Source organism: Manacus vitellinus, unplaced genomic scaffold (assembly GCF_001715985.3).
Source record: "Manacus vitellinus isolate BGI_N305 unplaced genomic scaffold, ASM171598v3 scaffold_6_pilon, whole genome shotgun sequence".
Taxonomy (NCBI): domain Eukaryota; kingdom Metazoa; phylum Chordata; class Aves; order Passeriformes; family Pipridae; genus Manacus; species Manacus vitellinus.
The window spans coordinates 8,081,418-8,211,645 of record NW_021940750.1 but is presented as its reverse complement, the minus strand read 5'-3'; the positions used below and the strand labels follow the sequence as shown (position 1 = coordinate 8,211,645).

General features: G+C 46.5%; 1 protein-coding gene across 6 annotated transcripts; it reads right to left on the bottom strand.

The window, feature by feature from the left end:
* Positions 1-9,480: 9,480 nt before the first annotated feature.
* SLC8A3 (solute carrier family 8 member A3) lies at positions 9,481-126,077 on the bottom strand. 6 transcript variants are annotated; one of them, XM_018082719.1, is made up of 9 exons: positions 125,991-126,077; positions 125,568-125,816; positions 103,787-105,598; positions 35,065-35,171; positions 24,104-24,121; positions 15,204-15,328; positions 14,566-14,665; positions 12,773-13,048; positions 9,481-12,448 (listed from the first exon to the last, which is right to left on the bottom strand). In XM_018082719.1, exons 3-9 carry the CDS (start codon positions 105,550-105,552, stop codon positions 12,072-12,074), a joined length of 2,769 nt encoding a protein of 922 aa, XP_017938208.1. In that variant the 5' UTR covers positions 105,553-105,598; positions 125,568-125,816; positions 125,991-126,077; the 3' UTR covers positions 9,481-12,071. The 6 variants fall into 6 exon arrangements, with proteins under 6 accessions (XP_017938208.1, XP_008925130.1, XP_008925122.1 ...); XM_008926882.2 differs by lacking the exons at positions 35,065-35,171; positions 125,991-126,077 and adding an exon at positions 33,547-33,650 and having other exon boundaries at positions 125,568-125,956; XM_008926874.2 differs by lacking the exon at positions 125,991-126,077 and having other exon boundaries at positions 125,568-125,955.
* Between the last annotated feature and the right edge of the window lie 4,151 nt (positions 126,078-130,228).

The following is a 130,228-nucleotide window of genomic DNA, read 5'->3' as shown; positions in this document are numbered from 1 at the left end:
ACATAGCTGTCAATGCAGAAAGACACAATCATGCTGCTGGTCCCCAAGTGTCTGCTTTACTTATGTTTCAACACTACAGCTTGGGCTGTGCTCACTGGTCTGTCAGAAATGACTATTTTTGTCCTTGATGATTGTGAATCCAAGCTTCCCTCCTGCACAGTGGTGTGCCTGCCTAGCTTAGAGTATCCACTCTTCCTAATTTGCTGTTACCAGTGTTAGCTGTGTTAGATGACACTGGAGTTTGATGAACAATAACAGTGAAGGCTTGGAGTTGAAGAGTCTGGTGTTCTTGGAGGCCACAGGGGCTTTTTCAACAACGAGAAGTTTTACCAAAGTTGTTTCTTTTGCAGGGGCACCCATATCAGCAGTCCTAGGTTTGGGCAGAATGTGATGGGACAGTGTTTTGCTTTATGTATTTCCAACCACTGGCAGCACTCACCTGTTCTGAGCAGCCTCCCACTTCAGACCTGGTGACCCTTATGCCACTTGTCTCTGTTAGAAGAAACTGTAGTCAGAGGTGATGATATGCCATGCTAATGAGATCACACCAACAATTGCTTGCAACAGCACTGGGTTACTGTAGAGACTGGAGTCATTCTTTGAGTCTATATCCCTGTTGCTTTGGTAAAAGATGTTACAACAAAGCATCTTCACTCTGTGTCATGTCATCATGAGAATATTATTAGATAAATACATTACAAAAAAAAGTGTCCTGATGCAGTAAGTTAGTGATTGTTGGCAAAATGGAAAGTTACAAAAAAAAAAAAAAAAGCCAAAGGCAGTTCTGTAAGTAACTGTTTAAGTGTAGTAATAACTTCTGGGAAGTAGATTGGAGCTAATTAAAACATGTAGCTTGGTTGAAAACACCTCTGGTAATCTCTGAAATATACATCACACCACCATAATATAAAGATGATGTCTCTCTAGCAAGAGCAGATCCTGCTGCTGGATATTCATGGTTTCTCACATACAATGTATGTGCTTTTCTGGTCTGCAAGCTCCCACCTTCTTGATTGCTTCTTCCCTTTTTTTTTTCCTTCCTTTTATTTTTTAAATGCCCAGGGCATATCTTTTGTGTGTTGAAATAATTTGGTTTAGTGTATAGTTAGAAATGTCCTTGTCACACTCACTAATTCTATTGTAGGAGTAAAGAATGAATCCAATGTATAAAAAAACCCTCTCCTTTTAAATATGCTAGTTTTAGGAATTTAAAGATCTGGCTGCTGGGTTGGTTGGTGTTTGGTGGTTTGGGTTTTTGGGGTCTTTTGGAGGCGTGGGGTTTTTTTTTGGTTTGTTTGTGTGTTTGTTTTTTAATGTATAGTTGCATCAGCAGAAGCAACCACTTGGATGCCTATAGGAGTTTTGTCAGCCAGGCACTGGGGCTGGGCAATGCCCCACAGGATTGTGGGGGGACTACAGAGCTGCTAAAACTCACTGCATCTTTTCTTCTGGAAATGTAAATAAATCACCCAACCAAGACTCCTACCTGTCACATAAATTCTTCTGCTGACTTCCTTTTTCTCATCCTTGTGTCCTTCCCCTCCAAGAGGCCTGCATTCACATAAAGTTTGCAATTAAAATTGGGTCAGTTCTTCAAGGAAGCCAGACAAGGGGTGGCTGTTGATTAGCTTTGGCATTAGTGGGTGTTCATGTTGCTATGCTAGAGCTGACTTTATGGATGGATTGGGGACCAAGCATTATATTGGTCCCCTTTTACAAGACAAGTCCAAGTCCCCGCATCCTGATTTGTGTGGATCTCTGAGCAGCTTCTGGTAATACTTGTACACTGCCATGGAAGACCCAAAAAGCATGATTGTGTGATGTCCAAGTAGATGTTAGGTTACTTGTTCTGGTTTTGTGTTGGAGGATCATGCAGACAGTACTGGTCTTGATTAATACAACCCATGCTATAAGCTGTCCAAACACTGTACTCATCAGAAGATCTTCAGCTGCCTGCTTCCCTTGTTGCTTTCATTGCCAAAAAGCTGGCCAGTCCATGTGGCTGCCAGGCCAAATGTGTCCTTATCTGGTGGTGGTAAGCATTCTTCTGCTCTGCCTTGCATCAGTAGCATTTTACTGAAGCTGGGACATGGGGAGTGTCAGTATTGTGTCTGGAAGTAGACACTGTGCATGTGTCTCCTCATCTTTCAAGTCTTCCTGGGCCTCTCCAGCACTACTTTGAATGACAGTTGAAAACAGCAGAGAAGAGAACCAGGACCCCACAGTGCAAGTCATCTGTTCCTCCTGCCAAAAGAAAAAAATCTTTCCTTTTTTGGTGATCCCCCAAGGGCATAGTATGTTGGAGGAAACTGCATTATGGTGGGATTCATATGTGTGAAGGCACTGCTTTCCATGGCTTGAGTTTATATTGAACTTACCCTACCCCAGCACATTTTTGCCTATGGCATCATTTGTTAAACTGAAAGGCATCTGTTTGGTTTTGGTTTTGTAATAAAATAGATAACTTTTGCTCCAGTGTCTTGTGGTGGTTTCTTGTTTAATCTTGATTTCCAGAACTTCTCTCTTCTACATAATATTCTGTTACCCCCGCAGTGCTTAGGAGAGGGAAGGAGACTTTCCTCTTTGCAGAATCAAGTGTCAATCTATGGTTGGGTTCTGCAGTCTGTGATGTTTCTCTCTTGTGTGTAAGCCTTCGGGCTGAATTAAAACATGCTCCAGAGTGAGTCTCTGTGTTTGATGACAGCTGTCTGATCTATGCAGGCTGCTTAGAAAGACTGTGAAGCTTCAGCAGGAGTGTAGAGGTGATTGGAGAAGGTGGAACCCTCAGCCAGGTGGGATCTTTTAGCACCATCTCCCCAAACCCAGTGCAGCTGTCAGGCCCTGCACCTTACATGTCCTTGCACCTCCCTTTCACGAGAGCCTTCATACTTTACTTTTGCAGGTCATCCCTCACTATATGGGAGCCTGAAATAGCTGTTGTCCATAACCTTGTAATCCTCAGAGATGACAAGTAACAAGCCACACTAGAATGCTGTGTTATTATAAAACATACTTTTTCCTAGGCCACAAGGAAGTGGCATTCATCAGAGGCTGCAGCACCCAGCCCATGACAGAGGAGGCCACACACTGTTTGCTTCAAGTGCATTTGACCAGCTTTCTCATCACGTCTCTGTCTTTTCACTTGTTTACATGTAGCTCTCTTGCGATGAATAAGGAGACAACTCATTTATTGCACATCAAAAGGGAGGCAAGTGCAATCCCAAAGAAGGTTTTCTGCTTGTATGGTAGTCAACAGGCTGGATTGTTTGCAGATGGTCAGAGAGAGCCCTGACAAGATTCTTGTCTTTAGATGCAAGTTCAATGATAAAAGAAGAAAATGCAGGGATGAGTGACACCCAGTGTGTATCTGTCAAGAATAAACTGACAAACCAAGCTACTTTCCTTGTATTACCAAGATAGCAAGTTTTTGGGCTAAGGGAAGAGCAGGAGTTGTCATCTCTGGAGTTCTGCAAGACTTAATTAAAAACAGGAAAAGGGTATTTTAAAAAACAAAAGACCAGTTCTTTGGCCATACTTCCTGTTTCTGGGGTCAATATAAGGTAGTCTGAGAGGCCTTCACCCTTCCCTGTCAGTGCAGTCATTCTGTAAGCAAGTCAAAAGGGCTAAAAAGGGCTTGCTTCTGCCTCTGCTTCCAACAGTGATATGGCCAGAAGACTTTTCTTCCTCCTTCCTCTGCCTCCTTTCTCCTTATCTTTGACATAAGTAACAAAATCCACATGCAGAACATCGACCTTCTGACTTTTCAGCAGGCAGCCCTTACAAGCCATTTCAAGCAAAATAACCTGGCAACTGTTCAAAAGCTGTTATTAAATTGGACAACAGGATCTGCAGAAGTGATGCTCCTTAGTTTGGAAAACACCTTGAAAACAAAGTGAGTTAAGAAATGCTACTTCAGGAACTAAGAGTATAACAGCAAGGGTTTTGTATGGAGTGTTTGCCAGAAAACCTGATACTGACTACTTGGGGAAGCAATTATGCTTTCTGTCCTTCTCTATCTGAGAGCCTGCTCACTGATTTTAATGGTGGCTTTTGTTTTTCAAAGGAGCCTTGCCTGCGCACACCAGGAAGTGTCTAGCTTTCATTCAGAAAGCACCACCAGCTCTGTGCTGTGTGTTTTATCACAAACCTATATCCCCATCTCCTGCAAAAGCGTAAATGAACATTTATCCCACATTATGTTTTCTTTCAGCGCATTGGGACTGGACTGAGGGTCTTCTGGCTCTGAGTCAAGGCAGAGGACCTGAGCCCCTGCTGTGTACTTTGCCAGCCTGCACCCCCAGACAAGGCAGTGGTGATGGGTGGCTCTCTGCTCCCTGCCTGGGCTAGACCTGCACTGTGCTGCAGGCAGAGAGGTGCACAGGGCGTACATTGAGTGATGAGGGAGGCAGCAGGTTGTGGCTCCTGGAGACTGAGGTTTCCACACCTTCCCTTGTCTCTGGTGCCAGCAGGAATAGCTCGGGTTTCCTGCATACAACTCACGATTAGGTGGCTCTAGTTTGGAGTTCAGAGTAGCAACATCTGGGAGTCTGAAGTACAGATGAATTCAACTCACCTTACTAAAATAGAGAAATTCAGTCCCAGTACAAGGCAGATCCTTAACTCATTGCTTTTTGGTATGTGAACAAAGGACTCACTTTGGTAAAACACGTTCTTCTGTAGCACTTCAGAGCTGTGCTTCAAGCACTTAAAAACTGCAGAGTTTGAATGTCCAGTATCCCATTACACAGTTCAGCTCTGGCCTTGCACAGCACAAAGTGTCACTGCTATCTCCTTCAGTCATGATTTTGGCAGGGACCATGGAAGTGATCCCTGCTGATTTCACCATGTCAGAAAAGAGTTGACACAGCATTTGGCTGAAGAGGGGAAACTATTTCTGAAGTGACTTGGATGTTCCCACTATGAACTGGCACATTGCGTCAGACAAAGCTGTATGAAGGTGACTGACTGTTCACCTGCAGCCCAACATGAATGTGAATTTTTGCATCCCTTGAGCTGTTACAATTGTTTCAAGTGTTCAAATGCAAGCTTTTTCTCCTCAAAACGTACTTGAATACCAGACCTTTGTAAAATGAGTTAATCTAAAGTATTTAGACTCCAAAAAACCAAGATACCAAATATAAGTGAATTCAGAAAACTGGTGTCCAGGATCTGTGAAGAGATTCCTAAAGTATAAAACAGATCTGGGGACTGACAAAAGAACTGGGGTCAAAGTCCCAGTAAGAAACTATCCTGCTCCAAGGGAAATGAAGGGAGCATAAGTAGAGACAAATAAAGGGGATCAAGAGCTCTTCAACAGTCTGAAGCATGAGAAGGGAAAATATGAAATGTGGGATGAATGTTGGAGCATTTCAGACTTCATGTGAGCTGCCAGGGGATTTAAGGATGGTATGGCAACATCACCTAGCTGAAGAAACACCTAGAGAATTACAGACCTGATATCTGTATGTGAAAACTTAAAAGAGCAAGCTACTGACCAGTTATTCTTCAATACCCTACATATATTTATAAGTTTGTAAATAAATGGCAGGAATGGGCTTGTTGAGGTTTCACTGAGGACAAATAGTTTCAAACTAATTTGATTCCATTCTTTGACAGGATAACTAGCCTCGTGGCTAGGGGGGTCAGCACTAGATGTGATATGTCTTGACTTTGGAAAGGCTTCTGGCACTGTCCCAGAAGACATTCTTGTAAGCAAGCTGAGGAAACGCAACCTCTTTAGATTCACAATACATTGAGTGCAGTGTCAAAGTCAGAGAGCCCTCTGGGGAAATCTTTCCAGTGATTGTCCAGCATCCAACTCTATTTGGTATTTTCAGCAGCAGCTTTTGGAAATTGTTTTGCTAAAAATTTTCCTGGTGATATCTAACTTAGGAGGTGAGGTTTTGGGGGGCTTGGGGAGTGTCTGTCAGCACCTATGGAGGGTAGGACCAGAATGCTTGGTAGGTTGAAGAAATAATCCAAGTCAACTGGATGAGTTTCAGCAGAGGCATGGGGTGATCTGCCATAAGGCAGCTGTCTGAATGCACAAACACAAAGCAAGACCCACCAGGCAGCAATTCCGTAGAAACGACTTCTCAGAAGCTGGAAAAGGAGAAAGTGGAGAACCTTAAGGGCAATGCCACAAATGTACAAAATCTTCTTACCGTAAAGATAGCAATGAGTTGTTTTTATGCCCTAGTCAATAAAACAAGAAAAAAAAATTAAGACTGCTAACCCCCCCACCCCCACACACCACATTTGGGTTTGCTGCTAGTTTCTATGAAGATGCTCCAGAAGAAGAGGAGGTAATCAAATCTCTTTTGGTAGCTTTTATAAGACCTTTTAAGACCTTTTTAAGACCTTTTAAGACTTTTTAAAGTGTTAATAGAGACACTCAGGTGCTCTGTACAATATGCCTTAGTGCCAAGGATTTGCCACAGGAACTTTCTGAGAGCCTCTGAAACTTTTGAGATTTTTTCCCCCCTTCCCCCAGGTTGTACATTTATAACCTCAATCTTACACCCTAAAAAAAAAAATCTTTGAAACAGGTGTGAAATCTAGGTGAATTGAAGAAATAAATCATTCGAACAAATACTTCCTAGGCCTGTGGGGATTTTTATTGCATTCTTGAAACTGGGCCATGCCCAGCAATGAGTAGTAGGTGGGTCATGAGTTTTCCTTTAGGCACAGCTCCCACTCAGCTTGCCATGTAAATGGCAATAGCAATGGTACAGTCTGGAACATGGGTGAATGCTTACATTTAGATGCAGTGGGAACATCTGCTGAGCTCATCCACCTCACATCATGCCTGTAGGCTCCATGTCTAAGCTCAAATTACCACCCCAGGCCACATGCGGGGAAGTGCTGGGTATCCAAATGCAATGTGGGAAAGGGGCCAAGGGTTTCTGCTGCTGGCAGGGATGCCCTGTGGGTCTAGGGGACTGGTCTGCCCTGCCATCCACACGCCTCTGGGCAAAACACAGACCCCCTGGGTGAAGGGAAGGCAGGGAGGAGAGATAAATCTACTCATGCTGGTAATTATCTACATATTTTAAATGACTCATTTAGATACCAGAGGTACTTAATCCCCTCCTGCTATAGAAGCAGGTTGGGAGCGCTGTCTTCTCTGCTGGGCTCTAAGTAGCACTGGCACACATAACTCTGTTATTAGCAAGCTGGCTGCTCCTGGCACATGCACATGGATGACAACGATCATTAAAAACATTTTTTTTCCATGTAATACTACAAAGGTTATTCTTGGTGACAAGTGCTTTCCAGTTTGTGGCCAGGGCTGAGCAACTGCTGTTCCCATTTGTGCAGGCTGGGTCCTACATCAAGGTCAGGTTTGCAACAGCTTCCTGGCAGAATTAATAAAAAAAAAGGTTTTGTCTTTTTTTTTTTTTCCCCCCTCGGGGGAAAAAAAAGCAATTCCAGGTGAATGATACGAGGAATGACCTGCTGCCACTTAATGCCATAATGCCAAATGTGAGTGAGACTGGATTGAAATTTCCTGGCTTTGAATGGTGCCATATTGAAGCATGACAAGATCTCCTTGATGCCTTTCTGTTACCATCTAGATCTGTATCTATGTCCTATTGTGCTATGGAGAGGTAGATGAGGTGAACTGTAGGTGAACAAAACTTTTGTTACCTATAGTTTATCTCAGCAGTGTCCAGTGACAGTACAACAACAGTACTGGGTGTCCTCCAAAATGTTTTTCCAAAGCAAAGAGCTACACTGGTGGAGACATGCAGGTAGGCATCATCCCACCACAGCAGTGGGCCAGGGCAGCTGAAGCCTAAAGTGCCACGTGCAGCTGATGGGGGCTTCTCCTTGCAGATGGTGCTGTGAGGAGACATCGTGTTGCTACTTAGGGATGGAGGGTAGCGGAGAGGTTCTCCTATGCCAGAGGACAAGTGACTTACAAACTAGTCCAGCAGCCCCAGCCATGGATTCAGAAGAAATGTGTATCATAGAATACTTTTGTGTTCTGTCTAAGCTCGTCATGAATAGTCCTGATGACACCAACACCACGGTAATTGCCAGAAAGGTGACAAAGCCCAGTGCAATTGTCCCCTTCCTAGATTAAAACTTTTGCTCAATGTCTCTAACAAACACTTCTGTGTTTCTCACTGTACCTGTACCACAGTTGATTCCTGATGCCTGCACACTCCTCTTACTCAGCCCAGCTTGCTCTGGGATGGCCCCTTTTGGTCCTGGATCTACGCCTCAGAACCTGTGGGGACCAGGATGCTTCTGCACGGCAGTGGCAGCAAGCCAGCCCCAAAGGATCACCATCCCCCATGTGCCCCCCCAGTCCCTTCACTAGAGTCAAAGTCAATGTGCCTTTCCCAGAGCCAGAGCTGGAGCTTGTGTGCTTCCCCCTGCATCAGAAGCAGGTGTGATCACCGTGGGCAGGAGCCAGCCAACAGGGCAAGAGGTGGGAAATGATCCCACAGGCCTGTGGAGGGGGGTGGGAGCATGCAGGACCCAGTAGGGCAGTGGTCTCTTTGTGGCTTTGCCAAGATCTTGCTGCCCCAAGGAAGCAATGTGCAGCACAGCCTTCCCACAGCTGGTCTACTAGGGCAACCCTTCCTACAGCATGGGTGTCCACCCAGGAGTTCTCCCACCCTGGACATTCTGCATTGCACTGTGAGGTGCCCAAAACCCAGTCTCCCCTGGAGCCCCATAAGTGGGCCCCATGCTGGCGGGCAAGATGGGAAACTGGGGTTATGGGCTGCATCAGCTGCCCCTTTGCTGCAGAGGACATGTGGGAACAGTTCTAGCTCAAGGCCCGCTGTGAAGGGCACTTTGGGGGTCAAGCACCCAAATTCAAGTGAAAAAAACAGTCAGATGCTGGGTGAGGAGGCAGCATGGTACTGACCAAAATTGGGATGCAATTCGTGGACAGTTTGAGGGGGACAGGTGAGTGACTCCTCTTTGCAATACTCTTCTTTACCCAAAGGCTGATTTTTGACCGGCACCCATGCAGTGCAGTATCACCTCGATAGCAAAACCTGTGAAATGCTGGAGGTGCCCCCCATGGCAACAGTGGTGGGAAGGCAGCCATTGGTACCACTGGCCCCACACCATGCATGACCCTTACACTATGTCCCCATACAATGTTAAGAGACCGAAAGGTAAGATCTGCAGCCCAAAGCACACAGGCTGCTGGGAGAGGCCAGCAGCTGCTATTGCAGGCTGCCATGGGAAGCTGATGGGAGAAACAAAGGGGAAGGATCAGTGACAACAAAACCAGCAGCAAAACCACCTCTCTGCCAGCAAGCCAGGGGCAAGTGCTGCAGGGTCCTCCCAGCAGTACGGAACTGGAGGGCTGGGAATCGGGGGGCAAACCAGCTAGAGCCATTGCAACCAAGTCCAGGCACCTGCCCCAAGGAAAACAGAAGCAAGCAGATAACTAAACCCAAAACAAAACATAAAAGCTCCAGGAAAAAAAAATCCCCAAAGGCACCAAACCTGTTGGTTTTTTTCAGCTTGCGTATTTTTAATGAAGTAAAAAATAAAAATGAAAGAAAGAAACATGCCACAGAGGTTGTCAGCCTGGTGCAGATCACCCTTGTGCATGGAGGGCATCAGGGTCCCCATGCAGCTGGCCCTCATGGTAGCCAGTCCTACCTCCCACCCCTCCCTGCAGTCAGCTGGAGAAGGAAGTGGATGAAAAACACATGGTGCATACACACAAGCAACAGAAGAACAGCACAACAGCACTCCAGGCCGGGCTTTATCCAGGAATGGGTATGCTGGCATGGGTAAAATAAAAGCTCAACATACTCAACATACTCTATATGTCCAAATTAAAAACAGCAATGGTAACAATCTCCCCTTGAGAGCTGCAATTTAAATCCCCCCCCGAAAGCATTTGGGGGCCTTTGTAATGTTTCTTTCAGTGTCTCATGTGTGAGCTCTGGGGTCCCCATCTGATGGGCAGCATGGCGGTGGCAGCAGCTGCTCCTGTTGGCACTACTGGAGGCCAGAAGAACCAGCAAGCTCAGTGGGAGCCTGGCCTCGGGGTTTCTTGCCCATCTTTTTCAGGCCCTTCACCACAGGTATGGAGAAGGGAGGATAAGGAGGCAGGATGTCAGATGCTTGTTAGCTTCAAACCCAGCGGTTTTCACCCATGGTGGGCTCCCATTGGCAAAGCTCCTGCTGCTCCTCTGAGAAGAAACCCTCTTCTCTGCCTCACATGTATACACATTTAAATAGAGATATGGATATCTGATAAACATTTTGTATGAAAATAAATACTTCATCTGGGTGTTAAGAACCATCGTCACCTCCACCTAGTCACATTCTATGTTACATCTCTTTTTGTCCATGACAACCTTGTTCCCATTGCTTTTTCCCTAACCTATGGACACCTCCTCCCTGCCTCTTGGAGCAGACAAAAACACCTCAGCAGGCAGAGGTGTACTTTTCAGCAGCCTCTCTCTTACTTGTTGCCTCCCAAAGTTTGGCTTATTATTGAGAACTCGATGAAAATGGTTGCCTTTACAGCACCTGTTTCTTGATAGAAGAAATGATCTTTGTCTTGAAAACACTTTACAAAGAGTAGGGTTGTAACATTCTCTTCCAGGGTTCTCAATTAAGAAATATGTTTCTAGATAGCACTGTTTATATAGATATAGGTATAATTTTTATTTATTTTTATTACCAACCCAACATTTCAATTTTCAGCTTTTGATGTAACTCATGACATATTCTCGTGGTGGTGGGTTTTTTTCTTTCTTTTTCCTTAAAAAGAAATGCACTTCAAATGAAAAGGATGCTTTTTTGTCTGTCTGGTGTGCCTAAAAGGTACTTGAGATGACGCAGGAGTCCTGATGTGGATGGCAGTTTTTAAGCCTGTACCTGTCAGTGGCCTGAAGACCACCAGCAAGATACAGGCGTTGTGAAAACTGGGGGAGCAATTGAATAAAAGGGCAGCCATGCCACAGCTCAGGGTGAGATGGCACTGGGAACATATGGGCACACTATCCAGGTTTTCCTGAATTCATTTCCACCTCTGAGCAGGAGAACCACGCAGCAAACCCGCCACCACCACCATCCCAAGGAGCCAGTGCCGCTTTCCCTGGCCCCCTTGCTCCCCCTGCGGCAGGCTCTTTCCTGGGTGGCCATTTATTTCTTTTAACAGTTGTAAATTAACATAATTTTCTCTCCTTGCAGTACCACAAGCTCAAAGTTAATTATACAAAGAGAAATGCCATAGTCAAAATATACATGACACATATTGTATTAGAGGGTTGGGGGTTTTTTCCTTCTTTTTTTCTTAGCCCAGGCAGGTGATTGAGATGCTACATGCTCCAGCCTTTGTCATTAAATGTGTGTGACTGTGTGTCTGTGTTTGTATTAAAAATATATCAGTCTTGTGATGTTCTTAAAAAAGAAAGTAATGGAGGGTGGCGGGGGAGGGAACGGCTAATAGTGAAGAAGTTCTTTGACTGTGTCACAGTCTTTTGTGGCTTCATAAAATACACATGTTCAATTCCAGCACTGATGGCAGCTTGAAGCTTTAGAGTTTAAATTTTTAACATTTTTCTGATTAAGTAGTAAAAAAGAAAAAAAATCAATTAGCGTGCTCCCCCAAAACCAAAAAGCAACAAGCAAACAAAAAAAAAGAAAAATCCCCCCCCCAAATTCCTGAATCAGGCTTCTGCAATTCTCAACTAGTAAAAATAAGGAAACATCTCCTTACAGTGGAGGGGTGCTCGGCAGGAAAGGAGACGAGCCCCTATGGGAGAGGTGGCCTTTGGAGATGGTTGAAACTTCATAATCTCATTGAATAGGGTCAGTGGCTGGATTTATTGTGTTTTATTTCAATACTTGCCATTGTTGCTTTCTTTTATACCATTTTTGGATGGGTTTTGTCTCTTTGTTTTTTTCACTCTGTGATGGTTTTGCCCTTCTTGGCACGCAGCTGTCTGACCGTCTGGGCAGTGGCAGCCCCTGACAGACAGCTGTACCCTCAGGTGAAACTGCACTTCCAGGACCGGTGTCCGGTGAGGTAATGGAGGAGGGGGTCCCTCCTTCCGGCAGCACCATCCCTCCACTGCCTAAAACCCCTTGATGTAGCAATAGGCCTCCAGGGTGGCGAAGAGGATGTAGAGCAGCCAGAGGCTGACGAAGAGCAACGTCGTGGCCAGTTTGCACCCCCGGGGGCCTCCCAGCTCCCCGCCAAGGTGGGGTCGCCGGCGGTAGAGGAGGACACTGATGCAGATGAAGGCGAAGATGGTGAAAAGTGTGACGGAGAATGCCAGGGTGCCTGCTGACACCTGGAACTCCTGCCCCTGTGACGCCCAGTAGATCGCTGCCACTGACCATGCCAGCCCGATGCCCAGGAAGACGTTGACAGCATTGCTGCCGGTGACGTTGGTGATGGAGGCGTCAGCGTACACGTCCTGGACGGCCGCAGCTTTGCTGGCGAATGTGTCTGGGGTTGAGGGAGGAGGGAAGGAGAAATCACTGGGGGCTTCAACAGGAGAAACAGACAACGCTTCATGTCTGGGGGACAACGGAGGCTCAGGTGTGACACTGACCAGGTTAGGACACAGACCTCTCCTGGTGCACAACCCCCTCCCAGGTCCAGAGACTCCATGTTGCCACCAAGCACAATGCAGACCTTGTCTAGGAACAGGGTTTTGTGGATCCCCTTCCCAGCCTGAACCCCATCCCATGACAGAGCTGCTCCCCTGGAAGGAAGAGCATCATCAGAGGAGTTACCTCCCACCCCATCCCTTCCCTGCAGCCGCCTCACCTGGTACAGAAGTGCCGAAGGCGACAAAGACGACAGCGGTCACCGAGTCCTTGAGGCCAATGGTGCAGCCGAAGTGGGAGGCGAGGTCGCCGATGACAGCCGTGAGCATGCCGATGATGAGGATGGAGACAACGAAGCAGGCCCAGCCGTTGCAGTACTCAGTGGGGGGCACACAGGCAAACAGCACCTTCCAGAAGACAGTCAGGAAGTGCATCACGTAGTCAAAGCAGGATGGCAGGCGCTCCTCGCCAGACTCATCTTCGTCCTCATCACCCGCTGCAAACAACATGGAAGGAGAGGTCCAGCCTTCATGTTGGGGCAGGTCAAGTTTACAGGGGTTAGACGTAGCCTCTGCTTGGCCCTTTCACCCCAGGATTCTGCTCTCCTGGGACAAGGCGGGATGGTGCCAGCCATGACACTGGGCTCAGGGCACACCAGGTCCCTCAGTGATAGGTGAGGCTTGGCAACAGGAGTGCCTCTCAGACACCCTAGAGCCCACAGGGATGGGGAGTGGCAGAGTGGGATACTACACCCACAGAGGGGCAGCCCTATCCCCATCCACAGGCAGCCACATAGGGTATAATCAACCTGTGGAGATCACTGTTGAGGGTCACGATGAAGTTACACAGGCAAGTGATGTTCTGGTCCAAAAACTAGCATAAAGTAATAGAATTGGGAAACTGGAGAGACCTCTTGATCCTCCTGCTCCAGAATATGGGCTGGACACCAGCAGCACCCCAGCAAGAAATTTCTCATCTGTGTGAGGGTATCAGCAACGGTGGCGCAGGCCCTTGGAGGAGTCTCCTGCTTAGCCTGGTGGGCCAGGTCAGCCCCAAAACTGGAAGTACTGCTGGTCTTTGTACAGACACAGGACAATGGAAATAAACTGGAGAAAGAGAAAGCAGGTAGGGAGCACAGGGCAGATGTCAAGGGAAGGGGAGAGACATAGGAACAGAAGCAGACCAGGGAAATAACATTGCTCCAAGGATGCTTCCACAGAAGTGGCTTCTCTTAATTGCTAGAAAGAAGAAAACTGAATACCCTGCATCTCTTCTTTCACATCAGAAGAAGCCCTTGTGTCCACTGGCAACAGCTCCCACCCAACTGCCTGCCTGTCCACTGCCTGCTCTACAGCTGGGTGTAAAACATCCCTTTGGGGAAGATGCCAAACCATCAAGGACAGGTTCAGAAAGATGCTCAAATGCCATTAATGGCATAGATATGCCTAAAGAATATGCTCCACAGCTGCCTGGCTCTGAAAGCGGTGAGCTCTCTCACCAGGCAATAGCTGGCAGGTCTCTGGATCGTTCGCTCTACCAGCTGCTGCCTCATGGGGGAACATCTCCTGTCTGCATGTGGTAACCCTCCCTGCTCCTAGAAACTCTACTGGCTGTGGCAGACAGGACATCTTCCAGCAGTAGAAGCTACTTGCACTGGGCACGCCACAAACCAGGACTCCAACCAGAATGGGATCTTGCTGCCTGTACACTACTCATCAGATCACTGAAGCAGCAGGAGCACTGCCAGTTGACATAAAGTTTTTGAAAACTGGCCTCCTGGATAGCTCTGCACCAAAAGATGGATCTCCTGAGCTCCTGGCTAATGTATCTGCAAAAGCCCACTTTATGTGGAGCAGAGGAGTTCTCTGGACTAGCTTTGCTGATGGTCACCACATATGCAACTGATGAGCATCACTGACCAGGGAGATGTGGTGTCCTGAGCCCAGACAGATCTCATTCCAGGCTGCATGAACCCTATGGATGCTGGTATGGGATTTCTGATGTCCCCCTCACCTGCACTGACGGTAATGGCCTCCATGAACTGGTCCCTCCAGGAATGTGTCCCTACAACCAAAGCCAGGTTTGTCTTCTTAATCAGCTTGTCCACGGTGCTCTGTTGTGGGAATAAAGATGCACAGCAGTTAAACTGGCTGTTAGCTGGCAAGCACGATCTCTGAGTGCACTGTGGTCTCACAGACCCTTTCCAAACTGTGGAAGTGCCACAAGCACTCTCCTACCAGCCAGATGAAGTCATGACAGGAGTTAAGCCCACCTTCTCCCTGGACTGGCTGACCTAAACCTCACTAGAGCCAGCTTGTTTCCCACCCTTTAATCCTGATGAGGCTCCTTCCTCCCTCATCCGTGCCTCACCAGAGACAGCTTTGCTACTCCCCATTGGCTGCTTCTGCTTACAGCAGTGCTCCCTTTTCTTTCTCCCTCCACCCTTGCCTACCAGCAGCTGCTACTTCTGACATTTCTTGTAGACTTCATCCACCCTTTACTGCATTACATACTTCTTTCCCTCTTCCAACAGCTCTTTCCCCATGCTGCCCCTCTTTTCCACATGCTGCCTCCTCAGTTCTACTCTCCAAGGCTGCTCTCAGTGCCACATGGCTTCCCCCTCCTGGAAGACCCCTAGGACACCTACTGACCTTGAACTCATAGGACTCCTCAATGATGACTTCTAGTTTGGGATGCTCGCCGAGTATTGGTTTGCCCATCTCTGCAATCCTCTTGGCTTCTTCTTCTTCAACCGTCAGCTTCCTCTCAGCCACCTCTGTGAAAGCAAGGTCAACACTAAGCTGTAGGCAGCAGCCCTGGAGCTCCAGGGCACCATGGGGGCTTGTCTGCAGGGCCCAAGTGGAACATGTTTTCAATTTCTTTAAAAAAATACCCTTGAATCTTTCTTCAATCTGCACTGGTGCTCTTGGCTGACATATACCCTCCCATCACCTCCGCAGTAGCCACATCTTTGGGGAGACTGAGGTACCAATCTGTCCTGACATTAGGCACAAGTGTCCTTTAAGACACCTTTAACACCCTGATGTGTTCCCTGATTTGAATGAACAAGAGACAGGATCTTTTTATTCCCCTCTGAGCAGAAAATCACTGTGCCACTCAGTACTTGATCTAGCACTCAGAGCAACACGTGAACCACACATGAATTGGAAAAATGAACAAGAATAAGTAAGTAATGAAACAAGTACTTTTTTCTTTCATACTGCTGTGAGGATGGTGAAGCACTGGAACAGGTTGTCCAGAGAAGTTATGGATGCCACATCTCTGTAAGTGTTCAAGACCAGATTGGACATGGCTTTCAGCAACCTGGTCTAGGGACCAGCAACCCCATGGCAGGAGGGTTGAAACCAGATGAAAAATTCCTTCCAACATATTCCATTCTCTGATTATATGTTTAGCTTCTGCTGGAGGAAACTAAACCAGGACCTCAGGTCAGCAGCATTCTGAGGTGAGCCTGTGTCAGGCTCATCTTGTGATGTCCCAGCTAACCCAGCAAGATGCCTGGAAAGGGTTATGGTTGCCCAGATGAGAAGGAGCATCCCAACTGCCCAGGCAGCTCCCTAGCCCTGACCCAGGTCTCCTCTTCCACCCACCCACCCAAGTACAGACACATGCTGATGGGGTCTCGGTAAAGCTCTGACATCTCAAGAAAGAAGCTGGGTTTCCCCTGGTTTTCCTGTGTCTGACCAGTCAGGGTGTACGAGCTGCAATACAAGGCTCAGCTGAGCCTGGGAGCAGGAGCTGGGTCTCTGAAGAACCCGGCAGAGCATCTTGTTCTGGCTAACAGGTGTTACCCAAGGTTTCCTGTAGAGGTTACAAATGCCCAGGTAATGCCTCACATGTGATTAATCCCATATGGACTCCAGCAGTCCTCATGCTTCCTACCAAAAATCACACAGACGTTATGAAGTCCCAGTGAAATCTATTTATAAACTCTGACTTCTCTCTTCATCTGCCCAACTAGATTGATTGCAAAGACTGTAAGCCTTGCAAGACCTGCAGAATTTATAAAACATATAATAACTCTTGTGGCAGGTGACATTATTATAACCCATCACAGAAGCAGAAAAGCTGCATCCATCATTTGAAATCAATGACGTACATCCACACCATCATTGCCTAGCTCAAAGACAGAATAGTCTGGATTTAGGAATCACATAAGTTTACAAGAAATGACAAAGATGGGGAGCACAGCACCTGGAGAAGAAGATGGGCAATACAGACTGCTGGGGGATATAGGGGGCACATTTGCAGGCAAAGACCTAGTGAGCACAGAGTGGAGGAGGCAGCTGAGCTGCAGAAGTGCAGAAGAATTTTTTCAGTGAAAGGGTGGATAAGCATTGGAATGGGCTGCCTAGGAAGGTGGTGGAATCACCATCCCTGGAAGACATCAAAAAAAGACTGGATGTGGCACTTAGTGCTCTGGTTTAGTTGGCATGGTGGTGTTCAGTCAAAGGCTGGACTCAAAGATCTTGGAGGTCTTTTCCTTAATGATTCTATGAATCCATGATTTTATGAAAATGTTCTGCCTTATACTACGCTTGTAGGCATGAATTGATGATTATCAAGAACAAGATTCAAGATACTTTTATCCACTGCAACAGGGAGTCAGATGCAATCTACATCTCTTTCTAAGACACAGAACAAGACCAGTCTCTGCCTCTACCTGAAAGTATATGAAGATGACAAGCTGTATCCATTGATGAAAATGCAGGTGCTCATACATCAGCTGCCATAGCACATACATGGCTTTGCTTCTGTCTGAACTCCCCATAACCTGAAGCTCAGGGGCGGAGGCACCCTCAGCTTTGCAAAGCCCAGCTTGGCATGCTGACATGTGCTGACAGTACAAAGCTGAGCAAAAGCACTACGGCCATCCCATCAGGGTTGCAAAGCCCGGACTTTGTGACAGTCTGACTCACTACAACCTTCCCTGGGAAGTAACTGCATCTGAAAAGCTGCGGTCGCAGTCCCTTGGGCTCCCGCCCACTGGCTGCAGTTGCAGAGTGCAGAAAGCAAATGTCTGGAATCGGAGGAGATGCTCTGAAAACAGGGAATATCAGGCCAAATTTCCTCGGCTTCACAACTCCAGGAGAAATAATGCAATGAAACCTCAGTCCCTACTTTAACTGATTTGACAAAAGCCTTTGGCATGGTAAGAGAACACGGAGCCTCATGCAAATGTTATCCCTCTAGGCAAGGCTGAGCTGCCAGCAGGTCTCTAAGCACGTGCAGTGCAGAAAACTTGCTCATCTACATAGGAAGTGCTATCCAACACAGCTTTATCCCGGAACCTGGCGTCTTGCTCAGGCTGGTTAATTTACTTGCACCAGGCAGGACAGTGCAGTATCTGAAGCCCTCCCTAAGGAGGGAGATCTCCTGCATCTCTTCTCAGAGTGTGCCAGGTCCAAGGCTGCTGGGCAGGCTGCATGGGAACCTGTGTGTCCACAGGACCTTGCACCTGCCAGCAGGTGGCTTTATTGTCCCTGCAAGGCACTTGTGGATCACCTACTGATTCGATGAACATGGCAACCACTTGCCAGGCAGCTCTCAGAGTAAGTCAAGTGACACAACCCTGTCCAAGAGTGGACAGATTGCTCTGTCAGCCTAGAGGCTGCATGCTAGCATGAGGGTAACACCAGACACTGCATAAAATAAAGGTGCTGGTGCTTACCACAGCACTGAGGGCAGTGGGTGTCCTGCTATTCGAGGGCACCTTACTAGTGGACTAAGTGCCACCAGAGGCACCTTCAAGCCCTAAGTAGGCCACCTAGAGTGAAGGGACAAGCTGACCAGCAATGGAGACCTTCAGCCTACTGACAGCATGTCTATCGAGACATGAATAATGGAGGCCCTGCTGTCCACACACAAGGCCTCCTTTGTGGTGTATATGGTGAACTGGTGTGGTTTGTACAGTGTGTACATACAAACTGCCCCAGTTTGTGAACTGAGGAGCAGAGAGAAGAAACACAGGTGCCCAAGAAAGCCTGTCAAGGGTGTCCTATGGGAACAGCTGATTGAATATGACTGCCAAGCTAAGTCTTTCAAATGTCAGCTGCAAGCAAACCACAGGAGAACAGGAACAGGCAGCATGTCCAAAGGGTACCTCACAGAAATGTTAATAGAGGAAGCTTTCAGATAAGGACGAAAGGAAGTAATTCCTTCTTATCTCATAAAAATGCAGTCACATTTGTGAACGTGCAACAGGAAAGCAAAGCACAGAAACTTAACAAATTTCAAAGGTGCATCTGAAAACATTTAAGCTGCCATTATATTTTTACTGAATCTCTATCCTAATGTAGAAGACAAACACAGAAGACAAACTCACATGTCAATACTGTGCTGGATCTTGCTCAAGGCACTCATTCAAGTGACCCAGAGGTGCCAAATACCAGGCTGCTGACTGTCCTCTGAAATTAAGGCTGTGCCATTTGTGGCAGGAAGGACAAATTCAGAAGCCCAGCTGACGCATCTCTTGCCCCAGCCTATACCACAATACAGTTAAGGGGAAGAGCTAGGCACCTCCAAAGAGTGATACAAAGCACCTACATGATTCCACTGCTTCTCCCCACCTACCGTTTAGGACACATAGGAGCACCTTTTGATAGGAATCAGTGTCAACCTCTACAAAACACCAGAGCCCAAGATGAACCTGCTCCAGGCTTGTTAGGTCTGCCTGTTCCAATGGGATGCTGAGGGCTGAGTTAGACCCTGTGGGTACTGACCCAACAGCTGAGAAGGAATGAAGTCTTGCAACATCCCAGTGACAGAGCACAATCCCAATGCTCCTGCCTTTTAGGGAAGCCCTTTAGCCAGCAGCAGGGTGCACCAGGATGCCTGTGGAGCTGCAGGAGGCTGCTGTCCCCGCATCAAGCATGGGGGATGCTCCCACATGGTCTGTGGTAGCCACAGGCCCCCACCTCCTGAGGGAGCGGCTGGGGCCTTGGAGGGCTCCTCCAGGAAGCAGAGACAGAGCATCTGTGAGGTGTCACCCTCATGCAGTAGCCTGCAAATAAGACTACTGAGGGCTGTGATAAATAAAACATAAAGAGGGAAGGGTGGGGGGCTGGGTGTTGGGAGACAGATTTTAATTTGTAAGGTCAAGTCTGTCAAGGTGAATGCTGCCAAGCTGCAGCTTAATTATTAACTAGCCTGATTTCTATTTGTATCTGCATCAGTACCTACTTTTCAATGCGAATTGCACCCTGGACTCCTTGGACTCCCTGCTGTCAACCCCAATTAAGCCTGATAAGGTCTGGCTGTGCATAGCAAGAACAGGAGCTTGCCAGGACCTCCTGGGCTGCCTCCACCTCCTCCCTGGGAAGGGGACGGTGGCCAGAGAGGGGTCCCCTAAATCCTGCCTGCCCTGGTACATTGGTGTGTGCTACCATCAAGTGTTAGGAATCTCTCTGGGCTGCAAGAGCACATAGAGGCTGCTGAGGCTAGGCAAGTTGGGGCTGATGTGCCAGCTGCACCAAGATACTCCACTCCGGGTGCCAGGGAGCCCATGGGTTAGAGAGGAGATGCTACAAGCAGGGAAGACAACATGTCTGATAAGATTAAAGGCTGGGTGGGAAGAATGAGGATGAAGTCCACTTTTACTCAGGCTGTAGCAATGGCCACAGCTGACACCCACTACGCACTGGACCCCGCAGAAAGCAAGGAGAGGTTTTTGGTTAAACCATTCCATGCTCTCTCATGTACTCTGCCTTGTTCAGACCCTTAAAGCTATGACAGACAAGGGGGCTTGGCAGCTCCCGGTTATGGTCCTGCCATTGCTGTGCTCTGCAGCCCTGGGCATGTCCCTGCCATGCTCGCTCCTCAGTTCTCATCTTGTGTCTGTCTCTCAGTCTGTCTCTCTCCACTTATGTCTGCAGGGAACTTGAGCTGCAGTGATCTGCAAAGCTCTTTCAGATCTGCACAGGACAGGCAGTCTCTTGGGCTCAAAATATTGTAAGGAGATCCCCTCCTCCTTGTATTTCTTCTGGGGAAAGGGGAGCACTAAGCAGTGTTCCCACATCATGCACTGCTCCTGAAGAATACTACATGGGTGCATGCCCACTCAACCTCCTTCAGATGGGGGGACCAAATGGCAACTGGACATTGCCTGTGGCCTCCTGGACACATCATAAATCCAAGTTAGATAAAGCCAATTTCCATGGAGTAATCTGGCCACCGCATCTTTTGAGCTGAAAAAGGCGATGGGAAGGCCTTGTAACACCATCAGAGAGGTAGACGCTCATCACAGGCAGTGCTGCAAGACTACCAAGCAGCCATAGACCAGTTGGTATTCCCTGTCACTTGCTGAATAAATTGGATTAAAACCAGGAATGTATTCATGAAAGACTGCTATGAAGGCCATTTCACACTCCTTGAGCTATCGTGTCTCCATCCATTTCTGGAGTGGGCATGTATCTGTATGAAGGTCACCCCTTCTAGGGACTATTCTGCTAGGTACAAATCAAAACAACAATTAAAATGGGATTTTATTTTTTTTTGTTGTGGTTTAGTAAAATATAATCCTAGCTAAACAAAGTAAATAGTGAGCATGAATGAGTTCCTATCTCCTGAGCACTGTCAAGCTGTCAGTCACAAGTGGGGAAGACTGCTGGCTAAAAGACACACTGCCTTTGGAGATTAACATATGGACATACCCTTTACTGAAGCACATGCACACACACAAGCAGTGGCAGCCTGGGTTGCTTTCTAAAATGGGAGGAATCCACTTACTTAGCCCTGAAAGCTATTTGTGAGACATGATACATCCTGCATACATGCCCTAGCATTCCTTAATGCTAACTGAGAAGTGCTGCACATTCATGAGAGGAAGGCTAAGGCACAGGGCTGGGAACTGAGCATTATTGCACTCCTGGCTCTGCCTTGAGATTGCTGCTGACACAACTGTCCCTGACAGGCCAGACAACTGGCGTCTCTGTTCCCCAGTCTTTCCCACTGCAAAGTGGACCCAGGAGTTTTAATGCATAAATAAATAGATTTAGAAATACTTTCTTTGATCTGGATGAGTATGTACATATTATGAAATAGACATATCTACTATTTGGGTAATTTCGCATCCCTTTAAGAATCTGAATCACCTGAGCCCAAGAACTTTCAAGTAAAGGTTCTGCACAGGCTTTCAGCGACTTTTGCAAGGATTGGAAAGACCATCAGAGCAGTTCATCCACTGATAGCAAAGGTGGGGACAACTGGAGTACCTGTGCACTTTGATATTGAGTATTCCCCTGTATAAAGAGTATACAGAGAGATCACTGCCAGTGTCAAAACAGAAGGTTACACACCAGAGAAGTTAAAAAAAAACAACCCAAGTTTGACTCTCAAGTCTCTCCACAGCGATCCCATACTACAGTGGTCCTCTGAAGCCTGAACAACTGGCACTGGACAGTTGGACATGGCCAAGCAAGTTGGCATTGGACATGGCCAAGCAAGGCTTTCAGAATCTTTGCACGGTCTTGCAAGTCTGGCTCTGAGAGCCCATTTGGAAGAAACAAATGCTGAGCTGAATCTGTGCCCTTCCCACTTACTTTCCCTGCCAGGGCTCTGCAAGGCCCAGGGGACCAAGGCCGGGATTTCTCATTTCCCCTAGGTATGGGCTCCTGGGACAAGAGAGGCACTGCCACTTGGGCTCATCCACTGGGGCACCCACAGTTTCTACAAAGAAAGGGGGTCACTCCCATGAGTGGGGGCTATGCTGCTTCTGGCACCGTGGGGGCTATCAAAGGGATGCCACTTGAGGGGGAATGCCCCAGGTCTGCAGAGGAGACCCAGGGCACCCAGCAGTCGCAGGGACACAGCTCCAGGAGAGAGGCACTGCCTGGAAAGAGATGTGTGAGCTGCTCCAGGAGGGAGGGGACGAGGAGCGGGACTGACAGATTCCACTGAAACATTCAATAGTGCAGGTTTTTTTACAAAGATTCCTGCATGCCTGTGTAACCTAAATCTAACATGACACGGACTAAATGAGGACGTCACTTCTCTCCCCACTGATTAGCTGTGATTGGTGCTGAGTGACACTCCAGCACGTGCCTGCTCGCTGGCTGGCTGCTGGCTTGAAGCCACATGTGGAGGCTGAGCACCGTGAGCCTGAACCAGGGGCCAAACACACATCACATGCACAGAGGGCACCCTGAGGCAGCCCACCAAGGGGGGCACCCCAGGGACTGCCTCCCATCAGACAGAGGGGAGGCTTTTCCTTATTAACTGAAAAGTAACTTTCCATAGCTGGTGACCAAGTTCTCCAATAACAGCTGCCAAAAGCAATCAGACTGGATCACAACAGAGAGAGGAAAGTTATGTTATTTTAATAGAAATTATTTGGTTCCAGGGGTTCTGATCAAATTAGGCAGCTACTGAATTAAGGTAATGAAATTACTGGGAAGGAGGCTGTGCTCAACTTATTTCCAGTCCTCCCGGACCTGAAGAGGTAACAAAGGAAATCGTCCAAACCATTCTGAGGAGTTTTCCATAAACACCCTAAGCTGATATTTGGGGAACTGGGGATTTCTGCCTGCCACTAGCAATTTTCTAATTAGTCCAATATCCAATGGGCTCTGGACATCCCCTAAGCAGCAGATTTGGCATCCTCTGAAAAGGAGCAGAGACTGAAGCCTGCATAGCAGATGCTGCTCGTTTGATTTGCAGCACAGCTTGGGTGTCATAAATGCTTTGGTTTTCAGCTCTGCTTGCAAACGTGTCAGATTCAAGCCCCTGTCTGCACCCTGCATGCCTGCCCTTGCCTTCTAAAAAATATTTCTTCAGTGCAAATTCAACAGTAATCATATCTGGAATTGAAGGAATAATGAAAATACAGGAGGCGTACATTGCACCACAGTGGGATAAAGAGAGACCAGTGTAATGGGGATTTCAGGCAAGGAAGAGGGCTCAGTATTAATGCATATAAAATCCTGGCACAGGGAAAGGAGATGAAGAGTGCAGAGCCAGAGCTGAGGATGAGTAGGGAAATGGTGCTGGTGCTTATCGTGTCCTGGTAGTGCTCCCCTGGTTCTGGGCACACCCCTGGAACCCCCCAGGATGGGAGGTGGAAAGCACAAGGGTGCTTTGAGGGGTCATGTATGGTCCTCCATGGGAAGGGGACACCTGCATAGCCTTGCACCCTTGCTCACCCCAGACAACAATGTCCTGCACCCCAGGAGTGTCACCCCCAGCAGAAAAGCCCCATGCACCCCAGTGCATCAGCACAACCCAAGCACCAGAGTTGCCCAAAAAGAGGGTCGAGTCACAGCTTTAGACCAGCCAGAGCTGCGTGTTCTGCTTTGTGACTTTGGCTGGGTCATTTCCCCCGGATGCAGGAGAAAATCTGGAATGTGGGAAATGCTCTTAGATGTCAATCAATCACTGTTATTTTCTTAATGCATTGGTCTTAAATAGTTCCTGTTAGACACAAACACTATGAGCTGGGGTTGTCTACAACACAGCGAACAAACATGGCGGGGTCTGACCAAAGGGGATGAAAATAGAGCAAGGGCAGGCACAGAAAAGAAGAAAAAGCACTTACCTTGGGTGAGCAGCAGGGCTGTGGGAGAGAACATGAGAAAGACAGGGAGAGAGAAGAAAAAGAGGGAAAAAGTTAATATTCAAGGGCCAAAGATGTTTTGCAGATGAAAGCTGTCAGAGAGCAATGGACATGGTGCAAGGCAGCGTGCGAGCTCACCAGGGCTGCATGTTGGGCACAGGCTGGGGAGCAGACACCACAGCAGCAAGATGGAGAGGAGGCTGGTGTGCACCAGTGAGCACCAGGGTGCTGGCTCCCCAAAGTCACCCCCTCCCCCCAGGCAAAGGCAGAGGGATGGGATGCAGCTGGGGAGTGGCAAGGAGGGAAAGAGAAAGGGGGAAAGAGGGGCAGTTACACTTGCCATTGGGACCTGACACAACCCAAACTGACTCAAAGGCATGGGAGGTGCCCTCACTTTGGCCAGGTATGTTTGGCTGTGGCGAGACTTGGCACAACTGAGGAAACCCAGAAAACCTGTAGGTTGTTGAGAAGAGAAGGTGGCCAGGAGGTGATGGGCAGACCATTGAGAAGAACATCATCAGAGGAAGGCATTGATAAAATGTATGCTGGTCTCCAGTGTCAAATGGGGCAGGGGGTAACACAGCCATGCATCATCCCCCAGGAGATCCTGGCTCACCTACACCTATCCCGCACCCGACAGGTACCACTCCCTGAGGGTCAGGGTGCTGAGAGGAGCATAGACATACATAAAGCATCACTATTTGAGTCCTCCTGGCTCTCTTTGCTCCAAATTGCTGGCCTGCCAGACAGTGCTGCATGGACACAGGCCATTCAACATCATCACAGCGGGATGCAACTGCCTGCCAGGAAATGTGACTGTGTGGTCCTGTGAGATTTGAAGTGGGATTAAAGGAGAAGAAAGGGGCAAAGGTCCTTGCAAGGGATGACCTTACCCTGACTTTCAATACAGACACAGCCCAAGTCCCTTCCTGCCTTGGGCAGACCCTCCCCTGTCCTGATTTCCCCACACCCCAGACCTGCCACAAAGAAATACTGGCTGAATCTCTCTTAGGTGTTACCCACAGAAAGCCAGAGCTTACATCCAAGTGTCAAACTAGCTACAGGAAAGTCCATATAGCAAAAAGTCCATATAGCAAACCCTCTTTGAGAGAGGCCAAGCACCAACTCTGAACCTTAGCTTTGATTTTACCTGTCCTTCAAACAGCAAACCAGTCCCTGAAGCCTTGGTTGCATGTGATGACAGTATTGTAATTACTAACACTTCTTATCATGCACTTTTAGTCTCAGAAGTTTAAAACTCTGTACAAAGACTGAGTCAGTATTAACAGCCCTATTTGACAGATGGTGAAGCAAGCAAAGAGAAGCTAAAGGGAACATTTTGCAAACTCAGAAGTGGGCCAGAGTCCAGAAGTGCTACTTTTCCCAGACTTGCCAGTTCAGGCCTCTGAAAAGCATGCACTTTTATATAGATGCACCTAATTGTATCTGTGCCATTTGAAAGTGATTTCCTAAGCAATTTATCAAAGGTCCCACTGTGCATCCATGGCAGAGCCAGGGAAACTAATCCTGAGTCCTGACTCCCTGTCACTTCCTTGCTCCATTGAGCAGCATCCACTGGCACAGCTTTCCCAACAGTCTGCAGAAATACATCAACCTAGTCAAGATCTTCATCCATCTATCCATCTCCCCAGCTGGAAATACTGTGGGCACTCTAGGAGGTCTCCCTTGTCCATGCAGGCAGGTAGAGGCACAGTGAAAGGGGAAGGGGCAATGAAGAGGCTCCTTGCTGAGCATCCCTGGTTTTTCAGGGTCAATTCATTTTGAGAGTCAAAACCTGTGAAAATGCTCTGCAGCTCGTACAGTGCCACTGAGCCACAAGAAGCAATGGGATAATTGCTCTGTCCACACCATCTCCTGTGCTTCACACAGCTCTGCCAGGAAGCCTCCAACATGCTTGTCTCTGCCCCTTGTAGCATGAATCTTGAGTCTTCTTGTAGCTCTGTCCTGCTGCAGTTCAGGCTGCCCTGTGGCCTCCTTACTATTCCATGGTCTTCTGCTTCTCCAGACAATGTGCAGAAATTTAATTTGTCTTCTACAATTACAAGCATTAGTACAATGGGTCAATTTTGCGTTCAAAAGTAATATAATGAAATATTGCTGGGTCCCTAAGCTACTGTGGTTATTAAAAAAAATCATTGGTTCCTCATGTTTTTTAAAGCTGTTATTCTACTACTCTGGGATTTGAGTTTATTTTTCTTCCCATTTGCTTGTGAGCCTGCAAAAGAACAATTTTTCTCCCTTTCACTTATGATATGATACATGAATATTTGAAGAAGCCTATAAAGCTATGAATGAAACATCAAGAATACAGCATGCAGAACACCAAGGGATTATTTTATCTTTATATTTCTGAGTGAATGCTGTGCATGCAAGCAAGAAAATGATTTCACGGACTAAAGCTTCCTTCCTGCACACGCATCTGCTAATGTGCCCTTAGCCCTGACCTGTAATGTTTCCTGACAGCCCATCTGGGGATGCTGTACCTGTACCAGCCTCACTGATGGCCTCCACGCTGTTCCCATCCAACAAGCCTCCCTCCACTCCCCCCCAGCCCAGGCTGCATCCTTCCAGTCCTCCTCAGGGCACCTCTCCCTTTCCTGCACTACTGCTCTGGACATCCCACTCCTTATGGGGCCAAGCCAGGCCACCTCATTGCTCCTGGCATCTCAGGTAGGCTCAGGGTTTTGACATGTACTCTTAAAGGGAACTGCAAAAATGAGCTCTGCAGCCAAATCCAAAATAGCAGTCCCAAGTATCCCTTACCTAACTCTTGCATGGTGTGATTGTGGACAAACATGCATGCCTGCAGACAAGGTAGGTGATGCTGACTCTCCCAGGAGGACCCAAAGCCTTCAACTCTGGATCCCTGTTCCTCCTTTACTGGAATTTCTCTGCCCTGAAGGCCTGGTTTTGATTACCAAATTGCATGCCTGAACTCTGCTTCCCCTGCCACCCCTGAAACTGGACAATTTAGGCCTGAATTTTAAAAAGCTGCTAAAAAAGCTATTTACTAATAAGCTATCTAATCTGTATGTTTTTGGTGTACTTTGGGGTCAAATCCTACTTTGACATGCATGTTGGTGTGGGTTACAAATCAGGAATTTAATTCCTTCCTGTTTTAACTCTACTGAAGCCAAAGAGCTCAAACCAAGAGGAACCAGGCTTGGCACGGGAGCAGACCAGCAATCGAGCAATCCTGTAGTTTACAATACAGTGTGTGTCCCAGCCTTTTTCTAAATAGTGAAATACTTTTCTCTGCTGTTTACCTTACAGAGAGATTCAACCATGCTGCATGCTTTATTCTGGACTCATTCTTTATTAACATAAATCTTTTCTAATCAATATCCCTAAAGACCCCAGGAAGCCGTTGTGTAGATAAGAGAATCCTTGTTAAAGGCCTGGGATTTACAGGGTGAGCTGAAATGAGGGAGAGGAGGCTGGATTTTGAGGAGACTCTCAGTCACATAGCAGGGCTGTCACAGGAAGCCAAAGGCAAGGAGAACACACTGCCTGCACCCCCTGCACTCCCAAAGGTGACCATGCAGTGACCATACAAACCACAGGCTCAGCTCCCCAAAGAGATAAGGATCCCCCATCTTCCAGATGTAACTGTCCACAGGCTCTGCCTCCAGATTTGCTCACTGAGGTGAACAAACTGTTTTCCTAATAGATTGTGAAGAGCTATAAACATGGGGTTTTTTAACAGGCTAAACAAGGCAGAGATTTTGCAGCATTAACCTGAATGCTGTTATTATTGAAGTCAATAGCAAAGCTCTTGCAGACTCCAAGAGACTCCTCTCTATCAGGAGAATCACCAGCATTCAGTTTAATCAGAGAGCTGCGAGCAAATCACTAAACCTTCAGGGAATGAAGTAACAGCAATTTAACATTTCTTTGCTATTCCATCAGCAGCTGACGGAAGAAGGAGCTTCTTAGCATCTGCCCACACTTCAGAAAACTGAAGCACACGTGCTCATGGATCAATGCAGCTTATCTTATACAGGCATGGATCTTTGTACCAAGTCACATAACTTCATCAATATTTTGATATAGATAACTTGTTGGATTAATCCAAGCTAGGAACCCTTCTTTCTTCACAGTTTAATCCCTACTCTGCAACTCCCAGCCACATCCTCCTCCGGGGCACAAAGCTTTCCCATCAAGGGTGCTGCTCAGTTAAAAGGAGATATGCAATGAGATTTGTCTGCACCAGTTGACTCTGTGCTGGAAGTGCTGAGAGGACTTCAGTCAAAATCTTCCCAAGCCAAGTCATGCCAACAAGCTGTTTAATAGTGTTCACCAGCCATCTGTGCTCCCAATTCCAGCAAAGCTGTATCTTGTGGGAGACATGCTTTCTGAAGCAAAACTTTGCATGAAGGATGTCAGTCCCTTTTACAAAACATAACCCTCAAGACTCAGCCTTCAAACATCAGTTCTGAGGCTGAATCTTCCACTGCTGTGCCATGAGCTGCATTCTTACAAGCCGACTCTCAATTACCCTCATGTAACATATTTTCCAAATGTTATTTTCAATGTTATCTGCAGTCGAGTGAAATCTTCCAAAGTAGCCTCACTTGCCATTTGGGCTCCATCAGCACTAAAGCTAACCACAATTTAACCAGAAGAGCAACTTTATCCAGGGAAAGCAAAGCAAGTTTTCTCCTGTAATCCAGGGCTGTGGAAGAAGTGTGAAAGCTGATGAGTGAAAGAAAGTATTACTCCAAAATCCTGCTGGGACAGCAGCAAAATCCTTGTTCTCAGTTGTGAGCTGACACAATAGCAGAGTTGCCACGAGAGCAAGAGTCAAACCAACAGACAGAATCTTGTCGTAAAGGAAAAGACTCATTTCACTGCAGGAAGCCTTTAAAAAGGTGCTGAAAAAAGGATGGCCAGAAATGCGGTTCAGAGTGATGGGAGGCTTCAAAGCCCTGCAGCGCTCAGTAAGCAGGGATTCAGTTTACATGACTGTGCATACGTAGGAAAGGTGAGATAAGTTTTTGAAGATTAATTTCTTAGAAATGGAGAGGACAAAAGAAGTCAGGAAGCCTGGGAAATGGCCAGGAGTATAGAGAAAAGCAACACTTACCATCTTTGTCAAGCAAAGAATATGAGTCTCTCTTTGATTTCTTTTTCCTAATTTACTTCAATATAACAAGCTTGCAGCAAGTGCCATCTTTGCCAGTGCTCTGTGCATCTGATATGCCCCTACCAGTATTGGTATCGCTCTTCATCACAGGCCGGGCTAGCAAGATACCAATCTCAGATCTATTCTCATCTCTTTGAATTACTGGAGTACATCAACAAAAAAGCTGCTATAGTAAGACTACTTGATGTGATTTGTTTGGATGATCAGAAAGGCTTTGAAAAACTCCAGCTGCAGAAAGTGATTGGTGAAAAAGAACAGATGAGCTGCAAGACAAAGTTTTGTGTTGTAGATGTAGCATTTATATAACAGGAGTAGGTGGTGAGCTCTCCTTATAGCAAGGGTTAAGAACTGAATGTCCCAAGGCTCAAAGCAGCACAGCTCTGATATAAGTGGGGGTGAAGAGTAAAGAGCAGCATCTGCAGATGATGCAAAATGTTTCAGCTAAAAGGCTGTATCAGTGGTTGTTCTGTGTTTTGGAACCCATGATCAACCTGAAGACAGGAACTTGTGTTTGGATTACCACAGGTACTTTAGAATGAATTTCATGCTGAGCTCTGGCCCTCACAGAGACTCTCCTGCAGACTGCTCTGCCCCACAGCTCTGATCAAGGCCAAGGAGAAGCTCCCTTGAGTGGAGGTGACTGCTTTGTATCAGCAGGTGTACAGGACAGCACAGACACTAATGCAAATCAACCGCATGGTAGCAAGCCCTGCTCTCACCTTCCATCCTCCTCCACTGCATGTCTATCAGAAACCACTGCCACCACAGCCAGCAGCAGTGCAGGTACCCTTAGGACAGCACACTGGGTCTGAATAGCATAAGGCTCCGGACCAAGTTCTGCATCCCAAAATAAATCATTCAAACTCTGCCCCAGGCTGGTTTGAAAAGCACATACTACTCATCCCTGCTGTCGCCTCTACCATCCCTTCAAGGGACATTTCACCCCTGATTTCATCACTGCCACCTAGCTTGTATCCCCAAGGTAAGCTGGGAGCTACCCTCTGCATGGAGAGGTCCCAGGGTGGGTACAGGCCCTCAGCACAAAACTATGGTTGTGCAGGCACAACTGTGATGCACTGGCTGTCTCTGCGTGACCTGGATTGCAGATTACTTTCAAAAACAACTGCCACTCATCTGAGATGTCCAACACTGCCCTGCTTCTAGAGCAGCCAGGAGAGATGTTTTGAAGACATTATGAAGAGCTGTCTGAGAACATCAATACTCCTACAGCTCCTTTTAGGCACAGGCTCAGTGGGACACAGCTAAATGGCAAGTAACAACAAAACAAGGACACACCATGCAGAAACACTCTTTTTGCAGCATTGAAAACAAATGTATGGGTAACCAAAACCCAGAGAGACTCTTCTTCAAAAGAAACTAGACCTGGACCCCCCCCAGGAGAGGCAGGAGCTATGCTTTGCCTTTGTCATGTGAGTCGTGGGGGGGAGGCATTCATCATCACAACAAAACCAAGCAAAGTTCCATCTAGGTGACTGTGGTGTAGGACTTTCCCCCTGTCTGTGGGTATGGGTAATGGCAGCACGTGCACAGTGCTGTGGGGGGCCTGTCTGCTCTGCAGTGACTGTGCAGACATTGCAGCCCATGGAGCTGATCAGTCGTGTGTCAAAGCTGATCAGCTTTGCAAGAAATAAACCACCTGAACTCTTTCCCTACAATGGCATGATGCTGGCAGAAACACATGGGCAGGAGATGAACATCCCTTCCCAATGCTGTACAGCATGTCACATGATGCCTGAGCATGTGCAAGCTTGTGCACGTCCCAGGCTGCCTCCTCTCTGCCGGGAGCTGGCTGCTCAAGCATGCATTCCACGAAGCTGCTGGTCACAGCATCTGCTGTTGATTGCTCACAATGCTCTCTATGGGAAAGCCTCACGTACCTCCTTATTCTTCATCCCAGGCACAAGGTACGCTCACCAGAGATGCTCACCAGAGATGCCACAGTGTGCAGCACTATGGAGCTGGGGATCTTTTCAGATGCCCTGGACTTAGTGTAGCGACTGTGCCACCTTGTGCCAGCAACATTCGCAAATGCAATTTAATCTCCCACCTCTTAGATTTTAAAATCATGGTGCTCTCACTCTGACTTTTCTCTAGCGAGGCCAACCAAGGCACTGCATCTCCTCTTTGGCATGGTCCTTTACTTCCTCTGGGCAAAGAGGGTCCATCCGAGGGTGCACACTCACCCCCTAGCCTGCAGGCTCTGTGCTGCAAATCACTTAGTCCAGCTCTGATCTCCTCTCTGCCTGTTGCAAATCAGACAGTCCCACTGACTCCAGCTGATGTTGGTGTAAATGAGACACATATGACACAGCAAACTGGCTTTGTAGTCCTAATAATAATGAGGACATTTTACAACTGAACAACCTTAGGGTGGCCACTTGGGGCCATTTGGATTTTTTTCAAATACGTGGTTTTATTCAGCTAGATGCAATGTGACCTCCTACATGGGAAAAAGAAATGTGAAACTTCACAAAAACTAGCCCAATCCTGACTCTGTATCCTAAAGCTCATTGTTTAGAAATGAGGACTCACAGAGAACAGACAGCTGAGCAGAAAATTCAGTGTGATGCTCCAAACTGCCAAGTGCATAAGCAGGAGAGAGACAGATGCCCATGATTTTCATCCTGTACCTGCTGAGATGGAGGTGGAAGACCCACAGATGGGAAGAGGCACATGTGGAGAGGAGAACCCCAGTGTGGTTCTAGGACTGAAGACTTTGATCCAGGACTGAACACTTTGCTTACACAGATTTAAAGGGCTTAATCTCCTTAAACACCCAAGAAGAAATCTGAGTGTACTCTGGGTATAGCGAGTAGATACCTGCACAGAAGCTGCGGCGCTATATCGTTCTTTCATGCGATAGAGAAAAGTAGGGAAATAACTAGCGGCTACAAGTTGAGGTTAGACAACTTCTACCTAGAAGCCATGCTCACATCTTTACCCTGGAGGGCAACTGACTGCTGGGACATACTTCCATTGGATATGGCAGGTTGGTCGTGCTTCTGCTCAAGGGCATCTGGACTTTGGTGAAACCTGAGGGCCTGTGCTCGACAGAATGAAATCTGATGCCCCTCACTGCCTCCGGGCTGCAGTAGGCGGTCTGATGGCATTAAAACTATGGGTTTACATTATTACAACATCCACGGATCTATGATACTGACATGCTCATGCAACCTGTGCCTATCCTGGACATCTTACAGAGCCATGCATGGGAGCTCGGACTGGCCAGAGGGCAGCTGCTGTGCTGGCGAGATAAGCTGTGCCATGCACGAGCAACTGCCAGGTGTTCCATCACCGGCAATAGCACATGGGAGCAGAAATAAGCCCATGGGGTCACACATCTGACTCTACTCTGTAACAGAAATCCAGAAGGTGGATTTGAATTCCCTTTTGAAAAGTGCCTCTGTTTAAATCTTGGCCCTCCCAGGCCACCCTAAAGCTGGTGAAGCCACTGGTAAGACTCCATGAGAAAGAGATCAAACACATAGGACAAGGACAAAGATACATGTAGGCAAGGTGCAATTGTAAGTCTGGGGTTATTCCCACTATGATCCTGGTCTGATGGGAGATCCTGGGTCTCACTGCTGATGAAGTAGGGCAGAGCTTCACAGTCTCTGCATGACAGATTGTGATTGTCTGTGACACATTAAAGGGGTTTTTCAGATGGAAGACATGAAGAACCATTTAAAAAAAAAAAGCAAAACTAGTTATCTCACACCTTTCCTCTTCTCCTATGGACTTTTTGCTGCACATCATAGAGACTCAAGAGCACCAAGACAATGCCACTGGAGGCAACAACAGAGGGAAGGACAGGGGAGTACAGGAGGAGCTGAAGGGGTAGCCATGCATTACACCCTTCTCTTGTCTTTCACATTCCCCAAAGTCCTGGCAAAGGAGCAGGAGCAGGAGCAGGGAGAACAGCAAAGCTGCACTCAGAACGAAAAACAGATCCAGACAAGGAAATCCAATCAAAATAATACAGCTTCCGAGGCTCAAGCATTGCACAAAAAGAGGATCAGAAGTAAGCTGGGCTCTAAAAGGTAGAGACGACACCAAAACAGGGTGAGAGCAAGAATACAGGAGGGCAGAAAGTAAAAGTCGAGCCCTCTACAGGAGGAGGAGGAGAAAAGGAGGAAGGGTAAGGAGGAGAAAGAAGGTTATACTTTCTGGATTTGGGGTTTGGATACTTGATTCTGATTTTTTTCTTTTTTCATTTTTTTCAAAAAGGATCTCACACCTGATATTCCTCGTTCCATCCATTGCGGTTCACCAAGGGCAATGAAGAAATTCTCCTGCCTTTCGTATTCCTCCTCATCTACTATCTTAACCCTTATGGTCTTCCTGTAGGGACAACAAGAGAGACAACCGTGTACAGCGGGTCGGCTGGCTGGAGGCAAGGCAGCAGCAGCAGCAGCAGCAGAGGCGGCGTGGGCTCCTGGCACACAGCCCCTTCCCCTCCGGGGCAGTGTGCGTGTCAGACACGGGGCATCCGTAGCAGCTGCTCCTTGGGGAGCGGAAGGGTGTTAGGGTTAGAGGGGGCTGGCAAGGGAGTGAGGACAGAGGGAGAGAAAAGAGGAGAGGGACCTTGCTGATGGTTAGTGGAAGGCAACTTCTGTAGCGCATTTTTTTTCAGTGTCAGATGGTAATGGAAAGGGTATCAGCTGCCTGAAAATCACCAGGGACCACCACCCTGAGGTACCCACTGTGCTTAAGCTGGAAGATCAATGGCTCCTCACAATTAATAATAAATACAATAATAATACCCTCGCAATTAATAATAAATCTGCAGGGACTCTGAGCTGGGAGCCTGAGGAGAAGAGAAAGTCACATTCTCCAGTGGGGTGAGGTGAGTCTCTGTTAGTGGGCTACAGCTCTGTCAGCTGCAAAGGAGGCTGACAGTTCTATCTTCTATTTTTGAAATGACACATCTTATGGCTTTCTCTCCTTGATAGTGTCTATCTCTTCTTCCTAGCCTCTTCCCCAAATAAGAACTCGGGCTTCCCAGGGAGTGAACAGCTTTGCTGGGACCTCACAGGGGACTCAATGGGACTAAAATGCCTCCAAGGCTTAAAAGGAAATGCCCTGGGCACTAGAGCGGAGCTGGCCTCTTCCTCCTGATGCCAGCTCACCTAGCTCCCTCCAGTATCCCTGCAATGCACACAGCTGCTGTGAACCCCCATGTGAACCAAAGTGGGGCATCAGCTCCTCCTTGCCCTCAGCTCCTGCTCCCAGAGTTGCACTGCAGGAACCACACCAGGGGTTGCACAGCCTTTGGCCTGCTGAGAAGTTATAAAGCTGCTTCTACGCCAGGCCTCGATTCCTGTCATTTTCTAACAGAGGTGTGACCAGAACAATCCATAGGACCAGGACTGGGTGATGATTTCCTGAGATGCTGGATGTGTTTCTAGCTAGCATCTTCCCACTGATGCTACAAAATTTGATTGGGCCCTTCAGTGGGGATAGCAGAAAGTCCCTCTCAAGTTGCCACAAAATATGGACAAGCATGACTTCTTTCCATCCTTCTCTCAGCTCTCTCTGAGCTCCCCTCACCACTTTGCCTCTCCCCCACCCCAGCATCACTCCTCATGCCACCCCATGGGTACCATATGACACAGTGTGCGCGCACAGCAGTGCTTAGGGCAGAGCAGTTGGAGACAGAGAGACATCAGAGGAAGAGGAGGACAAGAGGAGGAAGGAGATGGAAGAGAGGAGGAAAGAAGAATGTTAATGTTAGTCTGCAGGGCCAGTACTACACCTTTCTGTAAACTCATATCCACCATGCGGGGGCTCATCAGCTCAATGAAGAAATTCTTGGTTTTTTCATACTCCTCATCATCAATTACCTTGATGTGAACTGTTTTGCTGTGGATGGAAAAATAATAAGGGTCATAAAGGGGAGAGGGGAACAGAGAAGCAAAAGTGGAGGAAGGAAGGAGTTAAATGGGTACATTAGAGAGTCAAAGTTTTCTCACCCACTGAACAAGCTCAACTAGGCCCTTAAGAAAGGCTAAACCCACACTCTTACAAGTGACATTGGCCAATTTTCTGTTTAACCCAAAGGCAGGATGGCAGGCCACACTGTGCAGAGTGAAGTTAGACAAAGCCAGCTCTGATCCCCCAGCAAACCGGCTCAGGGCTCAGCCTGTGGGCAGTAGGTCTGATGGCCAGCAGAGAAGCAGGCTTCCCTCACCCTGCTGCCTCCCCATCCTCCCCCCACACACACGGGCACAGCAGCCACACAAGCACACATACCCCACAGGCACCATGCTGCTGCCTCCCTGCCAGCAACACCCACTGGCCTGGCAGATGCCTGCTGGCCCCACAGGTCATGGGGAACCCTGCGACCTGCTGCTCTGATGTAATTCATGTCAGAGGGAGCTCTAGGTGAAGCAAGTTCCTTAGCTGCTGAAGGGACAGCTTCATGGGTCTGCTCTGAGAGGCGCTCGCTGCTGGAGCAGCCGGGCAGCACATCCTATGTCTCTCCTTTGGCGAATTTCTTACAAGTTCTCAAAGCATTTTGTAGGAAAAGAAGAGCTCACCGTGCCATGGTTTCCTTCACAACAAATACACGCCTTATGCAGAGATTACTGTCCTGCAGCTTTCACACCCAAAGAGAAAAACGGAAGTGACTCAAAGGCTCACTGCCTCCTTACATTCAGGACTGTTGCAGGCTCAAAATGACCCCTGTGCTCCCCTTACTTTTCCAGTGGCTGCAAGGCTTCATTCAGTTCCATCCCTCACTCATGACTGAAGAGATTGGTATTTAGATTCTGAGCTCATCTCACACCCTCTTAAATACAACATTGTCTGCAGGTGGAACTGCTCTGAATGGGCATATATGCTTGTCATCTTGGGGCTCCTGGACTTCCAGTTGGCCCCAGCCCCAAGCTGGAACTGCATTCATTAAACCAAAAGTCAGTTCCACATGAAAAGCATTTTCCTTACCCCAAAACAACTGCCCCAGGAGCCACCAGGCCAGCTGCCCCCTCCTACAAGTGAATGACTACCCGCTTCCTACACACGTACCCACACATAGCCCTGTGGCTATGACCTCCCCTTCCTTCCTGCTCATCCTCAACATTCAGATCAGCCCCAGGTCATGTTGTGCACAATTAGTCTTGACTGGGGATGGGAAGGAGGAGAAAAGCAGGACTGGCAATCACAGAGTCTGGAAAAATAGGCCCAAGCTTGAAATCTCTATGGGCCTCAGCCTGTAGCACTTGGCATTAAATATACCCAGTATCTTTGATCCCACAGCACTTCAGAGAATCCCTGCATCCTGGGGATGCTGCAATCCCCATCCTGGGGATGCTGTCACTGCCAGCAGCCTCCTGAAAATAACCATTTCACAACAGAGAATAGGAGAACTGATCGCATGTCATCCCTGTAGCTTGCATTCCTACTGATATCATTAATGACCACAAAATTAACTGGTCATCCTACAATTTGACCCTCAAGTTAGAACTGCTCCTGCACTCCGACTGTGGAAATCCTGTTCCCTGTGCTGACTCTAGTTTTGATCTTGGTCCCAAACCTCGTCTTTCAAATGATGGCGTACAACCTCTGCCATACCCATCAGTGCAGGAATATGCAAGACAAATAATCTCTAATTATTCTTTCTAAGCTAAATCATCTTTATTTTTGCCAGTGCTTGCTCTACCTATACCCTGCACCAATGCCAGCAAGCCTACTCTCCCTTCTCTAGACCCTTTCAATCTCTGCTAATACAGCTGAAGGATGTAGGATTTGAAATAGTACATCTCTGGTGTAAATGTTGCCACTCTGCTAAGACTTCATCATGATGATTTTGTTGCAATTTTGTTGGAGAAGGTTGAATTTGCCTTTTGAACCAGATGTTGTCAGGGCCCCTGATACTTTGCACAGCTTGTTCAATTTGCTGAGTTAAATCTACAGCTGATTCATAGCTCTGATCTTTTCCTTGCTCATTACTACAAAACAGAAGGTGGGATTTTCAAAAGCAGCCAGTGCTTCCTGAACATGGGCTGCTTTTAAAAATCCTATTCATAAGTACCATTGCTTATGGTTTTTCCATTCTAGGAGCTTCAAAATACTCAGTATTGCCTGTCTGCAAAAATTTGGAAAAAAATACCACAGACCATGTTTCCTGTGAGCAACCTTAGGTATCATGACAAAGCTATTCTAAGGCTTTATGCAATTAATGTTATGCATGTATACCATTTGAATTTGTTTTCATATAACAACCTTCCTTCTTTGCTTCCTTTTCTTCCTTCCTTCTGTCCAAACTGTGGACTGATGAAATAATGATTCACTATGTGTACATTTTGTTAAGTACAAGATGCTCTACATGGCCTACTAAATAGTTCCACAGTGGTGAGAATTCCTTAGAGTAGTCTTTTTTAATGTAAAAAAAATAATAAAAAAAAAAAAAGATAAAAACAGTCAAGAAAGAGAAAGAAAACATGCTGGGGATCCCTAGAGGCTAACATGGTAAAATGCTGGATTTCAAAGGCAGGTCCCCTTGGGTCAGGAATACAAAAGTGAAAAACTTCTGGGCTCCTAGACCAGCTCAGCTCTGCTGCGATCTGGACCATTACCACACGCTCAAGCCTCAGGTGACTTTTCCAAAAAGAGAGTCTGAATTTGGTGATCAATCCAGTAAATTTCTGGTTTCCTCTTTTGCTAAAAGCTGTGAAGGAGAAAAGGACCTTTTACCCAGCTCTGCAACAACAGGGCAGGGACAGACCAAAGCCACAGGTGCCCTGCATGGATACAGGCGCCCCCTCACCCCATCTGACTGAATCCCAAAAGAGGTGGTGCCTGACTTCTCCAGTTTTGTTGAGAGGCGATGAGTGCTCAGCAGGTCCTCCACACTGTTAAAGCTTTCAGGACCCAGAGCAGGAGCCCAGAGGTGTGGCCTATGTGGCTTGGAGACCCAGGTGGTGTGAGATGGGGATGATGGGAGCCAAACTGCCCACTCTTGTTCGGGAGCCAGAGTGTTGCCAGACCTCCCCTTGCAAAGAGGAAAGGAGCAGGGCAGAAGTTGGCAAGGACTATGCAGTGCCAGGGGAAGGTAGATAAGGGCTCACAGACGCAGTACCACATAATGGGGAGCAGTTAACCTTTCACTGGGATTTTGTGGCAGAGAAAAGAGCAGCATTCCTGCTCCCGGGCCGATCTGCAGCCTGCACAGATGGGGGCACGGGGCTGGGCTTGCTCCCTTGAGGGGAAGTACACTTCTCTCAGTTGGCTGGCTGTTCCCATGACTGTCACCACAGAAAGGCCAGTGCTGACAGAGGGGGATTATGGGGCCCATCAGGCCACCCCTCCCAGCCCAATGTGGCTGGTGAGGGCTGCCCTTTCCCAGGCTCTGTAGCTTCCCTACCCACTGCGAGCATCTTGCTCCTCTCCAGGGCTATTAAAGCAACTGTAACTACAGCTGCGTCCTGAGCTGTCATAAATTGTCTGGAGGCCAAGACACAGATTGCTCCCGCACAATCTCATCTCTTACCTGCAGCAACATTGAGAGCTGCCTCCTCAGAAGGCATGAAGAGTGGAGGAAATGGATGGAGAGAAGGGCTGGAGTGTAACACTGCCCTGGGAAGACATCACGTTAATGTGAGAGATGTGACAGAAGGACACCGAGAGGCAGAGAGTGTGCGGGAGCAGGAGGCTTGGGAACATTTTGCTGGGAGAACATCGTGACAGCTTCTTGAAATTAATGGAGGCAGAGGCGAGCACAAAAGGGGCTGACAGTGCAGTAGCCCTGATGGGCATGCTCACCACGATGGGAAGCAAGGAGTCTGAAGCCTACCTTGCTCAGCTGAGCAGCTTTCATTCCCCAGCCTTTGGCTGTTTCACATGAGGAAAGGAGGACATTTTCCAGTCTTCCCCTTTCTCCCTGACAGCTTGACTGTGGCCAAGACATATGTCAGAGAGCTCAAAAGCAGAGAACAACAGAGACCATCCAAAAGCCTCTCCTGGCAGCAAGGAGCCACTCTGCAAACACAAAGCTCCACCACCAGCACCAAGCCACAGCACAGTCCAGTCTCAACCCCTGCACCATACAGTGATGGGAAGAGCTCTTTAATTCAGGCCTTGGTGTATTTTCAGCAGATGGAGCAATGCTTTCAATTTGGGCTGTGACATAGTCAGACAAGTCAAAAGCCAGCATTACCGGGGAAAACCTGGCCATACAGAAGTCAGGATAGCTGCTTGCTTCCTTCTTTTTCTCTGAGGTCATTGCAAGCTGCCACCAACAGCCCTCAGATGATGGCAGTCCAGGCTCTCCTTTCAACATGCACTTAGAAACAACCACTGATTTTAAAAGTTAGGGATGGAAAAGCTCCTCTGGGGAGCAACATTAAGAATAAGATTTCCCTGAGTAAGCAACAGAAGATGAAATGAATAGACATCGATCTTCTCCTAAAGGACTTTGTGCACATGATGTTGCTAAATTCCCCATCTGGGAAGTACAGAGGATAATATATAAAATCATTTTATTTGACAACACGTCCACTTCCAACACACAAGACAACAACTGGATGGTTATCTGATTAATGTGCTAGAAAATATTGAGTATCTCTCTGTGTGGACACTCTCGTTTGCAGGAATTATTGCTGAGGAGGTTAAGAGGATGTGTCTGTGTGTGTCTGTGTGACTTTGGAATGTGAAATAAAGCTCAGGTCTAAAAACAGTGCAAGTCAGGAGATATCACATAGTGTATACCACTGAAACAGGCAGGGCTGTGCAAGGGCAGAATTTACAGTCCCTGGTGGGATGCTGTTAGCCAGAATGAAAAGCAGCCAGGACAGCAAGGTAAACATCTCTGGGCAGTGAGATGTACCAGGAGATCTTCAGTGACTCATTAATGTGAATCATTAGTGATACACCTTGAGTCAAGCCACTATGTTCTTGACACACCTTGACAAATCCTCATCTGATTTGTTGTGGATTCACATCCTTGCAGTATGAAGTTCAAAGCAGTCTGACCCTTCCCCAGAGTTCTGCACTGGGTTGAGGTTTCAGTGTGAAGCTACAAATAGGACCTATTCACTGTGGTAGAAGACCTTATAGAGAAGTCACAGAATCATAGAATATGCTGAGTTGGAAGGCATCCACCAGGATCACCAAGTCTAACTCCTGGCCCAACAGGACACCCTAAGAATCACATCATGTGCCTGACAGCGTTGCCCAAATGCTTTTTGAACTCAGGCAGTCTTGGTGCTGTGACCACTCCCCTGGGGAGCCTGTTCCAGTGCCCAACCACCCTCTGGGTCAAAAACTTTTTCCTGATATCCAACCTAAACCTCCTCCAACTCAGCTTCATGCTGTTTCCTCAAGTCCTGTCACTGGTTATGAGAGTGAAGAGGTTGGTACTTGGCCCTCCACTTCCCATCACAAGGAAGTTGTAGACTGCGACGAAGTCCTCCTTCAGTCTCCTCTTCTCCAGGCTGAACAGACCAAGTGACCTCAGCCACTCCTCATAAAGCTTCCCCTCCAGACCTTTTACCATCCTCATGGCCCTCCTTTGGATGCTCTCTAATAGCTTAATGTCTTTTTTATATTGTGGTGCCCAAACCGCACACAGTATTCAAGGTGAGGCTGCACCAGTGCAAAGTGGGACAATCATCTCCCTTGACCGGCTGGCAATGCTGTGCATTTGAGGCAAACCAGAGGGAATTAACTGTCTTTGCCCAGTTCATTGGGAGGTGGATATTTAACAGAGTAAAGTGACAGTGCTCACAGGAAAGGTGAAGAAGCCAGCAAGAGAAGCCCTGATTTGATGCACACTGTCACAAGGAGCTGCACATCAAGTAAGCCAGAGTAACAACCAAAGCCATTATGAAGCAAAGAATTATGCTGTAGCACAGCACACCCAAAGACAGGAGTGTGCTGAGTCATCTTAATTTCAACAGGAAATCATGGTAATTCAGGAACCTATCTGGACTATGACCAAGACAGGCAGGCTGCACGTTGGGCTCAAGCTCATGTTCGTGAAAGATTTTTCGGCTCCCATGGGGATTGTGGAAGGGGGAACAGGTTTTCAAGCATCCAGCTGTAGCCACTGGCAATGGTCCCAGTTTGTTCTAGCAGAAAGGTCAGAATTGAAGGTGCCTTTAAGGTCATATTAGATGCTGGTACCAATTAACTAAGCAGATGTCAACAGGATAGATGAACTGTCAGAAAACAGTTTCAAGTAGATCATTGATGCGCAAGTTGCTGATGTTTGAGTTACAGAAGAACTGGTGTTAGTACAGAAGCTGGAGACAAGCCATTGCGGGCCAGTTTCCAGGAACTGGCTGTGTCATTCATGAGGACCTTGGAAGAGCAGCTGTGCAAGAGTTATCCCACTTTCTGTAGTAAGAACATGGGGGACAGCCCAACAGTCTCACTACCGGGCCAGTCAGCTATAAAGTATCACAGACAGAAGCCATCCTCAGAAATTGAGATTTTTTTTCTTTTGTCTTCAAGTTGGCTTATGGGATAACCAGTTGGTAACTAGTTATCTTATAATTAAAATCAACTGATAACTTATCATCAGATAACTATCATCTTATCATTAAAATAAGGTTCTTCACAGTGCCAATCACCATATGACCTATGTACTTCTCCTGGCACCCTGAAAACATACAAGCAAATCAGTTGATACTTCCATATCAGTGGATACTTCCATATCCATACAGTGCCTGTGATCCATACTTCTCACAGGGACCTGATAGGGAACAATCCCTACTTCCTTTGAAGTCCTCATGTGGAAGATGTTACAGTGATGCAGCCAGAAAGGTGAGGGAAGAGAGCAGAGAGAGACTGAAGTGGTGGTGGACGCATCACTTATTCATATGAGTATCAACTTGTTTTGCTTCATCTGATGTGGTTCCCATTTAAAGGGAGCTGTGTACTTCTGTAGGGCATCTCCTCTTCCTTGCCAAAGTTCCATTATGTCATTAGGGAACCAAAAGACCTCAGAAAATAGGTCAGCAAGCAACTGCTATCACCCTGCCTCTGGGCAGAGCCATTCCACCAAGTCATTCCTGACAGGTAGGTGTTTGCCCAACTACTTTCTGAAAGCCACATGGGAGAGATGGTTTTCTGGACAATCTTTCCCCGTATTTCAACTCTTTACCCCTAGAAAGTCCACACAGACTGACAAGGTGGGAGCAGAAAGAAACTTTGGCATTGCCCTGCAGTCCCTGCAAAAAAGGCAGGATCTGGGACTGGCCCAGGTGGCCTAGAGTCAAGGTTACCTTCTGCAAGACCCTATCCCAGCCAAACATGCAGCACACAAGGGATCTCCGCTCCATTCCTGCGAGGGCCAGGAACAGAAACATCCAGCTCTGCTACAGAGGGTCACAGGGAGGAGGGAAAAGGTCCACTGAAGAAGACACCATACAAGACGTGGCTGTACCCCGAAGTGTAGACAATGACCCCTGTCCAAAATCTTGTGTGGTCCTTCATGCCCATCTCCCTGGGACTGTGTGGGACTCTGTGCAGGAGCACCAGGAGCTCAAGGGCTCTGCCCAGCTGGCTGTTAGCAGTGTACTTTGTTCACATCACACCAGATCGCTGTAAAGGATAAAGGAGGAAATGTTGACTCAGAAAGACATCTTCCTTTTGTGTATTCCTCATGTAATCTTGGCTAATTAGTAAATTGGCTCATGTTTCCATTAGAACTATTAAAAATGCTTTAGTAGCTGACACATGATAATTAAACGGACATAGCCAAGACTAAAAGCCCTATTTTTTCAAGTCTGTACTTGCATTAGAAAACTTTAAAGTGTTACCAGTAAAAGATTTATAGTGATAGCTGGTAAAAAGATCAATCCGAATTTAAAAAAAAAAATAAATTGCCTAACTGTTATGGTTCCTCCATCCCAGATGACAACACTAAAGGGGTCACTTTGTGTTTCTGGTCATCTTCATTTTTCAGCTGTACCTGTTTCCTACACAGCAGCCCAGCCCTCACTTTCCACTGCCACCCAACACTGCAAAGAGATATGAAATGCTGCCAACTTCACATGACAGTGTTTTGCACCTACTTTATACCAGTGCAAGTAACTGTACCAGCAATTAGAAATCAGAGCTGCTAAGTTGCAAGTGAGCCCATTAAGCATTTCCAGGCCTTGCAAAAAAATCCTTAAGTATCTGATGTGTTATTCTGTTATTCAGGGCAACTCAAGAGATATGGTATATCCATGCATCAGCCATGGGAATCAGCACCAAAGCTAGGGAATGGTTAATGTGTCACACTCAAGCTGGAAGCCCTGAAGAGCTGGAAAAAGCATGGTAGGGAAGCACCAAAAAATGCTTCAGGAGGTTCCATAATGCAGTCAGCCCCATTAGACAAGATTTCCAAAGCATTCTACATTTCACATTGTTCAAACATGATAAAATGCTCTAATATACAGGGTTCTTCATGGAAAGATGCCACAGTTTGTTAAGAATTTCTTCAAAAAGGGGAAAACCACTGTTTGTTAAACCCCCCCTTCTCTCAGCTGAGTCCATATTGCTGATCCATGAGCTATTTAAGTTGTGTTGTACAAGCATAATAGCCCAGCTCCACAGGTCTTCTTTTCTTTATTCAGTTTAATAAAGCTATTTTTTTCTCTATTAAACATTTTCAGGTTCAGCTATAATCTTTGTTTAAATTCCTCTCAAAAAAAAAAAAAAAAAGAAAAGAAATCTAGGCTGATCTGTGCATCACCTTTCAGACTGTTGGGTCCAAGTACTGAAGCTGTGTGTACAGACACAGGGGGCCCTTGCCTGGCCTGCTGCAAGTCAGCTTTTTCTTCCTGACCCTATGAGACTTGATGCTTCTGGGCCAGGGGAGAACAGACAAAATCTGAACAGCCTGTGGAGCTATTTGTTGAGGTCTGTACAGTAAGTACGTCTTGTACAAGCAATAATTCAACTTGGCAGCCCATGAAACCAGACAGTTCAGGTGGGTATCAGCCTGGTGTAGGTGCAAAGCATTGCCAGGGCCCTGGGCGCAGACATTTCTCTCCTCCCTACCTTGGGCAGGTTCCCAGGGGAACAACCTCACTGAGAAGACTCTGCCCTTTTTCTCTCAGAAAGGAATTTTAAAAGGAGGAAAACTTCAGCCACAACAGGGAAGGGAAGGTTAGGGAAGGTTAGGGAAGGTTAGGGAAGGAAAGGTTAGGGAAGGGAAGCGGAGGGGAGGGGAGGGGAGGTTTGGGAAGGGAAGGTTTGGGAAGGGAAGGTTTGGGAAGGTTTGGGAAGGTAAGGTTTGGGAAGGGAATGTTTGGGAAGGTTTGGGAAGGGAAGGTTTGGGAAGGTTTGGGAAGGTTTGGGAAGGGAAGGTTTGGGAAGGGAAGGTAAGGGGAGGGAGAGGAGGGGAGGGGAGGGGTAGGCCTTTTGAGATGTCCTGAGCAAACATGGAACTGGCATTCAGCTGGAAGTGATCCCCTGTCCCACCACCTTGCTCCTGAATCCCACCTGCAAGACACTCATCACTGGCTGATATTGGCAAACTAGTGCTTCAAGCTGTCGCCCCTGTTTTTAGACTTTTTGCTGAAGGCATGTAGATTTGGAAGCTATATTTAGATGTCTTCTCTATTCTTCAGCAACAGGGTTGCCATGGAGATGCTGGCAAGGACAAGAAGGTGGGGACAGAGGGGGAGAGGAAGTTGAGGAATGAGAAATGCCAGATTCAAAACAACCCTCATCAGCCTGAGAAGGCTTTAAATTCCTCCCAGGGCAAAAACTGCTGGAGCTTGTTAGCCGAAATGAGCCTCTGGCACTGCCTGATGGCATGGCCCTGCTATGCATCGCTCAGTCTTTGTCACAGCAGGTTTGAAGACACACAAGTGGCTGGCCTTCAAGCACTGCTCCTTTGGGAGAGCATGGCCCCACTGACCTGAGCTTGCTGCCCCAGGGTGTGTGCTGAGTACCAATCCCTGCTCAGATCATCACTCCTGTGAGTGCTGATAGTCACCTGCAACATCAGTTCATCCAATCCTGACATCCAGAGGACAACCACCCATATGCTCCTCTCTGGGCACAGCTCTGGAGGGCCAAGTGTCACTCACTAGCTCAGCTGAACTCTATATAGCTTCAAAATTCAGTTCTCGGAACTCTCAATGAATTTTCAAAAGCCTTCTGACATGGGGTGCCCAAAACCAACCCTGCAGTGCTGCATGGCATCCCAGCCTCTGCTGCCTGGGTGCCAAAAGCAGCCACATGGGAGCTCCCTGCATGTTCTGCTACTGCCATGCTGCTTCACAAGTTCATACTGACTCTGTAATCAGCCAGCTCCTGCTGGCTTTCTCTTTGCTACTGACAGTGAAGGCAGACAGGGAGCTGCGGCTGGCTCCCCAGCAGCATGGGCAGGGGCATGCTGGCACACTGGGGACAAGCAACACAGCACAGGAGGGAACGCTGATGGACACGGAGACCTCAGCTTGCTGATCCTAGTGCCAGAGGAGCCAGGCTGTGGTGGAAGTGAAGGTGGATTACAGACAGGGATTACAGGAGGTTCTTGATCACCCCCATGCCAGCCACATCCACATCCCCTGCATCAGCTGCAGGTACTGACAGATATGCAGATTCACACCTACTGCCCACAACATTGCTCTTACCAGCAGAAACAACATAGGTGGAGACCAAGGGCTCCTCCTAACATGGCTGCTCAGGACTCACTGTCCTACACTTACTGCACTGAGATGTCCAGGTGCTAGCTATAATACTTGTCAGTAGAATTGCCCCGTTAAAGTTTAGGGCTTGACATGCTTCAGTGATCTCAGACCTAGGGGGAGGTTAACAAAGCTTGGGGAGAAGGATGTACCACTGATAGTGGACACAAAGAATGCAGAATTTACAGGCCAAAGGACATTTGGCAGAAATCCCAAGATAAGGAAGAAACTCAGCAACTGTGCTGAAATCAGCTCTGACTGGGTAAAAGGTAATTCTGGCAGGGGGAGATCGCGACCACCGACTCACGGACCACCAACCCAAGAAATCCACCAACTCAAATGAAGAGAAAGACGAGCATAAGACTAACTAGCATAAGAAGCAATGGAATCATTTAACCAACAGAGGATAGAATGGTAATTAAAAAGAGAACTATGCAACTTGTAGCCAATGAATATTAATGCCTTTGTTTGCTAAAATGTATAAACAGTGAAAAGTTTTGATAGTCCTTGTGCTGGCTTTGTGGATTTGCCACCCAGCACCCCTTTCTGTGTGGAACTGTAAATTAATCAAATACCTCGACTCTTGAACACCGGGTGAAAGAACCTGTTTTGGGACAACACTGGCAATGTAATTTGGCTTTCCAAGAACAGTCAGGACAATCCCACCAGTTCCCAGCACAATAACACCCCACTCCTTTGTGGCTCCTGCACATGACAGCATTTACAGATTTCAGTGCTAAAAGCACATCAAAAAGGTTGGGGAGTGAAACCAACTTTCTCATCACAAATGTCTCTGGATATCAGCCTCACAGGTCCCTCTGCCCCCTCCCTCACTCTGCTCTTCCCACAGACTCAAGCAGACAGTGCTTTCAGTTCTGCAGCCCAGCCACTGGAGTTGCACTACATCCAAAGCAGCAAGGCAGCAATCTGTAGGAAATTAATGAGCTGCAAACAACGCTGTGCAGCTGCCAGCCTGAAACAGGCCCGCTCTGCACACCGCAGATACAATTATTATATAGGAACAAAAGGAGCTGGAGGTGGGGTGCTTTGGCTCTGGTCACAGGCTTCTTGTGACCAAGATAAGGGACAGCACACCAAATTGACACAGCAACATCAAAGTTGCATATCCAACCATTTATACAGAGCCAAGATACTGCATCATTATACAAGGTCCTGTGTATTTGATTGTACTTGCACTTCTGTAGCACTGAAAATACGACAGAGGATACTCAGTTACAACATTTCATTTCGCTCTTTGGGGCTGTTTTATTTCTATTTCATACAGAATAAAAACATCCTGGAAAAACCAAACAGGGCCATTTTCTTAGTTTCAAGGAGCTCATGCCCTGGGAGAAGCTGCAGGTTCCCAGGAGGAGACCAGCACTGATGGGCTTTTACTTTCAGAATCCAGAGCTTTGCACCATTAAAAAGCCACTTCCTTATTCATAAACTGAGCAAAGATCATGTCATCAGCCAGATTTGCCATGAACAAAAGTGCTTCAGAAAGGTTAAATCTAGGAGCAGGACAACCTTCAAGCCTTGCTTAATGACCTAACTTTAATTCCCAAAGAGATGGGCTGCTGCATGCCTCCCAAGGCCCTTTACTCATCCCTAAAAGCTTGCCCTACCCTCATTCCAACATGCTCCTCAACTCTTATTCCCCTTCTTGCTGTCTAAGCCCTCCTATTACAACACCCTCAACACCTCAGAACTTAATAAATTATGGTCTGTCTTCTCCCTTCCAAGTTTTGATTCACCACTGAACAACTGTATGATTTGACCTGTCCTGACAAAGCACAGGCTGCAGTCCTGATGCCCCTTGACATGCATCAAGCTTTCACTGAATGTTGGGTTTGCAGGCTGGACTCACACACTTCTCTCCATCTGGTAAGAACTGCAACTGATAAGAAAAAACAATCATTCTCCAAGCCCTGGTCTGACACCCAGCTTGGTGGCAGGTGCAGCACCCTTCACCCAGCATCAGTAAACATGTTTTCAGGGGTTTAGTAACATGACACATCTGCTCTGAAGGCTAAAACCTCAAAAAGACCTCTAGAATGAATCCCTTGGGGTGTCAGAGAAAGGACTCTTTGACCTCCTAGACCTCTCACCTTAAAAATGGAACTCCCTGACTCCATCATGAGTTTTGCCCATTATGGGACCTAGAAAACTTTTTAGGACTTGAAATCCCAAGATAAAGACCTTCTGAGAAAAAAGAAAATGGTGCGCTTGATTTTTTTTTTGAGCTGATTTTGATCTTTTTCTGAAGAAAGGTCCCATCCCAGCTCTCTTCCAAGCCAGAACATAATTCGGTTGCAATGCCATTGGTGCCTGAGCATTGCTTCCTCCCTCCTCCAGCCTCTGCTTTCTTCCAGCTCACTGCACATGTGCCCTGCAGTGAGTGTCAGTGCTCTTACAAGGAAACTGCTATACGCCAGGGAGACTGTCAGGAGCGGGAGCCTTCTGCTCTGTCTGTCTGTTTACCAGGGTGTCTGTCTATGCTTATCAGTGGCTTATTCTACTTTTCAAATGCTGTCCCTTGCTCCATGCCATCATGTTGCCCCATGCTTCCTTTGCCACCTTAGAAAGGCGGTGGAGTAAATAGTATGTTGAGAAATAAATTCTAAATGTTAAGAGCCCTGCAAACTGATGCTGACCACCCACAAATTGGATCTGAATGTGCACCTCATTGGTCTGAGGTTCTACCCTGGCCTCTCACCTGTGGGTAGACTGCATTTATCTTTGCTCCCCAGAGGCAGAGCTGAAGCAGAGAGGATATCAAAGATTTGCTTGGCTTCATTGGCAGCAATCAGCTGGAGCAGACAGGAATGAAACACTCAAGACAGAGCCCTCACTGCCCGGTTGCTCCCCTGGCACTCACCCGGCCTCCCTGCTGCCAGGAAACACCCCTCACACCCAGGGCTGCTGCTGAAGTGGCGCAGCACTGGCTCTGAGCTGCAGGACAGCAGCCTGTTTCTGTCTGGTGACCCATCTGCAGCAGCATCACTGGTGCACAGAGACTGCAAGTGCCCAAGGAGTACTCTGGGCCATCCAGGTACCTACACCTGCCATCCTGGATTGGTGGGTGCTGCCAAGCAGGAGCTCACAGGTTGGGTCTTTGAACTCACAGTCAGACCCTGAGCAAGGGTTAGAGGAAGTCACGTAGGGCTTTCTGAAGTAGTCTGAAAAGCCTACTTTCCTTTCATTTGACCTGTGCAAGACTCACAATCGTGATACTGAACCAGGAGAAATGAGGCTGCCTGGGCAAAACATCACTTGGCCTAATCTCATAGCAAAACTGAAGGTGAGTTGCATTTTCTACAACTGTAGGGGAGAGTCTGTGAACCCCTGCAAACCATAGGCATTGACTTTTTCATTAGCCTAGTGTTGAGAAAGGTCTGTGGAGCCAGCCCTGAAGCTGGAAATAACTCCCCATGAAGGACTTAGAGATGGTCTACAGCAGAGACAGCCTGCAGCTGCAAAAGCTGGCTCTGTCAGGCACACTTGCCTACAGAGAATCAGGTCATATCCCATTTCCAGTAAATTAAAAATAATCCTGGGTTTGATGGTTTGGTTTTTGTGGGGTGTTGGGGTGGTTTTGTTTTTGGTTTTTTCCACCCTTATTTTTTGTTTTCTTTTTTATTTGTTTGTTTTAAATGTTTATTTACCAGTTGGTGCCTCCTGCAGAGGCAGGCATCTGGAGATCTATGACTGGAAAAAGGACAAAACCAGCTTCTAATGATATGACCATCTCTTTAAAAAGCAATGATAGTAACAGTCCCTACTAGCCCTTGGAGCTTCACATATGACTCCGCTCTGACGGAGTGTGACTGTACAGGATAGCAGCATTGGGCTCTATTTAATTTTAACCCAACTGCCCCAGATCAAATTTTCACAGCCTCCAACAAAAGAGATGACTTTTATTAGAGGCAAGAGTTATTCATTTACAGTCAAGCTGGACCCCTTCCTTCTCACGCCTCAGCACAAATAATAACAGGTTTGCAGGCTAAACAAGGCTCTCTTGGCCATCTGTGAGACCCCCTGAAGACTGAAAGATTGCCCAGGTGTAATTCAGGATAAAAATCTGATTTTTGGAACATTTAGCACTGCTGGGATTCAGTGCTCAGAGAGAGAGAGCAGGCCCATGTTTTGAGCCAAGAAATCCTGATAGTGCAGAGACACTAAAACCTCCTCTTTTTTTTGTCTTCTATTGCCATCAAATTTGATTTGAAATGACCGAGAATGAACATGTGGGGTGATTTCGGGGTTTTCTTTTGTGTGTGTGTGTATGTAGTGGTTTCTTGGGATAGAAACCACTATGTCAAGGGTTGGGGGGGGGGGGGGTTACAGTAAGTACGGATTTCAGATCCTTCAGTGTCATGTATTCATCAAACAGGGAGATGGACTCAAATCCAGTCCTCCCAAAAATGGATTTAGGCAACACTGTACCCAAGACTGTATTCACCCTGAGCATCTCTGACACCATCTAGCTCCATTTTCTTCTTCTAGGGGCTATGCACTTAGATGTGGCATTGTTTTCCCCAAAATGTACATGGCTAAGAGTGAAGTGCTGTTCTTCAGCTGCGCTCTGATGAGTTTCTTCCTACCCCTCCAGGTGTTAAGGTTTTGCTCAAGTCAAGAGAGATTTATTATCTTTAGTCTAATCTCAAGAGACCCTCAGTCTTTGGAGCCCCTGGCGCTCTACAGAACTATGCCACCACCCTAAAGCTTGCTTGGCCATTAAGCCCAACTCCATGTGCTGCATCTTCCCCATGTCAGTTCTAGCAACACTGGTGGCTGCCAAGGACTGCCTGGCCCAAGTGAGCTTTCCTGAGCAGGACATGTCTTTCGGCCAGTTTCTGGCAGACTTCCATCAAAGTGAGATATAAGGCACATCCCAGTCCCATCCCGCCCCCCTTATGCAACCGCCGCCGGCTAAAAATACAGCCGCAGCCCCTGCAGCCCCGGCCAGGCGAGATGCAGATTTAATGAGGCTTCCATGGCAACGGGCTTCACTTCAGCAGGGACCGGGATGTAGGGGACAGGGATGCTTGGGGGGAGAGGTGCTACTCAGCTGGGGGAGAGCTGCACAGTTAAAAGCTTGTGGCAGTGGAGTTTGAGGTTTTTTCCTTGCTGATATTAATAAAATTGTGGAGTGTTTGGTTCAGTTAACTGCAGTGAAAGAGGCAAGCTCTGTAGTATTTTTAACAGACAAACCTAGACCTATTTCTGCCATGAGAATAAATATTTACTAGTCAACCTTAATTAAACTCAATCACCCACAGGCAGAAATGTTAAAACTGGGATAAATCAAGGGGACTGTTTCAGTCTACCAATACTATAAACAACTTTTTCAGTAAAAAATGAGCTTCTGCCAGAGTTCACAAAATGCAGTGGTAGAACTGGCCAGTACAGTCAGGAGACCTGGTGACAGCTAAGGTCACGGAGGATGTGGTTTATGTTTCATGGATGATGTCCTCTGTGCCACTGTGGCGGTGGGGGCTAAACACACAGAAAAAAACCCCCACTTTAGATGAAAAATCTAGGATAAAAAAATGTTGCAAGCCTGGCTTTTCAAAGAAGAATAAAACTGAGATTACTACCTCCTGTCCTCCATAATGATCCTCCTACAGTGTGTGCAAGAGTAAGGACCAGCCAAAATCCCACTTTGGTGTGCACCGCTCTAAATACTAGATCAGCAGTAGCTGTCCTGTGGCTGACAGGTGTTTATGGATCCATGAATTATTTCTGTGAAATGTGGAAAATACCTTGGACAAGCTAGCCTATTACTAGTCAGATTAAATTTGCTATTCAGAGGGTGACACCTTCACTGGAAGATACTTAGAGTGTCACAGTCTAAAATCTCTGTTTCTATTATAAAGATACAGTATTTTTCCAAAATGCAGGGGTTTTTTTCAGGAATTCCTTCTTATTTCCTTCACACACCAATACATTTCCTTGTACTGGAACACTACTTCCTATCTAAGAACTAAAAAGAATAAATGCAACTCAAAAAATAAAGGTAAATACTAACATTTTCACTTCAGTCATGAGAAACTGAGGCATGATAAAATATCATGGGAAAAGGGAATGCCCAGCCTCTTCTCAAATCTACATATTTGGCACTGGGAATTTATAAATCAAGACCCTCAGAATTGCACGTTATTAGTGAAAATTCTGGCAAAAATCAGGTGCCTCTAAAATAAGGCACCCCTAAAATAAAGCACTCCAGCCAGGTGCCCAAACATGGTTTGAACCCAATATATCTGAATTTAAAAATCAAAAATCACTGTTTTCTACTTCTTTCAGCTCAGGTCCTTGTACTCAGACGTCCTTCAGTTCAAAGCATCTGCCCAGTACCGTTCTCTCTAGAATGAGCCATTCCTGTTGACGTAAAAAGTCATCACTTGGAGGCACCGAACCCTTACATAAGCTGATTTTCTATACATTAGCTCCCATCTGTTACGTCTCTCCTGCTAAACCAGGTTCGTTGTCCTGTTATAAGCTTACTGAAATACAACACAAGGCATTTCACAAACTATAATAGAAAATCATCTCTCTGCCCTATGGAAAGTGCCAGCTGCTAGAACAAAACATGGCCTGTGTTAAACTACACAGCACTAAAATCATTGCCACAAATTAAGATGTCAAAGCCACCAGGAAAATTTAAGGGACCCATGCAGAAAACTGGCCATCACCGCTTGCTAAGGCAGTGATATCTCCAGCGCTGCAGCAGCCCCAGTCTCACCACCTGTGGTCATCAAGTTGGAAAGAAAATGCTGCCTGTTCAGGTATCCCCCTTCCTTCCTTCCTGCTCCTCATGTCACAAGGCTGCTTGGCTGTAGTGTCTCCCATTTCAAGCTCCTTAGCTTAATTTAGTTCTCCAAATCAAAGGAACCACAGCACTGGAGATGCCACCATGCAGTCCTTGCTCTGTCTCTGGCAGTGTCCTCCTGCAAGAAAGTCACTTCTTTGTCCACTTGTAAAATGGGAACAAGCGCTCCTTTGCCTCTGAAGCATAAGCATGAAAGCATTAGTATTTCAAGACAAGTCAATATTATGGGGGAGAGAACACTTGAAATGCATAAATAAATAGAAGCAAGGTTTTTAAGAAGAGGTAATATGCTTTACTAGCTAATATTGCTCTATGAGCTTTTGAACATAAGGGACTTTTTGCCCAAAAGGTACTCATTTTCAAAACTGGGATTTCTGTTTGAGCCTGTATAAAAAGGTTTGCATTACCTCAAATTGTCTTTTCCTGAGAATTCATACCAATCAACTGGGCTCATGTTTGCTCTCCCCTAGAGACTTATATCCTTAGGCCATTATGGTTTGCAACAACATAAATAGCTAATTAACTTCTTACTTAAAAGTAAGAAAGCAATAAGAAGGCGTCCTCATCAGCTTCTGGAAACACTTGAGCTCCCCACCACAGCTCTGCCTTCAGACAGGCTAAGATGAAACCTACAATATTTGCTGCAACAATACATTCCACCATTATTGCACCATGCTTATAGCTCCAGTCATAGGGAAGGCAGCACACAGAGAGATGATTTGCCCTATAACTACTCACCTTGCTACACAAATTCATACAGCCTAGTGAAACAAATCCTAACTTTCAGGAAATGGCAAGACATGAAACTTAATAGGCCAAATCCTTAAGAAGGTTCTTGAACATCTATTCAGTCCTCACTGAGACTGAGGAGAGCCTGCCTGAGACAAACTTCTGTAAAACTGACCTCAGTCTCACAGCAAGGACCGTTGTGAGCTTTTAAGAACTACAAAGGTGCTCCTGGTCTCTTGTAAAGAGCAACAGCCCTGGTGAATCTGCCAAAGACATCTGAAAAGCACAGTATGCTTGGAGATGAGCAGTCACACTGCAGGAACAGGAATCATGTAAGCCATCAGAGATTCCCATTCAGAGCCCAGGGTGGCACTGCCCTGGAGGATGGGAGCAGAGAAGGTGCCCCAGAGGGGGCACCCCAAAGCACCACCTCTCCTGCCTGCCTTTTTCCAGTCACGCTGTCAGCATTGTCATTCCCAGACAGACTGGAAATCTTGCTTTACTACATATACAAAATAAGATAACACCTTTCTTGGCCCCAAAGCAACTCTCACAGGCTTTGCACATGGGTTGTTTTCACAGCTCACTGTGAGGCAGAGAATTCTGGCAGGTTTCCACCTCACCAGGCAGCTCAGCACCTGGCCTCAGACAATCCTCCATGCTTTTTTGTGTTCTCTCCCTTTCCAGGATTTTTCCCTAGGGATGTTCTTAGCCAGGAGGTCTTCCTGGACATCAGCCCCATTTTTCTTCTCTTCCCATCCTTTCTGGCTTTACTCCCAGGAGTTCCTGTGCAAGGTTCTCTCAATCCCCAGGAGGACCCACATAGGACTAGTCAATGGCGTAGAGACAGGCAGGGAGCTGCCTGTAAGGGAGATGAAGCTGTCAAGAGGAGAAAAACTTGACTTCCACAGACTTTTTTCTCTCTGTTGGCAGGAGGGTGTCCAGCAGCAGCATGACACTGAGACAGGGACATGTGGTACATAACCCGAATGAAGGCTGGGGTCAGCTCAGCTCCTTAGTCCATTTCAGGAGCCCTGCTGCGTCCCCAGGTCTCATAAACCAAGAATTCAGCAGATCTGTCAAGAATGATAAAGCCACAGACCCTTAGACCTCTGCTTGTTATCAATTATGAGGCTTGCTGGCAGCACTTAGAGGCTTGCTGTGAATAGGAAGGCCACAGCCATTTCTAGCAATCTAGTGTCTTAAAGGACCTCATGTCCTAATATCCCGCACATTTTCATGCATTTACCTTTGCAGCATGACAGTGAGACAGAAATCAAAGGAAGAATTAAGGTAGGAGCTGTGGTTCCCATTCACAGTGTCCAGCAGGCACCACAGAGCTGCTGGCTACCGGCTCCTGTCTGGGGAAAAGATCCTTCCTTAGACAAGGGTTGCCCATAGATGGCAGCTAGGGATGGAAGAGGATACCTGAACACTGGCAGGGTCTGATGCCTTCAACCAGATTGTCCAGAGAGATTTCGGTGGCTGAAGCTACCACCCCATAAATCAGAAGCATGTGTAGCTCCCCATGGCTGCACTAGGAGTGAACCCCTCTGAGCCAGATCACACTGGCTCCTGGACAGAAACATGGTCTTAGAGCTGAACTTGTTGAACAGGCATGTTTTTATACCTACCAGCTGAGAACTAGGTTGTCAGCTTCTTGTGTGGAGCACTCAGAACTGGGCCCAAGGCTTGGAGAATATGCTATGGTTTTGAACCACTTGCAAATGCATCTCGTCCACTGCTTTTCAAACACTTGTAATGTGTGGGCAAGGAGTCAAACTTTGCCTTGTATTTGGTTTGATTTACAAGAGCTCATAAGACAAGACTACACCCAAAGATAGAAAGAATTTTTTTTCTTGTTATTTTGTCTTAAGAATAGGTACACAATCTGGTGCGCTGGCTGCAAAGGGAAGTCAGTAGTAGATTACACCCTCCTTGCAGGCTGTTGTTGCATTTGGGTCAGGGAACAGGAGAGGAAAGAGAAAGGATAAAATTATCACAGTTCTTTTTTTCCCCCTCTCATACTCTGGATTTTAGAGAATGAGCTAGAGATGAAGCTCTTGTTAAAGCACGTTTAACAAGTGACTCTGGTCTGCAGCTCATGCATAAGTGATTCTCTCAATCTGAGTCCTGATCACCTCTAGGGAACAGCCTGCCAGAAGCACCAGAGGTGACAGATGTGTAGTGTGTGTCTTGGATAAAAGCCTATCTTCTGCATAAGGTAGTTAAGATATGGTGCCTAAACTGAGCCTCATCTTATTACCCAAAATGGAGAGATTTATAGGCTGCAGAGCCTTATTAGCTATTGTATTGTGAAAGGAAAGAAAAAATAACCTCTGTGATGGAAGAGAAGGAAACATAAGACAAAGACTAAAGCAGCAACAGCAGAAAACCTACAGGCTGAATGAGAAACAGGATTTGGTCTATGCAAATATCTGGCTCTCACCATGTTCTCTTAGCCAGCTCAATCCTGGGGCTAGGGACCAAGGGGAAGGTTTTCGTTTGCTCCATCTGGGTTTTGTTATTCAATCTAAGTGCTCAAGTTAAAAGGGGCATTATGAATCTAAGTTGTCAAAAGGAAACTCATTAGCTTGAAGCCCTGAAGAAGACATTCCTGAGGACTTGTACTAGCTCCCACATGACTGCTAGCATGCCACACTCACTTCCTACCCTGTGTTAGAAACCTACCCCCTGCTTTAATGCCATTTTCTGAAGACACTGACCATGAACTCATGAAAGAGACCCTGTCTGTTGAGCTCAGTGGGAGGGAAAAAATCTCACATAAAAGTAGTGTTGTGTCAACTCCTCCATACACACGTGGAGCCTGCCATGCTTCCTAAGAGTAACTTGTTTGACGCAATGTGGATCTGCAGTCTCTTTTCTCCTAAGCCCTGACAAAACAGGCTGCAAGGCTGAGTTTATTGCTCTGTTTGGTATCTTCTCATTTGGCTTTAATCCCCTCCAATATTTATGCAATATTTCAAATGCTCTTGCAGAGATGGGGCTCTTTGGAAGACCTGACATTTTTATAGCCTTGGCAAACCATCCATTTCTATTTAATTTAGTTCTTGACAGAAATAAATATATGCACTGAGATTTACGTATGGGTAGACAGGCCAATATTTTCAGGCTTGCACGCTGAGGGCTGCATCTGTACCGCAATCACTGCTATAGCTATAGGTGGTGTCAAGCTCCTTGTGTTGGCTATCACCAGGTAGATTGGAGGCTACTAGCCACACGCCACATGAGGCTCCTCACAGGCTAAAGCTATGTGTAAATATGGGAAAAAATTGATTTATACTATTGCTTTCCAAGTTACTGCAACTGTTCTAAAACTCTCAAGTCTCCTTTAACAAGCTGCAGTCACAGCACAGATGTGTCCAGAACTAAAGGCCTAAAACAGAGGTTTTATCCTTTTTGCACCCCAGCTGCCCCCCCCAGATGCTACAAAGACACGGCTCCCGCTTCCTTTTCCTATTTATAGTGGTCTCATTACTTCTGCTTGAGAACTTTGGCTTTAGCTTCTCCAGACTGCTCACTACAGTATACAAAATTCCTGCCAGCCCTGGATGGAGGATCTCCTTGATGTCAGGACCTAGCTGGTGCCTACACCACCGCAGCTGCCCTTGTTACTCCTGTGGCAGTGGAAGCGAGGGCTGAAGCATGCAGCACTTGATCTCACCCCAGCTGAGGGACTGGAGCACCTCTCCTACATGGAAAGGCTAATCAAGCTAGGACCATTCAGCCTGGAGAAGAAAAGGCTCAGAGAGATCTTATCAATGTATATAAATACCTAAAGGGAAGTTGCAAAGAGGATGAAGCCAGACTCTTGTCAGTGATGCCCAGTAAGAGTATCTGAGGCAATGAGCACAAATTAAAATAGAGGAGGTTCCTTGTGAACATAAGGAAACAGCTTTTTAAAAGGGTGACCAGCAAGGCTGCGTAGTTTACGTCCTTGGAGACAGTCAAAAGACACCAGGACAAGTCCCAGTGTAACTGGCTCTAGGCAGCCCTCCCTGAGCAGGGGGATTGGACCAGATGACCTTCGGAGGTCCCTTCCAGCCTCAGCCACTCTGTCATTCTGTGAGAACTGTGAACAAAAAGGATACTAAAAAGTGCAATGAGCAGCGTGAGATTCCTCCCTCCAGTGGTATAATCATTCTCCAGAGAGCACAACAAACCAGAAATGCCCCAAAAATGGTGCCATGAGAAAACTATTACAAGCAGAGTATGCGCAAGCTGATGCTGTGCCTGGGACATGTGCAATGGCTGGTAAGACTCAAGTTGATGATGGTAACAATGTCTCTGCCTGTGAAATCGGTTGCACTGGCTTGCATGTTTTAATTAACACACTGGTACCTACCTCCTTCCGTCCAGAAAATGCTTGCTATCCCACTGGATAAACACAGGGAATGGTTTCCTCCCTGCTCCCCTGATTCAATGACATGTCCACAGAGAAAAGAGGATTGGTGACCCCTGTTCTGAGACGGATTAAATCACTGGCTAGACTTCCACAAGCAGATTAAGCAAAATGACTGCCTATCCCTCTGTTCTGAAAGGAAAATACACACTGATCGTTATGAAGGCTGAAAATTGTTGAGTGAAAAGTCAAACCTTGCACTCCTGGGATCCTGAAGTAGAACAGCCAATGCAAAATGGCAAAAGGATGTTAAATATTTCAGTAAGTAAAAGAACACGAAGGCCAACTTCTGATATGGCAGCCAGTGGCTCTAAAACCATGGTCTGTGGGCACCAGTGGCCTGCAGAGCATCCCTCTGTGGCCACCAGACCAGTTGTTGTTGCAATAGCAAAACATATGTCACTTTTAAAACAGGCCTGCCCTGCTCCTTCTATCCTATCCAAGAATAACAGTTTCCCAAGACTATTTTTGACCAGCTGGGCTAAAAGGGAGCCTTAGCCTGCTTGTCTGCACTAGGCTATCCTGAATCTTCTTGATGACTGATCTGTAATGTGTAGATGAAGCCACAAAAATGCCAGCCAGAGAACTACAAACCATGTAACGAGCACTGCAACTCATCTATCAAAGGGTCTGTGAAGAAAGCAAGCAAACAATGTAAGCATCATGTTGGGCAGTGTGCTCTAATCAGGCAGCTGTGCCCACTGCACTGAGATTTTCAACTCATACCTCATACTCTACCTACGATGTTCACTAATGTTTCCTTTTTGGATAATTAGCCCTGGCATTGTATTTACCTCAGGGAAGAAATGGGGTCAAGAACTGAGAGGCTGGCAGAGGAGAGGAAGATGATGGGGAAACTAAAACTGTCAAGAGGATCAACTCAAGGAGATCCTCAGCTGCCACCCTAGGTGAATGATTTTCAAAAACAAAAGAACACTAATTCCCAAACCCCCTTCATTTTCAGCTCACTTTGAAGAGCTCCCTTACAGGGTTATCGTGCATAGATGCATTTCTGATAGAAAAAGCTGACCTGAAATCTTGTAAAAACAAGGTCTCCTATGTTTCCTTAACTTCAGGGCCAGAAATTCCATGTAGCAGTCTTCATCTATTCAGGTTCTGCCAATGCCTTCTAGCTCTGCATTAAGCAACGTGACTAACGCTTGTCACGTGTGCTTTATTAACACTCCCATCCTCCCTGTGGACTCTGGGTGCAAAAGGCCAGGCTCTGGATGCAGCATAGAGTTTTGTCTTTATGGAGTTTAATGTTTTTCTTTTTTCAAGCTACTTGCTGCTGTGTGGTCCTGTTTGCCACAGGAGGGTACCCTGCATTTAGAGAGGGAGGGGGCAATGTTTGTGTAGGTCCGTTCCTCCAGTGGGAAGTCACTCCACTGCCTGACATGGGCTGTGCCTGGCAAAGCAAATGACACAGCACCTTGGCAGTTACAATTCAAGACTGTGGAGAATTTAACCACAAGCATCAATATAACACATTATTGATCCTGAGCATGGGATTAGAGTGGGATATGCCTCTTGCTGGAGGAGAGGACACCAATGTCTAACAAACGAGATAATGTTCCAAATGCAGTGCAAAACACCTCAAATGCCTAAAGCATAACCCACAGCAGGCTAATCTCACCTGGCACACCAAAACAGGCCAGATCAACACTAATCAGTTCTTGAATCTCCTTCCTGATACAAGTAGTTTTAAATCAGGCATCTGAATGACATTAGGGCTGTTACGAAGGGAATCTATCCATGGGTAGCATGTAAAGAGTTTTGCTTCCTTCCTCACAGCGGGCAAACAGCAAAGTGAAAATCCCAGCTACTTGGTGACCTGAGGCAGTAGGTGACCTTATCTCTCAACCAATCTTTGTGGTGGCTCCACCTCCCTCCCCCTCCATGCTGGGGATGGCAGAGCAGTGCCGCTGGCATGCACAGTGAGTCAGCAGCCCTGAAAATGCTCCCGCTCCCATAGTCTCACTGCTCACAGCTTTGAAACTAAGATGGGACACACCAGTTTTGGCAAAAAATTGCCATAAAAGAAGACAAGTCCTCTAATGGAGCCAACACACCTATCAAAATCACTCTGTCTGACCCAGCGTATATGTAGAGAGCTGGTCCAGACCACAGGCAGCCTGCAGGAGCCTTGCTGCAGGTTCCACTCTGCAGTTGCCAGACAGATGAGCCACTTTCTTCCTGCTCATAGGGCCCTCCAAGCGATGGTGGGACAGTCACACAGTATTTCTGAGAAGTCAAAATCTGTCAGTGAATGAATGGTGGTTTTTGAGTTTCTCAGCCAATGTTCCTGTGAGTAAAATGTTATAACAAGGAAAAAAATGCTCTCTGAACTTTTGTTGCTAGCATCTGAACTGAATCCCACTCCTGAGATTTCAAAGGAGTTTCTTTAGCTTTTTAACTTCTCATTGCTCTTTGCGTTTCCACTCTTGGACAGTGAAAAGGCTAAGTAGACTAATCCTGTTTTCATAGTGTGTGGATCATGTTCAGCATCATCCTGGCAATTCCAAGCCTCTTGAAGTGAAGTCATACCCTCAGCCTTTATGAAGAGGCCTGAACTCGTTTAAACACTCCAATTCTGGCTATGTTTTTAATCAAATCCTTTAAGATCTCCTTAGAGGCTTCCTGTCTTTGTTCGGAAGGCATGTCCCATGCCTTTATGCCACTCTGACTTCAGCCATAGTCAGTGGTTCTTTTCAAACTGAGCAGCACTAACGAATAAGGACCAAAACCAAAGCTTCCATGTTTGCTTTGTATGGTACCAGCTAGTCCTGCAATAATGAGGCCTCCACTGCATTTCCATCACAGCTCAGTCACTGTGCATCACTGGTCCTCTAATGAGGACATTTCTGAGAGAATGTGGGCTGAACTCTGACCCACCAATGACAAAGGTAGTGTGGCTTTTTGCCTACCTCTCAGGATGTCTCCTATGAGGTCTGCATATCTCCAAAAAGAGTTAACCCCTCCCACTGGACTTCCACAGTTTCACCTCTTCTCTGCACTGGCAAACAATGTGTCCTTTTCTGGCCACTCACCTTCTCATCAACAGAGATGTCACCAGGAAAGCACATTGCTTTGTATCTTGCACAGTAAGTGTTGACAGCCTCATAACATCAATTCAAGAAAATATTCACCACTGAATTACACATACTACTTTCAAGTAGTTTGTACTCATCCTTACTGACTTTGACCACACAAGAAATTGTAGTGGTTTAATTAAAATGGGGTTAAAATCTGGTGCAAACCACAGTAAAGAAATTAAGTAGATCCCTAACCTACATACATTTTTTTAAGAAACAACATTTGTTCCTTGGTGTTCAAGCTACAAGGTTAATCGAGTATTAGCACTCAGATTTGCAAAAAGCAATAACCTGTTTAAGAGCTATCTGTGCTAGATCTGACTGTTGATCACCCTTTTAAATTTAAGCAACAGCATATTATGACAGGTTGAGAAAGCTGGGGTTGTTCAGCTTGGAGAAGAGAAGGCTCTGGGGAGATCTTACTGTAGCCTTACAGTACTTAGAGGGGGGCTAGAAAAAAGAGGGAGAGTGACTTTTTACACAGGCAGATAGCGATAGCACAAGGGGGAATGGTTTTAAACTAAAAGAGGAGAGATTTAGATTTGATGTTAGGAAGAAATTCTTTACTGTGATGGTTGTGAGACACTGGAACAGGATGCCCAGAGAAGTGGTGGATATCACATCCCTGGAAGTCTTCAAGGCCAGGTTGGATGGGGCTTTGAGCATCAGGAATGATATTTAAGGACCCTTCCAACACAAATCATTCTACAATTTTGTGATCAGTACTACTGGATGGCTATGTAAAACATAAAAATATTAAAATAGTCCCACCAGATTCCAATTATACTTTTGAAATTCATTTTGGTCTCAGAATTCAACTCTACATATCCAGCCCCTGCTGTAAACTCACTCCTGAAATCAAATCTGTCAGTGGCATGTAGTTTAATTTGATCTTGTGACTCTCCAGTATTTGCTACTATGCTAACCCAGTACTTTCTGGACAACATATTAAGCAGGGTCACACAGACATGAGTAAGAAGCAATATGAGAGCCCATACGCACCCCGATCCTTCACTGCTGCCTGTGCTTTGACTTACTCATATTCTGCAAGGGTAGAAAGATGATAGGGATTTCTGATTAGAAGCCTGAACTGTGGTTCAGAAGCCAAAGGTTAGTTTTAGTCCAGCATAGAGGTGATTGCTAAGAAATCACACCGAAAACTCTGACTCAGAGGGCTGGGGTGGAAAAGAGAGGGAGGTGCACCTGGTTTTCAAGTACAAGCACCCCAGCAGGTTGCACGTACAAACCTTTGGCAGCTCATAAAAAGCAGTCACCTACACATACGCCTACTCATCCCTGTGGTGCAGACTTCCAGATAGGAGGCAGTGCTTCTCTACAGTACAAATGATAGGTGTGGAGATACACACAGCAACGCACACTAACAGAGTGTACCAACACTGGTACCTACATGCTCAAACATCATCCTCACCGGGAGACATGGGATTTCCTGCCTTCCCACGCTGTTTCCTCCAGGAGAGGATATGCTGGTGTGCCAGACTGCAATGCCTTTGGCGGCTGCATCACCTACTGATGGGGACCATCCTGGGGTAGGGGAGTGAATATTAGGCAGAGCATCTTCTTTCCTCCTTTTTCCTGCCCAGGAGGCCAGGGTGAAGAGGAAAGAAAGGGAGGATGAGGCAGAAGGACCCATCAAACCAGGTGGTCTCCATAGACCTGGCCTTGGACAGGATGACGGGAAACTTCCATATTCAGAAAACCATCCATTTGGCCTAATATTTGAGGATCAGAATTAACAGCAGGAGAGAAAAATTATGGAGTCTGAGGTCTTTATAGTATAAACCCATCCATGCTGCAGCTACATTCAGATGGAAGGAAAGACAACAGCATACAGATGGGGCTCCGCTGCTGCTCCACCCTTCTCAGTGTGAACAAAGGGACAGGTCCAAGCCACAGGAAAGGAGCTGTATGTGGCTATCCTGGTTACCCCTTGGCTGGGATAAAATTCACTTTCTTCACAGTGGCTATTATGGGGCCATGTTTTGGATTTGTGCTGAAAACAGGCCTTTTTTGCTTCTCACACCACCCAACCAGCCAGCGGGCTAGGGGTGCTCAAGAGGTTGTGAGGGAACACAGCTGGGACAGCTGACCCCAACTGACCACAAGGATATTCCATACCATATGGCATCATGCTCGGCATGTAAAGCTGGAAGAAGGAGGAAGGGGGTACGTTCAGAAAGATGGCTTTTGTCTTCCCAAGTAACCATTACATGTGAGGGAGGCCTGCTTTGCTGGAAATGGCTGAACACCTGCCAGCCCATGAGAAGTGGTGAATTAATTATTTGTTTTGTTTTGCTTGCACCTGTGGTTTTCCTTTATCTATTAAACTCTCTTTATCTCAACCCACCAGTTTTCTCACTTTTAGCTTTCTGATTCTCTCCCCCACCCCACTGAGGGGAGAGAAAGAGAGCTGCTGGTTGGGGTTTAACCATTACAACCTCACAAGGGGAAAAGCATTCAATTTCCACAAACAAAAAAGCAAGAGAAGAAGTCTTGTCCCCAATATCTACATCAGACAAGAATTTGGGCAAAGTCAGGCTATTAATAACTCCAAGAAGAGTCTTGCCAGAGGGCTCTTTCCACCAGCTTTCATCTGGGATACCTGCCCAGAAACCAACAGCACTCATGCAGATTCTTCCTTGCACCTACATTTATTTAGGACTTCTCTTTGAACGACCTAGCCTCTGTCACTCAGAGAGCAGAGAGCTCACAGAGATCACCACAGTGCGTCTTCCAGATGCAGAGTCAAACCTACTGGAGACTCAAAGAGACTGCAGATCTTATGTTTTGATTCCTGATTTCAGAGCAAGGATGCTCAGATCTGGATCTAGAGTGGCCAAAAATGTTGGGCTGTTGGTCTCTGGGTTGCTCTTATGGGACCAGCATGTGACAATATTGGGTCACTGCAGAGTCAACCAACCTTGGCTTGTGTAACACTGGACACAGCAGCTGCTGGAGATCTGGGCCAGGCACTAAAGGATGGACCTGAGAGCACTGATCCCTGCTTTCCAAAAGTGATAATGAGTCTGGGAGCAGGTGAGTCTACCAGGTCAGTAAGACACCCCAAGGTGCCTTCAGGAAAACAGGACATTTATAAAACAGAACTGTATGGAATATCAACTGTATTATCACACTAACTGCTGCTTGCTCACACCCAGGTAAGTAAAGAAGCCAAGAGTGTGCAGCCATTTCATTTTATTAATTAAAGTGACTGGCTTTTATACAGCACCAAAGCACTTTGCAAATCTTAATTAAGCTTCACGGTGGCACCGCGAGGTGAAATGTGTTCCCATTTACAAACAGCAAAAATGAGACACAGTGAAGTAAGTGACTTGCCAGTGTGCTCAGGAGCTCAGTAGAAAAATTAGAACAGAATCCTAGGATCCTGCTGCCTTCTGACCCCTTTCCCTAGCTCCTGATCCCCACCCTATGTGCTACCCCACAGCTCTAACCCTGATCAGATACCACCACAGGCATCTCTACCTGAAGCAGCTACATGTGGGTGGGAGTAACACAGAGAGCTGAAATATTCTCCCCTGCCTAAGAGATGCCTCAGGGATCTATAAAAATTTTATTATTTTTCATATATTGAAACAGGTGGAGAATCTACAGCCAAAGCTTCAGAACACCTCCAAAGTTCATTTCACACTGCCCAGGGCCACTGATTTTTATTGCGCTGACACTGGAGAAGACTAATACTGGGTGTCTGGGCACAAGTTATTCCCACTGAGAAATGTCCCCAGCAGACAGGGGAGAAGCAGAGAGACCCTGTCCTCACCAGCCTGCCTGCCCTGCTCCAGGCTGAGCCCCGACCTGTGCTCCCTACGGCTGCACCAGTGCCAGGGTGGCACCAGACCTCGGGGCTACTGGCAGTGACTGCTCAGCCATCAGCATTGAGGAACAGACAGCAAGGGGGTGGCTGAGGTGCAGAGGGGCCTAAGGGAAAGGGGGAAGCCCACCACTTGACACAGCACTGGGGGCAGAGTCTCCTTGGTTTGCAGAGAGGAGGAGTGAGGAACAGGCAGCTTGACACTCCACGGACATGGCAGGGATCTGCTCCCATCTCTCTTCCAGTGGGACCTCACTCGGCAAGAGCAGTGCTCTGGAAGCAAATGCCTGCCTGAGGGAAACAAGCCTGACAGATATTTTGCACAAATAATTGAATTATTTTTAGATGCTCAACACATCCACTTGCAAGACATCTAGCCACACAGAGACTAACAGATCTTGCAGCCCCTTAAATAATCTACTGAAACAGCTAATCTCCTTAACCCTTGTAGCTCATGAATAGTGGCAGACACATGATTTCCTTTGAAAAGGCACTGCACCTTGTTATTTCTACCCCAGACATTGTGCTCAAAGGAAGGAGACCTGACGCAGAGCTTTTGGTCCTTTATTTTATCAGGGGAAAGGTGCATCCAGATAGGATGCCAGCAGAAAGGGACCAGGAGGAACCAAGTGAGGAAGTGCCCTACAGCAGAGAGACCTTTCCTCTCTTCCTTCATTCCTTCCTTTGCTATTTCTTGCAGCTTGACATATGCACAGGCATGATTCATGCCTGCCAAAGAGAAACAAGGTCATCAGCAGCAATTCCAAAAGCATGATAGTTGGGTTGAGGGAGACGAGGTTATACAGCCCCAAGCTTAAAAGCCAAAGGCTTGGTTTGGTTGAGTATGGAAAAGAAACGCCTGAAGTCACCTTCTGTTTTTCTTTGACTTTTCATTACTTTCACTAGAACAATCTGAAGCATCTTATTTTGAAAGACAGCTCAGCCTCAGTGCTCTGTGGATACCATTTGTGCTCAGTTCTGCCCTCACCCTTCACAAGACCAAGGGTAGAGTCTGATTCCCAGAGGCTGTATCATCACTTTTTTGTCTACAATGCAGCTGTAAACAGCAGGTCTGTAAAATCTTATCAGTTAAACTAAACCTATGAGATAAACATCATACGGAAAAAAGATCCCTAAATACATGCGTATACACACTCACACAAAGCTCAGGAGAGCCAAGGGCTGTACCTTGAACTTTCTTTTCTCCACACAGCCAGGACACAAAAATAATATCCCCATGTTTCAGTGCTGCTTAGGAAATATCCAAACAAATAGGAGTTTGGTTGTATTTCAACCAGCTCTATCAGAAAATCTGCAAATTTCATGGAATTTGGACAAAAAGGATCACACAACATATTCACAGTGGCAAACAGATGTTACTGCATCCAGAAGAGATGCAGGAATTGCCCAGTCATGGATGCTGGTATGCCTGCATCAGTTCTGCTTGCTGCTAAATGCTCTGGAAAAAACTCTCAACTACTGCAAAACAGAGTTGTGCTTTTCTAAAGCCATTGCTGCATAATACTTTGACATAAGTATTTTGCACAGGTATTTGCACATACCTGGGTGAATTTCTAGCACAGTTGGGATGTAGACGCAATGGGTGGGGGAGAGCAATATTTCTACATCTCATGAAATTTTCATAATGGATACACAAAGGGTAATGATTACTTTTAACAGCATACCCTGACCAGAGCAGACCCTTGTTCTGCTGCTGGGAGAACCTGTGCTGAGTTTGGTCAACTCAGCCCTGCAATATCCCAGCAAAACTAGTAATAAGCCCTGCACTCTGTGTACCAGTGCACACCACTGCAGAGAAGGCCTGGTCCCTCCCAGTATCTGGCCACAGCACCACAATCCTGCTTTATCAACAAATATCCACCAAAAAGTCTCAAAGTTATCAGAGTCTAAGCTCAGGCCAAGGTGCACTGAAGGGAATGCCAAAGTAAGCCCTAACTTCTGCAGACACAGCACAAGTTCCAGGGTAATCACTGGCAGTGGGTCTGCAGTAACAAATCTAATTTACAGATTACTTTTCCAAATTCAGCAATATTTTCAACATTATTATGGCAGTACAAGACTCAGTGTTCAGGTCTTAGATGATCTTCAGGCATCCTAGTATCCATGTATGTGTCCTGTTATCTCCACTACTGTGGAAACTGCTCTTTATGGAAAGCCTGTTCACCAACAAGTGGCTTTACCTACTCTGGAAACATAAACCTGAAGAAAACCCTCTGAGATGCTGTATCAACAAATTAAACTGTTCCTTCTGGAATGCCTACAGCTTTTTTTCCTAACCTGGAAAAAAAAAGAAAGTCACCACTACAAGAGAGTGGTGGGTGGGTTTTTTTAAAAAGCTTTTCCTTTCTGTTCAAAGAATCACTAATACGGGCAAATAGTCAAATGAACAGTAGATTTTCCACCAGTTGGCAGAAGATCAGTTTTGTAAGACTAAGAAGATTTCAGTTTGTTAGGAGCGTCACATAGTATCTCCCACCAGTAACAAAGTCAAAACTAATAATGTTAAATTAGCATTAGTATTTAAAATAAGTTATTCTATCGCATGCTTCAGTGTTTGTGGGGAGATCAGGGTAATCTCTCTGAGGATTTCCAGTTGGCTTTCTTGTCAGGGCATCTGCTAGACAACAAGTGATAGTTCCCAGTATTCAATCTTGTTCAATACTACACCACTGGGAACATGGTTGAGATGCATGGTTTCTTCAAAGAAGTCCTTGCCTGGGACTTCTAAGTGGGGATCATAGTTGGATTATAGTTAAAAATTACAGATTTCGGAGCAAGGAAAGGTCATTTTTCCTGCTTGCCCCTTCCAGCAGCCTGCTGGGGGTGTCCCAATGTGAATCTTGCTCCCCCATCTGACTGCATACCCTGGCTCCCTGCTCCTCTCCCTCCTGCTCTACCCAAGCTGATGTGACAAAAGCCAAGTTTCCCCCCACACTGCCCTGCTCCCTGTACAGGGCTGCTTCTTCCCATGGCTCCCACTGACCAGGGCACCAGTGACACCTTCTGACCTTGTCCACAGCCAAAAGAAAACGAAATGCAGAAGCTGCAACTCAAGGGGAGAGCAAAATGTGATGCTGCTTGCAGCTCACTGTTTCTCCGGTCTTGATGCATGGCTGGGATCCCTGGGGACCAACGAGCTACATGGGTGCTTCCCTGACAGACCTTGCCTCTTTTATAACCAGGTTATCTCCCCTGTGAGACCTCAGTGGAAACACTGCCCCCTGCAGTGAGGGGGAATGGTGCGAGTGCACACCGGCCATTCTAAAAAAGACTCTGCGATTGTCTGGCAAAGGGTCAAATAGTCCCAGGAAAACCTACTGACTGGTTGAAGCCATGCAAACACCCACTTAGTATGACTGGTCAGCAGCATTTCTAAAATCAAACCTCCCCTGTATGTTGGGTCCCGTCAGAGAGTGCCCCAAGACAACCTCACATCCTCCCCATCCCAGTCCTGTTAGCACCCTATAGACACAGTGGATGCTTGGCTTCTTCCTGGGAAGGACCTCTGCCTGTGCCAACTAAGGCTCCCTGCCTGGGACAGCTGGATCCTACATCCCCAGGCACCAGAGTGTGGGGACAGCCCCAGCCCCGACCCATCCTGTCCCCAGCCACTCATTTGGATACCTGCCACGCAGTGACTGCAGTAATTAGTTTGCAGTCAGACATGAAGCGATGGCCTTTGACAGAAAGTGTCGGGGGCAGCTGTTTGAGCTGTGCTATTGTACTACTGCATACTGACCTTCTTCCCTGGGCTGGTAGCCATGTGGCCTGAGCGCCTGGCTCCATGTAGGTGAGACTTACAGGGACACCAGCCCAGGACGTAAAAGAGATAGGCTTCTATGGAGGATGCAGCAGAGGAAGATAGAATCATAGAATCATAAATGTTGAAAGAGACCTCTAAGATCATCAAGTCCAACTGTTAACCTAGAACCACCACGTCACCACTAAACCATGGGTAGCTGCATAGGTAGTATCAGCCTGGTCCAGGCACCAGCATCTGGTGGCCACTGCCACTGCACAAGATGCAGCTGAGGAGATGTGCAGCTGCCAACAGACACCACTCCAAGCTGCAACAATCACCATCCTGAATGGTAGTGGGAGCAGGACACAAGCCCCTGACAGTGCTTGGTGTGCTGAGGAGAAGCAGCTCTCCAGGAAGACCTCCTCCCACTCACACCCTTTCTCCCAAGCCAGTGTATTAGCTCAGGTGTCCAGAGAGGAAGGTGCAATGCCCAGGGTTTCACCACATATTGTGGCAGTATTAATCAAACACTTCTCAGGCTGTACCGGAAATGCACACTCCCCCAGTATGCAGCACTGCTGGTGAAATGCTTGCTGTCCTCACATCCTACATGTCTCCCATGAAAAACTCCAACATGTCAAGTCATCAGGGTTAAACAGCACCAGGCCACCAAAGGGTTAAAGCCAGAGAGGCTATTGCAAAGGCAACATGAGATAAAACAGAGCTCAGCCTTAATATATTGGCGGGCAAAAACATCAGGGGGGCTTTTGCTGAAAATCTTAATAGGATTAGCCTACAGGATTCACTTTCATCCAGAGATCAGTGCCTACCCAGCTAGCAAAGGGCTGGGTGCCCTCCCTGCATCAGGCTGGCTACAAAGAGATGTCCCCTCCAGCCCTGGGGAGCCCACAGCTTTGCCGTCTCTGACCTGCTCTTTCTCAGCAGGACCCAGGTAGCTGCTCCCAGCCTCCTGGCTTTCCCTGCTCCACAGTTTGGCTGGAGGCCAAGACCTTGCCTTCACACTGCCCAGCCTACCAGCTGGCCCTTGTATGGGACACAGGTGAAATTTCATTCGTTGCAATGGCTGTTAAACAAGATCCAACAAAGAAGCTGCACCCACTTCTTTTTTTCTCATATTCAGCCTTATTTTATTCCATGGAAATAAGCCGGCAGGGATCATTTCATTTATGCTGCTTGGTACTACCAACTCCAATAATGTATTTCCTCATTTGCATCACCAAGGGATATAAATTTGCCCCAAAGAGCCCATGATCCACCCACAAAATTCTTCCCTGAGCCAGAGAGAAGAGGAGCAGAGGGAAGAAGATAATGGGTGGAACAATCTAGAGTAACGGAAAAATCCAGGAGGTGAAGAATAGTGAAGAAAGGGAGCAGGAACAATCTGCAATGCTACCTTATGGATTCCTAAGTAATGCTGAAAAAATACTGTATTTCAAAAATGCCCCCTGAACTGGGCACACCTCTAGCCACTGCATTTTGCCCCCGAACCTGTGCTGCATTCACAATGAGACGTGAACAAAAGCACGGAGAAGTGGCCTGTGGAGCTGGGATGCTGGAGTGTCACAGCTCATCACAGGGTGGAGAAAAAAACAACCCCGAGCTCTGGCAGCTCAGTTCTGCGTGTCACATCAGTGTCCATTGAGGAAAGCAAGCACAGGAGATGTCTCAGAACAAAAAACACTCTACACAACAAAAGCCATGTCTGTGGGAAGAGGAGGGAGCTCTAGGGGACAGCGCGGAATGAAAGGTTCAATTTCAAGCTACCTACAACATTAAAGTTAAAAAGACCATGTCTAGATGTATAGCTTCTTATCAAGGACTAAAATTCCTTTTCCATCACATTTTCCACAGTGTTGATAGCTAAAGTATCACACTGATAGCTAAAACATCATTTGTGTTGTGGTTAACACCCTTCCAGGAGGTGAGGAAGCACTCAGGTCAAAGCATACAGGTTCAGGTCAATGCATACATCTGAATAGTAACACCAAATTTTTGTGACCCAAGTCTGACTTTCTGAGGGAGAAGATGGAACCCCGTGGGATCAGGTTCACACAGCGCTTGCTCCTGGCTAAGAGACACTGATAAGGTGGGTGGCATCAGCATCCCTCTTTTGCACAAAACAGCTGAAAGAGGATGCACCTCAAACCCAGCAATGCATGGTCCATGCAGGACCTGTTGAGGGAATGAATGGGGAAAAAAGCTGGGACTATTCCCCACCATTTGCAATCTGGGGACAAAATAGTTACAGATCCATTACAGCATCTCTCCTCCTACCTGCAGCTCCTGGTCTGACTGGTGCCATCATGACCTTATGATATGACCCATACAACATTGTCTCCTTTGAACTTCAGGCATTGAGCACATAAGAGACCACCATGAGAAGTGAGACAAGAGTGTTTTCAGAACAGTTTCCAGGGCCTAGGTAATTCAGATGGTTGCCAGTAGATCTAGGGGATTTTCATCTTGAAGTTGCTGGTTCCTACACAGCCTCCCTAGGAAGGCAGACTAATAGCTGATGGCCAACCTGGGGTTCATCTCACATCCCAGAAAAAAATATTGTGTAAAGCAAGCATTACACCAAGATCCAAGAGCAACCTTTTAGCAGATAATCCTGGAAGCATTGCTGTATATATAGCCACAGTGAAGTTTTGTGCAGTTCCCTATGTCTCAGAGGGGTGGGAACAGTTTTGAGTTCTCTGCCTGATACTTGCTGTTGCACTAATGTCACTAGAAGTGCCTCCTGAGATCTTCAAAAAGGCAGAAAGTGAAGGCATCCCAGGCAATCTCCCTACCTCTTCATCTGCAGTTGTCACCAACAGCTGTGCCTGCTTTTCCAAGAGCAAAAGCCAGCTGGAATTCTTTACTTCCCAGAGCATGCTATACAGACCCTATCCTTACCCTACCTCCCACAATAGAACAGCAAATGTCTGCTACACCAAGCAGGTGACCTGTTTGATCCACCTCAACATCCTGGCAGTGCCCAATTCCAGCTGGTTTGGGCATGGCGCCCATGGCACACCCACCTGTATTAGAGGTCTCTAAACAGTCCTTGCTTTCTCCTGGCCCTGGCAGGCATTTAGCTCCTGTCTGAGAGCTTGAGGACTCCTTTCATCCTAATTTGTACAACTGGTGATGCTATTCTGATTCAGAGAAATGTCTAATTCATAGAAACATTGTTCACAGATGGGAGCAAAAAGCCTTGTGCACGGGAGGAGAAGCTCTTATCAAATATGAGGTTGCAGCAGAGCTAATGTACCCTTCCTACTGCAGCCCCACCTGTCATGGCTTTGCTACCTTGATGCCATTATCTGACAAACCATATCTACCTATTTCTTCCTCCCCACCCTTTTTCACTAGTCTTTTTTCCTTGGGCTATCTCAAGTCCTCAGGCAGATCCACAGACCGATCTAACACATTTGGTTTGAGAAATATCTTCTCCCCAACTCCTCTCCCCAAGGCCCCAGTGTTCTCTCCAGTCTCTTTCCAATTATCACAGTGCCTCTTCAATTAACTGATTACTGGTGTTGTACAATACTGAATTCAGATTTGGCACCAAAAGGCTCCTCCAAGAAATACCCACCACCTCACTCAAGTGACCACAGAACACAAGAAACTCTTGTTCCTTTCCTTGTAGGATTTTGGCAACTCTTGGCAGCTCACAGAATTTTTGGAACAGATCAGTCACATCTGCTGCTCCAGGTACTCTGCCTGCACACAGTTTTCTGGGGATGGAGGATGTGGCTAAGGGACGGCATCCCTATCTGAGTTCTCAGAAGACCTACACAGTTAAGTCCAGGCTGTCAGTAGCACAGCTAAATCAGAGCTGGGAATTCAGCTGCCTTCTCTAAGCTATCTCCAAAATATTCATCAACATGGACAAGCAAGAGTGAGACAGAAAGTGAGAGGAAAAGTAAGAGGAGGGAATAATGAGGGATGAGAACCAGGAGAATTTAGGGATTTGCCTTGTGCTGTTCACTGAAGGGACCATCACACTTGTCCAGGCTTATGTTACACTGTGAGGCAACACAGAAAAAGAAGACAAACGATGCTGGCCTGGCCTCACAGACACTCACCTCTATGGAGTACTTCTGTCATGGGGACAAACTCCTTTTACTCCACAAGCTGTTGACTCTGGGCATGAGCCTGTCTTATATGAATGGATGAGATCCCACAGCAAGGGGAGACACTAGGAGAGGACAGACTCTGCCAACCCTTGGGAGCCAGGCTGAGTGATGTACCAGCATCACCCCTGTGTGGGATGTCACCAACAGCTCTGCAAACACACAGGGCACCACAGTGTCCCTCATCATCCCTACCTTTTGTGGCTTGGGAGAAGTGTGTTGTGAATATGCAAATCCCATCCTGAGGTCTCCTGGGTCTTTAAGGGGATCAGTGCCAAGACAGTACCTGTGACAGCAGTGGAGAGTATATCCTGCTAGTCCTCTGTCCAGGGAAGAGCATACCTCTCCTTGCTTCTTCTTCAAACTAAGGCTTGGTAGGAATATGGTGTCCCCTCAGAACACCAGGACGCTTCTTAATTAGCCAAATGATCTTCCAAAAATAGGATCAAAATGTCTGCCCCAGACATTTCAAAATATTATCTGGGTATGAAAAAGGATATTTTTAGCATGTTACAGACTCCATAGTTCTTCAATAAATTTAGAGAGCTAGGCAGGCTCTCAGGAAGTCTTTTGTACTGCAGCCAGAGGGGTCACAGAACCAACTAAGATGCAACAGGAAGGTGTGCTGGTTTTGGCAAGAACAGAATTAATTTTCTTCACAGTAACTAATATGGTGCTATGTTTTGGATTTGTGCTGAAAACAGCATCGATAAAACAGGAACATTTTCGTTACTTCTGAGCAGTGCTCACACAGCTTCTCATCCCACCCCACCAGTTAAGGCTGGATTGAGGACAGATAGAACCCCAATGGCTTCATAACAGAGCATGGACTATAAGTATGATAAACAGCCATCTTCTCATAGGCAGGGTGTGAAGTGAATAGTCCTTAGGCCCAAGGGTTTGTGCTCAGCAGCCAGCGCACCCTGGCAAGAGGCAGGAAAGCAGATGTCCTTGAGAGCATTAAGAGAGGACAAGGAGGAATTACAGTGGCACAAAGCTGAGAGGCAGTGGCGAGAGCAGGAAGAGCAGCCACAGCAGTTATGCCTTCAGCCTCATCAAACAGGGAAAGTTTTGCTGACCACAGTGCTAATTCCAGAAACAGATGAGATCTAATTGGCTAAGAAAGGAGGCAAAAATAAGGATTGGAAAGAGTGCTCTAACAGTATGGGTTGGCAGGAGCTAGAGAAGGTGGCAGAGAGACACATGAACCAACTATCCTGGGACCAAATCCATCTCTCCATGCTACCTAGAACAGAAAAAGTCCCAGCTGGAGTACGGGTCAAGTTCAGGGCGCTGTACCTCCAGAGAGAAATGGACCAAATGGAAGAAGTCCACAGAAAAGCATGGAGAACAACTGAAAAGTAAGTAGGGCTAAAAAAGGTTAAAGGAACTGGGATTACTGTACAGAAGAGCACAGAAGAGAGCACGGGAGAGGAAGTGCAACTTTTAGGCACAGCATTCAAAGATGTAAAAGGCTTATTCAGGAAGAATTGAGGAAAGAAAGGATTTGGGAAAAATGTATTTTTCATGTCCCTGATGGAGAGAATAAACAATATGAGACTTGAGTTGGAGCAAGGCCAATTTAGCTCAAAAATTGGGAATCTCTTTCTAATATATCAGGATAGTGAAGTCCTACAACAAATTGCCTAGGGGTACTGTAGATGCCTCTGCACTGAACATTAAGGATTAAGAACAAGATGAAAAAATACCTGTGAGAAAATACAAAGGTGCAAGTGGCTCTACCTTAGGCCGAGGTGATGTTGCATGGTCCACCTTTCTTTAGACGGCTACGTTACACCCATGCTTCTCAGCTGAGCAACAGTCATTGTACTTAGCTGGGACAGCAAAAGAGGGATACACCTCTCTTCAGAGGGATACATCTCTCTTCAGTGGGAATTTTGTAAACTGTTAGCCATCCTTGTAACACTCCACAAAATGAGCTGCTTCTCCAGAGGGAATTCACCAAGAGCCGTCTCCTTGCCTGTCCACCCTCCCCTGCAAGACAGGGCACTGCATTGACTGCCATTGCTGGGACTGGTGACTGTCAATGGTAAACTACAAGAACAGAGTAGTGGCGCTCTCCTCTATAAATACCCAAGCCAACAGATGATGAGCAACAAGGCTAATTTGAGAGTTGGCTAGCTGGGAGAAGAAAAAGCCTTTTGCTTACCCAGTTTGACCTCAAACAGCCAGAGCACTACATTGCTTGCACTGTGGAAGAGATGCTATCAATCCCCTGCCCTGCCAAGACATTTGGCCCCACTGTTCGGGTGAGACAGACTATGAATTACAGATGTGAGAATTGGTTTCACAGAGTTGAGGTCCATGTCCATTTTTGTAGCATCACCAGTTTTAGAAACATCCTTAAGAATCTGATGTTTTTTACATTTCCTCCCTATTTCTTTTCATGTTCTCTTGCCAACAAACTGCCAGATTCTGGCTAGAAATTCAGTCAGTGTGCTGAAATCTAATTTGAAAAGATAGACTTGCTTCTAGCTGAATTGCTGTAAGAAGTATCCAAATTTCACAAGAAAGACAGGAACATCCCTTCTAGGTGTGGAGCCTGCATACAGGCTTCATAGTCCAGCATTTATCTGTAGGGGAGAAGAAATGAGAGGAGCATAGGGAGAAGACACAGACCTCTGTGTGCGTTTTCCTGTCCAAGGATGGAGGTGTCAGACTGCAAGGATGCTTCATTATGGGTGCAGAGCCCTGTTCTGAAGGATTCCTTAGGCTGGTAATTAAAGGACATTAAAGCCAGAATGATGAGATACAAGCCACATCAATACCTTTCATGGCATGAGTTACAAAAGCTGGGCTTTCTAGCTCAAGAGCCCTTTGCTAGCATTACATTTTGCCTCTAATGCTCATTTAAATGACATCAGAGGAAGAAGGGACTGTCATTGCTAGAGGGGCCACAACCACTTCTGTCATCACACTGAGCTGTGATTCTTGCTGCCTTTAAAAGAGAGAAGTGAAGAGCTCACAGAAGCAGAGAGATGGAGATTCTCATCTAACCTGCTGGACTTAATGGGGGTGGGGTGGGTGGGAAATGACATGCATTGAGAAATCAAAGGAAAGTATCTCTTACAGACAAGCCTGTCTATTACTTGGCTGACCTGGGCAGCAGTCTACAGGTTTTGTGATTTACCAGCAACCAAGGACAGCACTCTAGCCTTACCCAAATAGCAGAATGTTGCTGGCTGTAGGGAACCCTGGACTTCACCTGGTTGACATGGTTCTAATGGGCCATGGCAAAAATAAAAGAAAAGACACTGTCATTCTTCTCAGCTTAGAGGAATCCAGGTGACACACATCCCCTGTCCTGTTCTTACCAAGTCTGAGAAAGCATCTCTGAAATAAAATCAGAGGATTTTACTGTTACACAGTAGCCTCACACATAAACCTGACAAAGTGGGAAGATCTGCACAGAGAACCCCGTCAGATTAACTGTCTAATAGCTTTTTCTGAAAAAAGCTTTCATAAGCATTTCAAATACTATTTACAATGTTTTGGTGGGTATTAAATACTTATTTACTATAGAATACAGTGTGCTCTCTCTGCAGCCTGCTGGAAAGGACTGTTGACTCCTACGCTCAGAACTCACATCCATGTGATAACCCTGAGGTTTGACTGAATTAGTGCTTTCTGAAAAGATATCCAGGGCCTTTGCTCCAGGCGTGGTGTAGGAGGAGAGGCAGGGTGCAGCACTACATGTAAGTCAGTATTCCTTCTCTCCCACCCCTCCAGATGCCCAGTCTGGACCCTGCTGTGCTCTCAGAGCAACAGCCTGCACCCTTTCAGGACACACAACCACTGATGCTGCTGGCTTTGCTCTACCCATGACAGTCCTCTCTCCATGCCAAAGGAAGTGCTGGTGTCTAAGGACAGGAACCTCACTGAGGAAGTTTGGGAGACCCCAACAGCAGCACTGGCAGCAACCTCGCCAGGCGACACAGATTTTACTAGTGCCAGTCCTTGACACTGCTTTTGAGAAACACAGAGAAAAATTTTTAACAGGAAAAGAATCAGTAATCCGGAAAACAAAGATAATTTGGGCTTTGGAGCTGTAGATTTTAGAAAAAAAAACCTGGCTAAAATGACAAGCTAGCTGCTAACCCTCTGGAAGCCAGGTGGCCAAACAATCCATTAGTGCCAGTCAGGACACTTCAGGGTAGGGTTTTGGTTTTTGTCAGATTTATATCACTCCAAGATTGCTGAAGATCTGCAAAGACATACTGACCCGAGCCCTGGAGAAGTGGATGACCTGTCTCGCTTGGCTGCACCAAGGCTGTAAGCCTAGCTCCATCCTGAAGCTGAGATCTGTCTGCTGGTGGGGACTGTGAAGCAGCAGTGATCCCACGGGGACTGGGCTGGATCCCCATTGGGACTCAGTGCTCAGCGCATTGATGCCAGCCCACCTCCCGCTTCAGATTTACTGGTACTTCTGGCAGTCAATAAAAGCTTGCAATGCACTAGGCAGGAAACCTCCCCTCTTCAACCCTCCCACCCTTCCAGCTAGAGAAATCTGGCAAGATTTATCATAGCAATAAAAACAAAAGAGACGGAAAGCTCCATGGGAGTCTCCAAGGCAGGCAGTGCTTCATTAAAGCCCAAGCAGGCTCTTGGGGGGATGCTGATCTCTGGGTGAGACCACACCAAACAGCAGCAAGCAATTCATCTGCTAGAAAGGGAAATGTCAGCCCACACCCCAGAAGAAGGGTAGGAGAGATAATTCAAAGAGAAGGTAGTATTGGGCTCTGGGCTTTTAAAGCCCCTGAGTGGAAGAAAAACCAGATGTGAAGGGATATGCTCAAGCAGGGGAGCCAAGAAGCAGCCATGTAAGAGTACCCCCACCCTCCTACTCCCATCACTGCATTTTGGTCCCAGGCCATGGCGATAACCATTGCTCTAGTCCCAAAACTTCACCCACTCCTACCAAGGCACTTCACCCATGGCACAGCACTGCCTGCTCTCCCTGTGCAGGGTGGCTCTGGGGTCTGAATGGTTCTCATATCAACATGTGCCTTACACTGCGGAAGGCAGATCTTTGGATGGAGACTCCTCTGCAAGAGCCTTTTACTCACCTCTGCTCCTACAAACTCCAGTCCCTCCTTCCCAGCTCCCAGCGTCCCTTACTGATGCCCTTAGGTACATGGGACATGAGATCATGTCTCCCTAGCTCATGGTAGGCACCAGCAGGGCTTGCAGTTCATTGCCTCCATTAACAAAGCCTCTTCAGGTCCACACGCTACCCACTACTCACTGGCAGTCTGAAATTCCCAGGGAAACACATTCCCCACACAGATCTCCATTACCCTCAGCATCCAGACTGGCTCCTCATGGTCAGGCTGGCACCCACAAACCTTCTCCCTGGACAGATGCCATGTGTAGTGTAATGTCACATTAAGGGCTGTGCTTTTACATCTAAGGAGAAAGGAAAGAAACCCTTTAAGCCTGAGAAACAAAAAAGAAAAATGTATTCCTTCAAGAGGAAGAAGGAGGAAGAGTAGTTTAGCAGAGAAAAGCCCTGGTGACCCTGGAGGTTTCAGGACTTCAGTCCCATTCTTCCCCTCCACAGAGCTTCATGGTTTAACTTCACAAAACTGCCTTAGTTTCATTTTCAAAACAGGGTGCAAGATCGGTAAGGAATGCCACTGAAGAGCAAATTGACGCTCCTATGGAGGCTGTAAGGCAGACTCCCTCTCTGCCTGCAGCAGGGTCCCCTGTCCTGCTGCCTCCTGATCCAGGGCAGGTGACTCCACAGTGGGGCATCACATCAGGACTGGGATAGTTTAAGAATCCTTTTACTGTTTGAGATTTTCATGCTCACAGAAACAGATGTTCCCTGAGGTAAAGCTCCAGTTACCCTGACGTTACTTTTAACTCATGCCTGGATTTCCACACAGTAAGGTGACACACAAGTCTTGGCTAAAAGCTATTCTGCACCCCAAATCTTGCCTCAGATGCAGGTATGCATTCACACCTGCATTTTCTGACAACATAGAAACACATAACCAACTTGTACCTCATGAAGGACTCTAGATGAAGTGGGGCTGTGCTGACCAGTCCCCCATTCCATTGTCCAAGATCTCAAGATACAACAGCAGCTTCACTCCAGGACCACTGCATTTCAAGAGAACAGGAGGGAATAGGCAGTACCCTGGAAAGCCCAGAACTATAATACTGTAACCCCTTCCAACACTGACTTATTTGGTACTGTTGACTAGACAAAAGCAACTACCAAAAAGCAGAGAATAAATAAAGGAGGAAGGATTTTCAATCCTCGTTTTTAATAAGCAAATGTATCTGTACTCAAAGCTTACTGTGCTCTTAATTGGTGGCTAGTTCTTTCCCCCATGCAAAGCTCTTCAGTTCACCTTTAAAAGAAAGAGATGGATGATTAAGAGTCCAACATCCCAAAAGCAAATCTCTGCTCCCCACGCAATAGGCAATAATTCAGCGTGGCTACACTGCCATCAGTCATGCTTCTCATCTTCCCAGTGCACCTTTCCTGTCACTCCCTGGCAGGGGGAAATGGATGGTACATGCTCCCTGCTATGTCAGGTTTGGGTGTGGGAAAGATAGGAAAGGGGTGACCTTGCAAACACTGTCAGCAAGTCACAGGTGTCAGGCTCAGAGATGACTGGTGGTCTTGGGCGTAACTGCTTGGCTTTGCTAATTAGATGCTTTAAATATTAGAGGGTTAGAAGGAGACACATTTAGCTTCCCAGAGTATGGTTAATGTCAGAGGGACTCTGTAATTTTTTTTTTATTGTTGCTGTTTGTTTTTTTTTTGTTCATTTGTTCGTTCATTTGGGTTTCCTTCTGCAATGAAATAGGTTCAGTTTTCAAGTAAAACTATTACCATTTTATTTATTTATTTTTAACTGCCACTTCTGCAAGCCCAGCCTAGGATCTGAGAGTCAGACATGACCTTGTCTGCTTTCCCCGGTAATAAAGACCTTGTAATTTTACAGGAAAGGCTGGTGCTGACAGACAAGCCAGGAGACATCCCAGTCTTTTTTTCCATAGCTATCCCATTTGTGGAAGATCAAGAATAGCTTACCCATGCTGCCTGCACAAATAGAAGCAATTAACACAGACAAGACCACCCTTGGATAACATTAAAGCTGAGAAGCTGGCAGAGGAAGGGAGCAGACAATTATTTTTTTAAGTCCTGTATCCATCATGTCCCCTGTGTACAGCACAGCCCGGGAAGCACACCATGCCATGTAGTCAACATCATGCCAACAGTTCTCCCACAGGCAGGGAGCCCATGGCCAGTGGGAAAAGCCCACCACCAGAGTGCAAATGCCAGCCACTAAGCCAGGAGGAGCCAGGGTACCATTCCCCACTGCTCTCCCAGCACATTATGGGGAAGGGGCAGATCTCTGGGGCCTTCCCTTCTCCAGCAGGCTGGAGCAGAACCCCTCTCTGCCATGAGAGAATTCATACCAAACCTTTTGGGAGTTTTCTCAAGGCTTCAAGTTGTCACAGTAGTCTCTGCTTAGCCTGTCCAGCTGACTTTTTAACCAAGCACAAATGAGGCCCTTCAGCAAAGAAATGCTCCTATTGATCTAGCCTCCATCTGAAGAAAAAGCTATTCTTCTCCCCTTACACCTCTGAACAAGCCCATTAACTTTACTCCAGTTACCAAGGGACACCTCACACCTGTGGACATGTCCAAGGCTAGGCAGCACTATATGAAGAGACTGTGGACAGATCCTCACAGTAGCACATGACGTCATGCAAATGATGAGAAGTAGCTCTGATTTCAAAAATTATCTATTTTAATTACCCACAGTGAGATGTATAATGTGGGTAGGAACATTTAGATAGATCTCCTTTCTTTAAGAAATACAGTATTGAGATTGCTAAGCAAGCAATACCCTGAAAGTAAAATTTAAAAGATCTTTCCTTCCATCTGAAAGAAAATGTTCTTCTATGCTTAACATATTATAAGTATATTAGACCTAGGGTTGCAATGCAGCAGGTGATTTCACTCCATTCAGCCCAGTGCCAAGTGATAGTTTTCTCCATTACTGCTGAAAGATACTAAGCTGTGAGCTAATGTGTAGTGCAATGAATGTACTTGAAAAACATATTCGGTCCCCAGAAGGAAGAGATACTCAGTCCAGTGGGGGCCAGGACACTGAAGATGCCCTGTTTGACGTAATTTTTAATTCTGCATTCCCCTGATCACAGTGCATGCCATTGGATACATGTAAGGACCTGATCCTACACAGAGCTCTGCTGAAGCCAGTGTCCTGCCATACTGGCAACCAATGAAGGACAGATGCCTTTAGCTTCATCCCTGCCCATAGCTGGGTAGGCTGCTAAGGCAGCTACCTCTTCTGATTTAGTTCCAATCTTCCTCAAAACCACTCTGACCCCTCTTACATGTCCCCTGTTAGGACAGAGATGCTCAGTCCTGGGTCTTCCTGGAAGAGCAGTGCAGGAAGCAGTGACCAGGGACAAGACCCGAGGCAAGAGACTTTCCATGATATTGCAGCATTAGGAAAGATAACAGCTTCTACATTACCCCCATTTTCCATGTGGGGAAACTGAGGCACAGAGCAGGAATGCAGCTTTCCCACAGCTGCACAGCAAAACTGAGGCAGGTCCAGGAGAAGCAGACAGCTTTCCTTATCTTATGTGTTACAAGGCAATGGTTGAAAAATGGAATCAGCCAGACAGGCCTACAGTAGCCACAGGCATTTTAGCAACAATGAAACAGACCTTCCTGCTTCCAGCTGCCTCAGCTGCCCTGTGAGTGCTCCCAGCTCACCAAGTCTGACCAGTCAAACCACCACTGCCCAGTCTTTATGCTAAACAGGTAACCTTGGTCCTGGGCTGGACTAGGTGTCCCTCACATACCCTTTCACCACTTTGCTCAAGGACTACTAGTAACTGAGCAGAGATGCTTCCTAAACTATTTCCCTTACAGCTGCATCATATAAGGCTGTTAAGCAGGGCCAAAATGAGAAAAGATGCTCAGCTGTATTACCACTGGGAAAAAAATCCCAACAGAAATTGTCTACTCTAATCCTAGCCTACTAGTTATGGCAAATGGAGCCAAAATAAAGGTGGCAGCAAAGCTGGATTTTCCCCCAGTGGCCGCTGGGAGCACAGCGCAACAGACCTGTGTCAGGCAGAAATCCAAGCTGTGCTCGTACTAGGTGCTGCACAGCCAGCTCTGCCACGGAACTGTGCTGTTGCCAGAGTTCAAGGGTGCTTCCAGGTGCCCCGGGTTCCCATCAGGCCCATAGATTTGCAGAGATCCAGCTGAGGAAGCAGATCCTGCACAATTTCAGGGTCAACTGGGAACTGATCATTCTCGCAGTCCTGGTCTTCCAGCTCAGGGCAGAGAGACCCCCTTGGTCCATTATCCGTGTTGAAGACAGAGGCAAAGAAAGTGTTAAACATCTCTACCTTGTCTCTGTCCCCGTTTGTGAGGTGACCATCCTCACCCTGTAACGGGCTGATGTTATTTCTATACTGCCTATTGCCATTAATATGTTTGAAAAAACTCCTTTTATTGTCCCCCACATTTCCAGCCGGCTTCAACTCCAGCTGAGCTTTGGCCACACGAATTTTCTCCCTACAGCAGCAAGCAGCACCTCTGTATTCTTCCCACATCACTTGACCTTGCTTCCACTGGGCATACACCTTCCTTTTTTCACATTATTTCCAAGAGAAGATCCCTGTTCAGCCAAGCTGACCTTCTGCCTCACCTGCTTTACTTCCAGCATCTGGGAACTGCCTGCTCCTGTGCACTTAGGAGGTCATGTTTGAAAAGTGACCAGCACTGATGGACCCCAGCATCTGCAAAAACATTTTCCCAGGGGTAATTCCCTGAGTAGCCTGAAGTCTGCTCTCCTCATGACCAGAGCTGAGGATTTGCTGGCACTTTTCCTCTTGTCAACAGAGATTTTGAACAATAACTTCATGGTCATTGTGGCCAAGATGGCCAGCAATGTCCACTTTGCTCACGAGATCCACTCTGTTGACAAGCAGCAGATCAAGGAGGGCATCTTTCCGAGTCAGTTCCCTTAAGACCTGTTCCATAAAGCTGTCATCCAGTTTTTTCAGGATCTTCTGGCCCAGGTTGTACCAGCTGTGTGATGCTCCCAGGGAATTTCTGGCAAATTGAAGTCCCCCATAAGGACAAGGGCACTTGACCTGGGAGTGTTTCTTAGTTCCTCAAAGAATAATTCATTGATGTCATTGTCCTGGTTGGGAGGTCTATAGCAGACTCCCACAATGATATCCACATCATTTGTTTGCCCCTTGATTCTTACCCAGAGGCTCTCAACTGTGCCACTGCCAACTGTGAGCTCCATACATTCTAACCCTTCTATAACATACAGGGCCACCCCTCCACCTCTTCTGCCCTGTCTGTCTCTCCTGAAGAACCTGTAACCATCCAACAGGGCACTCCAGTCAAAGGTCTCATCCCACCAGGTTTCACTTATACCAATGATGTTAAATCTCTGGGACTGGGTCAAAGCTTCAACCTCCTCTTGTTTGTTCCTCATACTGCCTGCATTAATGTAGAAACATTACAGGTGTGGTACCTTGTAGCCAATAACTTTTGAAGCAGATTGAGTTGATTACTGTTGGTTTCTTCAAGCTTTGGCACACCACACATACTACATCAACCAAATTAAGTGGGGAATATCAAGGAGAACGCTATGATGGCATAATTACATTTTTGCCCCATGGCATGACAGACATGCTTTCCCAAAAGTAATTCTTACTCTTCACACACACTGCAGACAACAACAATATAACCATGTCATTATTTAAATACCACGAAGCCATATTATATGTCAGTGCAATACCTTTCAGTACAGCACATCTCTATGTATTACAGACCAAACTTCTCAGAGTCATTAATGAGCAAGAGCTTAGTATACTACTCTTACACAACATACTAGAAATTAAATAAAACAGCACGTAATGAGAGAATCGCTGCAGGCTTAGTTAGGCCACCAAAGTTTTGCAGCTAAAATAGCTCCAAAGTTAACTGTTTCACCCTCCAAAGCAAAGTGCTAATGGACAGTGAATGGCATAATACACAGCCATTGACTTGGAAGGGAATTTTTGCCTAAAAGGCTTAGAGCAGCGGCTTTCAGCCTGCCATTTTGATGCCAGAATGCAAACTCCTCCTGAGGGATTCACAAAAGGTTACTGGGAAAAACAAGATTGCTGTACTTTATAAGATGTCAGATGTCTCTAAAGGGGCTCATAGATCCCCCTAGAATATTTTGAAGGCAGCAAAAATTGAGAAGGGCTGATAATCCCTGTATGAGGGACAACTCCTTATTTTATTTTGCCTGGTTTACACCACTGTAACTCTCTTAACATGAAGGATGCACCTTCTCATATACACCAGTGGCTCAGTAAAAATTAAGAGAGAATTAGGCACAGGTCAATTCAGCTGCATATGGCAGAATCAGGATAATTAATCTAGTGAGAGTACAGTGGACTGCAAATTCCAACAAGATGCTTCACATACAAAGCTCTGCATGTAGAAGACACTGAGAGTACATTTGCTTATCAGATAAACAGTTTGTAATCGTGTAATTAAATATAATTTTTTAACAACACACACTGGGGGCAGAATGAATGTTCTGCTTGGCATTACTGACTTCTAAGATTTAATCATGCAAATGGGATATTCTCTTAACTAGAATTTTTAAAAATCGCCTCTCTTGGGTTTAAATGGAGAATGTACAAGAAAAAGGGCGTATCTCCATCGCAGGGAAGGCTATCACACAAAACCACCTTTTGTTGCAAATGCCTCAGACAACTACGCTCAGGAGGCCATGGGATTTCCTCAGCAAGCATCCTGCCCCAGCTCCCAGCTCAGGCAGCTTGCATAGGTGTGGGTTACTGGGGCATGGCATAGCCACGCTCAGCTTCATGCAGTTTACTACAGAACAAAAGTCATGCTAACAGTGGAAAGGCAGGCTAAGGAGAAGAAAAGCAGGAAAGGCTGCAACACATGGTGTTCATAAACCTCTCTATCAGAAATAAGCTCTGCCCAAAGTCTCCATTTCATATAGAACAAAGTTATGTTCCCTGCCTGACGCCAAAAGTGCCATGAAATGTCTGTCTTGCTTACGCGTACAGAACATTAAAAACCATTTATTTGGGCCCAGCAATGTCCCAGTTTGCCACTAATGGCCCTATGTCAGGGTGCAGCACTCCGTGCTCTGTACGGGTAACTAGCAATGGCAGGAGGTACCTTGGCCTTGTCCAGCATCAATTCTAATTCAGGAAAGATCAGAAGGGGCTGGTCTCCCCTCTGTACTCTGGTTCCCAGTCACCAGGAACTTAGGGACCATCTGCATCCCAGTCTGTATCCACCACAGCATGCTGAACACATGGAGCTGTGTGAGAGACTGACTTTTCTAATATCTTAAAACTTGCTTACTGGAGGTAACACCAGCATTATGCGTGATGTTCCTCAGCTTTTCTTATATTTGCATTACTTGCCAATCCTGGCTCCTTTTTCCAAGAACTTTTAAAGCATATGAAGCAAAGGTGTACATGGAGGTGAAAACACACGTGGATTGAGAAATGGAGAGCTAGAGAAGGAGAGGAGATAAAAGATGCATATAGAAACATACACAGAGAAAAAGAGAGAAGAAAAAGATTATGAAACTCCATCTGGCTTCTATCAAGAAAAATGGAGGCTTGGTCCTATTCCCAACTGCACAAGCCCCTATTATTTAATGAAGAATTAGTACTCAAACAGTGAGTACAGTCAGCCCCACTGTACAATACCCAGTTGTTCTGCATACTCCCAGGGCATGTTGGATGGATTCAGTCAATGCTGCTAACCTTAGGCTGAAGCATGGGTGGCTCCGTCACTGGATGGCACAGCTTCCACATGGCCAGCGTCAAAAAGTACTAATTTCTGATAGTACAACATGCTGTCATGCCATGCCAGAGCATCCCCTCTGGGATTTGCAGGCTGCAATTAGCAGGTGAATGTGCCACCTTCCTTGGGGCCGATGAAAGCACCTCAGCCTTTATTGATTGCCAATCAATAGCCACTTCCCATCTCTCCCTCTCAGTTTCTGCAGGAGCAAGTGTTAGTAATCAAATAAGAGTGGCAGGCTGATAAGTTCCTGTTATCAGTGCACCAGCAAAATGGGATTCTAGATCTAATCTGCTATGGCACATTTTCAACCCAAATCACTGAGATTTAACCCTTCCTATAACTGAAGTATGTAGCCACAGCTGCTTGAGAGAAAACTTCACAATCTCCATCCAAGAAAGCAAATCGAAGAGCCAAATTCCTGCTCCAACTGAAATCCAAGGAGAACAGGAACAATTGCAGGAAAGGCCCCTAATGGTAGGAATTACTGTTTACTGCATCTTCTCATTGCTTTCTATTGTCCTTCCAAGTCACCACAAGGAACAAAAATGCTATGCAGCCAAAAGAGTCTGAACTGCCCTTTTATTCTGTTTTTCACATAGAAACACTACCAAAAATTGAGGTTCTCAAAAAATATCTTACACACTGCTCTTCTGGGCCTGTGAAATCTCCACACCCTCTCAGCTAGGAAAATAAAGTCCTTCCATTCCTTATGGGACTTAAATATTTCAGTGCCTACTTGCACTCCAGTCCTGCCAGACCTTGGTCAAAATCTCGTGTAAATAGGCCAATTTCATGGCTATTTACTGACATGTCCTCGTGGCACACAGCCATCTAGGGACACCTGGACTGCCTGAGAAGGGAAGTTTTACATAAGCTGTCTTGACTGCATGGCTTGTGCTCTTCCAACTGATCAAGTTAAAATGACATGGAAGTAATTTGCCAACAAAACAGCAAATACTAGCAAAGAGATGGTTAATGCACTCCCTCTAACTGTAGAAATCTTTCTGACACATGTAAGAGGCTTGAGCTTAGGCCCTCAAAGGATTACTCTATTTAAAATGGAATGTTAACAGAAAAAAGAGAAGAAATTCAACCAGACATTAGGGTTCAAAAACAGCCAGGCAGGCTACTGTGTACTTCACATGAAATACATGTTACCTGAGATCTCAAGAAGATGGTGGTGCTTCTTCCCTCCTTGTCATTAGCACTTTCACTATTATTTCTAGAAAGTTTCTCCTGGTTTATATTCCTGCCTGACACATCTGCTACAATACTGGTATCTGGAAGAGAAACCTGCTCTGTGGACACCACTGCTGGTTCCCAGCCAGTTTCACACATGGTGTAGCCTGGGGGAACTTCTGTCCCCACAGTTTCAGTGTGTGCTGGACACTTAAAATTTAGAAATACCACCTGAAGGTCAAAGCAATAGATCATAAGGAGAGTATGTTGCTGCATGTCCTCAGCCATTTCCAGCAGCTAACAGCATCTGTGTATGCCTGGGCAGACAGAAAATGAACAACACATGGTGAGTCCATATCACATGTAACTATCATGCCAATGGACATCCCCTAACACTGCCCAGGGGTTCAGCAAGGAGGATGCTTGCCACACTGGGATATAAGCTGCTCCTGCAGGGTTGTGCTCTCCCCAGGAGCTCTACTTGTGTCTAGTAACCAGAATCTCAGCTGGTCAGCATCTAAGGGCACTCACCTATTTCAGATGGGGAAAAGTCAGAAAATGGGCATTGGGTGGGAAATTCTAGCTCACCAGCTTTGCCTGGGCATTCTCCAGAGCAGGGGAGAAGGTGGGCAGCTCAGTGAGACCCTTCCTTGGCATCCCAGTGAGGACCAGAGCTGCTTCCATCTTTTACAGGGAATAAACCTCTGCTACTGCACGCAAAATCCCAAATCAGCACAGTGATGACTCAGGCTAATATTTAGGACATGCTATGCTGCTGACTGATGTCTACAAGAACTACCAGGTCTGTGGGGTCTCATGGGGCTTATCCTGGGCAGCAACAATCATTGAGACAGGAACACCATGGAGCCACACAACTGTGTATGTGGGAATAACTTCTGGGGATGTTACAGAAGGACTCTTGGAAATTTATAGTTGTACGTGAGCATTGCGTAGGTGTCCAGCACTGTGGTTTCTTCACTGTGTTGCTGATACTGATCCTCCTTATATAGTACACTGATTGCTGGTTAATTATATGTCGCTGATAAATCGATGCACTGCTTCAACCCTGATTTGGTTTAAACTGCAAGAACCAAGCAGTTTTTCCCTGCAGCACAGCTCCTTCCCTGCAGAGCCTTTCCCAGCCAGCCAGACCCCAGCCTGCACCAGGGCAGTGGCTGACCCCCACCTCAGGCACAGGACCTGCATTTCTCTTGCCCAACTTCCTAATGTCCTTTGGCCCATTTCTGCTTTACACCAAGGCCCCTCTGGCCAGCAACTCACATTCTAGCATAGTGACCTTTTCCTTGCACCACGGTGCACATGGGCTCACTGGGACAGGGCTGTATGTCACCCCATCATCCCTGATGTAGGTTAAGATGCTGAACTGTGCAGGCCTTATGCTGACTTCTCAAGGTTGTGACTAGGAACTGGTTACCCATTAAAACTCACAGCACTGACCACTACGTTTTCCATCTGACAGACCAGACAGCTTTTTAATCCATCTTGTAGTCACCTATCAAGGCAGTACCTTCCCAGTCTGGCTATAATGATGCTATGGGAGAATATGTCAAAAAACAAAAGCCAAGGTAAATGTCACCCACTGCTCTCTCCATGGCCACCAACTCAGTCATCTCATCACAGAAGGCCATCAGGTTAGTCAAGCATAATCTGCTATGGTAAACTCATGTTCCCAGTCACCTTCCTGCACTTAAAAAGAGCACAATCTAAGCATATATCCATCCAAGTTGGTTTTCCTTCACTGTAAAAAAGTGTTTCTGTGTAGGTTCTCAGTTTGGTCAAGGCTAAAAGCAATTTAAAGTTGCTAAGGGACCCAAATGGTCTCTGGAGAAAGGTTTGGGTGAATAAGGGCTTACTGAACAAACTGAGATGAGCACATCACGCAGCCTAACGTGAGCTAACAAGCAGGCTGTGAGCAAGACCGTGATACCTCTGTGGATGCAACTTCAGTCTCTACAGTTCACAGAGGTGTTCACCAGAGTCTAGGAGCAGGTACTTATTAGAGACAGTACAGACAGCATGAGTGAAGGAAACAGTGGCATCACCTCCTGCCCACAACTGTGGTGTGCACGTGGCAGAGGAGGGGATGGTGTGCCCAGTTGCTGCAAACAGGTAGAAACAGATCAACACTTCCACAGCTGCTAAGGGGTTAGCAAAAGGTTGATGCTTTAAATGGCAGGCTCTGGTGAGACACCAGATCCCTGCAGGAGCCTCATAGCAATAGCTGACATTCAGATCCAAGGAGGCTCCTTGGAAAGGGCTGTGGGAGCCAGAGTCAGCAGTGTCACAGCATGGCATAAAGCCCACCAACATATCGCTGTTCCTGAAGAGGATCAACATGCCCCATCTGGGCATGGCAACAGAAGCATCTCAGAGATGACCCTGGACAAGCCACCCTAGGGAGGCACCTCCATTGCCTGGTGCTACTCAGCGGCTGTGCAGGAAGGAAGACTGTGATTTCTGCAGTAGCTGCTGAAGAAACTGTCCATTTTTTAGTCCCTGTATCCCAGTCATGTCAACCACTCTGCTCTCCGGAGCCTGTGTTTTCAACCAAGCACCACACAAACTCTCTTTGATCACCTTCCAGTAAGGAAGGATGCTCAGCACCCAGGAGCTCACACCTCGCTCACTGCATGCTCCCCCAGAACAGCACAACCCTCCTCATGGAACAAGCACACTGCTGCCAACCGTGCCAGCCCCCAACCTGCCCAGCATGGGCATCCCCTCATCCTGATCAACCCCAGTCCTGTGGTATCTCACAGGACCACGGGGTGCCAAACACAGTATGATTACAGGTACTTGCTTTTGCTCAGTAGATAAAATGATCCTGCTGCCCAATTTTTGAGTAATTTGGGATTCCCTCCATACAAAAGGAGAAATATAAACTCAAATTATCTTTAATTGTGATGAGAAACAGCCCAAGGTAACTAAATAATATTACCTCAATATTCCTCAGGGACTCTCCATGTCTGCCTACAGGAGGTCAGATAACCTTGGGTATGCTACTGTCCCACCACCTTATTACAGAAAAAGCATGCAACTGCTCCTAAAACAAAGTGAAGCATGAGTCAACTGGTAAAAGGGGTTTCCCTAGGAACAGAAAGCCAAGGTGTTACACCACAACAATTTCCTTGTGCAAATGCAGGTGAGCAGAGAGAGTTACTCCAGAGCTGTGGTGAAAACACAACTCTAATGCAGCCAGGGAGAGACTGCCCCAAGTGTTTGCCTAAGTCTCCTGTCCTGGACAAGGATATGGTGCTCAAGAGCCACAAAGATATGAACACAATGGTTCAGTGTTTTCCTTCATGCCAAAACTCTTGCTTTGCTGTAATGTTTGAAGCTGGGGATCCTCATTACAGACACCTAGATGCCAAGAAGTAAGAAGATAAACATGGGGAAGAATGCTGCTTCTCTCTTCACTCCAGCCATATTCAGTTAAACGCAGTGCTTTCCGAAAAAAAACCAGATGCCTTCCCAGTGTGACCTGAAGTGTTCACTGGCAGTAGGTAATGGAAACAGGTAGGCTCCAAGATGCTATTTTTACTTTTTTGGGGGGCATGAGAGTGGGGGCAGAGTAGAGAGAGCAGCAGGGAAAGAGTAGGAAGCAGAAATCAGCTCCTCCTTCCCTTGTATTACCTCAGCAAGACTGAAAGATTCCTTTCCTACCAGTTAGTGGAGGAGAAACTAGGAGATGAATTTCAATTCATCTCCAAGACATCCCTACTGACTAAGAAGTCCTGGTTGAAGTACTGTCCTTGAAGCAGGAAACTGAGCCCCAGCCTCATGTTAGGGGAGAAGACCAAAGCCCCGCGGCTTACAGCAAGTAACTCTCATTAATTTCTTTTTCTCATTCCAACCACATTGCCGTCTATCTGCCATTCTCCAGATTACTTAGCAATTCACAGCAGAGCTCCTTCGAGCCCCAGACACACCCCCAGTAGGACTCTGATGGCTAGTGATTCCCCATGTAACTGTCCCCAAGGACAGAAGAACGCCATGTAAACACAACTTGGCTCCACCCTTGGTGATTCATCCCCAAAATGCGAGTATTGGGATTCAGATCCATTGTTTTCAAGGTCAGCACAATGTTCTCCTGCTTCTTAACGGCAGCAAACCTCACTTATCCACTGCCTCCATCATCTCTCAAAGGTCCCTTGCCTGTCCCCATCTCATATTCCAGAGGTGTCCAGCTCAATCAGAGCTCTGGGATCTGAGGGTAAAAAGGCATTTTGAGGCTGACAGACAGCAACTCAACAGCACCCACAGCAACTACAATCTTGTGAGAGATAGATGGGTTTATTTGGGTAGATGGGCAAACTTTCCATGAGAGCCATCAGAAGCTGCTGAACTACAGCAGGGTTGATGGCAGCCCAGTCCTGGCAGGCATCCTCAGTCCTCAATGGACTAGGGGTATTCTTCAATCATGAGGCAGACAACGCTGTTTCCCAGCTGACTACTACTGTGGGTAAGGAAATTCCTCCACGTGATTTCTTTAGATACTCAAAAGTCATGCCAATTCACCACCCTACCCTCCCTCTCCAGTTTTCTTCAGAGTGATTTAAGCTGATACCTCTTGTGAGAGTTAATTGGAATTACAGTATCCCATGAAGTCCCCTACATGGTGGTCAGGTACAGTGTTCCTCACCCCTAGTCTTAAACCATTTCAGATGCTGCAGTGTTGTGGTTCACACCAGAGGGTCTACATTTCAACTGGCACTATAATTATTTCTCTCCCCAGAACATCCCAACTGGTATCAAAATCTTACAGGCTTATCAGCAGAAAGGTAGGACACTGCCTATTATGGAACTCAATCCCTTCCGCACATTCTGGATCACTGGCTAGTACTACACAATAAGGGGCAAAAAGATAAGTTTAAAGGGTTAAAGAAAACTTCCCATTCTTCAAAATTCCTAAGAAGCTTTAGAGAAAATGGCAAAGGTGGAGGTGAGCAGCCCTGGCTGGAGTGGTCCAAAGGTTGGGAAGAGGATGCGGGTGCGGTGATGCTCACACGTTGTTAACAGGTTTATTCTGCTGGCAGGGATTCCCTGCAGAAGCATTTGGGTAAGTGCTGTACACCGCCGAGTTCAATCTGCACTAAGCAGATTAGTTCCTCACCGGTGAAAGGTTCTGGGCAGCAGCAGACAGTTGCTCACCATGTGATATGAGGGGGCTGTCATTATGTTTCATAGATATGATATAATTATATGCTCCCTGGAGGGTACTTCTAATTGAATTATAGGGTGTCTCACAAGTATTCCGGGCAGCGGTTCGAGGAAGCTCTCACCGCCCAAAACAAGATAGAGACACCTTTTAATTCCATTAGATGTACCCTCCAGGGAGCAGACCATTACCTTATGCAGCAATTCACTTAAAAAAAATCATCTCCCCCCACAAATTGGAAGGAAGGTACCCTTAGCAGAAATTTGTTGTTGCTGTGTACTTTTTCCTTAGGCCTCTCCTCCACAGTCTCATAGCCCTGAGAAACTCCCTTGCCTACCACCAGGACAGCCCTGCAACACAAGGAAAAAATCCCTCCCCAAGGGCAGTCACCATTCCCTGCCCAGGTAGCTGCTGGGCTCTATTCCCAGTGCAGGGCCAGGAAATATGGCCGTGCTCAAGGTGCTCAGAGACAGACGGAGTGACCCCAGGACAAAGCAGCTTGCTCCCCCGAGGCTGGCCATGCTTTCATCACCTGGTCATACAAAAAGAGTGGTGTATTTCAACCCTTGGATTTTACTCTCCATTTTAGTCTGGACTCAATCAGTTTTTCCCTCATGAATGTGATCTCCCCAGGGGAGCTGCAGCACTAGACTTGCAAAACCAGCTGCTATCCCTGAACCGCCCGCCTGTGAGCTGGGGACTGGTAGCCTTAAACTGCGCTGCACTGTGGCACCTCACCTCCTCCAACTCCTGGATGGCCAGAAGCACTGCACAGGAACACACAGGGGACCTAATGCTCCCCACTGAGCTTGAGGAAGAAAAAAAACCCACCTGCCACTTACTGATTCTCTCTCAGCACCAAAGGCAGCAGATCCTTTGCTCTTTACCCTCTCCTCTGGACACTATGCTACAAGAAAACTACCCTGCACTTCTCTCCTGCTCCTCCACTGCTGTCTACAACTTAGTTTCAAGCCAGGGAAGATGTCAAATATGTTATGCCTTTTTTTGCTGCTCGGCACCATACAAAGGATGGGTTAATCAGGCCTCTGAGCCTTTTTGTTTTCTCCTTTTTAAAGTTACCTCAAGGGAAAATCAGCACCAGCTGCCCACCACAAAGTCTAATGACCTATTGAAGCTGCCATCAGCTCTGACTCCCACAGACCACATCTAGCATTGCTCCACTTGTCAGGACACAAAAAGAGCATGAAAGATAATTACAACAAGAATTTGCTAATTATAGAAAATTAAGACCTTCCAATAGGACAGGCACCACAGTTGCCACTGAGATAAAGTGCACACAGCTCCTCACACCTTCCCAGTGCTACAGCCTCTCACACCAGCAGTAGCCAGGCTCCTCCACTCTGCTGTGGCTTTCAGGTACTGCTCTGTAGGATACAGCTGATGAAACTCTAGGAGCCCAGCTGCTAGGCAAGCAGTTATTGCTCATACATAGTCTACTCACTGTGCTTCTGCATTATTCAAAGCTCTGCCCACCTCCGGCAGTGTCAGCTAACAGGACACATCTGGGAAAAACTGCCAATTCATATGTTTTCTCTCCCCAGCTCCACTACAGAATGAGAAAACTACTGTGAGCTATCAAAAAGCCCACCACAACTCACCCCAACAGTAAGCATTTCCGATGTCTTAGAAAACAGAGCATTTGATGCTTATTTAGTCTTGCAAAGCCAATACACTTGGTCCTGGCACATCCTTCTTAAACAGCATCGTGGTCCAGTTGTCTTTACTGAGAGAAGTGGAGATAGAAGTATTAGGCCAAAACTCTCAACCAGGAGGAAAGACAGGTAAAGCAGAGATAAGTGGAGCAAAATTTCTACATTAAATATTGATAGCTTTATTACACTTCTTTCTCTAAAGGATAAAGGTAGAGCAGCACACCATTCAGATGGGTATTTTTATGAGGGTAGGACACATTTGGCTCACTTATCTCATAGAAAGAAAAACAGAAGCACAAAAAATGATTCCTACCCCATTTCACTATAACAACATACTTTTACATAGAGTTTAGTAGCAGCAGATAAACCAGCAACGACACACTTGGCTCAACAGCCGTAACACAGGTAGGAGCAACCACTCCTGGAAACTGTTTGGAGAGATGAACAAAGAAGAGAGAAAAAGTCTCTTTCCTCCTCAGCACCTGAAAACACTGAAGGAGATTTTCAACCATCTCACAGGACAAGACGAGAGCGGTGGCCTTTGCTCACAAGGAGTAGAGCATCAAGTCCTGGCCTGTTTTTAACACCCAGAGGGAGAGAGGCAGGACACAGCACCAGCTATCAGGGGTGTGCTGTCCAGAGGAGAGTTTCCCGGCACACTGCAGTCCAGCTCTGGGGCTACACTATGCTCCACATGAAGCTGCTCAGGCTTCGCGGCATTTCAGCAGACGTCTCCGTTGGCCTTCTAAGGACGGTTTCTGCAAACCCTGGCTGGAAGAACTGGTCCTATTTAATATTCAGACTTCCACCTCGCTGCCCTTTCAGCACAATCCACCCAAAGGGTCCAACCCACCATGCAGCCAGCGCCTGCTCAACACCAGGGCTGACTTCGGCTAAAATGCTTGCAGCAGTACATGCTGGCACCCAGCACCCAGGCAGAGACTTGAGGGGCCTCATCTGTCAACAGCCCATCTGCTAAGACAGCTGTAAATATGTACCAGTCCACATTCCTCCCAGGTTTAAATCTGCTGGTTTTGCTGAAGCTGAATGGAAGATGAACTTGGTCTCTCATGCTTCAATCAGCTAACATAACAAATTCTTTTATCACCTTTTTTCCTGACATGAGGTAAATAAGAAACGAGCCACACTGCCAGCAACAGGTAAATCATCTCTTACTAGAAACAGCTGCCACCTCACACCAGGATGAGCTGCTTCTCTTCAGCCACATAAAGAAGGTGCCGAAGGACCTCAGCTTGGGAGACTTTAGACTGTTGTTTTCCTCATCTCATTTACAAAAGGATAAGCCCATAATTAACTCAAACTTTACTGGCACTCTGATTTGCTAGAAGTCACAGACGCATTATAATAATGCTGTAAGAAATGTTCCCACTGTTGGCTTAAAAAAAAATCCCAGCACATACCTGTAGTGATATATAGTCCATCAAGCTTGCTACCAGCATCTTTTCTTATCCCCTGAAGCTGCATCATTCAAACTCTGCCTTCTCCTACTTCTTACAGATGGGAAATAAATACAACCTGTGCCTCTGCAAACCTGTGTGAAAAGGGCATGACCTCTAAGCTATTAATTTTGCAAAGGTGCTCCACTCAGTCAGGCATGAGTCAGTATGAGTAAAGGAGGCAAAGCCTCGGTAGACTTGTTTTATGTTGGATCAGTTCTGATCTGTTGTTTGTTTTTAAATCCAAACCTTAGTTGTGTCATTTGTCAGGTGAATTTCCCTGTGTTTGCACTAAACTATCACTGCCCTCTCCAATACCTCCCAAAATGTCCCTTCCAAGGCCCTCCTACTTCAAGAATCCATGAGTTCCCCAGGGGCTTCTCTGCTAGATCAAAGCATGCACCAGTACTGAAGAGCTATCTCTGCCACATGCCTCTTTTTTGAGCTGGGGTCCCAGGCCTCTCCTGTTTAATGCTGTCACATTAACTCATACAAATGCCTCCTTTGGTGGGCAAGAAGTCACAGTCCCTGAAACAGGATGTTGTTTGTCCTTCTTCATGGACAGATAGCAAGTATATCCCCCTGACACCTGCCAACAGGACTATCTGAGAGGGTAAAGGTCAGCTCAGGCCTTCTCTTCTTCCCAGTGTGGTGTCAAGGTCTCACATTTCTGCAGGCTGATTTTACTGACACTCAAGAAACAGTACCCTGACGCCTTACACTAATCCCCTGCAGGTCACATCACCTAGACCTCATAGTGGGACGGACTGTAGCAGAAACTAAAGCATTTGTGCATGTATGCAAAGGAATCAGTTAAATTAGGCACTGTTGAGAATTTCATAGTAAGAAGCAAATACAACAGCCTTTCACCACTGGCAAAATAGCAGGGGAAAAGTTGTTTAACTGGAGGACAACTGCTACTGTTTTCCCTTAATGCAAATAAAAATAGGGGTCAAGAACTTCTAATTTAAGTGAAGAAGCAGGATGAGAAAGCCAGAAGGTAGCTTACCCACTAATAGAGACAAACTGGAGAAAAGTTTGGAGGATTCAATCTCAAGAGGCTCTAATGGGAAGGAAGCATGTCCTGAGAGAAGGAAAGCATCAGCCTCGCACAACAAATTCTCATTGCCTGGAGTCCTATTTATTTGAGTCTTATTTGAGAGCTGTTCTCCTCAGAGCCCAGAGCCTCAGGATCAGTGCATGGTGTACGAGACCTGTTGAACAAGATTTAAGACTAGAGTACCGAAATAATTTTGTTATTACCTCAGTCATTAATTGGAGTCATCACAGCTGATATAAGTAAAGCAAAGTCTGCCGACGCATCACACCTCCATGTCAACGTAGACAAAATTTTATTTAGGAAAACAAGAATCCAAAACTGTGGTTCCTCTTGTCAGTTTGGGGGAACAGAGAGATATTGCAGCTACTGTCTATACCTGTACCAACCCGATTGTCAGTGGCTGGGGAGAGGTCAATAAATCTGCATAAATTCACTGTGTTCCTGAGTAACAGAAAATTATAAGCTTGATGTACACGGACCTTCTCTGGATACAGCGCAGGCTGGCAGTTCAGTGAGATTAGTTTTTATTCCTGTCTTTGCGTTTGATCTGCTGGGTAATCCAAAAGGAAGTCACTTTCTCTCTATTTTTTTCCCTCATCTGCAAAATGGGAATACTGTTTCAATTTCCTTCCCAAAGTGCAATGAGATCTACTGATGAAATACCATGCAAAAGATCTAAGTATCAATAATAGCATTTCCCTCAAAATGCCACAACCATGACTGCGTAGGTGATCAAATCAAAAAATTAAGTTGACAGTTTCCTCAAGTGCTGCATGGCAAAAAGGAAGGACAATTAATGATGCCAAACCTCAGTGTGACATCCTTCAACCAGAAAACCACCATTCACTTTTCTCCACTATCACCTTCACCAGATCTGCTGGGAGAAACTAACAGCAATTAGGAAAATGAGCAAAGGGTTAGGGTCTAGGTATCTCTGCATCCAAGCATGGGTGGACAGGAGGGGAAAAGAAGGAGGAAGCGATACTGACCTTCCTACCAAACAAGGGTGGCACAACACACATGAGAGAGGGCAGCAGCAGCAGCATGTGCTGTCTGCCCTGGGACAATTGTTAACTACCAGACTTAGGGTACAGCATCAAAGAGATCTTGACCCAGACAGGAACACTTTTGACCATATGCATAGACAGACACATACTTCATAAGCCCCCTGACAGAAAGTGCTTGAAGCCCCCAACAGGAAGAAATGCATGTGGTTTTCCACTGTTCAGTGCCATGGCAGCACTTTGGAAGACCAGCCTCACCAAACTAAGCACATACTGGCAGACAGCCCAAGGCTCACAGAGACTCCATGGCACAGACCCAGTCATGCACATAGCAGCCTGGGGGATTCTCTGGGGGGAAGTCGACAAGGAGAGGCAACGTGCAACTTGCACACAACATCCTGCCCAAATCCTAAAGAAAAAAAATAACATCTCACTGCCTAACAAGGCAGGCTTAATGTTTGTCTCCAGCAGTATCCGTACGAATGGAGGAGATAGCCCTTCTGATATTAAGTGCTCTGCCTAACACACACATAGATAAGGGATTGTAGGTTCCCATGTGTTGTGGGTTGAGGTGGCTGGGTTTTTGGTGGTGGGGTTGCTACACAGGATTGGAAGCTGCTAGAAGTTTCCCCCTCAATGAAGCCAATGATAGCTGGCCACAGGAGGGACTTCCCGCTGCTAGCCAAGGGAGAGCCAATAATTGCACCTCTGTGATAACATATTTAAGAACAAGTTTGTTGCGCAGAAGAATTTTCCAGCCAGGGGAGAGCTGACCGAAGCTCCCTGGCGGACCCGCCGTCTCCCCCATCACGGGGGGTGTGGGAGGGGGGCAGTGTCAGCCCAGCCTGGGCCTCTCAGCACCTAGCCCGGAGCAGGCAACGGCGGCCCCTGCAAAAGGGGCGCCCGGGGCCAAGTCTGGGGCCAGGTCCAGGGCCAGGGTGTGCGGTCCCATAGAGAGTGGCCCCGCAGCCCCCGGGTCCACCCTGCGAGCCACCCATGCTGCTCTCGGCAGTGCCGGCCAAGCCAAGTGATGGCCCCTGCGAAGGGGCAGCCAGGGTCAGGGCCGGGGTGTGCGGCCCCGTGGACAGTAGCCCCGCAGCCCCCCAGGCCCGCCCCACAAGCAGCCCATGCTGGAACCCATCCTGCCCGAGAAGCTGAACAGCACTGACAGCACCAAAACCCCCAAGGTGAACTGTGAGGGGTGGAGAGGGGTGCCCCGTGGGCTAGGCCAGGGTGGCAGAGTGGCCCCTGCCAGCAGGCATTGCCCTCCCTTCCCCCCCAGCTGAGTTGAGCCAGGACCTGGGCTGGTGCAGCCTGTCGTGGTGCAGCCGAGCCCATGCTGGAGCAGATGGATGCATGGAAGAAGGCCGTTACCCCCTGTGGAAGGCTCAGGATGGAGTGGAGTCCTTCAAGAGACTTGCGGCCCATGGAGAGGAAAATCCATGCCGGAGCAGGTTATTCCCAGGTAGGACTCACGGCCCTGTGGGGGATCCACATTGGTACAGCTCACCCTACAAAGGACTGCATCCTATGAAGGACCATCGGGTTGCAGAGAGCCTCCCCTGCACCCCATAGAGAAGCGACCCTCGGGACAGTAGATATGGAAGAACTACTGCCTGAGGGGTAGACCCACATTGGAAAGGTCCATCAAGGACTGTTACCTGTGGGAGGGACCCCATGGAGCACGGGAAGGACTCAGAGCTGTGGACTCCCCTATAACCCATGGTGAGGACCGTGGTGAAGCAGGCTGTCCCCCTGCAGCCCATGGAAGAGTGACCTACGGGACAGCAGATTTGGAAGACCTATTGCCCGAGGGGTGGACTTGTCTCCCTGCACTGCTGCGGGGGGAGGAGGGAGAACATGGAAGGAAGGAGGGGTGGGTGGAAAGTGTGTTTAAGACTGTTTTATTTCTCACTCTTTAGATCTTATCCTGTTAGTAATAAATTTTAGTATTAACCCCATGTTGAGTCTGTTTTGCCTGTGTGACCTCTCCCAGCTCAGAGTGACTTTAGTGGGTACCTAGAATCTGGCCAAGGTCAACCCACAACGCCACGTATTACCAAAGTTTAGCCACACTGACTTTGCAAAGAGACTTTGCAGGCCATTAAATACTAGTGTAACACTCAACATCTCTCAACATGCAGTTCCTTCCTGAGCCACAGCAATACTCAGTGAACTATAGTCTCAGGGCAGATGGCTATGATTTTAGTAGCCTTAAGGTCCTGCATGTAACTTTGCAACCAGCAACAAAGGTTAGTTACAAAGTAGATCTCCTTGGCCTAAACCTTAACTCCATGTGACAGGGCCAAAACAAAACTTGTGACTTCATTGTCCAGCTGGCCTATCAATTAGCTACTGGTAACTTGTGTATCTTCCCAAATTTTCTAAAACAAGACATAGACAAATTTCCATATGAATTTGAAATTTTAAACAGAGAAAACAATTTAAACTGAAAAAATTTAAATTAAATTTAATGACTTGATAGAGTTGTCTTTATTATGCAAAAAGAAAATCCCTTAAAACCCAATTCATTTTTTGCTTTTGGCTCTTAATGATTTCTTTATTGCCTGGACATGATAAAGCAGCAGGGTCAATCATTCTTCTACATTTTCATACCTTGAAGAACCTAACATTTATTTACATGCAAAATCATTTAAGAGAAAAGTATTCAGTCATACTGAAAAAAAAAGTTTTGTAATTGATTGATCCTTTTAATCAACAAGAGAGCTAGGATCCCACTTCAGTTGCTTAGGTTGTATCTGACCCTCACTGGTGCAGGAGTTCGGAAATAACAGATGTATTGAAAAAGAGGCAGCATAATCAAATATTTGAGACTTGATCAATTCCCTTCTCAACAGATGACAGCACTCAAGACTACATGGCTTGATTTATAGATATCCAACACTCAAACACACCCATACACACACACACACACACACACACACACTGCATGGGACCATATTTCAGTAGTGACTGCATTGTTTCAAGCCTCCTCATCTCAGCCTGCTTTCTCTTGTGCTCCCACCCAAATGTGAGTAAGGAAACTTTGACTGTGTTAGTCTAGAAAGAATCACAGAGGCAATAAGCAAGACCCGCTGGCAGGATCCATTTCCCTCTCGTTCTTTAACACTCACATCAACTCAGCTTTTTTTTAGACCCATATATTCTAGGGAAAGCCTCTTAAAGACAACCCTGCAGTAGTTTGTTTTGTTATATCAAAGTGAAGACCTCTTCTCTATTTAGTTTCCAGGGAAAGTGCTTATCCTCAGTCCTAGGGATCTGGTAGATTGCAGTGCCTCTCCTCTAGTTTAATCTCAGGGATGCTGTGTAAACCAGTGCCTCTTGGATTAATCTAGCCATTGCCACACTTTAGGAGGCTGACCTACTACTGAATTACTTACAGACTGCCTACTGCTGCACAGTGCAAGATGGAATTTTTTAGTTCATGTGTTGGAGAACAAGCTGAGAGCATGAACTGAACCTTTTACTCTCCTCCAGTTTACACAGATCACAGATTCTTTGAGGCTGCAGTTCTGCAGAACCTTATCATACATGCACAGCCACAGTAAAGTTTAGCACTGTCTTACATGTTTGCAAGATGCTGTTAATTAATTTCCTTCCTCCATGAGCCAAAAAATCTTATCAAAGTGACTTCATGAGGAGACTGAGAAGATTAAGGCAGTGAGATGGGCATGTAAAACTCTTACACTGAGTTTTACACCAGAATGGAAACTATAGCCCAAGTTCCACCTTTCCTAAACAAGGTTCTAATCAGTGGGCTGAAGTGGGGAGTACGTAACTTTTCACTGCTTTCTGACACCCTTAGTATTGTCTACTGATCATTTTAGTCTCCCTGCTTTCCTCTCTGTTCTGCACTGGCTTAGTAGACTCTTGGTTCCCACTTCAGTGCGCAGGGGATGTCAGTACCTCACGGTGGATCTCCCTCAGTGGCAAGGCATCTAAGAAGCAGGGCCTCATCTAAGAAGCATAGCCAGACAATGCTCTGGCTATTTGGTGACCCAGTGTCTTCACACAGCCTTGTACCAAGCGATATTGTAACTCATACACTGCCCTCTGGGTCAGCAAAATGGTCCCAAACACCCTATGCACCTATCTTCCCAAACTGGGCTGAACAAATGGTTGGAATAGTAGCATTATAGGTCTGAACTCCAAATTCAGATCTAAATCACCTCAAATTTGTTTGCAGCCTAAATATTTGCTAAAAGTCATTTTTCTGCATTCAGATTTAGAAAGCAGGAAGCACAAAGCAGAAAAGGAAGAAGATATTAAACCCACCTATTACTGCTTCCAGGTTTCTACAGCTGCTACCATCTGCACCTCAGAGAAGAGCTAGCCAAATGCAGCAATTGACCTGTGTTCTCTGAATTTAAAGGCCAAGAACTGATTACTGAAAACTACCTCCACATTTCCAGACCAAAATTCCATTCCTGTAATTCCTGGAGGTGTGAATAAAGGAGTGAATAGGGAGTGAATAAAGGTATGTGCTGCCTGACATGATCTCCCTCCTTGTTAGGCTTATTAGTTTGATTAAGCACTATGTTGAGCTAGCTACGCTAATTCTAGCTTCAAAAGAAATTAATCTCTGCTAGCCACATGGTCTCCATGGCCACTGTGGCTAGTAGGCTTTGATCCCAGCAGGCTTCTGATGCAGAAGTGAAAGTCACATTAATGCATCAGCTGTCGGCACACTTGAAGCACATCACTAGTGCCTTACGTATGCTCTAGGGTATCTCTGGGTCAAAACCGACAGCATTAAGGAACCTACACATACTTGTTTTCCGGACTGTCTTCTTTTTCACTAGAGTCTGTCCCACAAGGATGCGCCTGATCCTGCTGAATGTGATTTGTTTTAACCCAAGTGAAGCAACTATATGGGTATGTTCTGACCTGTCAAATTTTTCAAAGACAAAAAGAATTCTTCCATCGGCCAGAAGATGAGAGAAAGGGAATGTAGTTTGGAGGAAGATGGCTCATGGGCTTGTTCTCTGGCATCCCAAATCTGCAGGCCTTTTACTGATGGGTCTTCTTCAAGCAAGAAAAGTCTCTTTGCTTGAAGACCTGGTTGAATCAATTACATTTTAGGTAGCCTACTCACAGGAGACTGTAATCACACATCTGACATTCTTCTTCACTTTCTTTAGAGAAATCAGCTTGCGGCTCAATTAATAAGACTAACCTGCATGGCCCATCTCCCTGAAAAAGGCCAGATGAGAACAGCTGATCCCCTTCCATCTCTGACAGTGGCTGAAGTCAGCCAATCAGAAGCTTCTCTTCCTTTAATAGGAAGAACATGTACTTATAATCAAGCATCAGGGCAGTGGATATTAGCTGGATTAAATGGTTTAGTGGGCTAAGGCAGCAGGTGCTACTGAATTAGGGTATCCCTACTCTATAGTACTTAATATATTAACATCCTTCTGGGTACTGTATTGGGAGGCTTGGTACAAAGACTTCCTTTCTCTGATGCCAGATGCAAGTCTGCACAAATCTTCCTGTGATGGGTCAAGTGATTAGGTTTTAACAAAAGGAACCTAGGCACTTAACACTAGGGAGTTTTAGCACCAGGCTCATACCCTTCTCCCTCTCCCTACTCAGGTAAGGGATTTTTCTCATTTCTCCCTAAAGTTAACAGCAGGTACTTAGAGCAAATAGACATTATTGCCTCTCTGGTCTTTATTACTTCCTAGCTTAGTATCGGCTACTTTGTACGCAATAAAAAAAGCTGAATTAATAGGATGCTACTTCCCTTCCTTATTCTGTATGAAAACACTGGGTCATGAAGCCACATGGACAGGCTGTGATCTGCAGTGCTTCAGAGCATTATTGCCATTTGCCACGGTATTTGATAAGGGGAAAAAACACAGGTAGTAAATGAACAGACATAGAAAAATCATAGAGAAGGTGATGTGGGGAATATGGGTGGACCATAGGGACATAAAGGCTGGAAGGATTTCAAGTCCAGCAGAATAGCTTGCAGCTGTGCCTATGCTCTAAATTAGCTGCCCCATGGATCTGACTGTCGCACAGGCAAGCCTAGAGACACAGGTATGATGCGCTGCTCCTTTGAAAATAAAGCCCCATGTCTACTGAGCAGCACTTGCTTGCCTAGGAATAACTGTTGTGAACCTTTCATCTAGGGATTGCAAAAAACTCCTGTGAGCTCTATGTTTGGAGTTTAAAAAGAGGCTTTCCCGTATTCGCCTAGCCAAGTAAAACCTCATCCTTTTCCTTCTCTCTCTATCTTAACTCTCCATTAGCCCTTAGCTTTAGTACAGGACCTCAGAGAATGATACATTTTCCTCCTATCCCCTGGCCCCCAGTATTTCTAAGCCTCAATTTGTCATTCCCAAGAGGGAATGGACAAGAGCTTTGAGCTCTTAAATCCTGCTGTTGGTTCTTGCCTGAAAGAGGTAAGTAGGGAAACTGATGGAAAAGTGAAGAAAGGAGCCTGTCCCTCGTCAGCATTCACCTGTAACGGATGCAAAATGTGGGGTTAAACACCAGAACTAGACCCAGGAACAGAAATGAATGGGGTACTTACACAGTTTCATCATTCTTGAACTCCAACTCCCCGTAAGTGTCTTCAAAGTCTTCTCCACCTCCTTTCGCTGTCCCTTCTACTGTCCTAAATGGCACTATGACTGTACCGCGAGCACCTGATGTCCTTAGGACTTTGACTTCCATCACACCGATGCTCTCACTGACATGTATAATGTCACACTCAAATGTGAAGATGCCAGCATGGTCATCATCCAGGATAGTCACTGTGGCCACACAAGGAGACGCCAGTATGGCCTTTGGGTATGGGGAGTTATTGAGCTCTGGAGGTTCCTCACTCTCCACCACACGGAGATTACTGAGCCGCACAAAGAAATGCTCATCTTCCTCAAATATGTCATCATCAATAATGCCCACTGAGAACTCCTTCTGGGTCTCCCCTGATTTCAAGACAACAGTCCCCTCTGTGAACTCATAGTCAGCACCAGCATTGGCAGAGCCATCCTCTGTTTTATAGTCCACGTAGATGGTCTTGGATATGTCCCCTCCTTTCCGCACCACTGTCAGGAGAACGGCACCACAGTTCTCAAGACACTGGTAGGAGCATGGGTCAAAATAAATTTTGGAGATGAATTCCTCAGGTTCCTCTGGCCGCACCTCATGTAAGCTGGTGCTTTTCTTGGCTTGCTCAGCTGCATGCTTTTTCAAAATATTGCCAGCTCCCGTCATCATTCTGGTTGCTTGAATGCGATAAAAGGCTCTGCTCTTTTGCTGATGAGACAACGCATAGTAGTTAGCCATCTCCACCAGCTGGTCCAAGTCCTTTTCTGGGTGCTTTTGCTTCAGGTCCTTAAGGATCCGGATCATCTCTTTGCGAGATTCATCCACCTCCTTCCCCTCCACAGTCACTAAGTTCCCATCTAAAAAGTGGGAGTTCATCATCTTGCCATCCATTTCAATTCCCTTAGGGTGATCACCTTCTGATTCTATGATAATGCCCCTGTGCTTGTCAGTACGGTACTTTTTGTGCATATACTTATAGAAAAGCAGACGTCTATCTGCTATCCAGGCCAGAACAACACAAAGTGGAAAGAAGAAAAGTGTGAGCAGGCCTTCCCAAACCTGAACCACACCTGGAGAGAAGACAGCAAGGATCATGTACAACCAGATGTAAGCAAAGATGCTCCATGCAGCTGTGACAAAGAAAACCCTCAGGTGTTTTATCTTTCTGGTTTCCCCATCAGGGATCACATAGACACAGATGGCAATGATGATAAACATATTGAAAGCTGCGCTGCCAACAACTGTAGACGGCCCCAGGTCTCCAGCTATGAATCCGTGCCCACACACTTCTATCAGAGACAAGAGGATCTCAGGAGCAGAGGAGCCCAGAGCCATGAGGGTTAAGTTGGAAACAGTTTCATTCCAAATCCGAATGGTGGTCGTTGTGGTCTCTCCATTTGGTTTCTTAATAGTTATTTCTTTCTCCTGAGATGTAATGACCTCTATAGATGCCATGAAACGATCTGCAATGATGGAGACTCCAAGGAACATGTAGATCAGTGCTACAAAGTATACGATAACACGGGCAATTTTGTCCCCAAGGGATGGGTTTTCTGGGTACCATATTGGCAGGATAACACCCTCCTTGCAGTCAAAAGATCCTGAACACGAGCTGTTTTGTACTGAACTGGTTGAGTCTCCCGTCAGGCCAGCATCCACCTGCAAACCATGCAAAAACAGCACAAAAGTAACCAGCCCAAAATGGAGGAAGGCCGAGGTGACAGGCTGCAAGCTTAACCACGCCATACACAAGATGCAGCTTCCACTGCGTAGATCCAAAAAGGCCGAGAACCTGAAACAAACAAAACAGAGAGGAGGGAGGGAAGCATGAGAGAGAAGGAAGATGCAAAATTTACCCAAACACACTTCAGTATCTCACCACTGAAGAGTACTGGTAGAGATGCATGGGTTGTCTCTCTGTCACTTTGAAGAAGGTAATTAGCAGGGACTCTAACAAACTGCAGCATTTACATGCCCTGCAGATGAAGATCAATTGCTAGAAAAGTAATTCAGAGGAAAAGTGTATATATATATATAAAATAGCCCATTCTTGACCTACAACATGTGCAACAGGAGAACTGAGTGCTCAGCTGCCACTCACCTAGTGATGCCATGGGGTTCCACAGCACATAGCACTTCAACTCAGTACAAGAACCCAAATTTAAGGGCTCCCATGCCTCACGACACAGGGAATAAAACAAGTCAAGCAATCATTAGCAACACAAAAAGCAACTTTTAAGGTCAATGAGCAATCTCCAAATGAAGTCCATTTTAGGATATAATTCAGTTATAAATTATGGAGTACCTTAGTGGCCAAATCATCCCTACAGCCAGCCCCTCCTAATAGCTGCAGAGTCTCCAGAAGGGCCCTAGGGCTCCCACAAGCTTCTGAGACACAGGGCCTCCATTTTCAGAGGTAAAGATATCATCCCAGAAATAGGGGAGAGGACTCATGCTTGGCAAAGGCCATTTTTCACTAGCCTTTCTTCTGTGATCTGGATGGTCACATTTTACGTCAATAATCCTGTTTTTAAATAGTCACAGAAACCTACAAAACCAGTACAGTTAGAAAAAGTGGTGCTCATAAACTCAGACAGAGCAAAATGCAGGTACCCACCAACATTCCCTCTGCATCCCTAAGAAACTGATATATATTAAAATATCTTCTACAATGAAAGTAATCTCTAACCTAAAATACCATATAAAAACAATGGATCTGATCAATGTATCACATAGATTTGGCATATCACTGCCCAACAATACCTTCTATTACTTACAGACTACATTGCTGCAGGGCTTGCACTGCTTAAAATTGGATTCTGAACCCTTCATATTGTCACGGATCACACTATCCTCCTTCCTTCCTAACAGACCCCTGGAAGAATTTGGTCTCAGGCTTAACCAACAAATCACATTTGTGAGCCCAGACACAGGCAAGTATCTCACAGGAAACATCAAACTTAATAGCAGTATTATCTACAGCACTTGGAAGGTTCAAAAGCCTTAACTCCCACTAACTTTCATTGTGGTTTGTGCTGCCAAATGAGCAGGCCTGGGATTCATTTCCCCTACTGTAACTATCTAAATCTTGGGCAGCAAGTCAAAGTCACTTAGGCTCCCGTTGTAGTCAGCGGAAAGAGACAGTAATTTCCAGGGGACAATCCTTCCTGTCCCATCCTGTTCTGACACAAAAGATGTATTTAAAACACACATCTCCAGAAGGGATTATGTCCCTTCCCACCTCTCGCCATGGTCTCAAGAGGGTGCCTAGTCAGTCAGTTTAGAGTAGATGCCTAACCTTCAGATGGCAGCAGTTCAAAGAGTTGAACTGACCCCTAAACACTTGAGGAGACTCCCCCCTCCCTCCCTTGCACTGTAAATATTCCAGGCAACATTACTCTGTTATCAGCATTAACAAATGCATCTCAAATGGCTATTTTATCATCATGTTGTGTCACTCGCCTATTTCCAAAAGCAGGTGCAATCTTCCCGATATCAACAAAAACCGTTTTCAACTTTCAGATAAAAATCTATAAAGACAAGCAAAAAAGGAAGGAAAGCGTGAACAAGCAAATGAACAAAACTGCTCCTGACAAAGCACAGCAGAGGGGAGAGAATTGATTATGCCGTATCAGGATCACAAATCCATGTCTGACACCCTTGATATTAAAAAACAATATAGTTCTTCATGCTATGTAGGCTAATTCAGAAGAGCAAGATTCTCCCACGTTTGCCTACATACCTGCTCACTCCAATGCCTACTTATCTATCTGCCTGTCTTCCTTAGCCCCAGTGCCTGATCGAGCTCCCAGGGACCAGAGGGACCTCAGCCCCAGCGGGGGCTGTTAGAGACCCCAGCCCCAGCTCCAGCCTTGAAGTTTTGTAAAATGCCCCACTGCCTGCAGAGAGTCACAGGGAGGACTCAGCTAACCAGCACATACGAACTGGGTTCCATTTGATGTTCCCATTTTGTCCTCCCTCCCTCTCCACATGGTATTTTACCAGATTTCTAGCTGCAGGATGCTGGGAAATCCCTGAGAAAGAGGCAGTGAACATGTGCAGAGTGACTACAAGCAGCAAGCCCAAGATCTCTGGGCTGCAAGGTAGATGTGTGCACGTTCACAGCAAAGATGACACATTCCAGGTGCCTCTGATGCAAGGTGCACGCAGAGACCAACTATACAAGCACAGTAGCTCCAAAAATACCCCGGGCACATCAGATCATCCTTATCCATACTATGATTGCTGGCAGGTATCCACCAACCTCTTGACACTTCCAGCTCCCAGCTCCTACCTAACTGTACCACAGCCAGTAGCTGCTGTGTCTTCCAAGTTCAGCCATGTAGAAATGGCTGACAGAAAGACAGGAGGAATTTCAAAAACATCTACATGACTCAAGCACCTAAATTTGGTTTCAAAAATGACTTAGGAGTCTAAGTATCACTTAAATTCAGAGCCTTGTCTAGGAATAGTTCAATGACTAAATTGCCCTCTGAAATAAATCACTGCTACTACCAATCTCCTTCTCTGTGGGACAAACAACTTCTGTAATTAACACTATCTGTCTAACTTCTCTAATGCCATGATGGTTTTTATTGCTAGGCATTTCTCAACACACTCCAGGACCTTGTCAGTCCTGCTTAAATTTTTAATTTAATTCTAAGTAGAGGGTAATTTCACTATTTGTCAAATGAATAGTATATTATTTCAAAGACGATCTCTACCAGGGTAGCCTCTGTTTATGTGTTTGGACCTCTAAACTCAGGCTATGTGTTGTAGACTAAAATCTCAGAATTTGGGAATATTTTTCTTCACTGGTTTTCACTTGCTTTGACAAACATTTTAACGTTAAGTGGAGGCCACAATCACTTTTCTAAAATGATATAGTAATGACCCAATCCTGCAATTCTTTGTCACAGGTAAAACTCCCCAGGGACTTTATCCACACACATGCTGTTTAATACAATCTTAATATGTGGTCATTAGCAACCTAACCAATCTGAAAAATACAGTGAAGCATTCTTGTGGTCATTCCCCCTTGAGAACTGCTGCAAAAATGACTTATAACAGAATAAAAGTATCAAATTTTAAAACTGCTCTTAATAAAACATTGAGGTAACAGTTTAACACTCAGGTAACAGAAGGCAGAAGAGTTAAAACTCACTCTGTAGCTCTAAGTCAGCAAGGTTATTTATCCAAGGTGAAAGTTCTCCCTCAAATATAACTACTAAACACAGCCAAGAGATCACTGGAGGGGATCTACGTAGTCTGGCCTGGCTCTGGCCAGTAGACACATCCCCCAGTAGACACATCTGTGCAGTAGACACATCCCCCATCTCTCCTCTAAGTAGCGGCATTAATTTCAGCAGGGCTGCTTGTGTCAAGAGCCCTCCTTCAGCATGAGTCCTGCTCTGAGGACCAAGCCTACAGGCAGGCTTGCAGCTCAGTCCTGAGCCCTAGTCACTCAGGAGGCACCACAGTGTCACTTTTCTGGCACGAGTGTGACAAAACACATCCACATCTGGCACAGTGAGGTGTCATTCCAGCAACATCACTGCGGGATGCAAACAACAGGAGGCTGCAGCAGCAGTGGGAAGTCAGTTGATGCTGGATGATCTTCAGCTTTATACCATGAGGACCATAACTTCCACTACCTCTTTGCTATCGGACATAATTTTCTGCTCAGTATTGGTAGTGAGGGGACCAGATAGTATCACCTATCTGGTAGAAGTTCAAAGCAATCAATCAATGCAAAGGAGAGACAAAATGCTGCAAGCATCACTGCACCAGAATGAGCTAGCATTCAATATCAAGGCTCTGGGAAGACACATGGTAGTTATTTTAGCAGAGGGAACTCCTTCTTCTACAAGAGTTTACCATGGCCACATGATCCATAAATGCATAAATAGAACCCATAAATAGAAAGATCAGTTCTTGAAATACTTCTGAAGACAGTCCAAAAAGTAGCATGGACCGTGCTTGTCACAATTAAGGTTCCTTCCAACCCAAACCATTCTATGGTTCTACGATACAATTCTATGACGTTTTATAATAGCTGAGTTTCAGAAGACTGATAGTTTGACTGCTATGGACCTATATGAGGCAGAAAGCTGGGAAGGCTATACTGATGCCTTATAATTTAGCTTTTTATACACAGCTTCTCACATGACTCTAAAGGCAAGGATATTTTCAAAAGGAAGCATTTATAAGAAATCAAATCAAGATGCAACATAACACAAAGATGGCTGATAACACATAATCGCCGCACACCAAATTCCCAAGATCACTGTTCATTAAATACAAAACTAAAGGCAACACCCTAAGTCCCTATTAATTTCTAATTTGGGCAAAATTCACCTTAAACCATCACAAAAGCCTTCGGATTTGAACTGAAATAAGATTAGGTTTTCTGGCACTTCCCTCTCCTTCCCCTCTCCCTCCCATCTCCCAAATAAATGAGACACGGGAGTACATCTGTGGCCATACATCCTCTCTTCCCTGACTCTAGACCAGCCAGGAAAGGCTGCTGATTAGATCTCAGCACAGGGTGAGCCTCATTCAGGCGTGGGTGCTGCACAGGGGCCAGACAGAGATATCTCAAGATGAAGATGCACTTGACAAGCATCTGTCCCAGAACAGAGAGGATACAGCATTGCTATTAATGTTGCCTTATAGCCCTGCTCCAAAGCTGGGGGAGACAGAAATAAGGTTCAGCTTAATAACATGACTTCACACTCCTCAGCTCCAAAGCACATAAAAGCTTTTTGATTTGAGCACACTGGGTTTTTTACAAATATGAGCAAAACTTGAAACTATAGCCTTTCTGCCAAAGAACATACATAACTGAGTTTTCACAGAAGAGGTATTATATACCTAATTCACGCTCCTCCCTCACCTGAAATAAAAGCACAGCAAAATATTTAATAAAAAACAAAGCATATTTTTTGATTGTTTCCATTCAAATGCTATTGAACCCCTTGCTCATCACTACAAGAGTAGTATCCAGAGTACAAGTTAAGATTTACGTGCAAGCCAAAAGCCAGAGCAGTGTCATTAGATCCACTTTGTCTGACAAATGCAAATTTCCAGTACAGACCAGGCCTTAAATCATCAGACTGATGGCACAAGCCTACCTGAAATGAGCACAACCAAGGACCCCAAGCTGACTTTACACAGGTTATGACACAGCAATAGGTAGTTTAGCTCTGTACTACTGCACCAGCTAGATTTTATGAGGAAAAAAGCACCATAACTCATGTTTAAGCCATACCAGATTCCCCCCCGTTTGGCTTGATGGAAAAGATATAGCGGGGAGCTGTAAGTGTGCTCTGCACTTCATAGTAAACATGCCAAAACCCAAAATTAACTGCCTACGAATTAATCCCCCCTGGTATGTGTCATGAAGAGCCTTTCTTTTCTCTCAAGACCATGCAAAAAGCTACCGTAAAAAAAGCTACTGGCTCCCGTAGCAAGTCTTTTAATATTTACAAGCTGGTGTCTCTACTAATTTGAGCAGTACCTACCATTCTAGCGTGGTAAATGGGTGTTAATTGACATAATGACTCAAGTCTACTAATTCCTTTTAAAAGTGCTGCAGTGATGGGACCTGGTTATATCCGGTGATCCCAGGGGCTGGCCCAAACGGAGTACAAGTCTGTGTATGGCTAGGAGCACCCTCCAAACACTCAACTCACCCTGGGAACCGATCCATGCTGGGTTTTTTGTATTTTAGTATCCATGATGCTCCTGAAGAAGCAGTGGCATAAATAGCTAACCCATAAAGATGCCTGTACTTAATTGTCCTCTTCCGCACCAACTGCACTTGACTGGCCAGGCATTTTATTTCCTTGCTCTCACTTCAGCTGAAAAATATCTGTATAGGATAGACAGCTATAGGGATATAGGAGCTGCAGATAATGCTCTGTGCACAGACACGTATAGGAGGTGGCAAACACTGCAGAAAGCCTTCAGTGGGCAATCACAGCCCCATCCTTATTTATGGTGTGGGCTAGCTCAGCCACGGTGTGTTTGCTCTTCCATTCCCCATACATATCCCTATTCTGAGATTCCTCAGCCTGAGAGACAGCAAGAGTTACTCTTTTCTACTTTTTTTCCTGCCAGAACCATACCTTTTTCACATTCAAAAAACAAAACCTGGTATTTAGGCTGACCTACAGATTAGCAGTGGGCATCCTCCTGCTTAAAAGGAAGTACTATCTGCTCTGATATAGATGAGGGTTTTTCTTTTCATGAGTATTACACAATCTTGCCGTTGTTTTTCCAGTACCTAAAAATGGGCAGTTCACATAGGGATCTCTGCAGGCTATCTAATTCAACCCCCCAGCTCACGCAGGGCCACCTACAGTCAGTTGCCCAGGACCACATCCAGTTGGTTTTTGAATATATTCAAAAATATATCTGAGGATATTGAAGGACAGAGGATGAAGTCTCCACAACCTCTTGGGGTAACCTGTGCCGGTGCTCAGTCATCTGCACAGTAAAATAATAAGAAAGCAGAGTTATGGGGTCCAGGACTGCTTGTGACCGCCACACCCAGTGTTGGAGCGTGGGAAGCCAGAGCAAACCCACCACGTGTACAAACTGCACTAGAAGCTCACTGCAGTCCATTGGTGGCAAACGTGTATTTGGCAAAAAGTCGCTGTCGTGACCTTTTAGAAGTCACTTGGAAGCCTCCATTGCAAGTTTAGAAGCAGATCTCCAAACATCAGTCCTTTAAACACATTTAGAGGAACTTCTAGACACTATTAAAGTCTTTATGTGCTTGTATTCCAGTGCACATGTGAATACACCATTCTTCACAGTATGAACAACCCCAAACTGAGAGGGCAGGTACTTCCAAGCACAATCTCCAGACCACTGATTTTACGCCCATAATGTGAAAGGCCCAGCGAAGAGGCTGAAAGTCCTTCCTTTAGGTTTAGGAGGCTGAGAGAAATACAGCAGTTATATATGGAGTTACTTGGGTCACCCATTCAGTGGTTCCCTGGCCTCTTCCATGGACTACGGCTGTTGGAGACAACCTGGAGTACCTGACAACACATGGGGTTGGAACAGGCACTGGTTTCTCTGTTGCAGCCTTTCAAGGCACTGGTTTTCATCACTTTCTCTCTTGCTGGTTTATAAAGAGCAGAAAAGACCATTTGAGGAACAATGGGGGAAGGGGAAAAAAATTTCAGCAGTGTGAGGAAAACTTCTTGTCAGTACATTTTATGTACTGCCCGTGGCAGCACGCAGGGTGTGTTATTTACTGCTCCTGCTTCACAGACATATTATACTGCTGGTTCAGGTGCCACCATCAGAGTGCAACTTATCACCTAGTGACTCACAGCATCCTACAGATGACAGCGGCAACTCGTGACATTCCTTTAGCACTCTGGTGGCAGATCTAAAACTGTTACAATTAAAGACCCTGGGGTTTGTTGTCATCAGTGCGTTTGTGCTGCAGAGCCTGTAGTTATGTGCACGCAGAGGCACACTAAATGGTAAATAAGAAGAGAAGTGTTGTAGTTATATCTCATTCTCTTTAGATCCAGAGCTAGGTAAGAAAAACAGAAGTTTTCTGACAGAAAACACTCATTTGAGGCAAACTAAACAAATCATGTGATGTGCTGGATTTGATGCAACAAGTAGCTAGGCAATGAGCCCTTCCCTGGCTGGCTGGTGGGCTCCTGGGACAGCCATCAGCCAGCCATGCTGGATGCTAACCCCAGCAGCTGGGGCACACAGTGCTCCAATCCTCCAGAACAGCCTGTTTATTTCTTAACTTCTCCTTCAAGGAAATATAAAAACAAAATTTCTGATCCTTTTTTTGTCTATACACAGCAAAAAAGGCAAAAGAAGCAAATGGGGCAGTGGGAGAATGGCAGAAAACATAGATGGGAGAGGAGGAGGAGAAGGCTACACTTCAGAAATCATCTTTATCACTGCAGCAAAAACAAGTGGTTGTTGTTCATCATGTTAGACTGACAGGAAAGGCCCTTACTTAGCCCAATTAGCACAGGTTTCACTCATTTCACAGTAAGTTAGACCACAGACAGAAGAGTTGTCTTGTCCATGCCTCAGGGACTGCCACTGCATTGTTCCCCTTGTGAACATTATTTCCTAGTGCTTTGTCCAGCTCAGTTTTAAATCATCCAAGTGATATTTCCACAACTTCCCATAGACACTCTGCCATGATGTAATTTATCTTGGAGGTTTTAGCCGTCTTCCTTATATTTAGGATGAAATTAGAAAAATTTATGATGCTAGTTCTCATTATTGTGTCCTTGGAGCACTCTCAACCATTCTCCTCCCTGTCTGAGATTTACATGCTTCAGATACTTGTAAATAGCTGTTCTCCTCCACAGCTTTTCTTTGGCCAAAGCACACAAATTTATTTTAATCTTTATAAATTAGCCCAAGCTGCCCTTTAATCATTTATCTTCATCTTCTCTTAGTTCTCCATCTTCGAGGCGGTCAGAAGCAGACGGGTATCTGCGAGAGACATAGCTCAGTGCCTGCTCCCACCAAAACCAGCAGCAGACCTGCTCTCTTTGGAGCAGGAATGCCGTGCCTGGATAGGGAAGACTGGCCTCTAAGCTCTACTGCACAGGAGGTTTCATCAGATACCAGACTGCTACAAAGGTTAAATCAAGATTGATATACAGAAGCTCACTGTGTTGCTCACTTTTGAAGGTCTCTCCACCCATTTGCTGTGTCCCCAGCACAGTGGGGCTGGCATGAGGAGCGCTGTGCTGCTGACTGGCATGTGTGGAACGAAAGCAGAGATTTCCAGAGTTTCAGCCAAAAAGTCAGGGTCTCCAGATGAGACGAGGGAAATACACTGTAACACGCCCACTGCTTTTGCAGATCTGAGCACAGCAGGAGGCATGAAAAATGCACTGAGCTACGGGTTATCCTCAAAATACCTCCCACTTCACTTGGAAGGTGCCAAAACCTGTAAATTCACTCAAATTGAATACAGTTATCAAATAAGATTCCACACAGCACCCTCACCCTGTACTGCCATATATCCCCATGTCTCTCTTATTGACAATTTAGATATCTTAATCCTTTGCTGTTTTTTCAGCTGCTAATTCTGCAACTGCTTTAAAAAAATAACTCCTCGCATCCACCATGATTAATTCATTCTTCATAAGTCCAGGCTGTTTATTGCTCTTTGTTCATTTATGCACTAGTTGTTTACAGATTCTCTTTTAATATTAGCTCTGTTATTTGCTAGAGACTCAAGTCATATTTACCATATGGTAATTGCAGAGATGACATGGACAACAAACAGTGGAAGCTGAGCTGCTACAGCAATTACAGTAAGTGGCAGCAGTCTCCAGGCTATCTACTGCCCCACCTTCATTTCTTCTCTCCCCACCCTCTGACGGCTTTCCTGTGGGCCGTATAAAGCCATATGCCACTCTGATCTCTATACCAAAGACAAGTGGAGATTTGTTCTTTGCTACAGCATTATCAGACAGGTTAATTCACTTTTTTCCTTTCAGTTTGTGTCCCAGCTGCAGGTCTGCTCTCCCTGGCTGGCTGCCCCAGTAATCTGAAATATTGTCTGAACCTAGACACCCTCAATACCCACTGTTACAACAGAACTAAATTCCTTCTTTGCCTCACTCATGGTCCCCATGTGTTTCAGATATTTCACTGAAGGAGTTGCGAAGGACCAGATTTCAAAGGCTGGTTAGAAGCTTAAAGGATCAGCTCTTTTTAACCCACTTGGACACCTGGACCTCATTGAAATCACAGATTTTTCACCGGACACCTAAGCACGATTTTAAAGTCCTGTAGAAAACCAAACAGGTGACTATGAGAGGCTACTGCTGTTTTCTCCAAAGAAAGACCTGAGTTTATTTCTTGATTCCTGCCAAGAGCACCAGGCAGGTCCCACCCACACAGATGTCATAGGGCTAAGTCAGGTAAATATGTGACTTGATCCTTCAAGAAGATTCAAAAAATCAAGATTACCTATATGTGTATCAACCTGGGGGCACTGCATACAAAAAAGGCACCTTGTCCGAAAAGGATGAGACTCCTCCCTTGCCATTTCTAACATGCTCCCAATTCCCAGCAGTCAGCACGTCTTAACTTAGATACCAGTGCAGAACACTTGAAAACTGGATGCAGGGCATCATGTATCAGAAGAATTTTCTAGTAAAGTATATTATAATCATACTGCTGTTTATCTCCAAAGTGGAAGAAATAGCATTTTCATTGTATTCAGAGCACTACTTACACCAGCTTCCCTCCCTTGACCCTCCCCTCCAAGAGTCTCCTTTTACACAAAGTCATCTTCAAAATGACAACTATCTTTCTAGCCCAGTCGACTTGCATCCCATCAGCTGAAGGCTGGCAAGAGAGAAGAGAGAGAAGGCCCTTAGGACCAGATTTTCTCTGCTGTAAATCAGCATAGGTCCTATGAGCCCAAGTCAGCAGAACCAGTTTATTCTACTGAAAGTGCTGCCTGAGGAACTCTGGCAACATTTCATATAACAGAAACGTCCAAAATGAAAGCTTCATCTATTTCCTCTTCACAACCTGAATCACACAGCAGCTGAGGGGCATCTTTGTGCTTCCTCCACATCAACTGTATTCCTGTCCATCCTGCCCAGGTTCCTCCCTCCTCCCAGTGCTCCATGCTGGCCCCAGATTTGCTACAACTAGTCCTGCCAACAGAAGCATCAGCTGAGTCATGAGAGATGACCACATCAGCCAAATGCACTAAAACCAAACAAGGGAAGAAGAAAATTCTCTTTCCCCCCCAGTCCCAGACCCCAGCAAACATGGCTTGGAGTCTCTCTCCTCCACCATGCGCCCACTGTCACCTTGGATCAGCACAAGAAGTGCCTCATCCTGAAGGTAAAATGACAGGAGTAACTGGCTTCATGTATGTGCTTGGATAACATACTCATCCCACGCAGCCACCCACTGTATGATCTGTGTAAGCCATCAAAGCAAAAAGAGATGACAGCTTCAATACTGCCACTGAGGGGCACAGCCTCCGTTATGGATGCTAGCAGTCCCACATCTCCATCAGTTTTACTCAGGAGCTCGAGTCCCCTTCAGGGGCAGCAGAAATTATCTCTTCATCCATTTCTGCAAAGAAAAGATTAAAACTGGGATGCGCTTAATTTGCTTTGAAGTCCAAATCTCTCCTAAGTTACAGCTAAGGCAAGAAAATTGCAGGGTCCCGCTCTTACTGCAGGTTTCAATGGAGCAACAGCTAAGGTGGTAATAAACAGCCTGTTTTCACACCCTTACTCCACACTCACTCCCTACCCTCTCCTCCCCCAGCCCAGAAAGCCTCTCATGCCCAGCCATGTTTCTGTGGTGGTGCTGTGAACTCAGCTCTTCCTGACACTGCTGATGACAGTAACTCCTGTCATCTGGGAAACGTGTCACAAGTGACAGAAAAACGCTTTGCCAAAACAGGAGCAACAGTCCCCAAACACCAGCAAGTGAGGAGCAACGTGATAGGAAGTGTTATCCCAGGCAGAGCCACCATTACTATTGCATTCAGGTCAGTGACTCAAATAGGTAAAAGAACAAGCACAAAAGGTCTTCAACAAAATGATGGTCACTTTTCAAGACTAGCGAAGCCTTGAAATGAATCCATTCTACAGTGGAAGCTCACTGACCAGACAAATGAGTAAAAATGGGTAGTCAAAGAATTTGAGCCCCATATCATAAAAACCCTTCACTCTGCAGTAATCCTCCCTCTGCCCTTTCTCCATGCCCTCTGCTCTCCCCACAGATACACATGCAAACACTTCTGTGATCCTTCCCCGAAGCCTCCTCCGACAGCACCCCTGTGGTTCTTCCCAAATGTGGCTATCAAGACCACCACCCCTTTGTCCAAGGTTATTGCAGCCAGCCCACCGTGCTTGGTGGCTGTTGGCTCCCACACAGATACTTGTAAATTATAACCATGCCACCTCTTCATGCTCCCTTTGCAACAGTAAGTAGATGAGGTGCCTGGAATCTTGCACAACCCAGCATAACTCCCAAGCCCCCTCCCTCAGCCTTCTGTGGGAAATCAGCTTTGGTCAGAGGGACAGAGATGGCCAACCAAGCCAAAAGAAGCTCGAGGCCAACACCAGCAGAAAGCTTCCAGACTCTGGGTATTTCATCTAGTGAGCACTGAAAACTTTTTAAATTCTATGTTGTCCATTTGTGTAATCTGTGGAACTCGATGCTATAAGAAATAAATTAAGTACTCTAACTGTCGGAGGAAAAGCAGATGTGCATGGGACACTCAAAATACCCATAGATTCACCAGATAGGATGCATCCCTCCTCTTGCTCCAGAGCATACTTCTACCTCAGCAATGTTTGTGAAACTTGCTAATGTGTATGGAAAGCTGGAAAGGCCCTTTTTTAAATGAGCATCTGCTGCCTCACTGGGCCAACCTCTTGCTTTGTCCTAGCAGCCAAGCCCATATGGACCTGAGAGAAGGCAGAAAGGCACAATCGGAGGAAAAGTGGCGGGCTGAACACGTGAGCAATGCTGGTAGAACACTGGGAAGCTATGAGGCATGGAGCTGTTGAGGGAAGTGGCAAGCTGGGGCAGTTACTGGAGAATCATGAAGAAATCTCTATATTTAAGAAGGAAAAGTAGAGGAGGGAAAAGGCCAGAGCCAGGGAAAGAGGGGTGTTTGTGACTCACTGGGATGCATGAAGCAGCAAGGAGATGGTTCTAGACAGGCAGCAGGCAAGCCAGCAGATTTTTGGGAGTGACGTAGGTGCACCAAGTGCAGCTGAGCATCTTCTCACCTTCAATCTCCTGGTATGATTCCCCAGAGGGAAGGCAGCTCTATCACGCTCTGAAGGTTAAGCTGTGCCTTCTGCCTGGCACAAGAGCACAGTGCAGCCAATGGGTAAAACTGCAAAAGCAAACCCCAACACTGCCAGGAGGGACAGGCTTTATTTTTAGCTGGGACACCAGCAGGGTCACTGCTGGTGCTGCGTTTCCCCATGGAAGCCAGGGTTTCATGAAGTGTGCTGTGTGCGCAGGGTCACTGCGGGGGAAACATCTGTCAGGTCAGCTTTGGGGAGATGGATTATTTAAGTTAGAGAAAAGGAAACATTTACTAGAAGAAGTGAACCTGAAACTACTCTGGAAGGTTAAAATGAAGGGAAAAAATGATGCTTAAAGAGTCAGAGCAGGTGGTAATTTATGTGAGGCCAATGTCTAGTGCACCTATCTCCAAGATGCTCATACAGGAGAATACCCCATCATGTTTGACTCCAGCAGCATCCCCTCTGTTTGCCTCCTATAACCCAAGCTTTCTTGTCTACGGGCTGTCAAAACAAAAGCAGCAGCAAGTCATTGTCCTTCATAAGAATCCCTCACAAAGGAAACCCACACAGAGATCCACCTTGTTTCGCACCTTAAAGATAATGACGAGACTTCCACTTCACTCTGCTCCTCAGGTCCTCAAATGAGGGCTCCCAATCAGCTCCAAGGCAGGCAGTTTTTCCAGGACTCACACACCGGCTAAGCGCAGCACCCACAGCAAGGGCATAGCAGCAGCACAAACTTAGCCTGCAGCGGTCTCATGAAGACCTTCCTTGCTAGTGGGTTTTGTGGGTGCAAACCTAATAAAACAGTTGGCACTGCGCCCACTTGCACTGTTAGGGAATGCAGTCTGGAGGCTTCAACGTGTAGAGATTTTTGTTGATAAAGTGCTGAATATTAGTGTGAAGCTTTCAAGGGACTTGAAAGAATTGAGAGCAGAGGGGAAGTTCTCATTTTATTCTCTTCTTGAAAAACCTCAGTCCATTTGGCATGTTGCATCTGAGAAATAGCTTGGCCCAGACTCTCTGATTTGTTGTAATCAGGATCAACTCCTATGCATGTTTTTTGGAAGATTTTATATTAAAAATTATTTTGTCTTTTTTGTCTGCCGATTCTTGTGCCTCTTAATAGCTTAAGAAGTGCTTTGCAGACTCCATCACTATATTAGGTTCTTTGCAACTAATTTGCATTCAGCACTATCCACTTCATCAAGAGCAGACTTCAAGGCTGAACCAACTCCAAGCCTTAACTGCTGCACGCAATTTAGGCAGCAGCTTTACAGGTGGAAGCAGGGCTTCTTAAGCCAGCCTGAACATTCTCCACCTCTGCTCATTTTTTCCCACTCTGCTCTAGCTCTTTCTTTTTGTTGGCAGAACTGTTTGCACGGCTAGGGCATGAATAAGGATGAGGAATCTATTTGGCCAAAAAGCAAGCTGAACCCACCACCTGGCCACTCATGCCACTATGCCAGTATCCTGCAGGTGGGGGACAGGAGCAGGAACAAGCAACCAGGGTGGGAAAGCTGTAGAAAACAAGGTCCAAATAACAAGTGTGGCAAGTGCATTAGCTGTATGGCAGAGGCATTTTTGCCTCTTGCAGTAGTGAATCCTGTAATACCTCCTGGACCATGAAACAGCCTTGTCCTGCCACATAAAGGTAGAGACATATCTCTGCCTCCATTTTCCCAACTAATGTGCATGTTCAAGGGTCACTGAGTAATTCCAACTAAAACCAAAGAAGAGGATAAAGGTGCTTATTAAGGTTAACTTTAAGCTCAGCATCAAGATATTACTTCCCAACAAGGAATACCCCCCCCTCAAGGCAGTAAACCAAGACATCCAGGTCTTAATGACCCAAGACAAAGTTTCCTGAAAGCAAACAGTATGGAGAGCAAAAGGACAGCTTCTTCACAGAGAGCATCATTTTGAGTACCCATCCATGATCAGTGCATGGCAGAGGCAGAGCTGCCTTCCCTAATTTGGGTGTGGGGAGCTGTGGCAATGGCGGGTTTCACAGCCAGCCTGGACCTGGTGACAAACTCTCTCCTACTGCTACTTGCATTGAGGGGAGCTAGGACACATCCAGAGTGAGATGTAGCCTGATTGCAGAGCAAGGTGCAGACATGCTCTAACTCTTCCTGCTTTTGCTCCCACTCTGGTGAAGGAAACCAGTTTTCACCAGCATGCAGCACATGAACACACTGGCAGGGCACCTTGTATTGTCGGCATTGGAGTCCCACATTCCGTTCTGGACATGTCACCTTCAACACAACCTCAGCAGCCAGATTTAAGTGCCCTCTCACAGGTACATCCCTGCATCACTACACTTCTTTTGATTAAAACTGTATTCTGCAGTGCTGCTCTTTGCTTTGAGACAGCCTCCAAGTACCAGCCTAGGAGAGGGAGATGAAAGCAATGGCAATGCAGTCTCATCTGTCTATAGTTTCTAAAACTCTTTGGCACCTCACTGGTTGCAAAACATGCCCAGCAGCATAGGGTATTTAGTATTGCTGATTGCTCTTGACCTGGCTGTCTCTGCTGCTGTCCTGACTTAGGTGGCTTAGGTAAAAAGACAGCAGAGTACAGGAAGGCAGCAGAGCAAGTTCACTTTTGTAGCCTTAAAATAATCTGCCAGTGAATGGAAACAGAAGCTTCTCCCTAAATCTGAGTGCTCTGGAAGAGCTCCCTGTTTTATTATGATGGAAAATCCTCATTGGAGTGTTTCATTAGAAAACAAGCTATCATAAAAGAAATGTTAGGAGCCCTAAGCTCCCTTCTCTCCCATGATGTCAACTGTCAGAGACATCAATGACAGCTCAGCTATGTGATCAAAGGCTCCAGCAAGCGGATTTAAAGACAGAATTACCAGGAAATTGAGAGTAGGAACATAGGGGCATGATCATCACCTATCTGTAAGTGTGTCTTATGGGGCAAACTAATTACTTTATAATGCCACACTGCAGGAACAATGGCAGCTGGGTCTATTCATTGTGACACTGCCAAGATGGGGTTGTGGTGGTACCTTCAGAATGGCATGACATCCCTGCCACCGCATGTTTTGCTATTCCTGCAAAACTCAGTGACAGAAGTGCCTAGGGGGGAGACTGGGAGGCCATCACGCTGAACTTCATGCTTTCACATCCATGGTGGCTTTCAATGAGAGCTTACAGTTTAAAGCACTAAGGCAGAGGGGAAGGAGGGAAGCCAACTACGGTCTATACCATGTTAGTCCTCAAGCAGCCCAGAAGCCCACTGAACCTGCAGGAGATTGAAGGTAGTTCTCAGATTTCATTCTGCAGGTAAGCAGGGACATGAGCTGGAGCTCCTCTCCAGCCCCAAACCCCATGTCACCAAAATCAGCAAGTGCGGGACCACGAGCTCTGCAGCACAGGTGTTTTAAAGGTTCCCCCAGAACAGCTTGTCATCTATGTAACCTCTCAATGCATGAAACTCTTCAGGACAGGGACTATAATTTACTAGACATTTGTATAGCACTTGGAAACATGGGCCCCCAACCATGCCTGTAGGAGTTACCGTTATCAAACAGTAAATCAACAAAAGCATTAATCTATGCCACAATACCTAAACACAGTGGGTGATTGTAGGTGGAGCATCACAAGTATCAATTTCCTGGCTTCAGAGACTTTTTTCCTCCTATTAAGATATTTTCGTCTTTGTAATTTAATTTCCTTCGCTCTTTTTTTTTAATATAGAATTAGATATTACTGCCTGGTTTAAAAAAATTTGGCCAGCAATCAAAGCCATCTTTTTAACTGTGAAGCACATGAAAGGCATCTGAAACAGGACAGCAATAAAGAACAAGGAACTATTTGTCAGTGCCACTTGGTCATTGGGGAAGCTTAGGGGAGGAGACTGATGCTGTTTGTTTAAAACAAGCAAACAAAACCCTGACAGACAGACCATTTATCTGTATAGTGCTTCACTTGAAAATATTGGCCGAGGGAATACATCCTCACTTGGTTTCTAATAAAAGTGCTGACACACTCTGTCATGGCCTTTCCCTGCCTTGGGGATGGAGGATACCTCTCTCAGGAAGGACCCTTTGAAAATGAGGGATATATGTGGGCTCAGGCACAACACAGCAGCAGGCCAGCCTAGGCCCTAAGCAATCTCTCTACCTGTCCAACCCGCAATACCATAACACCTGCCTCTCTCAGATCAGCCTCATCTGACTTCAGACCCACCAGCTTCTCAGAGGAAAGCAGAAGAAGCAGGGAGGCTGGATTCATCCCTTTTTCCTTTCTACAAGCCAGTCAAGCCAAGGAGCAGTGCTCTGAGCGCCCTACAACTGCTCTGCAGAAAAACTGCTCATGACTCCAAACAACACACTCTGTTTCAGTCAAACAGGGCAGCTCCTGCCCCCACCACGGCCCAGCAAGAGCCTGCGGACCACAGGTTGGTTAACAAGCCAGGCCATGCTTGCTATGTGCTCCATGTGCACTCTCCTGTTTTGGGTGCTGGTGTTGAAGACTGCTCCAACACTGCCCAGGGTGAGGGAAAGGACTATCCCACCTGATGATGGCATCTGCCAACCCAGGTGTCACCCTGTCAGGTGGCAGCTTTGCAGAGCAAAGGGCAACCTCTCTGCAAAGGATAAGTGTTACACAGAGTGGTGTTAGGATGGCTACACATCTGCCTTTTTCTCACATCCTGTCACCCACTAGTTATTGTAACTGTGTCCTCACCAAATCCCCACAAGGCGAGAAAAATACCATTAATGATACAAATGAGACCCAGGAGATAAATGTGCCTAGCAGAACACTGAAGGTATGCCAGAGACCAGAAACCTACTTGCATTTCCACTGCTCTCACACAGGATCTCAGCAGTGGAATTACCACAATCTGTCCTACCTTGGGCATTTGGGAAATGCTTAAATCACCCACTTATTAAGAGCAGGACTCATATTTGGCTTAGGGAGAAAAAAACCAGACAGCAGTACTGCACCTTTTAAGTAGGACTCTCTACCACCATCAGTCCTCTCCTTCCCCACCCTGGTTGATATTACACCCTTCTGTTTACAACACAGGGTAACCAATTTTCCTGCCATCACACTGCACACTCATGGCAGAACTGAGGGCCCCTGGGCTGCTCTTGCTCCTCCTCAGCCAGCCTTCGGCAGTAGCTGGACTTGCTCTTTTCCAACATCACTACTTCTATTTAGGAAACAAGTATCGTTCCAGTTGAACACAGAAGCATGAACATAAGCACCACTGGCTCCCCAAACCATGATCAGAGTAAACAAATGTTTTCAACAGCAGTGGATGGAGCAGGATGAGGGACTCCCTAGAAATGTGTATGCCATAGGGGAGTGATGCCTCTCCCCGCTGCACCAAACCTAGAGAGCACTTTCAAGGCCTCTGCGTCTCAGCAGTTCCCCAAAGCCAGCTCTGGTCTCTAGGGTCTCCTGCTAGCCTCCCAGAGAGCATGGGATGAGTGCTCCTGAATGGGAAGGTGCTACCGACTGTTATCTAAGTCTTCCAGCCCCGTTATCTCCACAAATAAAAAAACAGCTTGACAAAATCAACCTTTCGCTTCATAGATGTGAGGAACTAAAGGAATATACATATAAACACAAGGAGGGGGAGGATGTGCATACAGCACCCCTTCTCACCTCAACTGTCCCTCCGGTGTCTCCCCTTAAATCTGAAACAGATTTTTAAGGTGAAATCCCCAGAACAAAGCCAGGGATAAACCAAGAAGTCAGGAACCCAACCATTACACTACAGCTCCATTGGAGGGGGCAGAGGGGGAAATAGCCATGGCCTCACGTTTTAGAGTATCGGTAAAAAAAAAAAAAACAAAACAGTTGCAATGGTTTCATCTCTCACCCAGAATGATTGATACTTTAGATACAGGTGAAAAGCACAAAACCCTGAAGCAAGGCTGGGAGAGACTAAGAGTATGAAACCACCCCACATATGGGTCAGCTCTCATGCGGGCACATGTATGTGTATGTGTGTGTGTGTGTGTGTGTGTGTGTGTGTAGAATTCCTCTCCCCCTGCCATGGGGGGCTGCGGGCCCGCCGGCAGCCCCGTGCCCTACTTAGGGCAGCGCCTGGCGCAGCGGCTATATTTGACACCCGGGGTAAACAAGCCGGCCCCGGCGGACGGAGCGCGACAGCTGCCCGGGACGGCGCCCCCGGTGCCCCCAACCGCGGCCGGGGATGGCCCGGCACGGACTCCCCTGGCGGGGAAAAAAAAATTAAATAAAAAAAAGGAAATTTAAGGGGAAAAAAAAAACAAAAAAAAAAAAAAAAAAAAAAAAGGAAGATTTATGGAAATTTATAGCCACTGCCCATGAGAGCGCTTCCCTCGCCTGGCAGCCCCCGGCAGAAGCCGGTTCCCCCGGGGGCCCGATCCCTGCGGCCGTGCCGCGCCTCCGAACCGCGAGGCACCCCCGCCGGCGGCGAAGGGACCCGGGGCCGCGCGCGCGGTGCCGCGGGAACCGGGCTGGTGCTTGCCGCGCACGCCCCGCGGAGCGCCGCCCGCTCCGCCAGCCCCGGCCCCGCCAGCGCCCGGCCCGGCCCGGCCCGGCTGCCCCCTTCCTGCCGGCGCCGATCCACCCCGCCAGCGCCCCGCTCCGCGCCTAGTGCGGCCAAAGCCCTGCCTCCGCCAGCACACCCAGCACAAACACACACACGCACACACACACGACCCACACACACGGCACGGAGCCGCCGTCGGCGCCGGGGAAAACAGCAGGAATGAAAGCAGCTCCCCAGCACCTCGCAACGCGAATTCCCCCCCATCCTGGGAGATGTGAGCCCGCCAAAGAGCCCTCGCCCCCTCCACCCCCACCCCACCCCAGCCCCCGCCTCCACGACCAGTTCCCGTGGCAAGGCTGGAGCCCCGACTTGGCAGCAGGACACTTGCCCGCCAGCCTCGCGTCTCCCACGGAGCGGGGGTGGCACCCCCTTACTTACCCTTTCTGGCGGCTTTCCTGACTTTTTTTTGGAGGGTCGGGATGGGGGATGGGGGAGAGGGGGGCTCCTCTGGCTCCCCAACACAAATCCTTCCGGTTCCTAAAGGGAGCTCATCGCATCTCCCGGTGATTCACCGACGGTGTGTGTGGGTACGGGGGGGTTCGCCTTTGCATGTCAGTCCAAGTTGCCTCGCTCGCTACAAAACCTGTGCTCCCTTTTGCAGCTGTCAGAGAGAGCGGGGAGGTGCATCTGGAAAAGGGGGTGGGGGTGGAGGTAAAATGTTGATAAATCCACCAGCCTTGATCTTCAGCTCCGTGCGGTGGAGTTTGGGGAGGGAAGGGAGATCTGGCGAAGGGGGAGGAGGGCGAGGAGGACGGAGATGAATGGGGGTCGAGGGAGGGGGGAAGAGAAAATGGATTGTACCCCAGATTGCCACTGAATCTGCTGGGCTTCCCCCACTCCCGCGCTCACACCATCGGGGCTCGGTCCAGGCTTCCCAGCATTACGGTGCACAGCAGAGCGCTGAGCCTGATTTCTGGGAGCCAGCGAGGTTTGCACAACTGCAGCAAGAAGCCAAATCAAAAAGCCAATCTGCAAGCCTCCAAACTCCACGTCACCTATCAGCTGGGAGCGAGCGCTGCAACAGAATTACAAGCCATGCATATTTATTCCTCTGAATCCAGGGGGGGATTTTCAGATCGTTTAAAGCAAGGCACGGTGAAACCAAGGCAAACCCTTTCCAAAATAAATGAAGGCAGAGCACGTCTTGCATGTAACACACACACACGCACACACCTCTACGAGATCTCCGTCAGTATATACAGATAGAGATACACACTCACAGAATGGGGATCACTCCTGTACCCTCCAAGTATATTGACTTGACTTTATGTATTTCAAGGAAGGGAGGGGAAGAACACGGTGGGTGAGCCTCAGAAAAGACGATATTGATTGCATATCTGAAATTTAAAGCATCTGCCAAACACTTCTGAGAGATTAAATATAGGCAATATAATTGCACACACAGAGTTGGTCCTGGTATCTATTTGAAGCTGTGTGCTTTGGTTTATACTTGCAGAAACCACCCGGCTATTTTTTTTAACCGAAGTCAAATAACAGGTTAGGAGACAGCAAGTCATTTTAGGGTAAAAAATACATGTTGCCTCTAAAGTTGTTATTTGACTTTGGCAGAAGACAACTGGGGGCTGGTTTCCAGAACCGTGGAACAGGGTAGTAGCACAAGACACATCATGGTGTTTGCACATAGATTTGTCTCCCCTTGTGATCCCCTCTGTTTCCACCACAGCAGTTATGGGCAGACATGTGCCTCCAGAAGATTTACCTGCTGGCATGGCTTCTCACTTCTTTGAAGCCCAGGTACTACAAGGCAACGATCCATGACATGGGGCTATCCTGCCACAGAATGGTCTGTTTCATCCTCCAGAGAGAAGCTGTCCACACTCCGTTTGTCCCCAGTGATTCCCCATACCCCTGAGGTGATGAGGGCACAAAAGGGCACAAAAGGAGGGTCTTTCTGTCAAGACTGGAGCACATGAGCAAGTGCAAACCATCCCTGTCAAAAGCAGCTGAATAAACTGCCATGAGAAACCTGAGCCCGAGTCCTACACTGGGCAAGAGCTCTTACCTCAGGCAGGCAGAGGCAGCAAACATACAAAGAGAGAAGTGGAAAGGGCAGCAGAACACTTACTGGGAGGGTGACATGTAGAAGAGTTGCACCTGCTTCATGCTGCCCAAAATGGATAAGAAAAACTGCAAATGGGCTGTGGTCCCTTGCAGGAAATCACACACCACTAGGTCCCTGGAAGTCAGCCGGTAGGTTCTAGTTATGGCTCCACAGGGCAGCCTCTGACCTCACACCTCAGCACAGAAAGGATCCAGAGACCTGGAAAAGTAGTTATCCATACTGTCTGGCTACTTATTTATATTAGTTAGAGAAGGGCATGGAAGCCCAGAGACAGCAGGGCAGCCAGAGGAGGCCACACAGGGGACACAGTTGCCGCAAACGAATATGAGATGGTGGCACAGAAGAGTACAGAACATCCCATGAGTCCCATATTCAGCCTTTTATCTCCCCAAATGCCACCTGCCACTCCTGGTGTCCCCAAATAACCCAAGCAAGGCAGCATACCAGGTAAGAACGTGGTATGGGAAGCATATGGGCCAGGGGACATGGCAAGATCTAACATGTACTTAAGTGCCTGAGCTCAGGGAGCTGGCCAGCCCCACACAGGGCTGTAAGCCTGCATGATGCTCCTGTGTGATTTCAGGGAGGCAAAGGGCTTCCCAGTGCTTGGGGGAACACAGGCATATGTGCATGTGTGGCCTAAGGCATTAAAGTACCCAGCAGTCTCATTGGAGCTGTGGAAGAGCTCTTACTGACATCAACACATAAAATCAACATCACAGCATCGATGGCTGAAATCCAGGACTGGGCGGATGCAGGAACTCTGGCACTGGCCAGTGTCACCCGATCTCCAGGTGGCCTCCTCTAAACCTCACACCCCTGCCAGTGAGGACAGACCCCAAGGGTGGCAGCTCTCCAGACACCTCCAACACAGAGCAAAGGAAACCACCCCAGCTGGCACAGGGAAACTCTCCCAACCCACATCTCATCATCAGGCAGTTCCAAACAACTGCTTGTGTTTAAGGCTCAGCAAGAGTGGGTCTGGAGCTGAGGAACTGCAGTAAAAAATGCTCGTCAGGAGGAATAAGCCTTGGGGGCAAAACACAAATTTACAGTTGACAATAACTTAAGACAGACAGAGCTCTTTATGGTACACAGATGTTTTGCTTCACCTCATCCCACTACATAAAATCATGCCTAATACACTTAAGAAATGCTCCCAGGCATTTCCCTCTTCCCTTCCCTTCCATATGGGCCTGATCTTACGTTGCTCAGCTCAGGCAGAAATTTTTCATCATGAGAGGGAGTATATGAAATTTTTTATTTCCTTCATCTTAAAGGTGTGCTTACAAAGTACTAACCTGGGATGAGAGCAACCAAACCCTTTATATACAAATACTATTAAAAATTAAAAAAACTCCAACCAACCAACCAACCACCTCTTGTTTATATTAACTTTAGGAAATAAAATACAGGAGTTTTAAACTCTTGGGCTGTTTAGCACAATCTCACTAAATAAGCATCAATATTAGTTTTTGATGAATACCAAGATCACTTTATGTTTCAAGTGTTACCTCACCTAAGGACAAGGGCTAATGTTTTTAAACTGAAGGAGGGTCGATTTAGACTGGATAAAAGAAAGAAGGTTTTTACAATTAGGGAGGTGAAACACTGGAACAGCTTGCCCAGAGATGGTAGACACCCCATCCCTGAAAATATTCAAGGTCGGGTTGGACAGAGTTCTGAGCAACTTGATCTGGTTGAAGATGTTCCTGCTCATTGCAGGGGGCTGGAACTAGATGATTTTTAAAAGATCCCTTCCAACTCAAACTATTCTACGATTCTAACCCAAACCCACTGGAAGACTACCAAACACTAATATGTTAAAAGAACACAGGACCACAGAATGGATAAGGTTGGAAGGGACCACTGGAGGTCATCTAGTCCAACCTCCCTGCTCAAGCAGGGTCCCCTACAGTATTGATATGGTTTGAAGCTGGCTCCCTGCCAAGTCTCCAAACCTTACGACAAGAAGTCCCCCCCACCCCCACCCCCCCTTCCAAACCTCAGGGAGAAGAGAAAAAAAAACCCAAGAGAAGTGAAACGAGAGAGAGATAGCTAAAGCAATATATATAAATATATTTACACTTATTTACACTTATATTACAGTTATATACAATTGAAATATATGTACAATTTCAAAAAGGAAAAGGGAAAGGGGAGGGGGAAGGGAAAAAGGAACAAAACCAAAATAAAATATACACGATCAATAGCCCAAGATCTAGCAACTAAAAGAATTAGCAAAAGAATATCTTACTACTCTCCTTGGGACAACAGAAAGTCGTGCTGGAACGATTGCCGGCAACCTCTGTCTTCCAAGGTTGACAAGGCCTTACCAGGCCTCAGTCTCCAACCCGACAGACTCAACAGCAGGGAAACCAGAACCTCAAAGCTGCCGGAAGGAAAGAGGGGCGAAGACCTTTCCTCCTTTCTTCTTATAACCTGGCTTACGTAAAAATCATAGGGAATACCGGGTAAATCTGGGCACTTCCTTGGTTACAAACTGGTCACCAAGGAAGGCCTAGACTAAACTACCACAAGTATATTACTCAGGGTTGTGTCCAGATGGCTTTTGAATATCTCCAGGGAAGGAGACTTCCCAACGTCTCTGGGCAACTGTTCCAGTGCTCAATCACCCTCGCAGTAAAGAAGTTCTTCATAAAAGCACTGTGACTTTTCCTGTAAACAGTTGGGACCTTAATCCTTCTCTCAACCCTGTCTCAAAGCTCTTGAGATTTGAAGCAGAACAAGAAATGCAGGCTTTCTTCTTCCTTTCCCTGTCCACCCAAAACTAGTGAAGATTTTTCTAATTTAATCCATAGTTTCAACATCTCATGACTTGAGCCTTCTGCTGGCAACCATGCTGATAATAAAGATGCTGACAAGAGAATGTAGCTGATGGCAGCGCTGTTCGTAAAGACAGTGTGCTTAACAAGGATTGACTTGCTCTGCCAGG

What these genes read in the sequence shown, in the direction of transcription:
- SLC8A3 (XM_018082719.1), bottom strand. Translation starts at nt 105,552, where the DNA reads ATGGCGTGGTTAAGCTTGCAGCCTGTCACCTCGGCCTTCCTCCATTTT. An exon ending in TTCAAGAATGATGAAACTGT is followed by an intron (nt 35,172 to 103,786) that starts GTAAGTACCCCA and finishes TTCCATCCACAG; the next exon opens with CAAAACAGTTCACATCAAGG. An exon ending in AGGAGTCCTATGAGTTCAAG is followed by an intron (nt 14,666 to 15,203) that starts GTCAGTAGGTGT and finishes TTCCCACAACAG; the next exon opens with AGCACCGTGGACAAGCTGAT.